This window comes from Myiozetetes cayanensis, unplaced genomic scaffold (assembly GCF_022539395.1).
Source record: "Myiozetetes cayanensis isolate MyiCay16 unplaced genomic scaffold, myiCay2020 scf7, whole genome shotgun sequence".
NCBI lineage: Eukaryota > Metazoa > Chordata > Aves > Passeriformes > Tyrannidae > Myiozetetes > Myiozetetes cayanensis.
The window spans coordinates 2,423,064-2,566,465 of record NW_026087964.1 but is presented as its reverse complement, the minus strand read 5'-3'; the positions used below and the strand labels follow the sequence as shown (position 1 = coordinate 2,566,465).

Genomic DNA, 143,402 nt, shown 5'->3' with positions numbered 1-143,402 from the left:
TGGTTTGTATTGTGTGGTTTTAGACCAGAGAGACGTATTTGTTCAGTTGAAGGTTCAAGGAATGTCACAGAAGGACAAGCCTCGACAATATGGAAGTACCTCAAGGGGTGGATCCTTCTTTTTGGGCCTTTTGTTCATGGATGCACAATCGTTCTCTTCATCATCTGAGAACACTGAGCCTTTTGTTTCACAGTTTGTCTCAGGCGGCTTCTCATACCTATTGTCCACACCTATTTCACCTATTTAACATGGCCATTTAACAGCCTAAATGTGAAGACAAAGGATGGAGAGATCAGTGATGGTTTGATTCACAGGCTGCCAAATGTCACCTCACTGCAAAGCCATGCATCTCCCAGGGATTAATTGGCAGAATGTTCACACACACACTCTAGTAAATAGCAGCTCTGGGGTTAGAAACCAAAACACTCCTGTTTACAAAGCCACTATATGCTCTATTTTGATTATTTTACATAGAATTCAGACTAAATTCACAGCCTCTGATGTTTGGGAGGTTGACTCTAGAAAGAGAGGTTTTTTTGTTTGGCTCAGGGATAAACAAAATAGCCGGTTTCTTGAATTGCTGACTCCATCCATAGCTTCTGCACATTTACTGCTTCCAGGAGGAGTATCCTCTAGAAGACTCCAAATGGGTGTTGAAGCCCTCCAGTCGGCACAGAGAGAGCTGCCTGGGATGCAGACACGTGAAGCACAGCAGCACTAACACACTCGAAGCTGAGAGATCTCAGGGCAAGCACCCAGTCTGAGATTCACCAGAAGCTTCACCAGGCATGGAATGGACCCTCAGCAAGTGGGTGTGTTGCTGCAGGATCAGAGCAGGGAAAAGTCTCTCCTCTGTCACTCTTAAGTAAATGTAAATGTGATGGAGCATTAACCTCGCTCATAGATCTGAAGGAGAATTATTGCCCCATGACTACACACCTGGTTGGTGGTTCTTATCCTTGTAACTTGGGACTGGTCATGTTCCACAACAAAATTAATCTGCTGCCTTAAATCCAGACAGTGGAATGAGACAGTATTTTTTAATGAACAAACCAAAGCAAGAGAATAAGAGGAAACCCAACATGACCAAGCTTCCTGCATCTCCATAGTTTCTTACCAGCAGGGCTGGAGCTTTCCAAGGCGGCTTTTTTCATTCCAAAACATGTCAGGACTGGAAGTGTTTGCTGTGTAGATGGCACTAATCACAATTACTGGGTCTGTACTTTAACTGTCGCATGAACATACACAGAAATAATGCTCTGTGCTTCTTGTCTCACCCTGACTGCAAGAATCTGCTGGAGCAAACACTAAAGCCCAAAGACTGAAACCAAAGAGGGTTCTTAAACATGGAATACTTATTAATCCATTTGGATTCTTAAAGCCCAAAAGAACTGAATTCCCCAACTGCTCTTTCAGTTGGGTAACAGAGAGACAGAGGGAAAGTGATTTGGCTACAGCAACACCAGGAGTCACAAGCAGGTCACTGGGGCTCCCTCCAGTGCCAAAATAAAGTCAGCAGCTAATCGTTCTCAGCCCACAGGATACAGCTGCTGCTCGAGACAGGGGTCTGTGCACACCCTCCTCTGCCCACTGACCCTGTGTTTCCACCCCTTTAGCACCATTTGCATGGGCAGGCTGGAAGACACCAACAGAGGTTTCCAGGAAGCGCTGGACGTTGATTTTTTTTCCCAGCTGTACTGAAGATGTTGACAGTCACGTTGCAGAGAGGTCAGGAATAACACTGAATTGTTTTTCTTTCTATGTGTGACTGCTGTGTGAAGACTACACTGTGGGGAGAATTAAATGTTCTCCAGACCACAGGGCAAAACAGTATAGGAATGTTTTACTATTTTATCCCTCCACTTGGAAATGAGCTACTTGGGAGCAGCCTGGTTTAGGCCATCTTGGATGTGGAAGCTGCTCATTGATGCCTCTCTAAGCCAACAAAAGGAGTCAAGTTTAGCAGAGGTGGTCCAGGATTTCTTTCAATGGCCTCACTGAGGTTTGCACAGTGGCATAACACCACACCTCCAGCCACGTGCCACTGCCAGGGGACCAGGGTCTTCCTCAGGGAAAAAGGACTTCGAATGGCACAGGATGGAGATGTGTTACAGAACCAGTCAGTGTTCAGTGACTAGAGTGAGGAGACACTGAGGCTGAGAGCAGATGGAATCAGCAAAATGTGCCCTGCACCCCTTCTCCTGTAGCCGCTGTGCTGCAAAAGGAGACAGAAGCAGCTGTCAGCCCTGATAACGCTCCCGTGTTTTTCCAGTGTCCATTGCTTTCTTCCTTATTGTTCTCTTTCTTGAATTGGGTGCTGGTCAGAAAAGATATCCAGGCAGCTCTGCCATCCGTGTCTCACTGTAGGCACAGCCTCCTGCAGGCTCTTCCATTCTCCCCATCAGCCGGAGTGTCACATCCATGTCCTGGAGCTGCTTCCATGAAGATCAAGAGGAGAGCTCAGCCTCCAAGCTGACACATATTGCTTTGATCCCTGCATCTGAGAGGTCTGTAAAGTCCACTGGAAGATGGGCTGACACCCTCTTCCCTGCTCCATCTCACTGGGAATGAGGCACTGAAAACCAGCCAAATGGGAACCAGTTTTGTTTCAGCCTCACTGAACTGGAAAAGGGAAGAGGTGGGGCTATCCCAGGCCTTTCCACTACGTTTCTGACCATTGATGAGAGCAGACCTGGAATACACAGGTTCCTTAAGACCTGGGACAAGAAGGGAGGATTCCCTGCCCACCCTGCCTCTGGAAGAACATCTGTATTCTGGGCAATCCCAACCTCGTGCTGATCTGGGGTGCCAGACTTTGTCCCACATTTATGGAAGCACTAAGCTGTTGTGGAACTGGAGAGGACTCATCTCTGAAGGGAGGCTGCTGTGTGAGCCCCAGCTCTGAAGTTGTTATTTTTTAAGAACAGGGTCATGACAAATTTTCTGACATCAAAAGAGTAAGGACTCTGCAGGAGAAAATGTAAAGCAGAGGATTAACCAGAATAATAAACACACATGTGAGGCATTGGAGAGAAAGGAGATGGAGGCTTAAAGTGAATGGATGGGTTCTGGGACACCGAGGTTTGTTACTGGAGAAGGTAAAGACTGAGGAGCAAAACGTGTTGTCAGGGCTGGCACACGCTTCTTGAGGACAGCACTTGGCCTTGGGTGACCTCCTGAGTGTTTCTAAGGGCCACCTTTAGGATCCGAGACTGTGGGGCCTCAGGTCACTCTCAGATGTCCCCAAAGCAGCAGAGCCAGCAGCGTGTGCTGCTCCAGGGAAGCAGCCACAGGGACTGTGTCACAGCCAGGAGGTGGCTGGGTAAAAACATGGATCACACACCAGACCTTCGCCTGGATCTCTCTGGGAGACTCTCTCTCCCCATCTCAGGGCAGGCTGTGCTTCAGGTGTCTCCACCTGTTACATTTGTGGCTCCACACCTTTGTGTGCAGGGGCTGGATTGCTGCAGAAACGGGAAATGGGCTGGTGTACCAGGACTAAAGCTGCTGCTGCCTCCAGCAAACACCTTTTCAGCACCCAGACCAGATTACACTCCTCTCTCCACTAAGGGAGTTGGGATCTAAGCTGTTACACGTACCACAGGGAAAAAACAAGCACAGACAGGGGAATGTAGGGCCAGATTAGCATCATCATCTTTAATCTTGTTATTAAACAAGGGCTAAGAAATCTCCCTTGCAAAACTCTTTCTACAGTAACAACTGGGATTCAGTAGTGGGATTCAGCAACCACTTTGATTCAGACTCTGGTCTGTGCTGCTGTGAAAATCCAGAGTAACTCCTATGGATTTTCAAGAGTACAGCAGAGGTCAGGACCTGACCCACTCTTATCTACAGGTGAGCAAAGGAATTGGATCTAGACCCTCTGAAAAATCTGGGCACTTAAATACAGTTACAGCAGGAATCGGGCAACTTCAAGAGAAACTGGACCTCCCCTTATTTTACTTCTTCCTCCCATCACTGCAATTCCTCGGGAGCAACGGGGAAAACCACAGCCACAGACTACACAAGACTGGAGCAAGGTATTGTATTATTGTAATGGAAGGTGAGGTCACTCCAAAGTTAGGCCTTTCCAGGGGATAATTCACATAAAGAGGTTTGCACAATGAGTAAAAAGCCCGGGAAAACAGATATTTATTATACGATGGCCATCAGCTTCTTTCCCCTGCAACAGAGATAAATTCACCATCATTTCCGAGAGACATTGACCCAAGTCCTGCACTTCCCCAGCAGCTTTCATTGCCAAACCAAGAAGTTAGGAGCAGCCAACTCCACCAGCACACACTGCCCAGCAGCCACAAAACAGAGGCAGACATCCTTTCCAAAGCTGGAGTCAAATGCAACCAAAGCAAACAAGTCTAACCACATCAACAAAGTCATCCGTTAATGCAAACACATCCCACAAATGAGCAAGTTGTTAAATGCTAGTCTACTCCAAACACCTCAGAAGAAAATTCATGCAATCTGTAACACTTACATCAGAGTCCCATAATATTTACATAGAGAAAAGGAAAGAATAAACTGTTAGAGGAAAACATTTGGGTGCAGAGGGGGAAGGAACATTGTTTCAGAACACAGAAACATTCATCTTTGCTTTTATCATATCTGTGGCTCGGCTGGAGCTTATTAAACAACAATATTTTACCTTTCTGTTGGTAAAATGCAAACGTACCTAAAGAACCTACTGATTTTCTATGACATTTTTTCCTTCCCTGAAATAACTAAAGTAAGTATTAAACTCTTTTTAAATACCAGAGAAACTCCCAAATTGCCATTCAGAAGTACCAGTGCAAAGTGATGCAAATCAGCCCTGTAAAAATTTGATTCAGAAAAGGGAAGTTTTAAGGAGAAAACGCCTACAGCAACACAAAGTTGTTGTTTGTTCTTTAAGTTCAAGAAGAGAAAGGTTAGAAAAAAAATATCCCCCTAATGAGAGCTGGAAGCAAAACTGGCTAAGAACAAAAATTAAACCACCCACACCATTTAATTGAATTAGTTTAGAGATGTATGATCAGCCCCCTTGACACAAAGCCAATTAGTGTTTTTAGAGCACTTTCCACTGTAATAACTCATGTGCAGTCTGCAGCCAACCACAAAGGGGCTGGACACAGCTAATAGACCCATAAGGTGATTTGTTTAAAACACCAGTGTCCATCAAGGTGCTCACTGAGCTGTGCTGCTGGTTGTGTGAGATCTCACAACCCTGCAGTGCACACCCAAAACCAGTCCTGCTCATCACCAATCTCCTTGCACATCTCTGACCCTGCCTAAGGCTCCTGACCAGCATTTTAGTATTAAATGCCTCCTCAAAGACTTGCAGCCCCCAAAGTTCTCTTGATACACAGCTGATTCTTCAATTCCTGCTAGATATATTTATTGTCTGCAAGGATTAAAATTGTTCCTCCCTCTCACCGTGCCCCAGGTCTTCACAACAGCCCCTAAGAGACGTTAGTTGAGAGAATACCAACCACCACACATATTTGTTACTTCTTAAATGCCAGTCCCAAGCAAGATTGTTTAATAGTGACCAGTGTTAAGCATTTGCCAGGCACTGACAAAAGATAAACAGATATCCCTGGAGATTTTCACTCTGTCCTCTTTGAAGGGGAAAAAGGGCTCTTACATAATAGTACCATTACTCCTGAATGCTGCAGCCAGACTTTCCACAGAACACAGAGGAGATAAATCAGAAACTGGACCTGGAAGGAGTTTCACCAGCAAAGTCCTGCCACTGAACTGGAGCACGAGGAGCTGGCACAGGAGCTGTCAGGAAGATGTGCTCGAGTACATCTGGTGGAACACACTTGTATTTGGTGAAGCTGCCCAGAGCACAGGAGGAGGAATGTCCTGAATTGCATCAATGCTCTGTCATGTGCGGACTGTGAGGCCGGTGGGAGTGATCCAGCTGGGCTGGAAAGGGCTCTCCTGTGAGGGAAAACAGCTCCAGGACAGAGGAGTCACCACTGCTGACAGGGACAGACCCACTCCAGCCCAGGGGAGCTCAGGCTGTGCTCAGCCTGGCCTTCAGGCTCCACAGAAATGCACATTCCATGGCACCTGCAGGTCACATCCTCAGGAAACCTTCTCTCATCTCGGGAGTAGAATGCTCAGACTTTTGCTCCACCAGCCTGCGCTCTCCTAAGAGCTGTGGAGGTTTCAGTGAGTCAGAAACAATTGAGTTCCACCTGCCAGAGCATTAAGGCAACTGCTCCTGCCAAAAAGGCTCTAAACCAGCCCTTAATACTCCTCCTTGAGGTAAGGTTTGACTATCTGCCCATTTAGATTACAAACTCTTTGGAAATGAGAACTGTTGATGATTGGACTCTGGGACTGGCTACACAAAAGTCTGCACCAAGGAGAGATGAGTGCCAATAGCTCAGGGCAGCTTAGCCCCAGCTAAACAAATTCAGATTCTTTCTTCCCCCAGCTTTTCGTGGCATTGAAAAACGTTCACATGACGTAGTCGGCTCTCCAGGCTACCAAAGCTGCCCTTACAAAGGAGCACTTTAACGGCAGGCCACTGTCTGAGAGTGCATTAATGCATCTATTGCCTTGGAGACAGAGAAAGGGCAGCCTGTGGAGACAGAATGAACCCTCTATGAGATAGAGCCTCAGCACATCCCTATTGACATGGTCTAAGGGACTGGATTATGTTGGAGAAGGGGGTGGGAATAGCAGGGCAAGGCAGTCTGAAAGACAGGGCACGCAATTTCAACCAGATCAGCACGACTTTGGGTCCAATTTGTAAACTTATCGGACTGATTGCTGCTTGAGCATCATTAAATGACTTTCCTAAGATTAACTCATGACTACTAAGCCCATAAGGATTTAGTGTGGTTTTTTTTTTATAAATAACACTTTTAAGTCAAATCCATAAAATTGGTTTAGGCTAAAATTAGAAGGGTGCTAATAAAATGCCCTGTGAATACAAGTGTATTTCATAATTCCTTAAACAGACACCACCTTAAACAGGCCTCAGTGTCCTGCACAGTGGCACACTCACCCAGAAAAGGACAACTGGGAGGGTGACAAATCAAACATGAGGGTTGGTTTGCCACCTGTGCAGGGTGCAAGGAGACTGGGACCACCCCAAGCACTGGTGCTGCACAGGGCTGTGGTACCAGGTGCGAGGCAGTGGGAAGGCACAGATTGCTGCAGCACGGTGGCAGCACTGAGATCCTCTAGTCCCTCTGCCGCCGTCCCCAGGCTGATTAGTGTGCAAAATTAACAAAAAGCACATGAGATGAGAAGAAAAGGAGTTACAAAGGTCTTTTTGCCTCCACCAACATGAGACACTGCCAGTCTGGATTTCTTTTTTCTCTCAGACAAGCTGCTTGGCAGCACCATCCTCTGGCATGCCCAAATTGGAGGTCTCCACTCCTTTCATCTGCCACTGGTAGAAAATGCAGAAGTGACACCTCTCGGCTCTTAGCAACCAATCTAACTGGCACGGCACTGAAAGGACCACCAGCAGCTAAACCATTCACTGCATTCCTACGTTTGTAAACACAATAAATGCTGGGGACAGTGGGGACATTTTTGAAAAACAGCTCTAGTGCAGATTGGAACAGGGAGAGTCTGTTCAACCCTATCTTGTCATACCAGAGCCTGCTACTGGGCTTTGCTACGTACTCTGCTTATCCCAAACACAAATGTCCTCTCCACCAAGAGAAACAGGAGCCAATCCCTAGGGAACAGAGCAAAAAGGGCTGGGACTGAGGAGGGTTTGCTCTTGCTGTGTTCCCAGTGGATTTACACTCGCACTGGGAGACACATGGCAGAGGAGTTACACTGCACAGCAAGGACATGGCACATCCTCTAGAAGAGAAAGGAATGAAGTTCTTCTCCAGAGAAACATTCCCCAGCCTTGGCTAACAGTGGTCAGTAGGGTGAGAAGCACTGCAGTACCTGCCATCAGCACACACACAGCTCCCAAACCCTGGCCTTCCCCGCTGTTTGTTTCCCTGGTGTTAGGAAACCCAGTGAGCAAGAGCGGCGGGAGCAAGCCAGGCTGGGGAACACAGCCATGCCCAAAAAGGGATGCATGGATACCAGGGCACAGGAAATCCAGCACTCACCTCTGAGGAGTCGGCACACCGAGCAACACGTGCACACTGAAAGAGGAGCTGAGCGTTAGGAACTCATCGGGCTGAGCCACTGACTCCTAGAAAACACTTGGCATCGTTTGGAAGGGGGACTCGAAGGCCCTCGTGTGCACTGTCTCCACTGACCAGCATGGAGCCCACTCAGGAATGTGTCTCATCCCAGGCTGTGTCCCTCCTGGGTGTTAAGGAGGGGATGAGGTTCAGCTCCCTGGCTGTGCTCTCACACCACTAAGCAGAAACAACTCCTGACTGGAGGGACCTGGGAGTGTGGGTAAGGAATGGGTAACACAGTGCAAAAGGCTGTATGATAATAAACATGGGGTGGGCTTGGTTTGCTACGTGCCTGGATTTTTTTTTCAGTAGATTTAGACTTCTTGTACAAGTCTGGCTGCTGCAGCCATTCACACAGCTTCTAAGGAAAACCATCCACAGACTCTGACCTTCCTAAATCAGGAGGGTCCTGCAGCATTTCATATCGTGGTGAAATTGCCAAAAGGGTGAAAACAACCAAGGGAATTGCATTGCACCTTTCAGTGCAAATGCAGGTGATTCACAGCTGCTCATGGAAGTGTGAACTTTACAGCTTCACCTTGTGGACAGCTTATGTTCCAGGAAACAGCCTAGAAATAACTTCCAGTTGGAGCCTTTCAATTTAATGCTCACAGTGGCATCAGTGACTCCACATAAAAAAAGCTTTTGAAGAAGAAAAAGGTTTGAGCCCTGTGTGATTTTTTTTTGTTATGATTATACTGTGCTGTAGACACTAGAAGTTTTTCCATAGTTTCAGAGTCATTTTAAACCAGCACAAACCAGAGCTGCTGTTGAGGAGAGACATCCCACTGCACCTCATACTCTGGCCTCCACCTTCTTTGGCCCTTTACTGATGTCTGAGCTGCTGCTCTCTCTTGCCTTGAGGATCTGACCCAAGTCAAGAGCAACCTGGAAGCAAGGAACAGCATTTAACTCGAACCAGCTCCCCCACTGGGGCCAGCATGTGAAAATAAAATTTGAACATGTCCACAGGAAAGGCCAGTAGGGGCCAAAAGCAAACAAATAGGTCACACCCTTTCAACGAGACTGCTGCCTCACTTTGGCTGGATGCTACTGTGAAACTCTGGGCTTCCTCAACCAACCTCATGAGATCTGCTGTGGGTTCAGCCTCTGATTTTAAACAGAAGGGAGCTGATCACAGTTTTATGACAGTTTATTCCCTGAGAGCTCAGACAACATGTACATAGGGGTTGTTCTCACACACCTTTCTGGTTTGTGGTGACTGAACTAACCAGACACATCCCGACTGCTGATGTTCCCTCACCTTTGTTGTGTCCTGAAAAGCCTTTGGTCTTTCAGTGGAAAACCAAGAATCAGCCTTGACTCTCTCCTGCGCAGAGGAATGGAGAGTGTCAGAAAGCACACTGCCCATTTCTGCTCTGAAATCATTCCAGATGAGAATGATCTCAGCCTGGGGAGAGCTTAAGCAGAAAGGACACTCAGTCTGGGCAATACAGAAGGTGGCTCCATTGTTTGTGATCCTCTGGCCCAGGCAGCATCAGCTCTGGACATGGATGGTCCTGTGATGCAGCACAAATTAAGGCAATACTGTAAGAACAAGAAGTGCAAAAGCCCCTTGCTGTTAATAAGGACATGTCTTGTCTGTGTTTGTTATTGGACATTCGCCAGAACAACAGAATTGCCTTGAAAAATACTTGGAAATATTGTCCTGGAGTTTCCAGTTTTCCCTAACAATGAGTAGCCACATGACATTTACAGTCCCCAAAGGAAAGGGGCAGTTCTGCCCTGTGGAAAAAGCACAGGTTGGAACAGGCACTGAAGATAAAATATCACATTCTATCATCAGGGTGCCAGGACACTAAATTAAGAAATGCTGACCTAAGAGCGAAGCAAAGATCAGATGAAGAGGTTGTGGGGCCTGCTGTGTGGAGGGAAGGGGATCACTGTGTTTCCTTGGTTGTGTCAAAGCAAGGTGTGCACTTCCCAGGAGCAGTGGTGATGACTCATGGGGGGGTCAGCAGCCACCCCCAAATCACAGCAAAAGCAGCCTCTGCCCCTTTGTGTCATCCAGGTGTGATGAGGAGGAGAAGGGTCTCTCTGTGGGATGGATGTGAATAACCTGGAGCCCACTGTGTGCTGAGCAGATCCACTCCTGGGGAAGAACCATCCTCACAGCAGGACTGCTCAAGGCACCACTGAAAGGCACCCAAGACAGCACAAGGCAAAGGTAAAAAAAAAAAAGCAGGAAAAGGTAGAGGAAAAGGAGCAATTCCCCTCGTCTCAAAGGCAGCTCTTGCAGATTTTATTTCTTGGCCTCATAAGACACTCTTCAGCAGGCAAAAACAAACCTACTGCTGTGTCTGCATGAGGTTGTTACTGAGTGTCAAGCTCTTCACATGGTACTTTGTGTCAAGAGATCCCGAAAGTCACAAATCCATCTAAATCAGCACCATTCACATTATAAAAATAACACCAATGGGAATGAAACAAGCTGAGCAGTTATTTAATGCAGAGGGCAGTGTGGTCCTGCTGCCAGCTTTTGGCCAAAGCCCACCAGTGTCAGCAGAGCCTTTTCACTTGTTTCAGTGGGTTTGGAATCACGTCCAAGAGATGTGAAACCAGAACCTGAACTGCTCTTGGTGCTCACAGGAGGACTGGGGGGGTTTCACACCAACAGACCTGAGTTTCAGCAGCCTTCTCTGTGCAGAGAAGACAACAGACCTCTCTCTGCCCCCCATCTTTTCAAACCAGTTTCTTTCAGATATCACATCTGCTCTTAAACAGTCACACAACAGGACTGGAACCAGCAACACCAAGTTTCACACCAGATCTGGCTGCATTTCCAAGTAAACTCCTGTAACCTCATCCTGAGGAGCCTCCTCTTGTCTTTGCCTCACTACTGTAAGTGAGGGTGTGCTCCCACACACCACTTGTTCAGCAGCAAAGCTGGCTTGAGCAGCTTCCAGCTCCCGGCCTCTTGATCCCGTATCTCCCAAAACAGACATCTTGGAGGCTCCCAATAAGGCAGATTAGCAAATTGGCCTGAGTTAAAAATAATCCCTCAGAAATAGTACAAGAAGTACTTTTAATCTGGATCAAACTCAGGATTTCTTCCTGATGCTCACACACACTCCCAGGCATGGGGATGCCAGTCCCAAAGCAAAAAGGGTTACCACTGCTACAGCAGTGCTTAGTTTTTCCACCTGTAAGGTTGCCTTTGGTGCTACCATTGCCCCTTCCTCAGGAAAGTCCCACATGCAGCAACACTCCTCAACACATCCAGTCAAAATAACACTTTTGGTTTCCTGTTTCTGCCACAGTTACCGATCAGTTGCAAATTTAGGCAGTGACTTCGAGAGCTGCACTTGCAGATGTTGGAAAACATCCTTATCACCAAGACAGATCACAGAATCACAGCATGGTGTGGGTTGGAAGGGACCTTAAAGATCTAGTTCCACTTCCCTGCCATGGGCAGGGACATCTTCCACTAGACCAGGTTGCTCAAAACCTCATCCACGCTGGCTTTGGGTATTTCCAATGCTTCTGGGTATCAGGTGCAACCTGAAGCCCCTCTGATAATATAATGATAATTACAGTAATAACAGTAATAATATAAAATCCAAAGAAACCCTCTCCAGCATAAAGGAGTGCCTGGAAAAAGGGACTGCCACAGTGCAAAGCCACCACTTCCAGGTGGTGACCCAAGTGGGGTCAGCTCTCAGCATCCTCCACAACAGGTCCCATATGATGACAGGGTTTTAGCTTTAATTGGCTGATTTAGTTAACATGCATTTTTATGTTGAGGCATTATTGTTCCAGCCATACCTTAATTCTAACCATAAGCATCTCCACAGCCCTGAGGAGTTTCAGAGCTCTGATCAAAAAGGGTTGGTGGATTCCATCTGTTTTTCCTTCCTGAGTGCTTCATCTCAAAATTCCATAATAGCAGGGGCTGTTACCCCTCAGAAATGGAACTATGCTGTCTTGTCAGTCAAAGAAAACACACGGGTAAGAACACGACTCTGTGTTCTTCATTATAACCATAACCTTTAACTCAAGCCCTCAGCTAATTCTCTTAATTAGTGTGGTCACAAAGAGATCAACGAGCAGGCACAATTCTAGCTGGCAGCAGCCAAGGACAATTAACATAAGCCTTCTTTGAATCATATAAAACTTCAGGTTTTTGTTTTGGGAATCATTAATCTCCTATTTTAAGGTTTCTCTTGGCAACACTGGGAATAAAACACTTGCAAAAGGCAAGGACAAGATGTTTCCTTTCTCGTTGGATTTTTTTTTTGATGCTGCTAACATAATTTGTGGATTTGCAGTGGGAGTAGGACAGAAGGAAAAAAGAGAGGGAAACACCTCTAACCAGCAAAAAACCCTCAAAAAAAAAATCTCCTCTGAGTTGGCTTTGCGTGCCAGGTTGCTGATGTAAGAGGTAATTGAGCATCAGGAGAACAGAGGTGCAGCACAGGTTCTGTTATTTTTAGGACAAGTTGGTTATTTAAACTGTGAACTGATACAGTGAGTGGTGAGTGAAAACTTCTCCTTATCAACAGTAATTGGCAGAAACTGCAGATAAAATGCCCTATTTCTGGAATGCACTACTGATACCCTGCTCCTGGGTAACCACAGTGCACGGAACTCTCCTGCTGGCAGTCGGTCACCACTGCTGTTCCTCAGGGCTCGGTACTGGGGCCAGTCCTGTTTAGGATCTTTACTGATGACCTGGACAAGGGGACCAAGGGCACCCTCAGTCAGTTTGCAGATGACACCAAGCTGGGTGGCAGTGTTGGTGTGCTGGGCAGCAGGAAGGCTCTGCAGAGGGATCTGGACAGGCTGGATCGATGGGCTGAGGCCAATGGAATGAGGTTCAAAAAAGGTCAAGTGCTGTGTCCTGCACTTGGGTCACAACAACGCCCTGCAGCTCTACAGGCTGGGGAGGAAGGGCTGGAGCAGCTGGGGATGTTTAGCCTGGAGAAAAAGGAGGCTCAGGGAGAATTTTATTGCTCTCCACAACTACCTGAAAAGGCTGCAGCCAGGTGGGGATCAGTCTCTTCTCCCAGGGTAAGAGCAAAAAGAAACTATGAGAAGAGAAAAGGGAGCAGTGGTTTTGTCTCCTTCTATGGGCACGCAGCTCATCTTTGTTTAACATGAGAAAGAACTTCTTCGTGTTTAGGGTGGCAGAGCACTGGAACAGGCTGCCAAGGGTGGTTGTGGAGTCTCCCTCTCTGGAGAAGTTCAAAACTCACCTGGACGTGCTCTTGTGTAACCTGCTTTAGGTGACCCTGCCTTTATCACTGAATCATAGACTGGTCTGGGTTGGAAGGTACCTTAAATATGATCTCATTCCAACCCCCTGACATGGGCAGGGACCCTTCCAAGTACAGGAAAGCCACATAAATCTTCTAAGGTATTAACCTTAAAATACACAAGTATCTACCACCACATATGCCTTTCAGGACCCAGGCATGGAAAGCACAATTCCTTCCTTCAGTTTTACACACTAAGGAGCAAAGATACCAGTGTCAAACCAGTGCTTTGCAATATAGCAGGTTGTGGATTCACGTGTCCTAACTCAGTCTTGCCTCCTAATCACCACACTGCTTCTGCAGACACAGGACCCGCTCCTTCAAGCTTTCCCCAAAAGTCTCCATAAAGCAGGGTTTCTGCTCTGATTGAGGCTGCAACGTCTGCAGCCCCAGACAGGCTCTCTATTAATGTTTCTAAAGTTGATTTCTGTCTCACAGTCACTGCTGTTGGGCTTTCCAACAGCTGGTTAGAAAGACCTTTAACAAGAAAGGTGAGGTCTTTGGCTGAGTCACCCTCATGTCTAAGACACAGTCTGGGGTATTTTTACTGACTCCATCTGATGTCAGACTGACTGTGCCCCACTAATGCAGGAAAAAACGAGGAGTCTAATGTTTCTGTGAGGGAGTGGGGACTGCTGACAGGAGCATTTGTGTCATCTGAGGGCTCTGAGACAGGTGAAAGAGCTGTGTGTCAGCTGTTCTGCAGCGACAGCTCACGCACACTCTCATATATGTATGTGTTACACATCCATAGCACACTTCATAGGCAGAGGCAAATTCTGTCTGCCCCCTGCTTATGTGCAACTCTCCATCTAAACAAATATGAAAGGTGCAGTGATGGAACTGTGCCTGGGATTGGTGTGCCTGTCTTTGCAGGTAGAGAATTAGGGACCTCAAAGAAATCATTAAGTGAGATGGGACAGACAGAGGCCTTGGAAGATTTTGCAGATTTGTGCAGTTTCCATTAGAAGAAAAATTAAAACCAAAATCTCGAATTACTTAGATCCAAAATTTGTGATAAACACTATGCTCAGTTTGAAAAGTTCATGAACAATTTTTCAGAGATTCATTCTGAGAGGTCCTTGTATAGTGCTGACATGAAACCAGACCAAAATAAAGTATTTTTGTGTGTTGAGACAAGGGTTTGTGGTCAGGGTGAGCTGACCAGGTGAGCTGTCTTACGAGCAAAACTACAAAGTGTTCTACACAACATGGAATTAAGATGATTAAATTATGATTTCTTTATGACACCAGTTATTTTGGTCTAAATATGTGACTTTTTAAAGAGTTTTACCCTGTGTGTGAACACTTTATTTTTGGATTCATTACTTCAAGAGAAGTGCATACAATACCTTACATAAAGATGAGAATAAAACCACTGGGCAACAAGATTAGCTATTTCAGTTTACCCATAAAGAACATCTATTCAACAGATAATGTTAAAAAAATTAGAGAAGTCTGTGAGCCAGAATTCTCAGAATTTGCAGAGGGCTTGATGGATACTCTTTAAGAAGGATAAGACATTTCTAATACATTCCAAGATTAAAGCAAACTGGAAGGGGCAGCAACTACTTGGACTGAATGTTTGCACAGAACTCAACACACAGAAGCTGAAACTGCTGAATTTCTAACTTGCCAACATGTGTTTCACAAGCTACCAAGTGCAACTTTCCATGGCTTCTCATCACAGCAGTCGAGCTGTGTGATCTTTGGTGGCGTGTGGGAATCCCAGAAGCCATCTGGAACCACCTGCTTGGGATAACCCACCATGTCTCAATTTTCGAGATCTACTCTGCAAAGCTATCTCCAATTAAATGTCTGGGATTTGGACTCACAAAGATTTCTTTAACCAAGCTTGAAATATTCTTTTATAACTCAATCCTCAAGAACGGATTTTATGCACATCATGATGTTTCTTCCCTTTGTTCTTTCCAAATTTGAAAACAAACCACTGTCCCTCAGAGACACATTTTTCCATAGCAGTGCCTGTGCAGTCAGCCTTCATATCATAAAGAGTTGTCAGATCTTGGTCTCTGCTGCTAGGAGTGCTTTATATGGGTTTTATTTCTCAGTAGGCTTCATCACTGATAAATTTCTGGCACCACAACTGTTCAGTGTTGGAACAGCTACTGTACAGTTTAGGAGGAGTATAAGTGGGCCTAATTCAAACCAGATATCCATCAGAACTCACATTTATGTTTAGATGACACAGGGCAGAGAGACTACATCACCACATGGGGTCTCTGATGATAATAATGACCCTTGTCCACTCCTGGGCATTGTTATCCCCTCTTTTTGCACTTCCATTAGCCCCTCTCATGGAAAGCCCAGCACACCTTGCAGCCCCCAGCCCAGAGCCCAACATTCCAGCTCAGTTTGCAAGGACTGAGTCTGGCTCCTTTGCATGCCCAAGTCCCATCCTTGGTACCAGCCAGGAATAGTAACCATCAAACGATGATCCTGTTTTCCCTCTTGTGTTCCAAGAGACTCGACAGCGTGTCTGTGTCCTGTGAATCCTGGTATGCGCTGCCTGCAGTGTCTGTTTCTGTCTGTTCCTGCCAACTGCATGACTTCATTGGACGGTGTGATATTCCACACAACACAACACTGAAAATAACACTGGCACTTACCTGAGCTGCCAGTGCCTTCTGATGCACTTCTGGATGGTTTTGGGTGGCTCTGTTTGCTACTTGTTCGTACAGTGACCGAGGGAGGAACGGTGCTGCTGCTGTCTCCGCGGATCGTCGACAGATCCTGCATGCTAAAGCTCCGTAGCCTCTCAGACAGGGCTCCCTGTCCCTGGTTGAACAAGCAAGTAAAGAACACAAAGTTAGATCCAACAGCGTACTTTGAGCCTCTTTTCTCCCTTGCTTATTGAAATCCATCAGAACAATAGGAAAAGGAAAAAAAAAGTGCCTGGTCTAGTAACCTAGAAAGGACAAAAATGAGTGTTAAAAGCATCGTTTCCCTCTCTTTGCTCTTCCTTTTGGAGTGATTCTGTGGTGAGCATCTCTGATTCTTCAGTGCAGTCATTTGATCTTAGAGCAGCCTTGGCCACATGTAAAGGAGCTAGAAACATACATGTTGTTGTATGTTTCTAGCAGGTACTTTTCTTCATCAGAATCTGAGCCAAACAGGTGCTTCGCTTCAGAATCACAATGAAATGGCCTGCATCAAAATTACTCCCTTTTAAACACCTCTGAAGATATTCACCCAGCTGTTCTCAGCCATACACAGTATTTCCAGGGCACAGAAAGTTTGAAATTTTGAAGTAATAAAAAGATATTGTTATATGCAAAGAAATATTCCAGTAGTTTGGTTTTTTTTTTTCATGCAGCTTAAGGAAGAAGTAAACTAACACAAACATTTTTCTTTCTTTTTATACTAGTTCTCAATCAGGTAACAAACACATTCCTTGGAGAAAGGAACATAACTGTTCTTTGTAAAGGATGGGATGGTTAGAAGACACCTTTCATTAAAACCACATCCCATCAAAAAGTTGGCTTTAAGTATTCTGTGACCCTCATACTAGGAATGTCAGAAAATTCAATCCATAAAGAATCAGAATTGTTAAGATTATAAAGGGTCTTTAAGCTACCTCAAGTGACATCCAGAATACAAATTGCATAAGTAATAAAAAATACATTTAGGTTTCAATAAGTTGTTAAGGAAGGAGGATCTGAAAGTTACCTCTCAGCATACAGTCTTGAAAAAAATACTGAAATTACCACAGAGCCTGATTCTAAGGCACATAGATAGGACTCATCCTGACCATCTACAGTCTAAGGCAAGACTGGACACATTCCTTGCTAAAGCTGTTAGGCAACACTACCTGTCCCTTAGTGCACTGGCACTGATCCAGTCGGAAGCAAATGCATCAATTTACCTGCTGACTTACCAACTTCAGAAACTTCACATGTGCAGTAATGGAAAATCAGTGCCTCTAATCCCATATAAATTCCTTAGCATTTACTTCTAGGGAGCGTAAGTAGACAAGGCACCAAGTGCTTACAACTACAGCCACTGGGTCACTCTGCACTTTCTGCATTCAAGAAAACTGGCAGACCAGTCATCTCCCAACTGTTCAGCCTGAAGCTTTTTGTATAAGAAAAATGGGTTGAAACTCCCTTCTCAACTCCATAGCACATCAGTTTAACCTCATCCACATCCTGGACTACAGCGCTCTTCTGCATCGGCCAGAAGCAACCAGCACCCAAGGGTAACTTCAGTGCTGTCCCAAAGCACCAGCAGTAGATTTTTTAATCAGTCTTACTGAACCTCTGCTTTCCTAAGATCTCTCTGTGTATTCTGTCTTTGGCAGCATTTCACAGAATCACAGAATGCTTTGGGTTGGAAGGGACCATAACGTAGTTCCAGCCACCCTGCCATGGGCAGGGACACATTCCACTAGGCCAGGTTGCTCAGGGCTCCATCCAGCCTGGCCTTGCACACTTCCAGGGATGGGATTTTGCATTTTGCTTTCCTGCAGACTGTTACAGAGAAGCAGTAGACTTGCCTTGCTCTTTCCCATTTAGCCTATTTTTCTTTTGAAAGTGTTGTAAATGGACTGGGCTTCTTTGCTTGTATAGCAAGACATTTTATGTTGCTGATTTTAGATGCTTGGCAGTGGAGTTCCTGGGAACTTCTGTTTTGTTTAATTGTCACCTCTGCCATCACATCCTCCAACCTGCCACATGAGTTAATACCTGAGTTTTAAAGGCTACTCCTGCCAGTGGCTGAGCCAGTCTTGGAATACGTTCTCACTCCAAGAGGAATCTCAAATTAATCCTCTTAGGCCAGTTTAAGGTACATCTATTCTTCAAATGAAGTTTGCTTGCATGGCTGCTCAGCTGGGTGTGATCTCAGCTGCCCAGAGCTCAGTGCAGTTCTGGATGGGTTTTGGAGTTTGCACTGAGTTCCTGTAGAGCCACCCTGTTCTTAGTGACTGATTTAAAGCCAACACAAGACATCCTACCTCTGCAGTCTCATGACTTGCCCAGTGAGGGCAAGCTGAGAGCAATCAGACCACTAAATAATATTCTGCTGTTGCAGAATGGCTGGCCCAGCAAAGCCAGAGGGTTAGCAACTGATGAGCTGCTGTAACCCGAGTGCTGGATTCCTCCTGCACCCCCAGCTCAAGTGTCAGCAGTGCTCAAGCTTTTAACCTCCTCCAGCTGCTCTGCTGAGCCAGCTAACCCGAATTCCACTTCATTCCAGTGATTTACGTGTGTGGACACGAGTCAGGGTAGAGACGAGGCTCACGCGTCAGACCAACCTGGCAGGGAAGTTGACACCAACACACCCTTTTGCAGGGAAAATGAAGGAGATATGTTAATATCCTTGCATTGCAACTCGTGATATAGCGGCACACAGTGATCAAAGGCCCCAGGGAGAGCTTTGAAGCAAGGGCCTGATATGTGCCTGTCATCTGTGGGTCCGTTACATCAGCGCATAATACAAAGCCACAGCCTTGAGCACAAACTCACAGCAGCTCTACTAAACAACTTCAACTTCCTCCAAGGAAAAAAAAAAAAAGAATTAAAATTGTCTTTTCCTAATTTTTGCTTTAATTTAACCTGAGTTTCTAACAGCAAAAATAAAATCTGTTGCCTACCACACAGATAATAGCAAAATACTACTGTTACTGTTTCGACCATTCCAATTCTCAGCAGTGGCAGGAAGAGCAAATGCCTGGGCTGAGTGAGGGCACTGAACAGCTGTGAAAACCTGCAGGCTTCCCTTTAATTTAATTTTTTTCCAATTTCTGCACCTTCAGTCTTTTTAGGATAGACTTGATTTAATTGTTCCTAGGGTGCAATGTAACACAATTCTCTCCCAGTTACCACATTTTTACCTGATCCAAAATAGAAACATGACAGAAATTACCAGAATCCAGATGGTTTCAGGGCAAAATGGAAAATGTTGTTACCAACCTTAATTTCCCTGTCAGATAAGCAGCTGCTGTATACGAAATCACAAGCATTTAAAAGCCAGCACTGTGAGGGTTTGCATTGCTGCAGCTAAATGTTTTAGAAATGACGACTTTATCCAACTTAACACTTATTATTCCACAATAAGACTTATTATTTACTAGCAAAAGAAAAGAACAACTTAATAGCTTTATTTCAGAACAGCACATTTAGCACAGCACACGTCTTGGGCCGTGTTCTATTAAAACAATCACGTGGAAGATGAAGAGCAGCTGTTTTGGGGGTTTTTATTTACTGTCTTGGCCGTCATCATGTCAGTGTTCTTCCAACTGCTACAAACATGAGAGATATCCCAGGAATTTCAGTACAGAGTGTCTGCCCAGAGAGAGGATCCAGGTCCTGAAGCTATGCCTAGGCTGCAGGCCACAGTCATGTTTGCAGCATGTCCACACAGATCCGGGCCAGTTTTGTCCTAGAGAGTGTGACAGCAGCAATATCATGACAGCAGCTGTGTCAGCAGCAAAACAGCAAAATGTTATTATACAGCCTTTGAAAATGGGGACTGGGAGGGCTGTGGGACTGTGGATGACACCACCTCTCTCTCCCCTCATGGAACACCAACTACCCTGTCAGGATGACCGGGCTGGCAGCGTGGGACCCCTGTTTTGGGGACTGTAGAGGACACAAGCAAGACAAGGTGCTGGAAGACCCAGCTTTCATCTCCCAGAGCACAAGACTCCCTGCCTAAACTCAGCTTCTACCTCACCCAGCTTCTCCTAGGACTGTCCCCACTGCAATTCTGATTTTGTAGACGGTGAGTTTGCTAGATGGTGACCACAAGTCACCAAATTCACCTTCTTGCCTGTCTGGAAGTTCACCCCATAAGTGAAGGTACAGCTCAAACTGAAAGCAGAGCTCTTCAGGCTTCCTTTGCCTCTTCTTCCCTCAGGATCTACCAACCTCACAAGGTCCATTCAGGGACAGTGCTCTTTTTCTCAGGGCCAGAGCTCGGTGTTACTGGATAGGATAAAAGACAAATACTAAAAAGGGCACGGTAATATCACTCCCCAGTCACTGCTATCACTTGGTATCAACCTTATTTAGATGCAGAACACCACCAGAGGTACTGGGGCATTGCCCACCAAGACATGGACATTTGAGCTGCAGAAGTTCATCTGTGATTCTAAGGGAAGTTAAACCTCCCATTCATGTGGCAGAGTAATTAATCTAAAACTAAATTAGATACATCTGCCTGCTTTAGTCAAAATGACAGATATAGTATAGACATTCCTTCCTTACCCAAATCTAGCACGTTCTCTCCTTTTGGTTTAAAGAGTAGGACAGGACACTGAGCTTCCAAACCCAGCAACCTGCACACTGCCTTCCTCTACACGTTGCAGACATCATCATCATCTCCAGAAACAAACATCAAGTTCAGTGGGTCCAGAGCACAAACACCGATGTAAACTGTATTTGCCTGGACCAGAAATCTTGATCCTTTCAAACAACTGACATTGCATAGCGACAGGCACTGTAAATGGTACTCCATCAGAAAGAGCTGGAACTGTCTTAATTTCTTCACCTATTATTACTCTCTGCATTCATACATGAAGTAAAGCTTTTTAGAGGGAGATGCATTTTGGAGTATAGGAAAAACTGTGTTTACATCCAAGGGAATTATTCATGATAAATACTCCACATACATAGGTAGCTAAAGCTAAAGGAAATAAATGTAAGCACATAATTTAAAAATTTGCCATTTATATAACAGTCCCACTAAATATAATCTAAATATAAACATATAACAGTGTCTAGATTTTATCATTCCTTCAGCCTGAGAATAAGAAAGAATTCTGTACATATTATTTAGGCTTCAAAACAGCACTAACACCTACAAATTCCATTTTGCAGCTGTGGAAACTATGACACAGCATGTTGAACTAAAACAAATCAGGAATCAAAAGCTGCCAAGTCACAAAAGAGAAGCTTTTAATACAATCACTGTTAATGCAGGATGGCACCTCCTGGCCTTTTGCATCTTAGGATCAGCAGTTAATGGACAAGCAAGGGAACACTAAGTCACACTCAGCACACTTCCAGCACAACACTAAACCTGTTAATGTTCTCCTCTCTTTCTGCTGTACCTGTGGTTAGTGGTTCTCTTCCACACTAGCAGACATGTCTGCATGCACGTTACAGCCTCTGTCCTGCCAATGTCCACTACAAGGTGTAGTTCATGTTCCCAGGATGTCAGTAGGACTGCCCCAACCACATCTGTCCTCACAAGTTCCACTGCAACCCCAGCCATCCTCATACAGTTCACAGCAGTGGGAGACAGGCTCCCTTCACCCACTAGTGAGAACACAACAGCAAACACAGAAGCTTGGCCGATGCAGCAGCAGCAACCACCTGAGTTAGATGTGTTTTCCATGTACAAAGCTCCCTGCCTGGCTGCTGGACTCTCTCTGATTGCCAGCAGAGGACTTTGAAGGCATTTTGCTGATGAGCTCAAGGACAGGCTTATGAAGCTCAGCACACAGGATCTGTCTACTGGAAGGGAGGAGACAGAGACAGCACGTGGCCTCAGACCAACCTCAGCTGAAAACAGTTCAAACGAGTCTATCAGGGAGCAGACATTAGTTAGGGTTAGTGCAAGCACTCAGCAGATTACCTGCCCTTTTTTCTGGTCCAAATAGAAGGGTAAATGAAGGAGCTGAGAGACCTAGCAAGGGAAAAAAGAGAGCCATTGTGGCAACACACAAAAAAGCTTTGAGAATAGGGTCTATTTGAAGCATAAGTAATCAAGGTGAGACATGAGCATGACACTGGGCACCATGTGCTGGGGCTCACGTACACATAAAAAGCAGGGACACCCACCTGTGGACTACACCTCTGAACATAAGCTCTCCCTTCCTCAGCTTTCCCAGAGAGATGGAGAAAACCACTCCCTAACCCTGGCTGACAAGGAGTTACCCACCAAGTTTGTGTAAAAAGTAAAGTGAATTATAAACACAATTGGCTGCCACTCCACTCCTTGCGCTTGACTGATGCTTCCCACTGGAGAAACCCCCAGTGTCTGGCCTAATGACTAATTTAGACAAGGATTAGCTGAGGGATACATGGCAGTCATTTTAGCCCTGGTGACTGACAGGTCTCCCCAGCAGTAGGGGTAACACTGGGGAATTACTCACGGTAGTGAGCAGAAGTTTGCACACAGAAGCTTCACTGTGTCTGGCTGCAGGCAGGCCCTGAGTAAAACCATCAGCTTTGCAGTCCTGAGTGAAGGAGGAAATTGCTTCTGCCACCAAATGAACACAAATATCCTACAAGCAATATCCTTATTTATGGCCAGGGCTTGTGTGCTGTGCCTAGTCTGGAACAGCTACCTGGTTTGGAGATGCCAGACAGCATTAGAGACTCAAAGGGAAACCAGCTGACGTTAATGTTGATGGTGGAAACTTATTTTCATCCACCCTTTTTGTTTGTGCAGTTCATTTCCTCTCCTGGGAACTGTTTGTTATTGTTTCTCCCAGCCTGGTCTCTCTGTACAAATTTATTGTTTGGTTCTGCTGTCCTGTGCATTCATTGACCGCTGTCTGCTTCTTGGAGACACCAACCAAAGAGCCAACAAGAAAGGGAAACTGGGAACAGCTACCTGGTTTGTAGCTCCAACAGCACTGGGATTTTATAGGTCTGTGAAAAACAGATTCTTAGAGACTTGAGAATGAAAGATACATCGCAGCCCTGACAAGAATACTTCACTAAATACTGTGATCAGAGGCACACCACCATATGTTTCAAGAAAGCCATTTGTGGCTCCTCTTAATTGGCGTAACATAGCTCAGCCATGAGATCTTTGATTTGGGATCCCAAATGGAAATCCTTTAAAGGAAGCTGCTTTCAAAAGCAACAAGCTCAGCCCCTCTGAGATAACACTAATGTGTTCCCAAAGGCTTCTCAAACTGTGAACTCTGAATCACTCCTGACTTGTGCAGCTCTTGGCCGTGTTACTGACCGGGGCACACGGTGTGACCATCACCAGCACAGTACTCAGTATGCTGGTCAGAACTGTGCTCCCACGTGTTCAGTGAGCACAGGAACACTCTCCCTCTAAGCAGTTGGATCTAATCCTTACAAAGAGGCTTTATCCAGAGTCTTAAAGGAAAGGATGCTCCCCACCCACTGCCTCCCCCTTTCCCAATTCAAGTAGAAGTGCAGTTCTCCACTGCCATGCCACAAAAGCCAGCGTGTCTCTCCCACCTAAGTTTTTGCTCCAAATTCCCACAGTAAGTAAGTCTCAATTCCTACAGAAAATTAGGGATCTAAATACTGACTTTCAGGCAGTTGCAATGGCTACACCAGCCAGATACTAGAAATAATTAAAAGATGCTGTTTGTCCTACAGAGGAAGAAACCTAAATCATCACCAGCATTTCCCTTCCAGTGCCCTGGTTTAAAAAACAGCAAATCCAGAGGGGACACTTCATGATAAATTTCTTTGGCCATGGGCCCCTAAAGCAGTGGAGCTGCAACGCCTCCAGGGGAAGGTGAGTCCGAAGGTGGGAACAGGAGTGACATGCCAGCCCAGCCAGGTGGTTTGTGAAGTGCTGAGGCTGCACTCCTGAGCATCAGCTAAGGAGGAGGATGCACTCAGGGAACCCCTCCGCGTGCCTGCTCCTTTTAGCGATCCCCGCAGTGACTGCTGGCTCCGGCAGCACCACAAGCCACATTTCCCCACGCATGAAAGGCTCCTGGACTGTTTCTCAGACTTATTAGGCACAAATGGGCTTTTCACTGACACCAGTCATGCGTGTCTGCTCCCTCCACCTCATTTATCTTCTCCTGCCAAGGCACTGCACCCACTGCCAGCGCCACGCTGTGCCCCGCTCCCCTGTGCACAGGGCGCACGCAATGGGCCACAGCACCAGCTGCTCTCACCAGTCCCTGCCCTGCCCACAGAAGGGCAGGAGAAAGGCAGAGGAAGGAACGCTGCCAGAAACCCCTGGGTTACACTGATCTGTTGGCAGTGGGATGTTTTCTGTGCATCTCCTTTGAAAAGCAGAGTTGGGGTTGCAGTCTGTGGATGGTTAAGTGGTTGGGAGCAGGATGGGAAAATACACTGGCCTGAGTGGCAGAATTGGTTTGTTCAGGGTGGGGGATAAGGATACATTCAAACAGGATCTGGGAATGCCAGGAGCTTGAAGAAGAGGGTCAGAGAGCTGGGGGAGGGTGTAAAACTGGTGATGGATGGGTTGTAGAGACAGAGTAGGCAATGTTAGGATTGGGCAGGGTCCTGGGAAGGCAAGCAGGGATAGAAGAGTTGGGGACTGGGGACAGGGCAAGGCAGCAGGTTATAGGAGGCTCAGGGTGACAGCTGGAGGACAAGGAAGTGCAAGGAGCATGGTGGCTGCAAGGCAGTACATACAAGTGTGTTGGAGAAGGTTGGTGCTCCCACCAAGCCATCGGCACCTCTCCTCGCTGTGGACACACGTCCCAGCTGCTTACACTGAAACCTGACTGGTGCCTGTGAAAATCCCACTTACGCCCAGGATACATCTGATGGATCCACTGCCTGACCAGGGCCTTGCAGCTGCCCCACTACTGGGGCTGGAACAGCCTTGCTGCTGCTCCCTTTCCACTTTGGCCCGAAAGCAGGATCCTTTCCTGCTTCTCTCCTCCCCAGAGGTGAGCTGGAAAGATGGTGGCAGTCAGTGCCCAGGGCCATTCGGGAGTGGGAATGGCTGAACTAGCTGGAAATAACTGAAAACACAAAAAAGAGCAGTGGGATTTACTGCCTGGTCATCTAATCCCACCACTTAGGACTGACCCACTTGAAGTCACCACATGTGACAGAATCACCAAGCGATGAGGACAGGATTAGAGCCCCAAATGAGATTATGCTCCTTGGTGGGGACTTGAGCTGCTGGGGGCAGGGAAAAGATCTGCGCTGAGCCCCTAGCAGGGGTAATAAAACCAGCTATGCAGTGCTCTGTCTGCTTAGTGAGCATCAAAAATAGACTCTCAAGAGTGAGAGAAAGGTCCCAAGTGAGCCAGCTGGGCAGACTCGGGGTGCTTGGGACACTGGCAGCTCCTCAGCCTGTAAAATGAACTGGCACGGGTTTGTGCCAGCGTTAGCACAACTGTGGCTTCAAAACAAAACAGAGCTGGGGAAGGGAGCAGGAGGAGGGGGAAGGACAAGCCTGCAGTTGGCTAACTAAAACCACAGGCTATTTAAGATAGAAAAGGGAAAGGGCCAGGGGATCAGAGATAAGGAAGGTGTGGCTGTGCACAGCTTGCAGCACCTTAGCCTGCAGTAAATATCTAAGTAGCAGCATGTCACACACAAACGGTAATCAGAGAGCCAGACGCATTGTGCTGCATGAATAAAAACGACAGATAAACAGAATGGATTAAAAAAATATAGCAGATAAAAAGAATGGAGAGATGGGCCTTGCCCAAAGATCTTATCATGAAAGACAAAAGATTATTATGGATCCTGTGGGAGCACAAGAAGATCAGTTACCACAGCTCAGGCAGAAAGGACAGGACAGGGCTATGCACAGTGGGAGACTCATCTCCAGGCACAGGAGCCTTTAGATTTAAGCTAATTTACTGAAAACAGGTCTGTACAGAGTATCCCTTCAGCCCAGCAGCTGTGATTTGCCACTAGAAGATGCTGATCTGCAAAGTCTGAGAGTCCATTTCTGAATATAAAAGCATCTTTTCCTCACCCATTAATCCAAGTGAAGCAGGAAATAATCCTCACATTCACTTGCTGGTAAAAGCCATGTTTTCCATGGCAGCTGCAGGAGCTCAGTGCTTCTCAATAGATGGTCATCTGTAGAGGTTCCAGTGTTAACACAATCCTTTGAAGGTTTAAACCAAATGAACCAAATGAAGGACTCACTTTCCCATCTACACTCAACACTCACCACAGACTAGCTGGATACCCTTAAACCTTGGCACTGGGAAAGTCACAATAAGCCTTAGAAATAGCATTCTATTTCCTCCCTCCATGTAAACTTCCCCCTAAGGAGAGCACTGCAGTCTGGTCTGGCATCTGCCTCCTTAAAGTGTTTTCCAGATAATTAGTCACTTAAACTTCTCTCAGGCAGGAAGATCTGGCTCTGTTACATCTCCTCAAGTGAGCAAGTAAGGGCGTTGACATATTTGACAGCAGCTGAAAACCAGGGCAACAGAAACTGTTCCCACACATGCCTGTTGTGTCACTCCTCTCTGGGAAACAGCTCCCTCCACAGCAGCAGGGACAGCTACCTGGAGACACGTCCACACCTGCCCAGTCACATCCTGAACACCTGAGGAACCCCAGCTCAGCACTTCTGCACTGCCACACATCAGGCTGGAACTCACACCGCTCAGTGCCCCCTGCCAGAACGACAGCACATTTCGTCTGAGAAGGGCAAGGGACAGAAGCTGCTTTAACCATTCCTGGCCATCACTCTGTGAAGAGTGTAAATGTATCGAGGGTGTAGTTCCAGGAGCAGCACAGTTAATCCATGTGCTTTCCATGGCCAGGAAGGGATGACCTTGCTTTCCTTTCCTCTGGCCATGCTCCTCACAATGCAGCTCCATCCCTTCCCTTGTGCTGGTTCAGGCACTTGAGACACATCAGAGATAATCTGAGGAGGTTCACAGTGCTGGTGCACGCTGGGGGCAGGAGCATTACCCCATTTTGGAGGAGGAAAGCTGTCAGATTGGCTCACCCTCTCTGTTGGGTTTGCACCCTGAGGCACACAGAAACCAGCAACTTGTTGGAGACCACAAGCCGAAGCAGGGAAGGAAGCCAGGAGTCCTATTTTCTCTCAGACACTCAATTTAAATGTCAAGGCTGAAGGAAATACATGAACACACACCTTGCTTTGGTGTAAAAGTCAATCAATCTATTCAATAACAACCTCTCAGTCTTATTAACATGTCATTTTCCCCTCCCCAAAATAGTGTGCGGGAAAGACTCTTCTGGTCCATTTACAGGTTGCAGTATCTTAACAGTTTTCTCTCCAGTTGGGCTGGCAATGTAACAATACCACACAAGTCACAGGGTTGCTTTCTTCCACCACTGAATGGGGAGCTTCATCAACTCATGCAAGACAACAGCTTCCTTATACCATGGAAACTCTTCCCCCTTCTCTCCATTGCCACTGGAGTCACATTTCAAGGCAGGGAGATTCTTAAGAAAAACACCAGAAAAGCAAAACAGTGGGAAGAAAAAAGGTGGTGCTGACTGTTCATTCCAGCTGAACAGCTGATGAAGACACTGTTGCAGTCCTGATGGAGGAACAGGTTGGTGTTGTGGGTTTAGGTTACTATTGAGCTTCTCATATTCAGGAGCTACCCCAACAGGAGCCAGAATTCCATTGGGATTCACATACAGTTTCTCACTGTGTCCTAAAAACAGCTCTAGCACAGAGAGTTTGCAACCCCTCTTAGGAAGGGGCTCAGAGCAAAAGCAGTGCTGCAAAACAGGCATTCCCAGAGCCTATTTATGTCCATGGTGTGACTTCTTCAGGCTTCCATGGCAGCAGCAAAAGTGTTAAGTGCCATGGAGGCATCACACAAATGTGGTTTTATTGGGTGTATATATTAGGCACACAGCTCTTCCTTGGCTCCATGCTCATCCCAGGTTTCAGTCTGGGTTTGCACTATTTAGCAGTCCCTGGGTCAGCAGAGCCTCCCCACTGAAGAACAACAGTTCAGGAGAAGAACTGTACCAGGCCTGGCAACCACAGTCTGCATGATGCTTGGCAGGGAAAAGGGAGACAATTTTTGGGTTTGCCATATCCTTGTGAGCCCACACCCCCTGGGCTCCCCACTTCTATAATACCTTGCATTTAACAAGCTTTATAGACTTTATGATATTTGGCCTCCTAAGGATGTATTATGAATTTTGCAGAAGGAAAGGCCACGACATACAAAAATTATATGCCTGAGGTGATATGAAAAGTAGTTAGCAGAGCAAAATAATTTCCTTCAACTCCCATTCTCACACTGTTCCTCATCCCAGTACCCACCTTGCCCATGTGTTTCTACGATCCTTTTGAAACAGGCATTGTAGCCATGTCTTTTATGCAAGTCTCACTCCCAAACACAAGGGTATAGTCACTGTGCACATCAACCCTAAACCATGACAGCCCATGGCCAGAGGGCAGGACCACAAAATGCAGTTATAGAGTCCTTGCGGCTTTTATGCAAGCAAAGAAGCGAGATAACAGCTATTTTCTGGGTTTGGCTCTAAGCCAGGAACAGAGTACAGGACACACCCCTTTAGATGAGACCCCCTCACACAATATCTACCCATTCCTCAAAAGCAACTGATGCCACTTCGCATTCACTCTTATGTACACACATCTGCAGACAATTACACACCGGTTATGTTGTGTGTAAGCCTTGCAGGTGAGCTTTTAGTCTTCATGAAATTTCAGAATTACACATAAATTACAGGTCACTACACAAAACCCCCTGCACACCGTGGCTGCTGCTGGCAGTGGATGCAGATGAGATGTTAAGGGGTCACCATGCTGGCCCGCACTGTTACCTTTGACGCTGCCATGACGGCTGCCGTGGCCGCGACGTTCAGCCCCCGCTTCCCGAAGTGCACAAGGGCATCGTAGCTCCGGTCCTTTGCCTGGATGAGGCAGTCATCGATCTCCTGTCACAGCAGACAGCAAAACAAACAAAAAATAAGCACAAGCAGGACAAGTTCAGACTGTGCTCCCAGCCTCAAACTCTTGGCAGAGCCAGGTCAGCTTTTATGGAGGAGTAGGTACCCTCCATCTCCTCCACCGTGGCTGGAGAGAAGTTCACAGTCAATGTTTGCAAAGAGGAAAGGTTTGCAGGGGAACAGGAACTCCCACTGCAGGCTTTGGGAACTCTTTATTCTGTGAATGGAAATTTGGGACCCAAAATTGTGATAAACTTGCACAGTGCAACTACCCAAGTCCTGGGAGCAAGAGATCCACTTGGACAGCATGGACCAGGAGCTACTTGAACACTATGGACTCTAAAGACAAACTGGATTGCCCCATAGCTAAAAATAATCATATGATGGCTCTGGGCAGCTGAAGCTGCATAGCCCTGTGTCCAGGACTGGTGGTCTCAGAAGTATCCAAGACATCTCTGCAATCACTGCAGTGCCCACTTTCAGATGCCCATGGAATTGGTAGGCCCAGAGCTTCTGGACTTTGATGCTGCTGATTATACAGTGTAATGGTCATAGAAGTTCCCTCCCTCCCAACACAGGGGTCTGGATGATAAGGATGGCAGTGACTTCAGCACTCAGCTGCTGGATTGCTGGGTTAGTGGGGGACTGGAGGCTGTGAGGAGTTGTTGGCTGCTCAGTGATGAGACTACTTGTGAGAAGTGTAAGCAGAAGTTCACAGGAAGCAGAGAGACAAGGGACTGACCCCCATTGTCCTTCTTGGACAGAACTGAGATACAGCTGTTCATGCACTGCCTGTGGCTAAACAGAGCTTTCATTTCCAAAGCTGCCAATGTAAAAAACTCAGTAATTTGCATGTTGATATGTGACCAAGAGCTATACTTGGCCCATGTATTCACATGAGCCAAATGGATCTGCCTGACAACAGCCCATTCACAGCCACAGGAATCTCCTAGGCAGGCAAATAATCCAAGCTGTAACGTCCCCCTCCCATAATTAGCATTAATAATTTGAGGAAGACACTTTTTAACCCAGGACCTCAACATATTATGTCTCCCAGCCAGGCATGTGTTTGCTAAGCCCATTTTAGACTGCCTGGGCTGTTTGTCTCATTGCTGCTCACGGTTTTAGGCAGAGCTGGGAACAAAGTTGAGGAGTCCTGGCTGCCAGACCCTGTTTCTCTATTTGTCACATCCAGCCACAACACAGCTCTCCAGTTATATTCAGCCAGTACGTGCAAAGCAGCTCAGGAGGTATTTTTATCCCCCTCCCTCCCAAGTTCAAGTGCACGAAGATGAGTTAATAATGTGAGTGCACTGAAACAATGCCAGGATTTTAAAACACAACAACCACGAAGAACAAAAACACCAACCAAAAGGAGTTGATCAAATGATGCAGGAAGACAATCTGCAACTCCCAGTCTTCCATGACAATGATTGATACAGAGACTGGAGTAAACACACTGTAGTTCTGCTCCACCCAGAAAGGACCAAGGCACCTGTGATTACCTTTTCTTTTGAAGACAGCGTTGGATGGACAAATTTCCTGTAGAGGAGGCTGGAGCCTTTGGTGTATGGAGACAGCAGCCAAGCTACAAAAGCTATTTTGAGTTCATAGTAGAATGGAAACCTGGAAGAAAAAGAGCTTTTAGTGTCCACTCCCAATTTAACCACTGCCCTTAATTAGAGGTGCTCAGCATAGGAAAGGACTGGCCAGTTTAGCTCAGGACAAAGGTTGCAATGACCAGAACACATTCACTCACCTTTGCACACATCTCCACTAAGCATGGGGGTGAATCTTTACTTGGTTATCAGGACCATTATTTAATGGTCTGGAAGAGACTCTAGGTGTGATAAGAGAAGCTTTCTACATGCAAAAAGCACTGGTGTTGCCGTCACAGTATCCCCAGTCATTGTGAGGGAGCAAAGACCAAACCAGCAAATCAATATTTCACTGACATATTTAGGTACGTTTCATCTCTCTGCCCTTCTGCTTTTAAGATAACACTTATCTGACTGAAACTGAACTACAAGAACTACAAGAGGACACTAACTGACAACAGGTCATGCTTTAGCTGTCACAAGAAGTCAGGGACACCCTGAGATTAAACTATCCAGACTCTTTTCTGGAGGGCAAAGCCCAGAGCTCAATACTGGCCAGCCAGCAGCATCCTCACGTGGGCAGGCATGTTGCTGCCAGCAGTGTGATGAACAATTGTTACCCTTTGTAGGCAGGGACCAGCAAGAGCAGCACAGAGACCTGTGATGACAGTGGTCCAGCCCAGCTGGACCCAGACAGGCTCCTGCTGTGCTACACAGGAGTGTCACTGAGCCAGCCAGGTCTGATCCAGTGGGCCTCTGGGATGCTCCACTCTGAGCATGGATGTGCCAGATTGGCCTTCCTGATCACTGAGGATCTCTACAGCACACCTGATTTCACAGGCTGGGCAAGCCCTCTGTCACAACTCCTGAGAGAACCACATAATACATCCTCCAAAAACCAAAGTTCCAGATGAACACAGATAGAATACTGTCTATCTAATCTGCATGCAAATTAGATAGACAGTAATGCCTTTTATCTCCTTTTCAACATATTTGACACATTGCCAAGTACCCCCCATTCCCTTTGTCTGCAAGACTCACTGGAGGAATGCAAGAACAGCTTGTAAGTGAGGGCCATGCTCTGCAGCTAAATTTTCATCCTGAAGTCTAATTGATCTCACTGGTTTCCACTAGAAGGGCCTTGCTAAAAAGAGCAACCAAGCAACAAACACTTCCAAACTTGAGCATCCAAATTTAAGGAACTGAATCTGATAATTGGGCATTGATGTGCTCTCATCTTAACAAATAACCAGGAATCCTTTCACTGGCACCAGAAAGCCCATATCAGTATGGACTGCTAACTGTCCTCCATCAAACCATAAACCCAGCCTAATCAAACAAAACATCCCAGGAACACCACCCATAAAGCAACCTACAAAATCCTGTGCTGCAGGGCTGTTTGTGCCTGACCCCATAGTCTGTGTATTTACTGTAGGATACTGTAGCTAAAGCCACTTTTTATGTGCTGACCTCTGCAAGCATCCAACTGAGCAATCAGCTGTGCCTTTCTCTGACAGGAAGGGACTGAGACTCCTAGGATGGTTTCTCACTAATGAGATATCACTGAGCACTTCCACTTCTTTCCTGATTTTCCTATGGCAGCACTGGGAAAGGAAGTGTGGCTCCTCCAGACAGAACACCTCTGTGCACCTGAAGCTGCTAACCCTGTCTTCAGGAGTCAGAGCACTTTTGTGTCTCTTTTTTCTCCCTTGTAAACATTTCCATTTCCTTTCCACCTCATGCCAAAGATCCTCCCCCCCCCGGTGCTCACCAGCAAAGAAAGATATCCGTGAAGGTCTCTGCTGTCGTGAAGAGCGCGAATATGATCCAGTACATCATCCATTTGACCTGGGAAACAAAAACAGGAGCTGGTTCATTTTTCCCCAGTGGCCTCAAACCATCTCTTACAGGCACAAGTGCACAGAAAAACTCTCACAGAAATTCTTACCCCCCCACCTCATGAGTATTTAGCAATTATTGTGGACTTGAAGGTGCCAGAGTTTCCTTCACTTCAGCACATAACATATATCAGGTTTACACAACCCTTGGGAAGGTGACTGTGGCCTTTAGGACTGGTCTGAGGAAAAGAAGAGCAGCCTGACTCTGTCCTTACAGAAGTCTCTGGAGACCTGGTCAGGTGAACTGCAGCATCCTGGGGAATTCAGGAATCTGGAGTGTTTTGTCTCTGAGCACTAAATGGCATTTAGAAGCACAGCTCAACTATTCTGATGTAAATAGTTTTGGTTCTTCTTGGGATGGGAAAGAGATAGTATGACAAAGGTTGTTAATTTAAGTGAAAATTGTTGTTTAATTAGGTATACTCGAAAATGGAGTTCCCTAAGCAGCTTTGCTGGAATATTAGAAAGCTTAAGGAAGCAAAACCCATGAAAATCCATGAATTAGAGAACTGGACTGTGTTATCTAAGGCTGAGATAACTGCCATAGAGTGAGGGAAGGCTGGAAAGAAGGCAGTACAAACAGCATACCTACACCAGGTGTTGCTCTGGGGAAGGGAGGATGGAGATGTCAACAAATCTGGACCTCACCAGCTCAGAAATGCCTTTTGCACATTCTCCTCAAGACAGTGAGGAGAATACAGTACCTGTATTCTCTCTCCATCTCCCTGTAGGTACTGGAATTATTTCCTGTGCACCTGTCACTCAGCTACATAACTGCTCTCCTGGGATTTATATTTATATTTAGTGTTACAGCAATATTGGCATTGCCAAATGCCCGAGAGCACTGCCTTCCCAGGGCAGCTTCTGCCAGGCTTTTCACATAACTGCAACTCCTCAGAGCCTCGGGGCCTCTCAGACACTACTGCCAGCAAAACTTTAAAACACAAACCAAGACCTGGTGTGGATGGCCTTGGATCAGCCTAAAACAACATTTATCAAAATGACTACTACCAAGCAGAAAATAAAATATCCTGAAGTGACATAAGTCTTGACTAATAAATGAAGGCTCTTACTCTGTCAGTGTAAACTACCGCTTCATTTATTATTTTTTTTAACTGAACCCTAATGGACATACAGCCACAACTGGTGTGTTGAACTGAAATCCATTGTTAAGTGCAGACCAGGTCTTAGATCAGCTGCTCTCACACTTGGGTCATGACCCCATGTGTCTGATGTGAGTTCCTCTTCCACAACTGAATTTCCAACAGGAATTGGACCCTTCAGCAAAACACTTTCTGGAAAGGGACTATGGAAACATTAAATATCAGTGGCAGACACTGCTTGGGGATACTCATGCACTTCTCCAGCATTTTCAAGCAAAGACTGTACAGACCTTGAGAAGCACAGGATCTGCAAGGACTGAAGGGATATTTTGCTTCAAGTATCTGCTGTGCTCTGTAACACTTATGACCCTCAAAATATCCAAAATAAGTTTCTGAAGAAGGAGAATGATTAAAAAAAAAAAAAAATCTCAGCAGCCACAATGAGTCCCAGTTTGAGCCTGCACTAAGGACTTGATGGGATAACCATCTATGCTGTCATCCAGAGGAGAAAATGGGCTTGACATCCCTGGGATCCTGAGAGGATTGAAGAGTCAAGATCTGGAGGCTGAGCTGGGTTCAAGGAAGTCAACAGAGCTCAGGTTGTGAAGGGCACTATAAATCCTACAGGACCCCAAGAGGATGCAAGCGCTTTTGATTCTCCCACACCTCACTCTCCCTGATGGCCCCAATATGCCTTTAGAAACCGGGGCCCAGGGAAGATTTCTCAGCCAAAGGACAAGAGAGCACACCCAGCTGCCAGACCTGCCTGTAAATAGGTCGCTCTGCAAGGCAGGATGTTTCTGTCTGAGGATTCAGTCATATGTGCTTCGAGTTGCCTCCTCTGATCCTTGTTTTGAATGAGCAGTTGAAGCTTCAAGGCTTTTTGAAAAGGCTTTGATTTATGCTGCTCTTCAGAAACAAAGGAGAGCACACAAAGCTCTGGATGCCAAATGCCTTTTAAGTCGGCTGGATATAGCTCAGCTCGCACCACCGGAGGAACAGCACACACTTGTCAGGGAGCACATCCACTCAGCTGAGCAGCCAGAAGCACAAACCCAAGGCTCCTTGTTTGAGATGTGTGCCCAGCAATCATCCAGAGCACCTTCAGGCCAGTCTGCCCCTTGCACTGCTTTATGAGCTTCTCCCGATCGCAGGCAACACCTTCACAATGTGGTGAGGAGCAATCTTAGAAAACAAACCCACAGCACAGCCACAAACCTCATTACTCACATATTCTTTGATGTCCTTTGATTTCACGGCTTTGTAAGAATAATATGCGGGGTAAAGTGTGCCAAATATAAGCCTGGGAAAAAAAAACAAATAAACAATAAATGGATTAAATTGATTTCCTGTCACAGAGAACTATTTTTCCCCCCCTGTGTTTTAAATGTGTTTTTTGCACTAGTAAAAGGTGTTATGATTTGATTTAAGCTTGAGTGCACTAAGTATAGTACAGGAGTGATTTTGCATCACTGAATTCGGAGAAACTATTGCCAGTGACATGAATGAAGAGCAGGGATTCAGGTTTGAATTTCCTTTCAGAATGGTCTCCACAGCTTATACCTTATAAGTCACACACAAAACAAAACAACCAAACCAAGGCCACCACACTTTTAAAAGGAAATTAAAAATCTGATTTCAAAATAACCTACTGTGACACCTGGAATGTAGGAGTATTGCTTTCAGAGGCAGGGTAAAATGAGAATCATTTGTCTAAAATCCCTTCCACCTCTATTCAATACTCTGAAAAGCTGGCAGACAATAAAGCAGGATCCAAGTTCTCCTACCACAGGGGTTTGAATGCTGAGGCCTTATCCTACATTAAACCTGATAAAGGGAAGAATCCTGCACTGTTCATTAAAGTCAATTTGGGCTCATCAAAGGAGGAAGAATCTGCCAACCAAGATATACCAACAGGATCAGGCCTAAAAATCCCCACTCTGCTGTTCTTTCAGACAGCTTCCTTTCATTTTCAAGTCTCAAAGGGATGCTGTCAGCTTCAAGATTTCATGTAAGAAAGAAATAAGGATCTGTATGTTAAAAATAGCACTACTGAGAAAAAGAGGTTGAGAATTTTTTATACTAACTCCTCTCTGCATCACTGCCTACATGCTTATTCACTTGGATTATTCCGGACATAAGCACAGGCTTGTCAAAACCACTTTGCCCTGCCCAGGTTTCAGTCAGTTCTATTCAGTGCAGGAGGATGATGCTGCAAAGTCTAAATTTAATAGATTGCAGGGGGATGTTTCTTGGCTTGCAGGTACCCATCTTCAAAAAAAGCTTAAGCTTTTGCTTTAAATTCATATGACTGTTTCCATACTGCTGCTGGGAATGAAAATGATCAATATTTCAGTCCCTAATTGTGGAGCCACACGGACCTGCAGTCATCCTTTCCCACCCTGCCAGCAGTGAGTGTGCGCCGTGGGACTCATAATTACAGTCAAGTCCATTACATGCAGAACACATTAAAAATTAACACTCTGGGATATGGTGTTCCACGGCACTTCCCAGAGCTCAGGAAGGTGTTTACGAAAGAATGGAGTGAGCCAACACACATCTTGATTTCCAAAGCAGTGACCGAAGGCAATTTGCCTGCTATTCATCGTGCTCACTGTAGCACAGCTTAGCAGAACCTGGAGCACGATGAAGACTTCAGAAAAGCAGCTACTGAGTGAGGAGATCTGATATTTTACGGAGGCTTCACACTGGCTTCAAAAAGCTTTGCTGCAAACAGCCAGCTCCCAACTTATTCCACCCACGGGGGCTGTGCTATCTGCAAGGATCAGACACGAACGCTCAGAGAGAATCTGGGAAACCAAAAGTGTTTTTGTCCCTTGGCAGCATCTTCCCAAACAGCAGCAGGGGTTAAGGCAAGGACAGACAGACAACACACAGACAATGGCCTGATCCTGTTCTCACTGAGGCTAACTGCAAATACTCCAAGTTCAATGGTAGCAGGACCTCATCCTGAGAAGGTAGAGCTCACAAAAGGAAGAAAGCTCCACAATATTCAGAAAACAGCTGAGCACATGAATAATATTTTTGGCTCTCCTTAAAAAGAGCACCGCAGTGCTGTCCTTCCTTCTTGGCCTGGGCTGGCTGCTATCTCACGCTTGTATTTCCTGCAAATAATCACTGAATGATTGATACTCATTTCCTCAGTTTGTGCTGGTAAGAGAAAGTCACTAAATCCCGAAGAAAAAAACAGTTTACAGCATCACTAGAATAAAGAATTAGTTGCGGACAATAAAAATAGAGACAAAAAAAAAGAGAAAAAAGTGCTGTGAGGGAAGGAAACTGTGCAATAATTTTGCATATGCAGAGCAAGGGATAGTTAAGAAGGTGATGTGCTCCCCCTAAACTGGAGATGGAGAGTTTCACTGATTTGCCTTGTGGTGTGTTATGTGCATATATGGACATTTATTACTGCTATGGTCTACCACACTGAAAACTGTTTCAAGGAATGTTGGAAGCCAGTCTTGTCACTGCTGTGACTTACTATGTGGCTTGGGATCACTTAACCTCTGGGCACACCCTACAAATGGAAGACAAAAGATGTCTGGGCATTTCTGTAGAGCATACTCAGGGTTTTGAAGACAAAATGTTTGCACAGATATTTCAAATAGTCTCTTGAACTTACTGACTTCACTTGGCCTTGGATCAGGGTTGAATACAATTGATTTAATTCAAACACACACATCAATCCTCTATCTCTTCTCTCAGTTCCTCTCCCCTGCTGAAGACAATGCTTCTCGCTTCCCCCTCATCCAAGCTTCCTGTGTAATTCAAGTTATGGTTGATTCCTGCCTTCCTTCATCCCTGTGCTCAGCCTGTTGCCAAATCCCTCCTGCACGCTATACACAAACCCAAGGCTAATCTTTCGTCCCTCTGCCCACACCACAAGATCATTCCTTGTCCAAGTCTCTTTTTCCACTTCCCTTGTGTGGTCTCTACCCCATCTGGATGAACCAGTGTTTAAACTTCTCCTCTGCTACCTCCTCTCTCCACCCCTCTGGCCTACCAAGCTGAAGTAACTGAACTTTGCTTTCCGTACCTGTTCCTAAGTGCTGTTGGTTTGGCCTTTTGTCTCATCCCACCTCAGTCCCTTCTCTCCTTTAATGACTGCAGTGCCACCAGTTTCTTCCTCTGCTGTTCCTTGTGTGTCTTCTCCCACACCCTGGAGCTCCTGTGCTCCTCTCCCCCCACTGCAAATCAGCCCATCACCTCCAAAACAAGCTGTTCCCTGGCAGTCATCCTGACAGCCCACAGTTTGAGAGGCCCAGCCATACAAATCCCAACCGTATCATTCCCTCGTTCCTCCTCATCTCTATAATCTCCTGCAACACTCCTGGTGTTTTCTGATCCACACCACGGGACCTTCAGCTTTCCTCACACATCCCCAAAATCGCAGCACAGGCCCTCAGTTCCCTCCCACAGCTGCCAGCTGTCCTGGGTCCCACACATGCTGGGACTCCAGTGTTACATGTACTGAACTGTCTGCCTGGCCAGCCAAATTAGGGACCTACCCATGGAGTCAGCACTGCAGCTTTTACCTCCTGCTGGGCACTGCTACGAGACAATCTCTTACCCAGTAGCTAATTCTTAGAAATAATGTAGAAACTTTATATTTGAGACCTCTCTGACCCATCTATTCTGTCCACTCTTACTTTGAAGATCCAAATATTAGCAGCAGTGGAAAAACAGACTGCTTAAGTCTCATTTCCTTAGGAAATCAGAGTTCAACCCACTCCCCACCCACTTCCATCTTTCACAGCTCCTCTGAACGAGCCACATACCCAGGAAAGCCTTGGCCCCCTTACCCTGTGTGCAGAACAGATATCCTGACCATCAAACCTCCCAGAGCTTGAGGTAGTAATTGCTGCATTTCAAGTGACAGAAACATGTTCTACAGCCTGGGCTAAAGCAAACACATCCCCTCAGGGTACAGGGACAGGCAAAGGAAGTGGTGACATCCATCAGTGAGGCAGGAAAAGCTCACTTGCAGCACTAAACAAATAACCACAGCAGCCTGACAGTCCTTACACTGCTCCGTGCTGGAGGTCCACACTAATTACAATCGCCTTGAAAAAGGACAAAACAGCAGCTGTAAAGGAATCACTGAGGAGTCAAATAATTGTGCAACAGAAGGCAAAAATCTAAGTAAAAGGTTAGTCTGCCTAAAGAATAGGATGAGGATTAATGCTGGAAATCTTATAATCCTATTAGGTACCTCAGCAGCAGCAATCCCCAGTCTGGATCGTTACATGCCCTTCTGGTCACTCTTTGTCAAAAGGCACACGGTGGAGGCAGGAGGGGGAAGGAGAAGGGCAAGGAAAGTGTCTGGAAGAGCACTGGGGAAGATCCATATGAGGGAATGTAAGAGCTGTAATTGTTTCATTTGCAACATAAACAAATAACTGAGGTTATTTTCTCCTTCTCCCAATGCAGTGTAAGGGGATGCTCAACTCAGTCAAGAGAACAAAGTCAAAAGAAGGCAAGAAACCCTTTCTACCACCAGGAGACAATCTGGGGAACAGACTAACGGTATTTGTTTATATAATTACATTACCTAGGATTTGTGGTTTGGTTTTGGTTTTCATTATTTGAGTTTACCACTAAATAAGACAGGAGAGGATGAAGCTTACCATGTTGTGGGGTTTCCTGATTATCAGGGGAATAGTAGAGCAATTGAACTGTTGGCTCCTCTTTGGCAAACCCTGTCATATTCCAAGGAAGCAGCTGCACCACCACCAAAGCTCCTTCTGTCTCCACTTACCAGCACAGCCACAGCCAGCCCTGGCTATTATATCCTATTCCTCCTCCAGATCTGCTGGCACAGGGATCTGACCAGCACATAGCACAGGCTATCCCAGACGTGACAATATTCCTAACAGCATCTAGGTTATAGCCTGGGGATCAGCCCCAGAGCTGCAACCATGGTCTGGGAGGGCCCCCAGGAGTTCTCAGGATTTGGTGATGCTGCTTTCCCCAAGGAGAAGTTATTTACCTGCCAAATTAACTCCCTCATTCCATAAAGCAACCACTGAAATAAATGGAAAGACTCTCAGTGATTCTCAAGACTACTCAGCAGGACTCAGGTTACCTCCAGAAAGGCCTGCACATCCACACTGCCCTGAGCATTTTTAACCACAGAGGTATTTTCTGGGTTTGTGTATTTGTAACCTGTTACAAATATACCAGCATGGCGCCATCTACATCCCAAGCCATCCAAGTTTTGCTCCTGTAGTTACCACGCCACCAGCAGTGTTTGGGCTGTCCAAACACTTATAACACTGTACTACCTTAACACAAATAGAACAGCCCTTATTTTGCCCATAAATAACTAATGTTTCCACTTCATCGGCACACAGGAGCAAACTTCTGCTCCCAGGGATGGGCACATCTGGGAATCACTGAGATATTTCCTATTTCCCCAACGTGTTCACTGGCTAGGGCGAGCTTCTTACGCAGGGAGCAGCAGCTGAGCTGTCACCACAGCAGGATTCCTCGCTGAAGCCACCAAGAAGGGTGCCAGTAGGTTTGTGCTCCTTATTATCAGTCCTAATTAACGTTCACACAGTGCCACAGACTAAAAATAAACGTCACTGTCTTTGCACCACAGGTTCCCAGTTTAAATCCAACAGGTGGGGACGTGAAAATAAGCAGTGCATAAGGTCAGGGAAAGGATTAATGTGAGCCCCTGGACAGGTCAAATGCCTGATATTCAAGAAGGGACTGGGATGGGGGAAGCATCAGCTGCAGAGGAGGTTCTGGGCTGAAATTCCCTGGGAGGTGGCTCCTGCAGTTTCTTTGTGGTCATTTTGCAACAGAAAGGTGGCTCCAGGGAAGTTGGTGACTCCAGGGAAGTTGGGAATTTGCTTGTTCTCCCTCAGGGTAACAGCAGACAGTATCCCCACCCTGGGCCTCAGGAGATGTGGATAACTGGCCATGCAAGACTGACATCCTGATACACAGTGACTTTTGTCACTGATACCAGTGACACAGTGCAAGTTAGGCCAAGGAGAACTCAGTGTCTAACACAAAAACACTCTGCTTTCCATCCAGATCCACCTCTGACTTCCCAGACAGGTTACTAAGGAGCAAACTGAAACTTCATCTTGGTTAATGTAACCTAAGGGCTGAGGAAACCAAATCGCTCCTCCTGGTGTAACTGCAGGGATGCCCGACTGTCCTTCCAACAGAAATAGCAAGTCAAGGGCTGTCCTTGATGTTTCTAATTTAAGCAGTCTTGATCTTCCCAAAGCAGCACATATTGGCTCCAGTTGACATGACCCTTTTTTGTTTTCCCCATCCTGGGCACTCCTCACATGGAAGATGGCCAGGCACAAACAGGTGAAGCGACGTGGCAGCAGGGACGGGTGCAGGAAGTGGCCTTGGCCAGCCTGGAGCTGTCACACAGCTGCACTTGGGTCACAACAACCCCAAACAGCGCTCCAGGTTGGGGACAGAGTGTCTTGAAAGCTGCTCAGCAGAAAGGGACTTGTGGGTATTGGCTGACAGCCAGCTGAACATGAAGCCAGCGTGTGCCCAGGTGGCCAAGAAGGCCAGTGGCATCCTGGCCTGTATCAGCAACAGTGTGGCCAGCAGGACCAGGACAGTGATTGTCCCCCTGTACTCAGCACTGGTGAGGCCACGCCTTGAATCCTGTGTTCAGTTTCGGGACCCTCACTTCAAAAAGGACACTGAGGTTCTGGAGCATGTCCAGGGAAGGACAACAAAGGTGCTGAAGAGCCTGGAATACGTGTCCTATAATAACACTACCACTGAGAGAGAGACCTTGAGAAATACTGGGATTGTTATGATAATGCACGTGATGCCTATTAAAATCTGACTTCCCACTAAAACTACCAGCCATGAAAGGTCTCACAGGGTTATGTTTACACTGACACCCTTAAGTATCGTATTTAAAGCCCAATGAAGATTAGGCAGGTACTTAACCCTTCCCAGGGTTACTGTTCCAGGCTGTCTTCAAACTCAGGTGGAACTGCATCAGTTCACACACAAGCCAGCGCTTCAAAGTTTTCTTTACAGTTCTTCAGGACACAAAAGGCCTGTGTAGCTCCTTATAAAAATAACCCCCGGCTCTGCAGCTATTTTAGGAAGCAAATTCATCGCAGGTAGAGGCTTACTAAGCTGGTCTGTTCTACTTCACGCCGCCTTCAGTGGAGCTGCCAGGCCCAGAGCACTGAGGAACGAGGGAAATGTGTCTGTCACCGAGGCAATGTTTTAAAGTGGGTCTGCGTGGGGAGCGTGCAGGGCTGGTGTGGGGCCTGGACCCGTGGAGAGAAGCTGTGTTTGACAGCAACACCGTGCCTGGCACACGCCAGAGGCTCTGAGCAGCTGCCTGCAAGAGATAATGTTTCGTGGGCGTCCCCCGAGGCGCTTGCCCCGTGGCTGCTCCTCCCCTCTCGGTGCTCCAGCTCAGCAGCACCGCACAGAAAGCAGCCCGCGGCTCTGACCCTTCTCCCAGCGCCGGCACAGGCCCTTCTGGGGACGAAGAAATAATTCATCAAAGTGTGATACTGAGGGCAGTAAAACCTGTGCCTTTTAGAGAAGAAAACATTCTCTGCTCTATGACCGGGTCAGGTTTTCACCCAGCTTCACTGCTCCAGAAGAGCCAGGGCTCAGCACCTGCGTGCCCCCGATGTGTTCCCTATCCACTGACCTGCGGTCCCTGCTTCGAGAGCTCTGTCTTTTTCCAAGCCAAATAAATGGCAATTTGAAAGCTAAATGGTATGTTTTAGATGGGAAGGGCTGCTTTTCCTGACTCTGGAGAGGGGGATGTTTATGTGGGGAAAAGCTTTTTTAGCAGCACTGACATTATATTCCAGAGATGACAGATGGTCTAAAATCTGCATTGTGAGTTAGCCTACAGATTTATGGTAGGCTCATGATATGAAAAGGAACAGAAAGAGACTTATAACCTAACCAAACCAATTTCTAGGCTAAAAAAGGTATAAAACACGGACTGCATATCAACAAAGAAGCTCTGTATTATTTACAGAGAATACCCCATCATGCTGCAAGTATTATTCTAGAATTATTTTGACTGATACTATGTGAATCACCTTTTAGCAAGCATAACCACACACAGAAATCCGAATTTAGAGCATAATCCTACTACATTCTGTGTATCCAAAAACTCAGTTTAGGTTATGGAAGACTTCCACCATCAAACCGTGAGTGTCTGAGGAAGTGGTGAGAAACCCAAAAGCTCCTGTTTGTCTACCCCTCACTGAAAGACAGCTTTAGACTTCCAGTGGTGCACTCATGGGACAGAAAACAGGAATAAAAAAATTAAATTAAACTATAACCCATCCAAATCAATTGCAACATAACCTCCTCAGAGTGTTGTTACTTCAGCTTCCCTGGGACAGAACATTACTAGAAGTGTTTAACTAAATGCAAGGAATATTTCAGCTCACCAGTGTAATTTGAAAATCAAACCAGAAGACCTCTTTGGTCCAAATATTCAGCTAAAGCCATGAAAAATGTTGACTTCCCATGGATGTCAAATGATTCAATCCACTAAAACAAATCGAGCAGTCCCAAGGCTGCTTCGAGTAGCACTAAGCTTTGGGAACCTCCACAAGCTCTTGGAGGAGGACAGAAATCTCCACATTAGCCAAGGAAAGCAGTTCAGCACAGGAACAGCCATCAGGCACAGTCATGGCCAGCTTGGTGCAAAACAGCCTGAGGAGAAAAATCTTAATGTCTGGGCATTTCTGTAAATATCACAGAGTTATGAATGGAAGGGACCTTAACAATTCTCTTGTTCCAACCCCCTGCCATGGGCAGGAACACCTTCCGCTAGCATGGTCGATATGGTGGATGCTGGCAAATTAACAATAAACAGCGTTAACTCCTTCCAGCAGGCACTGACTTGCTTACATCTCTGAGGACTCCAGAACATGAACCAGAAAAACCAGATGACCAAATGTGGAGGGACCAGTCACATGTGGGGACTGTGGGACCCAACTCAATTGTAAGCTCTGTGTTCCAGAGCTAATATCTACCTCCTAGTTAAGCAAACAAACAAACAAAACCCCACATCCACCTTCAAAACATTTCTTCTCATTGGATAACACATTGCAAAGAAGGATTTCAATGTATAAATATTATTGTCTTTAATACCAAAGCTGATGGCACTACGACTGATTGCCGATTTCTGATTATTTCTACCTCACAGAGTTTTGTGTCTATTTTAAAAGACAAGAAAGCGAGACATTATTACAATTACACAGGAAGGTCACGTCAGGAACATGAGCTGTGCCCAGTTTTCAACTCCAGTTTTAAAGCAGAAGTGTGTAGAAAATCTAGGGCAAGATGATTCCACAGGTAATTTCAGAATATTCAGCCCATCTTCATGCTGTGGTTAGCAGGGGTGTCAGAATGCCACATGCTAAATATAACAGCTGCGACATTGCCGGGAGTTCATGGGCCCTGCAAACCACGCTTCTCTTTCTGGCCCACAGACACAGATTGGCATTTCTTCTGGGTACTATAAACATTTCAGGGAGGGGCTGGCACCTGCCTTTTTTACCAGGACTTGCATAGGGTTGTGGTTTTTTTAAAGGAAAGAAAATGAGACACTGTCATACAGCTTGAAAAAGAAAGACTTCTAGTCTTTTCTCACATGCATTTGACAAGGATTTCTAGTGTGAATTTAATAGAGTTCTTTCCTCCAGGGCCTTTTCTCATTTCATTCATCCTTTTTAATCCCTCCATTTTATAGGGCTAATAACAGCATTGTAATGAAATGCATGGTGCAGCTGAGATAAACACGGAGGGAGAGATCTCCAGCTGGAGCTAAACTGCTACAGACCAGTCCCCAGTCCAACCCAGACACAGAGGAGAGGAAATCAGAGAGAAACAAGGCTCTGTACTGAGCCATGGATCACTGATGAATAATCAGCCAGAGCTGCTGGCTACACCTCGGAATTCACCTTCAACTACAGTAAAATTATTTGTCTCTAATTAAAATTAATTAGAAGAAAAATGACCATTTAGTGGCTAATCCTAAACCACGGTGCTAGGATAAGTGGTACAAAACAGCAGGTAGGGGAGCCTAAACAATACGCTGACCAGGCACCTCTTAGGGCTGTCCCAGGACAGCATCAGTCCCGTGGGGGTGACACCGATCATAGAAAGTTAATGGGAGAGGCTTTCCAGAGCACTTCACAGACTGGAGGTGCTTCGTACCTGCAGGGCTATGAGACTCATTATGGGATGCATGGGCAGACAGCGGACTAGGGCTCACACACAAAATGAAAGGCACTCCAACGTGAGTAGGAGTAGCAGCCTTCTTACTCTTGTTCCATAACAGTCTTGTTTTAACTCTATGACTTAGCATGGACTGGGCTGCTGTTAGCAAAGAACTCCAAAATAAGGGGTAAGGAGATGACATGAATATTTACAAACACTGCTTTGAGTCTCTTGCTCAGCCATTGTGGGGGAGCTAGAAGAACAGCTAGATTGCCCTTATCTCTACAGACATACTCACAGGGTAAGGCTTTGTGTCATTAAGTGTGCAGTTTAATATAATGGTTTTATGGTAATGCTCTTGCGTGATCTTTTCTTACATAAAGCCACTGGTTACTGCTGTGCCAAACACCATAACCCACAGTACATACCTGGAGATAAAATGACACCTCCTTCCTTCTGCTGGGGCTGGGACCTCACGGGGAAAGCAAATTACCCATACATGGCTAATAGTCATGCTATAATCATTTTTAAAAGGATCAGAGGCTACACCATCCAGCAAAGCCTTGATCGAGCTAAAATTGATTTAAAAGGCTTTCTTAAATGACAATCGCCATCAGAGCCACTAAATTCATCCTTTAGAAGTTGGTGAATTCTATCTGCAGGTTAAATGAAGAAAGATTAAATGAAATTGATCATAAGAAGTGTTATATTCAGCACTTTCAAAGGGTTGGATCTATGTTAGTAATGGGAAAAATACACACTCCAGGGTTCAGGAAGCTTTAATTTCTCTGACCTACTAATTTGAAGAGGCTTTTCAGGACCACAACCGAGTGCACAGCAGGACCCTAAGCACAGAAACACCAGCACCTCTGTAAGTTGTGCCATCCTGAATTACTTGTCTCCAAGCCTTTGGGAAATAGATGAGTTGTCAGATCCCCACTGTACATTTGGTTCCTCGTGGGCCCTGCTGAGCATTCCCCTGGCTGGACATTCATCATGCACTGCTGACACACAAAAGCTGCATCTGTTGTGCCTTTAACTTGCTGGGGTTGGGAAGGATATCGCTGTGTGGGTGGACCAATACACTCCCAGGAGGAGATTCAGTAGCACAGCCTCCCAAAATTCATGCCATTCCCTCGGAAACACTTGCATATTGCCCAGAACCACAGCCCAAGTGAAACATTTCTGACTTGCAATTCACTTTGCAGGTGCAGGTGACAGATGTAACTCGTGCAGTTTGTACAGAGCATTCTAAAATACCTTTGGTTTTGCTCAACAAAGAAGATACATGTACAAGAGTACATTTCAAGACAGAAACACTGGAATTTAGACACATTTCCTTAGCCACTCTGGGATGCTTTTTAAAATGCAAGGCTTCTATTCTGAACTTTGGAATCTCTTTACATGTATTTAACTTTCCTGCATAATGACTCATCCCACAACTGAATATATTCTTCTACAAAAAGACAATTCCTTCCCTGCTTCTCCCAATCACTTGATCTCATTAAGTATCTCCAGGTTTTGTATTTCTTGACCAACATTCAGTTTCTTTTTTAGTGTGTGTTATTTTCCAATCTTTACCATTGCTTCTCCCTGAAGCTTAACAGGTTAAACACTTTCCTGTTACACCAAATACTCTGAATTGCACTCCCTGTAGTGTTCTATTAAGTGAAGTTTGAGTCTTTAACTAAAGATAAGACAGAAGAAGGGGTTTTTCCACTCCCACCAATTTTCATAGCACAACTACTATTCACCTGCACTGCAGATTTTTACAACCAGCTATTACCTAAAGTGCAGGAGGGACTGAAAAGCGAGGACAGGGATATTACTGAAACATCTCACAGCACTTCACGCTGAGAGCTTCACAACGACATCTGGAAATTATAGATTTGGGACAGAGAGATTCCCAGGGTAAAAATCTCTAGAGAAACCTGGGATGGCAAATATCTACAGGTTCCATTGACCATATGCTGGCAATTAAATGGTTTTCACCGCTGTAAATCAGCAGCTTGGTCAGAGCCCAGGCAGAGCCAGTGCAAGAGCTGGAGGGAGAAGTTGTGGTTTCCAGGCTCTGCTTCTGTGCCAGCCTTTGCCACCTCCACCATCAGCAAGGCAGGACTGCCAATCCCCACATTTGTTCATTCCATCTCATCAGGTGATTTCTTGGAAGCTATCAGGGGAACATCTCCATTCAAAATAAATTATCAGACAATGGTTTCTCAGAAAAGAGCACACAACCAAGCCTCGCAGGTTCAGAGTACGAATCAAAGGCTCTGATGCCCACAGATATATGCGATATATGCACGTATTATAAAAGTTGGGATTTAAAATCCAGTATCACAATTTGATGAAGAGATGAAGGGCTTTGATTCAGTTATTTTTAATACCTCCAGACAGCAGTATTGCTACCCAGATACTCAATCCTCCTTCTGTCAGAAGATGCCATGTTCCCATTTGCATTCAATTTTGATCTCTCCCAGACTTCTCATATCTCTCTGAATTTCAGGCTCTGGCTGAGAGCATTACAGAGAAAAAGGGATAAACCATGCCACTCTCTTCTATTCTGCATTTCCCCAAACACAAATGTGTTCAGATCAAAGCCTGTGACACAGGCACAGCTCCATTCCTACACCACGAGGAATACCACTTTGTTTCAGGCTTGGATAAAAAGCCACTGCATTGCACAATTCCGAACCGTAAAGGCTTTGCCTCTCCTCTTTTGGCTTAGTGACTTCACCTCTTTTCCATTCTCACCTTCTCTCTCATACATATACCTTGCAGCTGGCAGCTACTCAAAATTTGAAATAAAGTATAAACTGAGGCTTAGGAGCCAGATGGAGGCTTCACAGACATAAGTGGAGAGGAAAGCAAAGGGGAAGGCAGCCAATGCTTCGAGGACCAGTACAGAAATTTCTAAGCAAGCAGCTGCCTGAGAAGGCAGCTTGTACTTTTTGTGGGAACACCCACACTGCCTGCTACCATATTTATGCTTTTCCATCATTTTTTATTCATTAATACTGCTGGTTTAAATGCCACAGTCCAGTCCTTGTTCTCCTTCCCAGGCAAGAAGATTCACACGGAAGGATGAAAGTGTTGCAAGTGCCACTCTCCAGAAACAAAGCATCACGATTTGGAAATTAAATGGTTAAACATGAAGTTGTATAAAATGTGTCTGAAGAACTGTGCCTACACAGACTTCACAGTCCATTTATGGACTGACTGCCCAGAATGAGTTTTCTTGGTTTCAAGAATATACCTAAATTATAATACTGTTTGAATAGGGACTTGATTTGTTACAGCCAAGTATCTGCAAACCTCAGCAGAATAATAATTGAAAAAGAATGCTGAGCTATTCCAGTGGTTTTATTGCACATCTGAGGGCAAAAACCTCAGGACACACTATATCAAAGAGGAAAAAAAAAGATCTAATTTATAAGTAAATCCTTGGGGGTGGGATGGTGGTTTTACAGAATGGGTTTACATGAGATTAACTGTGAATTACCACAAGCTACACAGAAAGCAAAGTGGTTCACTTTCAAGTGCCATGTAAAATCTGGCATAGCATTTATATACTAAAAATGCATGTCCTGCCTCATGGACAGCAGGCAAGATCTTTCACTGGCTGTTCAGTCTCTCCAACATGTCTGCTCATTCTGCAGCGATCTAGGAATAATCTATGGAAACATTCACAGGGTCTGTATCATCAGTCATGTCTGTCACATCCCCTTGGGCCCTGGAAATGGCTGTCAGTGAGCCCTTGGGATACCCAGATCTGGAAAGGCTGCAAAGCAGCACTGATTTAAGACAGCCAGAACCAGGGATGCAAGCTAAGAGCAGGCCATGGTTAAGCCAGCACCCTCTGTAACAGAGCTGCACATGCATGAAGAATGAGAGATTACAGTTTCTCCCGGTCTGATATGATTAAAGTAGCTTTAAAAATACATGTACTGGGGTGCAATAAGGCACTAGGATTCTTCAAACTGAATCTAAAGAGGAGATGGTCATGCTCTTCATCCTCAGCTTTCAGTGAGTATTAACACTTGATAGAGAAAAGCTCGAGAGCTCCAGCGCTGAGCTTAGAGGTGTCTTGTTGACAGGCTTTGGGACAGCCCATTCAACTGGCTGTGGCTGCTGAAGTGCAGGTAAAGCCCTATTCCTATCCAGTGATGAAATTCCAATACTAAAATGAAAGGATTAAATAACTGTCCTGACAGAATCGTGCTTTTAGGAGCCCTCTATCCTCGATCTGTCACCACCCAAAGGGCAGTTTACCTTGAAGCTCATGAAGGACAGAAATCCTCCACCGAACAAGCCAACTTCTGTCCTGTAATATCCAATTTTCTAGGATCCAGCTGGCACCCTGTACAAGGCCCTCTCCACTCTAAGCTATAAACACAGCCTTGGGATTCTGGCTGGGGTGGATTTACACTGCTCACTGACTTCAGCAGAGCTGCACCAGCTGACACAACTTGTAGCCCAGGTACTGCCTTCAGGATGAGAAAACAACCGAGGTTTGCATTGAACCAGCATTTTTCAGCTCTTTATTCAGTCTGTCCACAAAATATCCAGCCTTGATCCTTCAGGTTCACCACAGGCCAGGACTTAGAATTTTCATGGCAGTTCTCATTAAAATTGGGCAATGACCACTTAGCCTATTTCTACAGGCAAAACAGAGAAGCTGTGACTGTTCCAGATAGGAACTTACTTTTTCCCCCTCATACACTGTGGGGGTTTTGTTAGAAGTTTACATCAAGAAGCTATTTATTGAATTCCATCTTTTCTCTTTGGATAATCACACTTCATTTCACAAGGATTCTGTAACTCTGATCATGTGCCCGTAAGGCTTTTTTTTTTGAGCACATAAATGATACGCTTAAATTTGACTGCTAGACTTAAAGAAAAAGGCTTGGTGCAATTCCTGATGGATCAAAGAGTCTTCGAATCTTCTGAGTGAATGTGTGGTTTCTCAATTATCTCTAAGTGTTGAGGTGACCACAGCAGTCCATGTTACAGACTCATGACAGTTACAGCTATATATATCCCTAGGTATGGATGTATCTATGAGACAGATGATATCCTGAGAAAGGATCATTAGACCTCAGTTTCTCCCTAAATCATCAGAGTCAGCAGGGGATTGGTTTGACTGATGGCACTCTGACAGCTATGAAAAGAGGTGAGCACAGCGTAACAAGCATGAGAAAATTCCTGCCACATTTATGCAGGAAACCATTTACTCTTAGTTCAGTGTCTGGGTTTTTAAGGTATGCTTTAAATAACAGCTTCCTCTCTGCATCTGATCCTATGAGAAAGACCCTTTCTGTATATAGGACAGCAGAGTGTGTTGCCATGGAAATTGTTACGATCTACTTAAATTCAACAAATCCAGCCTTATGGGGTATATTCCCGGGAGTATCTCAATTTAATTATTAATGTTCTTTATAAACAGCAACATCCTTCTGCTTTGACTGAAATCCTTATAAGCAGAATGAAAACAATAAACCTGGAAAGCAGAGTCCTTTGTTCAGCTGCAAAACAGGTACAATTAAGCCAGGGAAAAAGCAAACAGCCTCCAAGCTACCCTGTCAATGTGCTTCAACTCAGACCCAGATGGATCACCTGGAAGGGGGAAAAGTCTCATTCAGTGCCTGTGTCCATCATGCTCCTGGCCTCTCTGCTGTGATTTCCAGCAAAAACACCAGCTAGGATCGTGGGCTTTTTTGCAGAGGGACATGTTCAGTGGAATCTAAACACAGACCATCAGCTGATTTCCACAGAACCACTCGTCTTGCGCTCCTTTTCCAGTCTAACCTCTCAATCTTCTCCCGTGAAGTATGTGACTAAACGCAAAGCCTTTCAGCCTCAGGGCAGCTCCAGCACTTCTCTCTCCTTCACATGTCACCATGAATTCTGCAGGTAGGTTTGAGGAGCCAGATGGTGTTATTCAGGCTGATTTGACACTGGGGATAGTTCCTTGTGGATCACATAATATGAGTGGCTCACAGGCCCAAGTTTAGATGCACAGAACATGTTCTCCCAGGTGCCCACCAGAAGAAAGAGTAGGACGAGCAGAACCCTTCCATGGGCAGGATGAGGCTCAAGAACCTCAAGCTGCTCATCCAAAAAAGGACCTAAGGCAGAGCACAACCCAGAGCAATCCTGTGGGAACTGCCTGAGGCAGAACAGCAACCTCATCACTAGGGCTGTCTGCTGGGACCTGCAGCCTGGAGGAGCTGCTTCTCCCCAATGCTCACAGCATTGTCAGAGTGTCAGAGCAGTAGTGCTGAAGACATCAAGACAAAGGTGACCATGAAATATTATGATGACCAGAGAAGCTCGTCTTCCTGTGACTGCTTTGTTCTTTGACTTCATCAGGTGTTTCCCGCTTACCCTCCCTGGAAGGGTGTTCCTGAAATGCCACCCAAGATTCCTGCTTTCACTCTGCCATGAGTGCTCCTCAGAGACTGACAGTCAGGAGAGCTCTGCCACAAAAGAGGCTCGTCCATGTGAAACATCCCAGAGCAGCTCTGGACTTTTGACCTTTCGCTTGCAAATTTCAGCTCAAAATTCATATTTACCTTGTCCCTGCAATTCTGATCCAGAGAACGTCCCTCATGTCCACATCAGGGTCTATCACATGTGAAACAGAACTGGTAGCTTAGATGGACAGAGGTCATCACTAAGACCACTTTACAGGTACCAAATAAAGAAGGAATAAATAACCTGCCCTCTTCCCACAGGGAATTTACAGCACTGCTGAATCCAGGCTCTTGGTGTTCTCATACAAAATCTGCCCTTTCCTTGTAGAAGGTTGGTTATTGGTCATAAGCCTCCCTCCAAAACATGAGGCCAGAAATGTCTGGCAGTTTTTGGCTTTCCTCCATAAACACTTACTTAGAAGCTGGAAGCAAGAAATAGAATAAATGAGCTCAACTGAGCTGAATGAAAGGAAGCAGCAGTATGAACTCAACAGAAGTGTTTCTTGTGTAGGAGCTGCAACTGTTTGTTGATGCTGATAGCATTGCATTGCCTGGTAGACTCACAGGCAGGCTACACACATTGCTCTGGCATCCCTGGGATCCATCCAAGAAGGCACAAAATTCCAGACATGAGGGGCATTCTTTGTAGCTCCTCACAAATAGGTTCTTCAGTACTGGTTTTGTTGTCCTGTAAAATCTGTCATTTTGGAAAGCAAAATATTACCATGGGCTCCGTGAGAGAAAAAGGGGAAAGAGAGACTGCAGCTTTATTGACCCATTGATTGATTCCTTCTTTGAAACTGGATGTTTATTTATTAGCAATTAGTGCATTAGCAGTAAGGGGGGCAGCAAAGAACCATTCGAAGGCACAAGCCTTTCCTAAGCGTGACACCAGCTGTCCCCCTGTCACTGCCAAGAGTAAATCTCCAACTTGACACCTAATCCTCTGCCTCCATATATATGTGCATCCCTTCTGAAACATAATCCCTGCTCTTCGTTTCTGCTTACTGTACAACCAGCTCCTCTCCTTCTTCGGTGCCATCCTCGCCCTTCCTCTGGCTCTTACTGCTTTTACCAGCCTGCAGGTTGCTGCTTTACCACGCAGAGCAAATAAAAATCCCTTGTCCTCCCTTTCTCTTGCAAACTGTGACTGCAAGAAACAAAAAGCAGGGCACTCTGCTAAGGAGCTACACCTGTTCCGAGGCTCAGATCAAATGATGAAGTGGTTCTGTGTACAAAGTTTGGGAAAGTACCACCCGTGTTTCTAGCTCTGGAAAGAAGGTCTGGAGCATCTTTCCAAGTCCTGCCTGTGGAATGAGCAGGCGTGTCCTGTTATCTCAGTCATTCTCTTCAAAAGCACACAAGTCATGGGAAGATAAAACACAGTTTTCATTTTGTCACTTCTTCTAGCTCCATCTCACTACTCTGCTCACCATCTGTTTTGCCTGTATTTCATCCATTTAAATTTGGAGCTGCTCAGAGCAGGAATCTTGTCTTACTACATGCATGTGAAATACCAGAAAAGAGCATGAACATTTTACCAGTAATGGTGTCACAGAGGTATTACCAAGGAGCACAGGATCAGCCTCATAAATGCTTCACCCAGAAGGCAGAGTCACATGTATTCATACCTTATTTATTTTTCTATTACTAAGAACTTAGGAGAACCAACTACAGACTAAACCCCCCCGTCTAGGTGCTGTAAAATAAAAAATACTGAGAGTTGCTGCCCCAAAGGGTTTACAATCTTAAGTAGCATACCAGTGATAACAAAAGTATGTGGCACCTTCCCCTGCAAAAAGCAGCACGTGATTAACGTCAACAACACAGGTGATTTAAGTGAGATTTTGCCATATAAGTGTTTTGCTTGCAAAGAGCCCCATTACATGGATGCATCCCTCCATTAGCCATTTCACCTCACAAGACCCACCTGAAATCTGAGTGGCCCTGATCAAGTCAAGTGGACAAGTCAACAGAAGGAACTCTAGACTCAGATTCTTGCTGCCTAATGAGGACACAGAAGGAATTTTGTCATACAAAGGTTTGACAGCAACCCAAACTGGCCAGTACTTCTGCAGCACTCAGGTCTTCATCCACCTTTACAATTAGCCTGAAAGTTCCAAAGATACCATCCCTGTCTGCTGAGAACATGGAAACAGAAAGGCAAATGCAGTGCTCAGCACTCAGAAGCAACTGCTCACGGCTGAACATCCTCCTTTATCCCATGTGTACCAAGCACTCCCTCTTGACCCAAGAGCTCCCTGTGCAACACGCTGCCTCTTCCAGTGGAAGCTCCTGGGAGATGCCAGTTTCCCTCTCAACTGCAGTAAGAACATGGAAGAACGTTTCTCAACCTTTCCTAATCACTGGAACACCCAAACCTCTAAAAGAAACACAAAGCTCTTTTTGCACTGTTGCTTAAGGAGAGGTGATGAATAATGAGTCACACAGAATTGGTAAAATGTCAAAATATTAATATTTTAAAAACTTCAATTCAGTAGATATAATTACAAAACTTATAACTAAAAAAATGAAGTAAAACATTGTGTCTTCTGTTTAAATCAGTTAGTACATAATTGCCTGTAAAAGGGTTTCTGTTTCAGAGCTGAAAAATTTCCATGGACTGTCTGATGTTTTGTGGACTGCCAGTCATCTGTGTACCACAGGTTGAGTACCTTGGACATAAATCTCACTGCTGGGACCAGGAAACCAGTTTTAGGCAGTATAATGCCTGACTTAGTAGCCTGAATTAGGCAGTCTGGCTGTTGCATCCTATTGTCTGTGGCACAGAGGATGTGAAAGGGAACAGGTCATCGTTCAAAATACTTCAGCCTTTGGTTGTTTAACTGCTTCAGGTAGCATGTGTTTAAGTCTGTAGGTTTGCTCTATCCCTCTCACAACCATCACAAGTCCATAAAAAGAACCACAAACATGTTTCCCAATTCCCTTCATCAGATTCCCTTTTATTAATTGATTGATCAAGGAGCCTGGAGGAAATATATTAACAGTTACCACAGGTTTTCTGTGGAATACTGGACACATCACTTGATCTCCCTGTGCCGCAGTGCACTTACCAGTACAATGGCAGTAAAAATCATTCTGATGACCCAACACTAAATTAATCCTTCTAAGTGCTTTAATACAGGGAATGGAAAGGGTCCCACAAGGGCAAAACACTGTACTAAGCCAGCTGCAAAGATCAAGCCCCTTGGCTGTATTCCATGACTTCCAGTTGGGTGGAACGTCTTTCCTTACCACACCGGGACCAGCAGGATCTGTGATGAGCACACAAGCAAACCTTCCCCACTGGGGGACAGGAGCATTTCCAGCACATCTGTGCCTGGGCAGGAAAATCTGGGTCAGGGCTGCCAGAGCAGGAGGCAGAGCTGTCCCCTGCAGCACCATCACACGCTCATATTTCCCACCAAGGGCACGGCAAATGTCGCACCTGCGCCGGGCGCTCTTCTGTCACTTACTGTCACCGACAGGTTCTGCCCCCTCAGCAGAGCCAGAGGCTGCAGCAGAGATGCACGTGGTGGATGGAGCCACAGAGCCCACGTGCTCTCCACGTGAAGGACAGCAGCAGTGCAAGGCTGCAGCATGTTTTGGAGGGATTACACCACCGTTTGAACAGGTAAAGTTTCGTAGCAAACTCTGCAGAGATGGCAGGTGGTCTGCCCTCCACACTTCCCAGCTCCAGAGCACCTGAGTCTACTGCCAACTCATCCCACAGCCTTAGCCAAGAGCTCAAGCCACACTTTGGATCCTTTGCTGTATTTTCAGATAATTTTACGTTGCTGCTGTGAGGCCTTTACAGAGCAGCAAATACCTCAATCCTTCACAGCACCTTCCAGCACCAAGCAAATAAAGCAGCCTGTAAAGAAAGGACCTTCACATATGTGATACGTATCAACTGAAGCACTGATGCTGACATATCAATAACCAACAGCTTGGGGCTGTGTTATGATTTCATGAGAGCAGCCCTCACCTGCTTGAGTGGGTCCCGCCTCTGCCTCTCATAAAGAAGACACAAATTATCATTTCCTACCATCAGATAATATCTATGATACAACTTTTCAGGTTTTGTTTCATTCATAAATTTCTTCAGGCTTCCCATACACATGAAAAGCAGGAGGAGGAAGGATCTGCTAAGTTTCTCTAAAATGGAAATTCCTTACTGATGTAAAGATTAAATCTATATCTGACTCAGTAGCGCTATGGATTGACACCAGCTGAGGATGGGGGTGGTCGATCTCACACAGCCCTTGCTAAAATGGCATCACAGTAACCAAGAAAGAGAAAGCTAGCGAATTGTGACAGGGAAGGGATTTTCACTCATCACTTTAAAGAGTTCTTTGGTTCCTCTTTGATTTTGTTCAGACCTACCTACTTCCAGAGAAAGCTGGAATAAAGGATGCCATCCCCTTTCACATCAAGAGATTAACCAGGCCATTACTGATATTTTGATTTAAAAGGAAACAAATACAGGCAAAAAAAGCATAATTAAGGCTGTGGGGTTTCACCATTAAGAACATATTTAACCATTTCATAGTAGGTTGCTATGCACTCCTATGCTTCTCACAGCAGGAATTCAAGTGTTTTAAGTCACACAGTACCATCTCAACTATTGATGATCTGTCTGATCCAGCCTCATTCCTACTGACATCTCCTTCCTCTGCCACATGTTCTGGAAGGCTTTCAACAGGCAGTGTGATATGCCTGACTTTCAGAACATGAGCCAAAACCTGTATTTCTGTTCTGCATGATCCCAAGCACAAAAACCAAGTTCCGTGTTTCTGAGAAAGGACAGGATTTCCACACTAATACAACAGGCTGTATTTACATATACCACTTTAAAATCCAAAATACCTGTAGACAACAGTCAAAAAGTAGAGCAGATCAGTAACCACCCAGGGTTGCTGGTGCTGTGCACTGCAACTGAACTGGACAGCAATAATGAAGACAGATCCCAAGCCCTTCTCCTAGAGAGGCCTCTACCACTCGAAGCAAACAGAACCTCCTTTGAAATGAATAACAATAAACTGCAGATGGAAGGACACACCACTCATCCCTTCTGGTCGGTCTCGGGGAAGATAAATTCAGCACAGTTCGTTACACTCCACAGATGAGGAAAGCAAGACATGGGTGCTCCAGGATGTCCTTTGAGATGTACTTAGAGATGATGAATAAAGAACGGGCTGTAATTAATCCACAAGTAGTTACGTTATCCCATTCCAGTCATTGTGAGAGACACAGGAAAAAGTAACTCCAAGATGCAACAACTGCAATTACAGTGATCGCAGAGCCCCCTTGGTGGAAAGGTCACCTGTGATCCACTACCATCAGGAAAAACAATTCCAATTTTGTTCTCATTGAGGTCAGTGAAAAAAAAAAAAACTACCTAGGACCACAAGACAATGAGAACTGAGCTCTTAAAGGAAAAAGATATCCAGGGACAGGATTATCTTTTTGTTCTGCATTTGTACAGTACCTATTGCAGATTCTGAACATATTAAAGTCTTCAGCTTTACCACACAGCTATGGCAGTGTAAGATGCTGCTCTTCTGGGGGTTCCCAACACACACCTCTGCAGGCAGAACAGAACCAGCCAGCACTCTGCATACCAAGCCCAGACACTAAAGGCGAAATGAGGTTTGCACTGACTTCCCACTGAAATGGGTGAGAAGTGCTCGTAGGTTCTTCTCCTTCAGCAATATCTTAGAAATAGAAATTGCTAGGACAGACCCAGTAAAAACCAAATCAGAGACAACAGAAACAGCAAAGCACCCAAGACTCAAAGCAAAGGTTTGCCTTTTCTTTTAAAGCCCTTTCTGTTAGCTGAGTCATATCAGACACAGCCCCTGTGGAGATCAGCAGAAGTCAAAGAGCACAAAGCAATATTCACAGTGTGACTAAACCACACCACAGCGCTTTCCTCATAATCCTTATCAGCTAACAAGATTTAGTGAAAAAAAACCAACTAAATAGACAAAAGCAGGAAGGGAAAAAGCACAAGCAGGTGGCCATTCTACTTAAAGCACAGCTATCTGTACTGATGGATCAACCAGTGATTCATAACGAGACGGGGAAAACCAGATTACATAGATTAAATATTTGTCACGATCCTAATCTGCAGACCACTGTACACCAAGGAGTCAGTGATCCACCTAAACTAGCCTGAATGGGTGGAGGTCTGTGCTGTGCTGCAGGTGCATCCTGGCCTGTATGTCTGGCCAGTGCTGGGATGTACATATCCCTTGGATGCAGGATCAACTCGCTCATCACCTGAAATTAAACCACGTGCCTGTCCTTGTTTGCCTTCACCTAAAAGTGTCTCCTGTGAACATCCTTTTCATTTGGCAGTAGAAGTGATGAATAGAAATGCCTTAAGAAATGAAAAGAAAATGTTCTGAGAGCTGAAAAGACAAAAATGTAAGGTAACCTTTCCACAGACAGATCTGCATGGTGTGCTGCAGACTGGAGGGCTTTTCCATGTCAGGCAGCTTGGGGGTTTCTAGTATCTGATGGAATGTAAGATTATTTGTACTCTCCTCTTTTTCTTTGCAATGTTAGCTCTAGCAAGTGGTGTTTTAAGCGATACTCTAGAGTCCAAGTTTCTTGCTGGGATTATGACAAATCATCACTTCCTGGTGCAAAATACTTGGATGTATGGAGGCATACTAAGCAGTGCAACAGAAGTCGTGACCAAGGTTGGCTTGGTTTCCTTGCAAAATTCTTTTTTAATTATTATTCTGGTTACTACATTACTAATATTTACACTGCATATTCGAATTCTTATTTGCTATTGAAATTGTGGCATAACAAATAACTGGTACTGCTCTCTGCACAGCTGATTCCATGTTGTGACACGTTAGTCAGACAATAGTGAAGAGAATGGGCAGGACTGTGTGCTCAGCTAATTACCTGACTGATCAACTGCTCCCTGTCCTGCCCCTATCAGATTTTTACCCAGTCCATGTGTCTTAGATGAAATGACCCGTGTATATGTGCATGTGCTGAGACAAGTTAAACTACCATCTCTGTGCAGACATTCTTTGTTCTTGAGCATTAGCTGGGTTACACCATGACAGGGTTTTTTTCAAAGTGAGAATTAGTCTAGTAGAGAAGAAACAAAAGCTGCCTTGGACAATACATGCTATACCTCACATTGCTGGCAAGGGTATCTGCACAAGCTATACTGTTCAAATTAAATCTTAAATATTTAACACGCTTTCCCAGAAGGAAGTGCAAGCCCAGTAATGGCCAGCAACAGCTGCAGCTGAATCCAGATGACAGACCTCTCAGCAGCTAAACTCAACTCCACAGCGCCCCAAAATCTCCGTATCTGACAGCCACCCAATGTCTTAATGACTTAGCTAAGATCAAGGTGAATTTTCCTTTTGATGTTTCATCTCCTATGGCAAAAGAGACCTTGAAAATGCTTTCTCAATGCTGGAACCATGCTGATGGTGCAACATCATGGCACGTTTCTTTCAGACAAAGAAAGTGACAGGCCCTCCCAGACCCTCTACAATAACTTAAGAGCACAACAGATGTTCTCCTGAGTCTGCACATATAGGTATGAAACACATAAAACTGGCAAATGTTTCATATGATTCAGCGTACCAACCTTGCCCTGCCACATTTCCAGAATGGAGATCAGCCATTCTGCTGCCCCACCTTAAGCCTGTAATCCCCCTCCCCCAGGAATGTTCCTAGTGGCATCAAAAATGCCCTTTTCTCACTAAACCTCTTCTCAGGTGGGGCAGATGAACATATACCTCGAGCTTGGTCCCTTTTTTTTCCCCTGTTGCCTGGGAAGAATTTTCAGGGAATTGCTACCATGTATTTCCACCTAGAGCACTTCCATCCATGGAAAAGCTGTAGGATAAGTGCAAAGAGCAAAGCGCTTCTCCTCCCAGGCTGACAGGTTAAAGGGAAATCGACACCATCTTTTGAGAGGGTGGGCGGCATGTTGCAAAGAGAGGGAAGGAATATGTGATATGTCTTTTGCAAAATAGAGGGAAGAAAGCGGTGGCGGCGGCCGGGAGACCCCGCGGCCGCCTCTCCCACGCCCCCTCGCGAGCCCCCAGCCGCGCCGAGCCCCGCAACAAAGCGCCGCTGCCCAAACCCACGTCCATTTTCCCACCCGCGGATGCTCCATTGCCCGTCCCGACCCCGAGCCCGTCCAGTGCCGGGCGCCAGGCGATGCCGCCCGCCCTTCCTTCTCCGCTGTCACCTTGCGCTTTGCCCTCCACCCACCCGGCGGTTTTCCCACGCTGGAAAACCCCGCCTGACCCACCTGCCTTCCCCCGCCGGGCAGCCCCGGCCCCGACAACAACCTGCTAAATTTAGCCCGGTATCCACAGCAGGGGCGAGCGGGGCGGACACCGCGCACACACAGACACACACACGGACACGCGGGGCACACGCCGCAGGTGCCGAGCGGCAGCTACTCACACCACTAGCCTGGAGATGATCCATGAGACCATGGCGCTGCCGGGTGCCGCGGGGCTGGCTCTCCCGCCGGGGAGGGCTGTCCCGGTGTGCTCGCCCGCCGCCGGCCGCCGCCCGAGTGCGCGGGGCGGGCGGCTCGGCCATCCGGCCCCGCAGCCTCAGCGCAGCCTCACTGGCGGCGCCGCCCGCAGCCAACGCGCAGCCCGGCCCGGCCGCCCACGCTGGGCAGGGCCCGCGGCCGCCCCCCGCGGGACGAGGAGGAGGAGGAGCCCCCCGAGCTCCCCGATGCCGACCCCCGGGCGGGAGGGAGCTGTGGGGTGCGCAGGGGGGTCCCTGCCCCACCCATGGCATCGTGCAGGTTACGCGTGAGGTTCAGCACCACCGCAGCCGAGCAGGGCACGAAGGAAACGCTACGGAGTGTTCACATCAACGTAAGGGCAAAGCTAAGGCACGGGCTCTTCGATATATGGAAAAAGACGGATTTCTCCATTTCCTCGCACGCCCCAGAGTTTCCAGGCACAACCGACAAAGGATTAGCCACACGATCCAGGTGAATTCCCATCAATGCCAGCAATCTCTCCTCCACATCACTTTTCGTTAGGGGGTCTCACGGCTGTCAAGACCAATTTCCATGAGGAACATCTGCCCACACGCAAAACAACAGATGTTGGCTTGACCTGCAGGTTGTTTTTCCCCAAGTTTCCCTTGGGTTCTTCTTCTTTTCCTTCAATATGCTGGCACATGCCAAATGTGGTTAGATTGACAGAAATCACCTTTCCCTGCTTTGGTTCTTCCCATCTATTGGAAGCACAAGTGCCCATGGCAATTCATGGATGTGGTTTAGTCTTGCAGCATTCCTGAGATATCTCAAGGTTGCCACCAGCCTGCGCCCAAGCTTCACTTGGAGGCTGGTCCATGGAGCACCCTGGTTTTTGGCATGAGGACCAAGGCTCCAGCCACCCTGGATGCCCTGCAGGATCCCTGCCTCCATGCCCCACACATTGGTCTTTTTGAGTACTGGGCATCTGTAGCAAATTTTCCCTCTTATTCTGAGACACCGTAGTTGAAAGAGGCTGAAAAACCATAACGTATCATGAGTAACCTGTGAGGAACTCTAGAAGGGAGAGACTGAACATTTCAAACAGAGGTAGCAGAGCTAGGAGCTGATCACAAACCTTTCTGGTCCCAGGTGGCTCCTCACAGTCCTGTTTCCCCACAATATCCACCCCCTACTGGAGAATCACAGAATGGTTTGGGTTGGAAGGGACCATGTAGATCCTCGAGTTCCAACCCCCTGCCATGGGCAGGGACACCTTCCACTAGACCAGGTTGCTCAGAACCCCATCCAGACTGACCTTATCTAACACCTTTCTTCTGTTCAGCTCAAAGTCGTCCATTAACGGGATCCCCTTTCCTTATGCAGGCTCCCTGGATCTGGTCCCCAGAAAACCGACACGTCTGGGGACAGACAGAACTAACCACCTACAGTCTTCAGCTAACGCTGCAGGCACGGACACACACGTAGTTAAAGTTCAGCACCTCTAAAAATTAATTTCTCGGGCAGTATCTACACGGCCGCATTGCTCCCCTCGTCGCAGTGGGTCTGTTCTTCCACCAGGGGGACCTTCCACCCCGCGCTGTGACCCGTACCGCGCCACCCCCGCACCCACATCGCGGGCACAGCAGCGCTTCTACTGCAAACACAGGGATGTTGTGTTACCGACCGGCTGTGAAGCACAGCTGCGGGTCTGGGGCCAGCACCTGACACTCCTGCCTCGGGGACTGTACGGGCCGGCAGCGGCAGCATCGCTCCAGCCAGCATTTTGACTGCTGTACAGGCACACAAGGCAGGGCTGGGTGGTCTGCTGCAGTAAGCACGTGTAAATTAACTGTCTTTGTCTCTGCACGATCTGCCTTCTCTCCAAAAGAAGCCATTAGGTCATCCAGCGCAAACTCTAAGGCAGTGAATCATCATGTGGCTGTCTTGGTTTGTGTATCATAGCCAAATAAGTACTTGGAAATCTGTTATCCAAGACTTTTCTTGTATCAGGACTATTTAGTGCAGCTTTTAGACTGCATGCTGGCAGACACTCCATAACACTGTTGCAGTTAATGGTGAGATGTTATCAAGTACAAGGCACAGATCTCTCTGCATGAATATTTGTGTAATCACCACAGTACACAGCACTCTCCACTTAGTACTTGCTGCATATTTCAAACATAGAAAAACGGGCCAACAGGAGAAGATACTGGATCATAAAGAGAGAGACTACAGGGGACAACACCGAAAGCTTCAGCAAAACGTTTTAGTGCCCAAATCATAACAGCCTCATGTTCTCTTGGCTCCTTCCAGCCTCTTCCAGCTCACCATGTTCCCTGCAACTCCTGCCAGTTGTCATCACTGCTGACCCCACCTCTCTTTTTTGAGCAGCAACTCTCAGAAAGGCTTGATTATTTTTCTGCCTGGCAGCTCTCTCTGGGTAAGCAGGACATGGACCCGCCTTGTGCTGCTTTGTACCCAACTGACACAATCATCACCTCATGACTGATCTTGAAGCCTCAAAAGCACACAGATAGTTAACAAGGTAGTCTGGTGATGGAAAATCTAAGGAGCCTGACCATGTGAATGCAGGGAGGTTCACTGAAACAGCTGTTTGGTGAACAGGGTGAAGGAGAGAAATTCAGCTCTACTGAGTCACCAGTGGAAGGGTGACAATGCCCCCTACCTACTCCTCATGGGCTGTGTCTTAGGACAATTCACAGCTCTGTGACTGTGAGCTCGGCATGTGACACCCCAAGCATCCTGGAAGGAGGCTTTGTTTGAAGAAAGAAAAGGGAACTTTGCTGTTAAACCACTTTATCCAGTCTATAAAAAACAACAGAGAGACACAAGAAGAGTTAAAGCTGTAGGAAGAGCTATGAATTAATTTACACAGCCAGCTCAGCAGAGATGCCACCCAATGTTAGCGGAACATTCTGAAACACCTTTAGCAGTGGAAGAAGGTCTGGCAGTGAAAAATCCTACACAGATTGCACCATTACATGGTTTGATCTCTGTTCCCCAAATTAAAAAATAAATCAGCTTTGATAGTGATGGCAGAGCCACTACCCTCACTCTAAATACCACGTAACCTTCTCCTAGCAACTACTTTTCCTGAGCAGTTCACAGCCATGGAGAAGTCAGACCCCCCAACAGCTCTCCCATAATCAGCCTCATTCCTCTCTGGACCCAGGGAGGGGGGATCTCTGCCTCACAGCTGAACAACAACTGCCAAACCAAGAACAAGAAGAGTCACTGACATATATGCACAGTCACCAGATCTAAAAAAGGCCAGGAAGTGGCAAGTGCAGACACCTCTTAAGCCCTCCAGTGGACTGAACCTACACCAGAGGCATTTCAGAGCAGCTGAAGGACTGACAACCTAGCCAGGAAATGCCCCCAGGGATAGAGAAAAATATCAGACAGAAAACTTGTGGTGATGTTTGGGTGCTGAAGTTCATGTGGCAAAACCAAACCAACAAAATGAATATAAAAATAAATAAAATACACATGCAATAGCTAGAGTGCACTCATATACTGTGTAGTATTGCTACAACACCTTAAATATATCAGGAGAAGAAAGACAGTTTGATCAGGAAATAAATACTCTACATTCCATCAAGGAATACACACACACACATACATATATATATATATAAACATATATAGATAGGTATACTCAACCTCTTGAAAGAGTAATATTTGGTGTTCCACCCACTGGAACAGAATAGGTGATCCCTTGCATTTGTCTTCTGACTTCTACTTGGGAAGCAAAACAAAAGAAACACATAAATGAAAACCTAAAGAGGTAACATAGACATTAGAGCAAAAGTCCAAGGAGAAAGTCGCTCCTGAACACAGCAATGCCCACTTCTAAAACTACTTTACTAACAAACACAGAGCAGATAGGAAAAGGTTAATCCTGCTCTATGGGCAGTATTGTTAAAGCATGGGGAGGCAGTCAGCATTTCCTGGCTGCCATTTCCATCTTTATTATTGAATTACTTGCTGGTACTCAGTATCTCAAATATTAAGCTCTGAATACCTCTAGTTGTGCACCAAAAGTGTCTTCTGAGTATCTGTTCTTTGCTTCCCATATCCTCTTATGTAGCTTACATGAGACAAGATGCCTCTGTCTTGGAATAAATCCAGGTGTCTTAGATTAATTCATTAGTGGCTCTGAGGCATCTGCAGACCCTCCAGTTCCATGGGAAATCATCCCAGTCTAGCATATTTTCCTTTCTACTATTTCGGAATCATAGAATATCCTGAGCTGGAAGGGACCCACAGGAATGAAGAAAATCTATGGATTACAGCATTTTATAAATTCATGAAAAAAGGACTGTATCTTAGACTGGGACTTATTTTTTCAGCCTTAAAAGTCAATAAAGACATCAATAAATTACCACTATTGTTACAGTACTTCTGTCACTCAGATTAGTTTCCTTGTTCCTTGTTAGGTGCTACCATCTTTTCACCTCATGTCTCCAGTTTATGGCCTGTCTCCATTTATGTCCTAAACACACTGCTATGGACAGTGCACAACTGAAATGTAAAAAAAACAGTTCAATTAAAAACAAATAAACAAACCCAACAAAAAACCAAACCCAAACAAACAACACACTACAATAGTGACTTTGAATAATAAGGCATACTGTCAAAACTGGAAACCAGCAGCAAGACAAATCCTATTTTAGCTTTAAAACAGGACATTGCATGGCCATGGCAAGTTTCTGTGGATGATGCACACTGAGTCAAGACCAGGGGAGGGTTACTCCTTAAATTTGCTGGTGTATGTCCCTCTGGGCCCTACTCATCAGCTATCACCAGGGAGGAGATACTGAGGTGCAGAGAGCTTTGGTCGGATCCAGTGGGTCAGTCCTTATCTTCTTGCACTGGAAGGATGGGCTGTTTTGAATTTTATTACTGTGTAGTGTTCAGTGATGACAACAATAGTAAATGTACAGAAGGATGACTCGACCATGTTCCTGTCCTTAAAGCAGACACAGAGAGAAAGGAGGAAGGCAATTAAGTGCCAGTGTGAACGTGACATTTGCCAAAGAGGGATGTTGAGAGAAATATGGGCAGTGCATGGCCTTGAGGTTTCCCTGAGGCGCCATGGAAATGGGAATGCTAACGATAACAAGGAGCTGTAAATAATGAAAGGGGCCCCTCTGATGAGCAGAAGGGAAGCTTCCTTTGAGGAAACAGAGAAGGAATGTGCAGGAGGTTATCGATAGCCCTAACTGTGTCAGGAGAAAGCCAGAGCACTGGCTGCAGACTGGCCTTAGCAGTGGCTAGAGACAGGCTGACTTCACGGCTTGGTGTAATGAAAGAACTGAAGGCAATAAGAGAAGAAAGCACAGTGGGCTTCTTCCCATCCCTTGCTGAATCACCTTTAACCAAATAATCGTGGGCACTGCTCTATTTACCAGTATCCTGTACACAGATAAGATCACTGAGCAATTACTAGGCTAACACAGCTGTGTAAAAACATGTTCTAATAACTGCATAAATACTACTTCATGGTAAATTTTAATAAAAAGCTGATATTGACCTTCAGGATCAATTTAAATCCCAGCACAAAGCGGGATGGGGTTTCAATTTTGCACAGAGCCCGCAGGGAGGCAGAAGGAAACGAGCTGCACTGGCACACCTGGCAAAGATGCCTTCCCATAGGAGCTGCTCAGAGGTACTTGCAGGTGAGCAGCAACCTCGCTGTGACTGCACTAATTTCTCCAGGGGTTTTCCCATACCTCTACCAGGACTTTCCTCCTCCTCCCATAGACCACAATATACCTGTGGCTCTCATGTGTGTCCTCTCAAGGTGTTTTAACCACCCACTGCTTTCCAACTGCTTTCTCCTCAGTTACACATGCAAAGAGAAATGCTGAGTGTCAAAGCATATTAAAGACACCGACTCTCACACCATGTATAGTTCTGAACGTGACATTCCACCACACTGAGCTACTTCCAGTTCTATTTGATTCTGGAAAAAAAAGTAAAAAGGATGTCAGGGAAAAGATGCCTCTTTATACGGACAAGTTATATAACTAAATTTTTTCTCTGCAGGCAGGGTGTATGAAAAAACTTGCAGCATCATCTTGCTTCTCTCCCTCTCATTATGGTGCAGCAGGGACAAGAATTAATTGTCTTCCCAGGGATAAAAAAGGCCACATTCCAAAACTGAAACAGAAAAAGAAGCAGGACCCAAACGAACAACTTAGGGGCTTCAGGAAAAACAAAACAAAACAAAAACCAAGACAAAGGAAAAATACAACCATTGTGATAAGAGTTTTCAATTTACCTTCTACAGGCTGCTTATAGAGGTCCCCCATCCCTGCAAGTGTTACTCCCTTTTGAAGCCTTACAATATCTCACTTTAATGCCCCTACTAATGAGATCAGATAACAGTTTCTTGGCTGGTACCTGCTACAGCTCACGAAGGTCAGTGAGTGGTGTGACAGTTGCATACAGAGCACTGCCACCACTCGATGTGGGAAGTGAAGATATTCTAACATGTTTCTGAACCCTCTGTGTCTGACTGAGGAAAACAGCAGTAGTTTCTCCCCACAAATAGTGATCCAGTTAGCACGAGATTTGAAAAGTCTGCAGCTGAAAATGGAAATTTGGACTCCTAGCAGTTTATACTTCAATACCACAAGGTACGCTGATGAAGAGGAAAAAAGACAACAGCCAACTGCTTGGGAAAAAAAATAATATTGTGCTCAACCTCTATTTTCTATATTAGTCTCCAGCCAGAAAACTGCAAATTCCAGCCTCTCGAGGCGCTAAAAGAAACATTTGCATTTGCAAGCACATGTTCTCCCTACACACTTCAGCAAGAGACTCTCAACTGCATGTATGAAGGGGATGGAGTGTCTTCTGTGCTCTCTCCTCCCTCAGACCCCAGTTCAGTCACGCTCTGTTGAAAATACTTCCCACACCTATTACAGCCCAGAGACTCTCCAAGTGCCACCAAAATGAAATGGACAAAATACAGGCACAGAACAGCACTGCCAGCTGCAGGACTGTGAAGGTGTATCTGTATCCCATGGGAAATGTGCCAGCACATCATATGGTCTTCCCAGAACTACCCTGAAACCAGTCAGGGTGCTGATAAAGGTGTTGCTGTAGCAACACAGAGCTTAGTCTGAGACAGCTACACAGGAATGTCCTCAGGAGCCAGCGGGTGATTTTCAACTCCTGCGAGCTCCGTGATGCTGAGGCTACACCTGACTTTGTACAACAACTGATTTAGGTTGGAAGTAGCCCATGGAGGTCATTGGGTCCAACCTCCAGCTCCAGAGCAGGGCCATTACAGTGGGGAGGACCCTGTCTTCAGCTAATATTTTACAAAGTAGCCTACACATGACTTTGTGAGCTGTGGCACTTAAAGTGGAGTGAGAAGTGGGATAGCTTTAACCTCAAAACAGCTCTGCAGAGCTGGTGTGGTGGGCAGAGACCAGAAGCTGTCTTAGCACTGAGGTTGTCTCCCCTGGTGCCAGCAGCAGAGCAGCTATCAGAGCAGTGTGCAACAGGTTGTGTTGCAAACCTCTTAGGTCAAGACATTATCCTTTTGGATGGAAAATTGCTTCTGCAAAAGTCAAGTGCATTCCTCCTATTCACTATAGGCAAGAGGATTTCAAACCCTGGTTTTGGGCTACAAGTGAACACACATGGTGGGCAGCTGCAGCCACTACTTAAGAGTTAATCCCTGCAATATCCTTTGTTAATCTAACTACAATGATCAAGTGGCATGGAACATATTCAACATAAACACAGGGTGCATGTTAGATTAACAGGATTACCTGCTGTTGAGGGCAATACTGCTCTGTATTTATTCAGCACTTCTCTGAAGAACAGAAGGCACTTTTTAAAGGTGGGTAAATATTTGTTAATCCCAGAGGGGAAAACGTTAAGTGGAAAGAGGTTAAGTCGTAACACCAGTTCCACACAGTGAACCAGCAGCACTATTCCCAGGCACATGCTTTAACACAGCATTCCTTGGTATGACCTGCTCATGAAGTGCTAACAATGACAGCACATCCTGTTCTCTCGTGCAACACTTCTATTGCCGGTTAAACCTCCGTTTTCACTACTTGCTTTTCGCTAACTCTGAAAGAGTCTACCCATTTTTGGGGAGCAAGCACATAGTTTACAGTAGTAAAGCTAGAAAAGGGCTCCTTCTCTCCTTGCACTGCAGCATGTCCAACACACTGCTTTGGAACAGCCAAATGTAAACATTCTGAACCATTTAGAACTTCTCTGAGGTCTTTTCTAGCCCGTGCTCATAAGTGATTATTTTGCATTCTTTGTGTACAAACAATAGATGGGTTTAAAGGAATCTGATAAAATACTGAACCTGAAGAATAAAGCTGTCATTTTCCTCCCTCTTTAAAAGATCCTTTATGCCCACAACCAATTCCTGTGATTCCTGTCTCCACACATTATTCCTCTAACAAGCAGAAGGTCACTGGTACCACAGAACACCTGTGAGCCCTGGGCATGCACTGCACTCCTTGTTATCTCATTAGTGCCTCAGACCAGCATTCACTTGCAGTAGCTTTCAATAAAGAAAAAACCCAAAACTTCAGTGCCTACCTAATCTGGGTAACAATGTGTAAACCAGAGAAGCCCAGACACCATCCCACTTCGTGTTTGTATCTAGCTCAGCATTTACTCTTACAGAAAGGGTGGAACAAAAGGCAATAATCAGGGACCTCTTCAGCAAATGAGGAAGATCAGACCTCTCTGAGGGATAATTTGTCCCACTTATTCTAGACATCTATTTTAGTATGAATCTCCTTCTGGAGATGCCTCTGTTCGCTCCCTGAAGAGTAGGCCTAGACAACGAGATGCCTGCTGGTGGATGAAGCTCATTAAACGCGTATTTTCTGTGCTGGCAGTTTGTGACCTACATGTTATACAAAGTGAGGCACATCCTACCTCTGCTGCAACCAGAGGCACAGTGCTAATCATCTCACGGTGTGAGTCAGGGAACCCAACACCTGACATGCAACCCATGCCTGCTAAAATTCAAAGCCCTCCAATGAGCTGCTGACTTTTTTTTTTTTTTCCTAACGCTGCATTTACAAAATCCCTTTCAGCCTTGCCAATTATTTCAATTGCCTAAAATATTTTCCTGCTTGCTTTTGAAACAAATCCATCTCCAGCCATCCCAAGGTAGACAGACAGGTTTTAAGTTACTCTTCATTGTTTGTAATTCCAAGTTTGTTGGACAACAGAGACAGCCTGGAGTAACTTGGCTGTGTCTCTTTCATTTTCACTTAAAAATTGCAGCTGTAAGTTTTATTCTGTTATAATTCGGAAATAAGAGTAAGGAACAGCACTAGAAGCCTATGCTGCAGCAGAAGTTCCTCTGCAAAGGAAACTGGAAAATATAATTTCCATATTTTGGACAACTGCAGTTAGATAATTATGCTGTTTAGGGCAGTAGATATTGGGAAGCAGGAAAAGTTCAAATTTGCCTTCTTATGCTTTTAAGAAGAGATGAGGGACAGTACAGATTGCAATCCTCCTCTTACAAGAAGACAAGGCTGCCATATGATCTCTGCAAAAAATCAGTGGATGAAATTCTTAGTTTCACTGGAGTCAAGAATCTGCTTCAGAACTATTGTTTTAATTTTAGGCAAACCTCTCCTGCCAAAGCCCAGGGTTTGGAGAGCAGCCATCAGTCTGTGACAGCTCTGAAGAGAGATGGGCAGGGAAAGGGCACCCCTAATTTCACTGCCATGTACTTGACTTGGGGAACTTTACAGAGAGTACGAAATTACTGGGTGGTTTGCAATGACAAATACAGTGAGTGATACAATTCCCAGTACAGCTGCAGTTCAGGCTTCAGCCTGGAGTCCGGCTGCCCTCCCAGTGGCCTCACAACTGCCCCCTTCTAATCAATCCTGTTCCATTTCTCCAAGCTGAAGAGAAATTACAACGCCCATTCCCAATTTCTGGACTGAGAGTACATGAAAGGTGGGAGCCAGTTTGATGGCTCAGGTGTGTCAGCTGCTCTGATTCTGCTTTGAATGTGTTTTACTCAACATCTCAACTCTCACATATTAATTCTTGCATTGCCCCTTTATCTGAAACGGATGACTCAATCCCAATTTAATATTAAATATCTTCTGGGAAAAAATTCTTAGCAGCTGCTTCACAATCATGCTTTTTTCCTCTCTGGCATTAAGGGAGCATAAACACTTATTAAAAAGTTTAAAAGGGAAAGGAAATTTGAAGATTAAAATAATGTTTAATTAGTGGCTATAATACTCATCATCTTTCAGGTGCATAACACAAAGCTATTCATAAGAATGATTATTGTTATGCTCATCTTACAGAGAAATGAGGTGAATTAAATTATCTGCCTAATGACACAGTGTTAGATTCCAGATTTGGCTCCCAGTTCTGTGCTATACCAACTAGGTCACATTTAGCAATATACAATTTTTAAATATTCCCAGTTCTATATTCACCAAGATCTGGGATCTTAATATTTCATTTTTTCCTTTTTTTTTTAGCTTTGGTGATACATTACTTCAGCTTTGTTAACATTACATCAGCACAATATACAGAATTTTAAAAACCCTCTTTTTAAGTGAATACACGTTCCAGAACAGTCAAGGTCCTTGTCCAAATGGCACATACTTGTAGCTCACAACAATCACCACTTCTCCCCATGTTCAGTCAAAAAGTACCTTAAATTACCAAAGCTGAGAGAACTTTCAAGAGAAAACACATGTGGTTTTGAATAATCAAAAGCAGCACTGCGAATTCCATCCACATGATTTTGGAAAAGTGCAGAGCAGGCCAGTTCAATATTAGACCAATTTCTGTCATCTGGTCTAGAACTCACTGACCTGACACCTAAACATGCCCAGGAGCCTGAGCTGCTGAAATCTCCTGTCAGATCCACAAGAGAAAGCTGTGAGATTTCTCTGAAGGGAAGACACTCAATCACAGAGAGATTTGTTTAAAAGAAAGAGCAGGACACACTTGTAATAAGCTTTAAGATCCCCTCTGGCAGTGGCAGGGAATGGCATAAAGGCTGGCTGGTCTTTGCCTAAGCCAGGTTGTTATTTCAGTGATGACAGAGCCTGGATGTATCGAGTAGCAAAATATGACCAACGTGTTGTGCTTTCAGTTTTGTTGTGAGGCTTTTGGAGATAAAGGTAATTAACAAAAAACAGTTTTCCACAGCTCATTAAACAATGTTGTCTAAAGTTCACTGTGTTGCTTTACCTAACTTTCAATGTGTCCTTTTGCACATCATCAAGACAATCCCTGGGTGGTGGTTTCTAAGACTTGATTCAGCTACATCCACCAACATAATATAGATTTGCATTCTTTTATTAAAGAATGATACCCCAAACCCTTTGAATTATTAACTGATAATGTACTAACACCTGAGGGGAAAGGGCTATTTTCTTCCAAACCAGGCTTTCTTCCTCTGGAGCAGCCAAGATAAAACAAAATCAGCATGGAATTACCACACCTGATGTCTAATGTTTATTCTGTAAAGGTTATTGCATTACTCTGTCTATAAATACCTGTTTAACCTTAGAATTATTCTGCAAAATTTAATATCCAATCCCAATCCCCAGACAATACTTAACATCCAATTAAATAATTAAATCATTACATGTTAAATTAATAGTCAATTAAAATTCAATAATTGATCCTGATTTATCATCCTAAGAGTCCTCTCATGATTGCCTGTTTCTACAGCTGGGATAGCAAATCTGTGTCCTACTAACTCATCACTAGCCAAAGAAAGTTGGTCCCCACTGCAGAGTATCTATGGGAGTGGAAAAGAGTAAAAGTTCAAGCATTTCTGATGGACTTTTCCCTTCAGTGAGTAAACTTAATTGCATAAAATTAGAATGGACTTGGTGTCAAAATACGTGCTTCCTTCGGCTTCAGACAGGGAGACGATATTAGCTAATGTGAGACATGAAATATTTCATTTTAACTTATGGTGAAGAGATAATCGTGGAAGAAAAAGACGCAGGACTAGTCCTGCCAGTCTTACAAAGCTGGTGCAGGTGAGATGTGCTGAGGTGACACGGCTGGACCCGAGCAAGGAGCTCCCACAGGCTTTTATCTTTTCATGCTGTAACCAGAGCTCGGCTGGATACGAGCAGTAACTGATCTACTTCAGCTACTTAAGGAGTACCTCACCTCCATCAGTTTGGTGCTAGGGAATAGGAAAGTTTCTGGTGGTCTGTTTACAGTCATTCTTTAGCATCACATCTCAAGACATCCCAGAGGAATGAACTGTTGGGTATCTCCCAAAGCTCCGTTCCTACTTAGCACAGCTGGTATTTTTTGTTAGCCTGACTATAAGCACTTCCAACTTTAATTACACATCCTTACACCTCCATCATCAATCACTAGGAGATAAAGGAGTTCATATTCTCCCTCTCTGCTTGTACAGCCTCCTGTCCAAAGAGCCTTTGATTGAGAGTGGAGACCTTTAAAATGTTGCTGCAGTAGAGATTTTAAAAGCCAGTGCCCTAATAATTGTTTGCTGCAGCTGCACACAAACTTAAGAGATTTATCCTGGAAATGCAGGAGAGCCCTGAAAAGCAATCTGCTCCCTCCTATCATGGAAAACAACTTGTGAGGACAAAATGCCATGACAGTTAACGTTACCTATGGGCCCTACTCCAACTGAAATGGCCATTTCTTGCAAAGTGCCTGTGATTGGGGATATCAAACACTTCTGGATAGTGAAAGGCCAATTTTCAAGCACAAATATTTAAACAGCAGACCCAGATTTTATATGCAGAGAGGTAGGCGTAAATGCCTGAGCGTGCAATTGTTTAGGCATAAAATTGGCTGTAGAGTTTTGCTGCTGAATTCAAATTTAAATTGAATTGTTAAATTCAAAGAATTAACTTCAAAACCTCAAAGCCTCTTCTGCTTTTTCCTAGTGACACACAGCACAGGAGAAATTTTCTGTTACTTAATGGTGGCTGAAAGGAAGAATTTATTCAAGTGTGTTCTGAAGTTACTGTTTAAAGAGCACCTGTTTGCAGAGATTACTCCTTTCCCATGTAGGAGCTAAAGGCTTACCTATTACCACTTCAACCCAGTGGGCAGAGCCAGCTGGAAAAGATATGCTCAGGACTTCTTGTAGTCAGAAGAAAGGGTTGAAATCCCCTGTTCTGAGGTTTAATCGGCCCTGCACATTTACAGCACTGCTTTGTTTTGCAGGTACCTCGACAGACAGTGTGTTCTGCAGAGGTAAATAACGCAGAGTGAGACAGTTGCAGCTGTTGCCATTACCACAGTGTGGGTCTGAAAGTAATTTCTGAACATGCTGATGTTTCTGTTGACACACTGTGAGCGTGAGGGTGGGTACATACACACAAAATATTCCCAGTAGACATTAGTTTTTTGTGGACACTACTGCGAGGGGTGATAAAATAACTGGCTAAGAGAAATGATAGTCCTTATTTTTCTGTATTGAATGGTTGTAATCCTGGGAAAAATAAACTATGCAACAAATTCAGAGATGTTTAGAGTCATAATTTTAAATTTTACGTATTTTGCTTTTTGACCCAGGACTTTACTGGTTACCTCAAATTTATAACCTTTAAAGAAGCCAGATAATTTAAAAAGGATATTTGATCCTGATCAAATTTCAAGGAATGAGGAATCCTAGGGAAGTGAACCACATAGCTGATTATCTTCCCTGCTTCAGAATTAAAAATATCTTACATTATGTGGCTTCTACCCTTGGGTTTTGAATACCTCTACTCTTTCAGGACTGAAAGCTTGTTTCTACCCTGGATGCTTGAGTTTTGTCCACTCTTGTGTCAACCTGTGCTCTGTCTGCTTCCCCATCATCTCTTCTGGTGTCTGCCACTTTGTTTTACTTTCTGTACATTCAGAACGTTGCATTTTGACTGCATGATCTTCAAGTGTACGTTCATTTTCAAGGGCATTCATGGACTACGTCACCCCGTGCTTGCTCACTTTCTCTCAGCCTTTTGGGCCAGTACCTACCCAAAACATTAAATTATAAACCAAGTTTGACCAACCTTCGTGCTCCTCTTCGCACGTGGGAGCTGCTCATTCACAAAAATTCACGTTGTTGTCGTTCAAATCTCTCCTCAAAGGTTTCCTTTTTTCTGGTGCTAATGGGAGAAAAGTTCAGTGGAACGCCTAACGAGGCAACTGGAGTGCTACCAACAGCTTGATTTATTGGGTTGCCTAATATTGCTTCCTTACTGCCCGACATCCGTCTCCCTGCGTGAATTAATCAGCTCCTTTTTGAGGCAAAGAGTTCTGGATGCAGAAAACCCAAGGCTTTTAAAATAAGGAGGTTATGCAACACCTGTATTGTGTGATGTTTACGTCATACAGCTGCTGTTACAAGAGTCTGATGCCTACAATGAACCAAGTAATTTGGTGGTTTCAAATCTAGCTTGCTTTATATAATACCTTGTGACAAATTCCACTTTGTAGGTCTGGTCTATACAATAAATATTTGAATCTGAGAAGCAAACATACCTGTTTCTTCTTTCAGGACCTGCTAACGGGTAATTCTTCAGACTACAAGCAGTTGCTCATCTATTCATTTTCTAATATTTATTTTATATCCTTGTTTTTCCCTGCAGAAAATACTGCAAATTATTAGGTTCATCCCACTGATAGAAATCACTGAAGGTTCCCTATAGTCATCATGGAAATTGGGCTGCCTGAACAAGAGGAACAGCATCTCTCTCACCATGGCACATGAGGAAGCTTTTGTGCCTTTTGATTTCATATGTAAATTTGTTTGTTTGAATGTAGCAGACAAGCGGCCAGTGGAGAGTCTTGATGCAAATTGGTGGGAAAGGCTTTAAAATGAATTTAACACAAGTGTGGGGCTGGATTCTTGGATAAAACGGAGTGTGAGACCAGAACGTGGCAGGAATATCCCGCTGCTGTCTGATGGAGATTTTTGGAGCTCAGACATCTCTGATGATGGATGGAGCCATGGAGAAAGCACAAGCTGAGCACTAAGGGTTTCCAGTAACCTGGATGAGTCAACAGCTTCTTGGCCTTGGGTACCTTCTTAATTTTTGGTCTTCTTTCTCCCACACGTTCTGGTGGGAAAGTCTTGTGGTAAAGAGGAGTGTGTGTCCTGCTGAGTCACTGCTAAACACCATCAGCCAGTCACTGCCATATTCTCAGTTTAATTGGTTCTCATAGCTGAAAGAGAGTATGATTGGGTTAGATATTAGGAAGAAATTCTTTCCTGTGACTGTGGTGAGGCCTTGGCACAGGTTGTTCAGAGAAGCTGTGGCTGCCCCATCCCTGGAAGTGTTTAAAGTCAGGTTGCACGGGGCTTGGAGCAGCCTGACCTACTAGAAGGTGTCCCTGCCCATGGCAAGGGGTTAGAACTAGATGGTGTTTAAGGTCCCTTCCATCATAAACCATTCTGTGATTCTGTGACCTTAGTTTGTCTTTTTAAAGAACACACAAGTCTAGTGTTACTGGTGGCAGCCATTTGCTTGTAGATACAACCACACAACCCGCATCAACCATAACTGGAAGTCCTCTGCAGTCTGCCATCCTGCCCAGGAACCTCGAGCACGCCTTAATTTTGTCCTGTTTCGCCCTGTGCCGTTCGCTGAGCACGCAGGGCCCGGCTGGCCCCATTTTCCCTCAGCCCAACAAGATGGCGGCCTGTGGGGCGCTCCCGCAGGTGCCGGCCCCGCCCCCGCGCGCATGCGCGGCAGCGCCTCGCGGCTGCCACCGCCCCCTGTGCTATATCTGAGTACGCCGCGAGCCGCACGTATAAGCGGTCGTCTCACACCCCCTGGCCTCCCTCGGATTCCTCCGCCGCCGCCAAAGACGGCCCTACAGCTGAGGGCTCGGCACGCCTGAGGAAGGAACCCGGACCTGGAGAGGCGCCGTCACCCAAAGCGTGTTTGTGTTTCCCTTGGGGCCGGGCTGTGGGCGGCCCGCGGGCTGCCCCCCCGAGGGACTCCTTTCTTCGAAGCTCCCGCGGAAGGATAAATCCTTTTTTTTTTTTTTATTTTTTTATCCGCCATCTGCTGAGCAACGGTTTCGGGGGCGTGGCCGGGCGCGCGGGCCCCGCCCCTCTTGTCCAATCGCGGCGGGAGGCTCGCCGCGGGCCCCGCCCCGCCGGCGCGGCGCAGCCAATAGGGGCGCAGGACGGGGGCGCGCGCACGGGTGAGGGGGCGTGTGCGCGGCTCCGCGCCGACAGTGTCGCTCGGCCGCGGCGGCGATCGGGGCGGGGGGGGGCGGAGGGGAGCGGGACCCGCGCCCGGAGTGACCGCGGGGTGCGCCGGCAGCGGGGCCGGGAGGGGAGCAGGTGAGGGCAGGGACAGGGCTGGAGGGCTGCCCGGGCAAGGCAGGACGGGGTGTTGGTGAAGCGGAAGGAGCTTGGCCCGGTCGCCTGCCTTCCTTCCCTTGGGCTGCCGCCCGGCGCTCCGACTGCTCGGAGGAGGGAACAAAGAGGCGGCGGGGGTGGGAATGGCCGGGAGCTGCGCTGCAGCCATTCTGGAAATACCTTCTTGTTGTTGCCTTCCACCCACCCCCGCCGAGCAGTGGTTAACAGGACGGTGGGTAGGGAGGTGTCCGGGGCTCGTCCGGAGTCGCTTGGAGAACCGGGAGGGGCCGGCAGGGGAAGGAGGAAGCGCTCACCGCCCTCCTCTGAGTGTTTTTCTCCTCCTCCCCTCGGTTTCCTCCCCGAAGGCCTCCCGATGAGTTAAAATGGTGCTGAGGCTTGAGGGGAGCTGGTCGCTGCTCGTGGGGAAGAGGTTCCTGTGCCTGTCGGAGGAGGAGGACAGGTCGTGGGACGCCACCCGCATCTCGGAATGGCCCTGGAAGTCGGGCAAGATCCGGGCAGTGTCGCACACGGACATATCCAAGCCAGACCTGAAGGTAACCGGGAACTTTCGCAGCGACCTGCTGAATCCAGAGTGCTTTACCTGCGACCTGGGAACCCCGTGGGTGTGTGTGTACACGTGTGAGCACACGCTGCTCCCGGGGGGGGAGGGTCTGCCTGGCCAACACGCTTGGAAACATGTGCACCTCTGCCGAAGGAGTCCCCAGTGTGCTCCTGCTGGTGCAGGAAACTACCTCAAACTAATTATAAATGTGTTTTTCTTCCACCAGCGTTTTCAAAACCAGGTTTTTTTTTCACCGCGCCCGCCGTGCCTCGGTTTTATTTCTGTAGTTTTAAGGTCTTGCCAGTTGCGAATGGGTTTCTTTTCCGCCAGAGATGAAACCGAAACCCTCCAGTGTTGTTGGGATTGGTGGCTTTCCTGTCCTGCTCTTCGGAGTAGCTGGTCATGGACAAGTACTTAGGTCATGAAAGACGTGCCGAATTCGAGTCTCGTGTCGGGGGTTTCTCGAAGTCTTCTTGCATGGTGGCCACTTCTTATTAATGATTACCAAGGGGTTTTTGAACACGGAGTCAGTTGTTTGCAAGCACGGTGTAACTCGTTGGCTGTGCATTTAGTGTGGAAGTCAAGGGGCGTTTTACAGTTTGACTGAGAAGTTCTTAAGAGGCTTTATTTGGCAGCTGTAGTCAGTCAAAGTATTCACCATGTCTGGATGTACAGCGAGTATAGAGCGAGTAGTTACTCCCCAAGGACAAGACTCCATTGTAGCAGCAGCCTCTCGTACCTCGTCCTGGTTTCTCCAAGGGACTTCCGTGGCTGTCCTGTGACAGCAAGAACAGCACCATCTTTCCATTTTAAATCGTTTCCTCGCCTCTTTCCTTCTGTCTTCCTTTTTTTTTTTTTTTTTTTTTTGTAATGGGAAGAACGTGGTGACCTCTGATTAACTGAAAAAGCACCGCTTCCTTGTCGAACAATAAGAAACCGTGGGTGTTTCTAACTCTTTCTCGAAGGCGTAAACTTTGTTGTGAGCCTCTTGTTGTGGATCCGCGGCGGGGGTGGAGCTTTGTCCATCTTTGGGCGCGGGGCCGTGCCTGGAGCGGGGAGGAGGTTGGTGCGGAAAGCTCTTCTTAAGGACTTTCTCTGCAGAAAGGAGAAGGAGCAGGTGCTGTTGGGGACTCTATTGTGGGCTTCGTAACTGGTTACGGTTCTGCCAGAAGCGATCGAGTTGATGAGTTCCCCAGTTCAAGTGTTAAAGAAGTTGCGGGGCGGACAATGGAGGCGTGGAGGGCTTTGTACCAAAACACGTCCCGTCTCCTTTGCTCTCGTGGCTCTGTGGGAGCGTGATTGATAGACCCAAAATAGTAATGGATTGAGAAGGGGGGATTAAGTATTTGTAGCGTGAAAGAGTAGAAGTCCTTACCTCTCAAACTTTAGGCTTTGTGTAGAAGGACTGTCAACCGCTGTTGAAATTATCGACTCAGCTGTATATTCCTGTTTGTGCGGTGTTGATGCTGTAGACAAAACAAGCCATTCTGGTTCTGGTACTTGTTGTTTGCTTATCTCTTCCGTTGTTTCTGTGCACCTCAAAATGACTAAGTTCGTTTCTGCTTCCATTAGTTGGATGACTCCTGGCTGCGGTAGTGCTGTTTTGTGTGCGTGTTTTCACTTGCCTCTCCCCTGAGAGGGAAGGTAAACACCAGGAAATGCTTCTAACATTCACTCAGTTGAGATTTCTCTGCTGTTATTTAAATGTATTTAGACGGGGTTGTTACGTTTTATGGAAAGAGGGAATGATTTTTTTTTCCCTCCAGAGTACTGAGTCCTCTCCGAGGTGTTCTGATTCCTGCATTCAGGCAGAGTTTCATTTGTGGTCTTTCCCAGTCATTTGCTGATCTCCTTGCGTTGCCTACGAAAGAAGGGTAATGCCATCCCAAAGAAATTTGTTGAACCACCATGTTCTTGCCATGAAGTGACAGTTGCTTTCCCTTTGGAAAGTTTGTGTAGTTACTGCTGAGATTCGTAAGGATAAAAAGCAGTTAAAAGCAACCGTTACATAGTTTGGTCATCTTTACTGGTTTACTGACATTTGTGCTGTTAGTAAATTGGCTAATGTTATTCTTTGGGACTGTTCTTCTTAAAATATTTCTGAAAAAACCCAGCTTTTTTATTCAAGTGCTCTAGAGTTTGTGGAAAATCTGTGTGCTGCTACTGTAGGCAGTCCTTGGGTTTTAGTAGATTTTGTGGCTGTGTTTTTCCCCGCTTGTGAACAGTGGTGACAGTGTTAACACATTCAATGTCCTTGAGCAGCACTGGACTTGCTGAGTTGGGAAGTTGTAAAGTTAAGTGGGAATATTAATGTTTTATGTGACAGTAATGATGATAAACCACTTAACATTGATTATCACTTGTAAAATACCAGGTCACCCTGGGATGCTTTAGTGATTGCTTGACTGTGTGACAGAAAGGGAATAATCACGCTAGTATTATAGTACTGCCAATGATTTCTTTATTTTGAGTCAATTGGTGTTTGTTTCCCCTTTTCCGTGTTGAATGTGCCCGAATTTTGTGGTTAGTCACTTCTTTGCTTTGCTTCCTTTCTGTAGATTTGTGTAGAGTTTGACGATGAGCCGTGGGAAAAACGAAGATGGATGGAAGTCTACAGCCGTACAATGATAGCATTCCTGGTGGAGCAAAAGCTGGTGCTGGCTGAAAGAAAATCCCAATCCATGCCTGCTGTCCAGTGGCCTGCAATGGCAAGTACAGATTGGTTTGACTCACTTTGGCTCTGCAGTTCCAACTTCTGGGGTCGGTCCTGTCAAACGTGTGGATTTCTCCAGTACAGCCTCAGTTTTGGGTTTTATGGGAAGGGAGACAGAAAGTCTGTTCAGCTGGAGCTGGACAGAGCTTGTCAGCATTTGAAGTTGGTGTGCTTTGCCTGTGGACACAAGAATGTGCTTTTGTGACTTTGCTTCTCTCCCAAACCACTGTTCTGTACAGTGTTAATTCCTTCTCCCTCTCTTCTCATGGTTCTTCGCTTCTTCCATGGAATTGCACTTAAGAATAGAGAAAAAGGGTAAATAATGGTTTTTTAAGGATAAGCCTGTATTTTTACTTTAAATTCTTGTTTGATTCTGCCTCGGGTACTGTTATTTGTGCAGTGGTTCTTGATCCTGAGACAAAAATATTTCAAGGGGTACTGATGTGATGTCTGCCTGGCACAGATGATTTGTGAGGTTTGGATTTTCTGCATGTGAAAACCTGAGGTGCACTGTGCAAGGCAGAGAACTAAGCTTCCTGTGACTGCTATGCATGGCTGGATAGGCAAATTGGCCAGGAGAGGTGAACAGGGAACCTTTTTTAATATATTCAGCCAGTATAGTTGTCCTTGACTACTTTGGATATTGCTTCTCAAGAAAGTAGTTGTGAGATAAATGAAGATGCAAACATGTGAATTATGCTGAACTTGTAGTTCATGTTGTAATACTCCTAACTTTGCTAGGTGTAAAGTGTGCAGGAGAATTCATGTTGCTGTGTTAGAGCTGATCTTTCTTTCTTAGGCAAAGCAGATATTTATTGGAAGTAGGGCCGAGTGGGATGGGAGAGGAAGTGGAAATATGCATCCTTTATTTCCTGAGCTATGGATTAATATCAGCAGTTCTACTGGTAGATTTTGCTGATAAGATGTTCTGAAAACCTGCTTATTTAAACTTAGCTGTTGTCCATTTCCAAGTGTCTGAACAGTTCTTAGTGGATAACTTGTGCATGAGGTTTTCCTCCCGGTGTGTTTGATGAGTCAGTTCATGCAGGGTTCATATTCTAAAGCCCATTTAGCAGAGGGACTCTGTAGGATAAAGTGGAGCCCAATTCTGGAGCTTGCCTTGGCAAAAAAGGCTTCTTCTCCCTTCTCCACCACGCAGGGCAGGAAAGAAAAGGTCACAACAGAGGTGTGTGGGTTTGTGTTCCTGACCAGTGGAGTAGATCTACAGAGCTCTTGGAATGCCCAGTCGCTCCTGGAGAGACTCTTGTCCCTCCTGGGGTGATCCTGCCCCTCTGCCAGTGCTGACCTAACTGAGGGGAAAACAAGAAAGGGGAAGAAGGTCTTTCTTTGATCAGTCCTTAGAAAACCCAAGTATATGTTCTGCCAGAATGATTCTCTTTTTTTCTTTCAAATGGAGCACAAATATATCTTATTCTTGGCACTTCTGTTGTTCCAGGCTCCTGATGCCTTCCCACTCAGAGCTGTTACTGCAGGGCTAGGCAAAATTTAACTTTGAACATATTAGGAAGTGTTCAGAAGCTTTTAAAGGAAACTTTTGTTCCTTGTCTGCTCTTGATGCCTTTGGTGTACCTGAACACAACTTCATCATTGCACTGCAGGGGTGTAACTATGAGGCTGTCCAGGTCATCAGACATGCCTAAATTAAGATTTCAGTATATTGCCAATGTACAAGCTATGAGAACTTCAGTGTAAACCATTTATTGATTTAGTAGTTATTCCCCCAGTCTACTGTAAGGAGGGTTTTCAGTAACACATCCACCATCAGAATTATTACATTAGTAAATTCTTCATGTTGAGATGAATAATTAATGATTGCTAATGACAGCCACCTGCACTGAATTCCAAACTCATTCTAATAAATTAATTTCAAGTGTAGTCCAGTTACTCCTTCATTAGACATGTATTAGGAGTTTTATTAGAAACTTGCTTTCAAGAGTTGCTTGTAGATGTAGTAGCTTAGCAGAGAAACAGATGCAAAACTAAACTAATCTTTTAAATGCAAAGGTTGAATGATGAGGTCTTCTTAACTCTGTTTCTAAGAACACGTTTATCGCTTTTCTAGACTTACAAATCCTTGGTGGACAAGGCTGGGATGGGATCACTGGTTTCAGTGCGCTACCTGGGCGAAGAGAAATGTGTTTTTCTTTCTAAGGACCTTTTGACACCCATCCAGGTAGGTGTTTATTGCCATAAGACATAAATAATCTGTTCTGGATGTAATGTGTCTGTTGAATAAAAACCTTCTGAAGCTGATCCGGGACATGGTCACTGAGGAGAGCTGGAAGAGGGAGTGTGCTGGGACAGTTACTCAGCTCAGGTGACAGCAGTTGCATCGTGTTGATCTTGGGGATAACCTGGAATAGTTTCCCTTTGTTCTCGTGGACAGGACTGTCATTACTGTGAAAGGAATTGCAGGGGTGTCAAGAATTAATCTTGCTATGTAACTGAAGCACAACACTGCTAATCCTAAAGGAATGAGGAATTGGGCAGAATGTAAATGAGATGGTTGAATTACAGCCCCTTTATTGAGCACCATGAGGAGAGTTTATTAGTGAAAATTAGGGTACAGATGGGTTGAAATGATTGCCCCTTGTGATTGGCTGGTCAGGTGTTTACAAGAATAGTATCTGCTAAGGATAAAGGATTTAACCTTTTCAGGAAACTACTGTCAAGGCCTGTAAACAGGCTGAAATAAAAATAGTAATAGATGTCCCAGGTTGAGACTGCCAGTAGTGCCATCATTAGTTTCTGCTTTGACTTGTTAACAGTCAGCAAATACACAAGTTCTCTTGAGAAATTAACCAAGGAATCCCTAAAAGCTAAATTAGAGCTGTATGTGGTTGTCTTGCCTGTGATGGCTCAACAGCAGAGTGGAGGTCTCTTTATGTAGAAGCCTTATCTGAACACTGCAGAGGAGAAGATTGCTTTTCTGGCATCTGGAATAAGTTTATTGACTTCTGGCTCTTCAGTCTTCTCCCTCTTACAAATACCAGAGCAGTGCTTGGGAAAACAAAACAAAAACAAAAAAACCAAACCCAACAAATCTCTACCAAAAAAACCCCAAACTCTTCTCTTATTAGAAGTCCTTGAGCCTTAGGTGGAAACTTGCTCTGAACTTTCCATTTCAGAATCAATTCTAATTCAAGAATTTATCAAGCAGCTTGTTTTACATACCAAGGAAGGGGAAACTCCCCCCAACTATAATGTAAATGTATGATGCTAAATAATTATGAATTATTTAGATGTAGCTGACTCTGTTTTCATTCATATGTACATTTTATAATGGTATCTTGAGATGGATTGGATCTTGGCATTCATGTCATAAAAAGTAACATAAAACTTAAATATTTGCATCTGCTCAGGACAAATAAGTTGCTACTTCTGAGAACCTGAAATCTTAAATTAAGAAATGGATGGTTCGGTGCAATTTAGCAATCTACTCAAACAAAACTGGGTTGTTTTCAGAACGATATTAAAGTGGACTTGGAGAGCTCAGTTCAGTCTGACTTGCAGATGATTGATGCAAATTAGTGGTAAGAAAGTGGTGTCTGCATCAAATCCAACATCCTGGAGCTGAAGTAACACAGGGAAATGAGAAACTTGTTGGACTTGTATCGGTTGCTTCAATCTTATTTCTAAATATTACAGGGGTTTGTTAGTCAAAAGCATTATCCTTAATACAAACCTACATGCTTGTTTTCATAAATAGGATGTGGACAGTTCCAGGCTTTCTCTTAAGGATGATCAGAATGTAAATGAAGAAATTCAGGCTTTGGTTAAGAAACACCTGGATGAAACACGCTTGGTCCAAGGTATGAGCAGGCTCTGGAATGGAAAACTGGCAATAAATACTCAAGGCCAAAGAGAAATCATTTCAGTGATGGTTTAATTCATTGGTAACCTGTTCTAGGGCATAAAAGCTTTTTAAAAATACTGATTGTACCTTGGCAGTGCACGCAAAATGTGAAGGATTGTAGAGATTTAAGTATTTCCCTTGCAAGAGTGAGGATGTAATTTAAGCACACACAGATGCCTGGTGCTTGTGAAAGAGATACCAAACTTGTAGAAATTCTCCCTGAAGTTAGTTGGAGTAGTTTATTGTTTCAAGTAACTTGATTTTTTTTTTCTTTAGTTTGCTGCTTGTTTATAGAAGCCTCCAAGACTTTGAATAGAGGCTTCCTTTTCAGTCAAATTAAAATTGTTGGGTTTAGGTTTGCCAGCTTCAAATTCTTAATTACTGGGTTCATACAAGCATATTTGTAGTCATGTGCTTGCATGTACAAGGAATGTCTTACTTTTATGGCAAATATTGAAACTTAAGAGATGTAACTTACAATACTGTGAAGAGAGGAAAAATTCACATCTGGTCATTGAACCTTCATTTCCATCTCCACTGATCTGCCTCACAGTCTGAAATCTGGAGGTTAGATTTCAGCCTTTGCTATGTGTCTTAGCCTCCACACCACTGAACTATTCCAGGAAGGAGGTAGATGGAACACAGTTGTATAATTTTTCTTCCAGTGGAAGTTGTCTAAAGGTTCTCAGTTTGTTTTGCTTACTTCCCTCTTGCATGCAGTACTGTTGGCAAATTCATGTTGATAACTATGATGATCTTCATGCCTCCTTTGTCTGAAGCTCTTTATTTCCCCCCCCCCCTCAATTTTTAAGGTGGAAAAAATATCATTGGTTCAAAAATTAGAATTTACAGCCTGGATCCATCTACTCAGTGGTTCACAGCCGTTGTTGTCAATGGCAATCCAGCCACCAGGACTCTGGAAGTCAACTGCCAGGAGGTAGGAACCAGTTGCTGTGGGTTCACAAACAGATATGGGGAACGGGTAGGAACTTGTGTTTATATCCCCACCAGCACCGTTTTTAATTCTGTCTTTACTGTAATCTTAAAACACAGGGATGGATCAGGGTAGTGCAGGATTACCTAAAGTGTTTCTGTGTGTGCTGCTGGTGGATTATTAAGTAACAAATGTCCTTCTGTGCAAAATGAGGGAGACCTGGAATTTGTATTTGAAGAGTGAAGCAAACATGACTCTGGTTTCTTTGCTCCCTGTGCTGTGCAGGCAGTGCCCTGAAACACCAGTTTGGGTGTGTTTTCATGCAGAGACTGTCACATGGCATATTGTTAAATTCAGCTTGGTGTTTCAAGATCCTAGAAGTGTCTTAAGTCCATGCCACAATATCTCAGATAAATATATTCAAATAGTAACTTTTACCTCCCTAAACGGCTTCTTCTGTTTCTTGTTCCAAGATTCCAGCTTTAAAAACTCTCGATCCAGAGTTAATTCACGTTGAAATCATTTATGACAACAATGGGAAGTGTGGTAAGACCTGTTTTTGTTTGTCCTTCAAACACCAAGTAGTGTATTTGTGATAAGTAGACTAATCTTGATCACCTTCTCTTCCAGATAAATCAAAAAGAATTGGGGGCGTGAAAAGGAAGTCATCTGAGAACGGTGGAAGTGGTGATGCCAAACACACAAAATCTTCTCCTGAGGTAGTGTCTTGCTCTGTTACATATGACTGTTATGTAAGGGTTATGTCACTTCTCAAAACATCTTAAATAAGGATTAGATTGGAAAGTAGAATAATAAATCTCTTGGAGGGTGTGTTGAGTTCTTTCAAACTTGTCTGGGCATGAGTAGAACACCTTACCTTGTGATAATTGAAGCAGAAGTTACTAAGCCTTGAAGGTTGGTGGTTTGTTGGTTTTTTTGGTTGGTTGGTTGGTTGGGGTTTTTTTCACTTTTTGCCCCCCTCTTTCTGCTTAGGAGTTGGCCTGCCTGGTCATGTATTCTGTAGTGGGAGAAAACACAAAGCAGTTCTCAAGTTTATAATCTTTGCTTTTCACCTTCCTTCTTAAACTGTTCTGTACTTAAACCCAAAATCTTCAGCTACACTTGCATCCTTTGGGGATTCAGGCTACACAAGCAGCAGTGTGGAAAAGGGTTTTTTTCAGTACAGAAAGGGAGGGTGATTACTTTTCTGGTACTTTCATGTCTACTCTCATTTCTTTTGTGAGTGACCTGCCAGCTATCACTGAGATAAGTAAACTCTCAAAGGTCAAAAGACAATGTTGGTAAGTATGGAAATGCAAATGAAAAACGATGGCTTGGCTGAAGAACAGTACTTTAAACTCACCCTTTTATTTTTGGCCCAGCTGTTTTTTTCAGAAGGGTTACAAGAGAGTGTCCTTTCTAGTAAGGAAAGCAGGAGCTGTGTTGGTTTCTCTGGTTTTGGTGGGTGTGAATATATGGGAGTGATAAGCTGAAGTCATATTTTTTGTTTTACTTGGTATATGGTAGTACTCAGATGTCTAATGTGCAGTTAATTATCTCCAGCATTTGTTTTTGAGAGCTTGACTTGATGCCTGACAGCTGTGTAATACCAAAGCAGAGAGGAAATATTTTGGAGTTGGTTCTAACAAGCCTGTAGTGTAACTTCCAGCAGTAAGTTGAGCATGTGGGAGTAAAATATGGATGTTGGAGCTGAGGAAGGACCCCCACAGAAAACTAGTTTTCAAGACACTTGCTAACTTGATGGGCTTGTGTTCCTAAATGAATGATAGATTCGTGAGGCTGGTGATTTAATCAAGACAGGATTTCTTTGCTTAGCACTTTCTAGAATCCTGGTGCAAAGATCTTTTTGCTACAGGAAGTTCACATCCAGATTTTTGGTAATGCTGTCAGACTAACTTCACCGTTTTTCATTTTCTCTGGGGTTTTCAGATGAGCTCAGAAATCTTTCTCAATTCCAGTTACTGCAATTACTTTAGAAAATCATTGCTCTGGCAGTTACAAAGAGCAGAGCTTTCTGCCTTCCTTTTCACTTGCTTAATACATTTCCTTTCCTCCAGAAAAGTTTATTTTTGGGAGGGGGACGACGGGGTGGGGGGAATGAAATGACATGAACAGTCTTTCATGGAACCTGCAGTGTTTAAAAGGACACTCTAAAGTCCTTATGAACTTAGTCTCTAATTGGATTTATTAAATATGGTAGGAAGAGCATTAATATATTTTTCTTTTTAAGCTGAACCCTGCCAAGCAGTACTTCTGTTATCCTGACTTTTCCTAACTGTGCCAGTCTCCCTTGCAGGTTTCTCCCAGCCAGGGACACGTGCAGTCAGTCCCAACCGTGCTGGGTGAAGCACTGCTGGGATGTACTCCTGCAAACAAAGACCAAAGGCACCCAGGGCTGCCCCTGCCAGCAAACTCACCACCCAACCTCGGTGCAGAAACTCCTCAGGGGTAAGGAATCACTTGGTGCTTATGCAGATTTTTTCCCCTCCAGAAATAACTCCCAATTCTTATCACAGCAAACGCAGAGGTCATTTTAAGTAGCTGTAGTAACTACTCTTCTGTAACACTGGCATGGAAAAGGCTTAGTTGCCCTGGATAAATAATTTACTTGCTAATGCCATGTTCACCTCCTTTATCTTGGAGGTAGTGGCCCTTTCAGTGTCCCAGGCCAGTGTCACTGCCTCATTGTACCCATCTGTACGTGGTGTGGTCCCTGCTTGTCAAATGCATTCCTTCCCTGCCCTCAGGAAAGCCAGAACACAATGCAGGCAGGTTCTGCCTCTTTGCAGACCAAGTACACAAATACTCAGCAGTATTTGTGCTGAACACTAGTGGCTTTGAACTGTTACCCCCAGTTCTGTCACAGAATGGACATAATGGTAGAAATAGTGTGACAGGAGAACTCACATTTGAAGTGCTTTAGGGTTTGTCCTGCTAGTTTTGTGTCTCTCTGATGTGCTCAATGCAGAAAGCATGGTTTTTCTTCTTGTTAGCTTTTTGTGTGAGAGCGGTTTTGCTGTCTCCAATACAGAGTTGTGGTGCCAGCCAGAAGTTCCTTGAGAGTCTTTTCACACAGACATGCAAATGAAATGCATTTGGTTATTCAGCAGTTGCATGGGGAAAATGAGAAAGCAACAACTTAATTGTGAGAAAAGGCGGTGGAGTAGCTGCAGTACCCAAATTTGTGTGTGCCTACACAGGCATGGAGATTTATCATTCTGTCTAACTCTTAAAAAAAAAAAATCAAACTCAAAAAACCCACCTCAAAAACACAAACCTCTTTGGCCTCACACAAAATTTAAAATCTTAGAACATCAGAATTCGAAGCACATAATTAAATAACTAAATTCCCTCTTTCAAGCTTTTAAGTGTGACTCGATTGAGCAGCTGATGCCCTGATTTGTTTGACACCTTTTTCTACTGCGTGTCGTGTGTTTTCAGCACGTGCAGACGGAGCTTACCGGAAACTCACCCTTCCTGTCTTAGTACTGGAATCAAACCATTGAAGGGAGACCTGACGGCCTTTCCTAAAGTGGGGTTTGTGTCTAAGGAGCAAACGCAAAATCCTAATGACAAAAACGGTAAATACACCTCTCTGACAACCTCGAGATCCTCGCCTTTGACTGATCCAGCAAACGAAAAAGGAACCAACCTGAAAACCACGACCGAACCTCTCGTGAAGCCCCCGGCAAACTTCCCCAAGGAGTGCATTTCCCTGAAGCAGCTGCAGCATCCCAACCCTTCCATAGCAATACCCAGAGGCAGCGGCACTGTTGAACTGCAGAGAACTTTGGACTGCAGACCCTCGACCTCAGATGCTCATCTTCTCTCCTTCAGTGAGTCTGGAGCTAAATCACAAAGCACCTGCAGTGGCCACAACAGCCACAAAGGAAACAAGATCGATGAACTTGCAGACGTGGAGTTTTTTATTAGAAGAAATTCAAATGAGATTCTCTACGACAGAAATGAAGGTGAAAGCTTTTGGACTGGAAGTGCCAAGGTCCAGGATAATAGTAAGTATTTCTTAAAATTTCCTGTCACTTGAAAGCCCTTGTGGTTTCTATCTAGCTACATACAGATAGGTCCTTTGCTGCAATATGCAAAATCAGTACCTTAAATTGTGAGTGAATTTGGAATGTGAGTCACTCTGTGCATTTCTTTTACAAGGGGAAAGCAATAAACTTGAAAAAAGTCCCTTTCTGATAAAGGAAATCATTAATTTTTTTAGGAACAAGTTGTTACAAAATGTATGCAGGAACAGAATGGCAGAAGAGGTTATAAAACCAAGGTTCTATTTGCAATACAAATGGTGATGGCATAATGAGACTACCTTTTCTTAGCAGTGGTCCTAAGTTTCTTTAAGCATGGTGAGAGATGGGAGTTCTGCTCTAAGCTCTATTCAAGGGGAGCTTTTGTTTAAAAAAGCCTGTCCTTAAAGCAAAACAAATGAAAACCCCAGTAACCACCACCAAAAATCAAGCCCCACCCAAGCCCCAAAACAACCCACCTTTGTTTCTCTTTTCCACTTGGTGAACTCTTCAGTTTTTCATACGGCACAGAATGGGAAAGGCTGTTGTTGTTTGCACTCCTGCTGCCCTGTATCCTGCTGTGTATCAGGTGGTGTAGCCGATCCTTCAGGATTCTGGGAATCTCCCAGCACATCCACTTCTCCTTTCCTTCCAGTCTCTTGTTGCTTGGTCTTGGATTACTGTGTCCTGTTCCATAATTAGTACAGGTACAAAGCCAGGCAGGCAGGCACTGTTGTGCCCTGTGAGGCCTCACTGGAGTGTAGGAGGAAGGGAGATATTTGGCATCTGTTACAGAAAGATGCTGAAAGCTGTTACATCGTGAAGGGTGAAAACAGGACTGAGAAATGGCCAGGTTGTACTTGTGTCCTCATTTCTTTTGAAATGTGGTTGCTGCATTCCCTGGTCTGCTCAGGCCTGCAGCTCTAATGGCTCGAAGAACTTCCTTTAAAAGCAGCTGGTCTTTCAAAGTGCTGCTCTGTGGAAGAGTCAAAGGAGCTGTTAAACTTTGGTCCACAGACTGTGTGACTCCAGCGGAACGACCACTCGAGACTGCGGTGGCTGGAGAAGAGGCTTCTGCCAACTACGAATATTTTTAGCATAGCTTTGTTTCAGTGTAATGTGAAACTTCCAGGAAAGGTTTACTTGGATCTGTCACTAAAATAACACTTGCTGGCACCTGTGTGTGAGAAGCTGAAGCTTTTCTGATCTGTGCTCTTCCCCACAGTAATTGTGCGCAAGTCCATCTTAGCCGATGCTGCCAAAGTGAAGAAGCTGCAGCAGAGTGGAGAGGCTTTTGTGCAGGATGGATCCTGCAATAACATCGCCCCTCACCTGCACAAGTGCCGGGAATGCCGCCTGGACAGCTACAGGAAGAACAAGGAGCAGAGAGACTCCACTGTCTTCTGCAGATTCTTTCACTTCAGAAGGTGAGAACAATTTGGGTACTCCTTAAATGTGAAAAACGTGCCCGTGTGTGAGCTGGGCATCTGACCTTTTCTCCTCTTCTGACAGGGTGGCTGTTGAGTACTCACTGCTAGGGATGACATGGATCTAATCTTCTAGAACAGCCTAAAACACCAGTTATTTGGTCAGAATGGTCTCCTGTAGGTCTCTGGTTCAAAGCTGCTCCATGGTGGTGTTTAGCTATGAGGCCAATATACCCAACTAATGAGCGGTTGCCTGTGGTTTTTTTAGCCCTCAGAAATGTTACAACTGCTTAATTTGAGTAGAAAGTATTTTGGCAGGACCTTGAGCTCTTTATTTTGCTGTTCTGGGCCGAGTGCCAGTGGGATAACTTGAGTTTGGTTTGAGTGGAGATACAAATGTTAGCCATGTATCCACACCTGTGGAAGAGTTGGCAGTAAGTGGCTGGGTCTTCTCAGCTGGAGTCTGAACTGCATTTAAGCTTGCCACAGGAACATTTCATCAGCGCACTCACTACATTTCAGGAGGGCAGATGGGGAGGGGTCAGCAAGGCACCTTCAGGGAATGCAGTGAGTGATGGATGGTGGTTGTTTTTCCAAACCTAATCTGCAGCTTCACTCCTTTACTCCCCCACCTACTTCCTTACACCCTCTCCACCTACACCCCAACCCTCTCCCAGGCCTGATTCTTGAGTTGAGCAGTCCATCTTTTGATGTTTTGTCTCTTTAGTTCTTAAGACACCATGAGGAACCCCTTCAGAAAGGTGTTAAATTGTTACTTGAAGCCCACCTGTAGGCACAGGGTGGTTGTTGTCAGACTGCAGCACCTGGCTGGTTTTTATCATGTTCATCCCTTTGTTTTCAAATTGTCTAAATATTTTCCATGCACTCCTTGATCTCATGTTTAGATGTTCTTGCATGCTGCTTTTCATTGCTCCCCACACACATTTAAGCTCAGAGGCATGGAGTGTGTTTTATGGAAAGAAGTCAATTCTGATATTAGACAGGAAAACCAAAAATACTAGTGATCTCAAGGGAGATGGGAAATTTACTTACTCTCAGATTTTTTTTCAGAGGAATTTCTTTCATTTGGGTCTCTGGGTAGAATAAAACACTGTACACCTGTAGAGCCTCTGAGGAGAAAAACCTGAAAGCAGAAAGATTACAAAGATCATAAAAAAATATTCTTCCATTTTTTTGTTTCTTTGTTGAGGTTTATTTTTCCACTGCAACACTGTTTCCTTGCATGTTTTGTTGGAAAGTTTAAAAAAATGAAGGTGTGTTATTAATCTGTTATTTAACCTCAGATTAGAGATTTTGACATACTAAGTCTTGACATAACCTGATGTGTGAGACCAGAGTAACAACAGTCTGTGCTAATTCATCTTCTCAGGGTAACAATCCAGACTTACAGTGCAGTTCAGAGCAGTTGAATCCTTCAGTTTAGACCTTGAAGCTGGTGGAACTGTCCCTTTTTATTGAACCTGAAATCTGCCAGGTCTGGAGATGGCATTTGTCTGATGATGGCAGTTGCCAGCACATGTTCTCATGCCACAGTTAACACTCTCAGTGAGCACATGTTGTCATCAGAGTCAGGTTTCCTCTACAGCATTCAGTAAAAAGGCTCCTGAAGTCCTGAGCAGAACTCTTCATGTTTTAATTTAAGACACTACTAACAGTACCAATCTCATTCTTTCCACCTACTCAGAATCACTCAAAAAATCTCTTACTCAAATTTTGCTCAGTGCATTTTGACAGCTACTTCCAAGTGAATTGTTAGTGAAATAGATTCTATATTTAAGGCATTCTCACTTCCCTTCTGTAGTACATAGTTCTAGATTAAATCTCGCTGTTGCCTCCTCTAGATGTGATCCTTAGTGCCGGGGCATTTTAAAAATTGTTAACCTGGTTTGGTTTTGTGTGAATAAAAAAAACCCAAAAAACAAAACAACACAAAACCAAAAAACCAGAACATTTTAGTTAGAAAATCTACCTTACTTCAAAAACTGGATATTTTCAGTCTTTTTTCTTTAAAACAAGCAGTACATTAAACATGTTTCATCCTAGTGACCAGTGTGTTTCCCCATGTCTGTTGTAGCCACTGAGTAAACTCATTGGCATACAGTACACACTTGCAGTTCAAGCACTGACTGATTGGAATGAATTTAAACCAATAAAACCTTTCAGGTGATGAGTTTTTCTCCTTTTCCTCCCCTCTTTCCTCAGGTTGCAGTTTAATAAGCACGGGATACTGCGTGAGGAAGGCTTCTTAACCCCAAATAAGTACGACCCTGAGGCTATCAGCTTGTGGCTGCCCATATCCAAAAATGTCGTGGGGCTGGACCTGGACACGGCCAAGTACATCCTCGCCAACATTGGAGACCACTTCTGTCAGCTGGTGATATCTGAAAAGGAAGTTATGTCAACCATTGAACCACACAGTAAGATCAGTTTGTGTTGAAATAATGGGCGTTTTCACAGCTTTATGTGAAGTTTTAAGCTTCTGAGTGGTGTGAGAACACATTGCATGTATCTGGAAGTGTCATAGAAGACTTGAGTGTTTCCTTCTCAGAGAGAGAGGGAGTGGTGAGAGCCACTGTGAACTGGTGTCAACAAGCCTTTGCTCACAGGCAGAGGGAAGGGGAAAGGTAACTTTACCCTTTGTCAGAAGACATTTCTCAATTTATCAAATTACTTTTCCTGTTACAGAGAGTGTAATTCTGTTATGAAACCAAGCATAAAAAAACCCCAAAATTTTAAGGAAACCAGGAAGTAGCTGACAATAAAACCTATTCTTAGCATGCAAATGAAATACAGCTTTGACTTGGAACTGGTTTTGTTAAGTTGCTTTGGTCCTATTTTGTTAATGCCTCATGGACCTAATGCTGCCTGTCAGGCCAACAAAGATATTTTTCCTCCACCTGCAAGTTTGCAGTGGCACTGTTAGGAGGTACAGCCCAGAGAGGGGCTGGTGGGGGGTGACTGGCATCCCCAAACACGGGGTTTGGCCACATCAAAATGTTCCTGTAGCAAATGTGAGAAGGCAAAGGGGGAAGTCTGTGATCTTGCACAGTCCCTTCTCCAAGTAGGATGACCAGAAATGCTTTCTGTGGGGTCTGATCCTGGACTTCTTGGAATCAGCAAGCTCTGCTCTTCCCTTGGACTGGGAGTTACTCAGGCCTGTGGAGCAAAAGTATCCATAGACAGAGAGAGAGGTGCAGACTGGAATACTGGAACACTTTCAGAAGGGTGAATTTTTGGGTGGAATTTGTGAAACAAAGGAAAGGGGTGGTGTTTCTTAATAGCAGAGGATGCACCTGTTAGCACAGCTACCAGAAACATCCTCTACTTAAAAAAAACCAGCCACACGTGAGTTCTGGTGTCGGTGTGAAAGGAGCAAAATCTCATTAATTCCTCTTCTGATTGTTTATTGCCCTGGCTGGTGGGAGTAAGAAAATTCAGTGTCATTAAAATGGAGGTTATTTTTAATGCCCTGGGTAGGAAAGAAGTAATTTACAGTCTTTGTTCTTTGAACAGTTCAGTGAAAAAGTGCTCGCTCAGCACAGGGAAAAGGGAGATTTTTCTGCCATCGTGGTTTGAAGTTATGATAAATCTTTCTTGGCAGAGTTCATGGGAAATAATACTTTTTCATAAAAATTCTCTCTGACAAACTGACCTTTTTGAAAATGTGGTAATATTTTGTTCAGCTACTTTTAGGGAATCATTTGAATATTTATGCACTCCACAGCATGTCTCAAGTCCAGCCCTTCTCTCTTTTACCAGGTATAATTATAAGAGACATTTTTTTTTAAATACCAGTAACTGGTAGGTGAAGCCACAAGACAAACAAGGATGGAGGAGAGAATTTTTTTGGGAGAGCTTCCTTAGAGTTCCTTTAAAGGATTGGTAGTAAAGCAGGAATGAAATTATCCCTGTGCAGTAAAACACTGACCAGTGTGACCTTGTGAGGTCACATTGCTCCTTGGCCACCAAGTGCCAAAAGGAGGGACAGGATCAAACTACAGAGGGGAACCCAAAGAACAGGAGTAGAAAGGGGCAGGGTTCCAAGAGCTGAAATATGAAATGACATTCAAAAGATAACAAATGACTTCATCTTGTTTTGGGGAAATGGGAGGGTTGACCTCTAGAATGGTAAATACCCTGTATGTTTTCAGAAGGCAGAGAGGAATGGAGCTGGTGATACTTAGACTTGTCTTCTGAAAGAATTTTGAAGCAAGTAGTCAAACACTTTTTACCTCCCACTTAAGAACAAATTGTGCCAAGCTATTCCAGTGTTGTTCCATACATAGTTAATAGGCATTATTCAGAAGAAAGCAACAGATGTCTTGGATCCTGGTGTGGTTTTTTTTAGCATACATTAGGACATGGTCTCTCGTAACTTTCTTTTAAAATTAAGAAATGTTGTGGGCAGGAAGGTTTCAGAGAAATTACAAGTGTGGAAGGTGGTAGGAGGAGGCAGGTGTGTGCTTTTTGTCTAGTCTAGTTTTCTGCCTGGCAACATAATGAAATGGAGATCAGGCTAAAACCTGTATATAATCACAGCAAAGTAATACAGCCCTGTATGGGCTTGTGATTTTTTTGGAGGATGCTGTCCATGTTTGGGATGTTTTGAGTGAACTGAGGAAGTGACTTGGAGTGAGGAAAGTGGAATATAATGGGTATAATAGGAAACCTGAACAGCAGTGCTCAGTGCTTTGGGGAGGAAAATTCACCATTCTGACACAATCAAATATACAACTATAAACACAGAAAACTTCCTAGAAGGAAGAGAACAACCTGCCCACTGTGCTGCTGAATAGAGAGCAAGGACAAGTTGGTTGTGGCAAGCTGGACACTAAGCTTAACTTGCTATAGTACCTTAATTTATTCCCTAGAGTAGCTGTGGAATTTCCACTGAGGAGAGTGGTAGCAGTTGACATGTTAACTTGGGCAAATAGGTGTCAGGAGTAAGAGATGTGGTTGGTGCTGCACAGGAGGAAGCAAAGTGGATTTGATTTGTTTAGGCTCTGTTCTGGACTTGCTTTTGTGAGTCTGTAACAGCAAAGGCTCTGTTTTGGAGTTCCAGTGTTAAAATAAAGCCTGAATTCTTTCACTGTAGTTTTTAAGTAACTGTTTAACGTGCAAATACCGAGGTTGGTTTGAGCCGATGGTGACAGAGGTGTCTCTGACCACAGGGCAGGTGGCCTGGAAGCGCGCGGTCCGCGGCGTCCGGGAGATGTGCGACGTCTGCGACACCACCATCTTCAACCTCCACTGGGTCTGCTCCAAGTGTGGCTTCGGGGTCTGCGTGGATTGCTACAGGATGAGGAAAAAAAGCCCACACGAAGGTGGGAATGCTTATTGCTACTCTAAACAAAGGGGGAAGAGGGGAAAGCAAATCTGTGTTTTGGACTTGAGAGTCGATCACAACTTTAAACAAGACAAAAAGCCTTCCCAACCAAAAGGATGTGTTGCAGACCTGTGGTTCTAAATATGTGTGTACTTATAAAGCAGTGTACTGGTTTGTTTTACAGATGATGACTCGGATACTTTCTCCTGGTTTAAATGTGTGAAGGGGCAGGCACATGAACCAGAGAATCTGATGCCCACACAAATAATTCCTGGAAAAGGTATTTGGAATAATTGGTTGGGATAAAAATGTGCTGTAGGCTTTGCTGCCTTTTGTGTGTTGTTGATGTTGTACTGAGTGAGGTTATATTTTAGTAATAAAGGTAGTAAAAGCTTAGTATTTATTATCTGAAGACTGGAACAGCCTGTGTGTTTGGTACTGTTTTATTATCTTTGATCTTTACCAAGAAGTAGCAGAACTTCTTGTTTAATGATGAACTGTATTCACATAGTACTGTTTAGCTTCATAACACACACAATTTCTTAAAAATTTAGTGAATGCTGGATGTTCTGGTTACATGTGAGCTCACTAATGACTCTCTTCCTCCAGCTCTCTATGATGTTGGTGATATTGTTCACTCTGTGAGAACCAAATGGGGAATAAAAGCCAATTGTCCTTGTGCAAACAAGCAGTTCAAAGCACTATCCAAGCCAACTCTAAAGGAGGACTCAAAACAGGTATTGTCACTGCCTCTCACTGTGTCTGTGCAGTAAATGTTTGTGTCAGTCTACTGCATAAGCTTGAAGCCACTGCTGGTTTGTCTCTGTGGGTGTGCCAGCCCTGACCTCTGTGATATCCCCACCATGCAGGGAGGGTTTGTATTCACTGGTTATTTTTCTGCCTCTTTAAGTCCTTCCCTAAGTTTTGGGGAAGGTCTCATTGTGTCCTTTTGAGACACTGAGGCCTCAGCAGCGACCTGTCCTTGACAAATGCTCAGTGAGGATTTGTAGAGCAAAAATAGGATTAGATGGAAAGGACCTGTAAGAGAAGTGTCTGAAGAACAGACCAGTGGGAATGGTTGGGAAGTGTAGACTGTTCCTTGGGTCCTGGAGATAAAATACATGCAGCATCTAAAAGAATAAATAAACTGGAAGAGCACTGGAAATCACAAGAGCTAAACATGAATAAAATTCTGAGGGCTGGAGCAGCGTGGAGAAGCAATGATTTGTCTGGGAATCGTGGTGGAAAGTGTGCTACTCCTTATATTAAAAAAACCCCAAACAACAAAACCCTACCATACATTTATTTGTAAATGGATGTAGTGTTCTTTGCTTTTAAAAATAGAACACAAATTGAATAGCTTAGTTTTTCAGAATCCTGCAAGAAACCAGATGAATTAAGTAATTTTAATGGTTATGTACTTACTTGTAAACTTATTTTGAAAAGGAATGTTACATTTAAGCCTAAGAAGTGGCTGAACTTGATTTTAGTATTGGTAATGAACATAAGAGATGACAAATAAGTGTTAAAAGTGAGGGAGATGGTTACATGATTCAGAAGTTAACCTGTGACTGACCTGTCTCCAGTCTTCTGAACTGAGATTTCCTGTGACTCTGGGCAAACAGCTGTATTGGAACTTATTGGTATCTCTCTGTAGATTTAAATACTACTCTAGTTGTGTGAGGATAAGCTCATTAAAGTTTGAAACATTTCCTATTATGTCACCTTTGGAATTCTTACCAAGCATGAGCAGTCAATAAGAGATGAAATACAGAACATAGCAATAAGCAGGCAAAGGAGCTGAATAATTTCTTGATGTAGAAGTGTTTGAGTAGGGAGAAGAAACATCACCAGTCACACAGGAATCCCGGGGCAAAGCAGTAGCTCTGGTTAGTCTGTCACCCAGAATCTCCAGATAAGCCCATAAATCAGCTGCAAAGGGGATGTACAGTCCTGTGCTTGGAATTTGCTGGCCAGGCTGGTGCTGCACTCTGTGCAGGTGGAGTTCAGACCTGGCAGGTGAGTGGACTTCTGCTGCCACCTTGAGGTAAAAGCTTAGGAGAGCTGGTTATCTGTTCTAGTCTACTGAACTGGAGCTCCAGCTTAGCCCTGGCCTGAGCATCTCACTAGAATTGTGAGAGTGCTGCTATTAAAAGTGTGTTTGGTTCCCAAAGCAGTCCCAGAAAATGCAGTTGGGAAACTCAGCATTCTGTGCTTTCTTGGCTGCTCCTGAATTCAGGAGATCCCAAATCCTGCTGGACTGTCATCCCTGGCTGACACTGAGCTGCAGTGCTGACCTCTTGTGGAGATCAGATTTTTTTGAAGGGCCAAGCCATATTTGTTTTGTTTGTTTGTTTGTTTTTAAAGAATGAATTTGGACATGTTATTGGTGTTTTCCTTTTCTGAGTAAAGCGTGTTTGTGTCTGATCAAGTTCTCACTTTGGTTTATTTTCAGCACTTGGCATCTGGAGAGAGGCCCAGCCTTCAACATACCAGTTTTGTCCTGAGCCCACAAGTCACTACACACGATCCTCCTCTCAAGTCAGCACTTGGAAGCAAACAAACTGCTTCAGTAAATTCTTCTCCGTTAAATTGGTTTTCAAATCTAACAAGTGGAAACGTGAATAAAGAAAACAAAGGTATGTGCAGAACCAGTGAAGAGTAAAACCCTCTGTGGCTGTTTGTCAGAAGAATATAGGTCAGACCCAGCAGCATCTTGTGCTGAGCATGATGTCATCTGCCTGCTGGGATGGGTGTTCGGTGCCTGTGCTGCAGAACTGGCCATGGCAATGGCTGGGAGTAGAGCCTGACACAGTTAGCATATTCTGTCCTGAAAACTGGATTAAAATCCCATTGATGCAAGTATTCCTGAAAGTTCAGTTTGAAAATGTATTTATTTTAAACATGTGGTTTTTAAAAACTTTGTAGTACTGAAGAAAGTTAAGTGAAAGGAGTATTTCATCTGCATGTACTGAGAGGAGATGTATATATATGTGCATACATACATGTATGCACTTAGGAATATCTTGTCTTAAAAAAAAAAAAGTGTAAAAATCCAAATGATATACTTCTCATGCTTCAGTTGTGTTCTTTCCTTCATCTCAGAGAAACTCCTCGTACCGATTTCAAAGAATGAAAACAAACCCCTGCAGACGCTCCCCAGCTTAGCCAAGCCAGCTGCAGCCCTGCAGACGTTCAACAGTGCAATACTGACCCCCGTGAGCAACAACAACACGGGCTTCTTGCGGAATCTGTTGAACTCCTCTGGAGGAAAGGTACAGGAGAGGTTTTGTTTTACAGGTTTGAGTTCATTCCAGGCTGAGACAGCTGTTCTAAACCTACGAGCAGCTGCCACAGGCACTCACCACAGCAGCTGAAATCCTGTCTTTGTTTGGGAGAAAAGGGCTAGTTCGGTTTCTGTGTCTCAGTGTTTTCCAGAGTAGTAGCTTAGTGGTACTATCAGCAAGTCTTGCTTGATGAGGGATTGGGAACCAGGTGATGAAGCAGATTAATTTCCTTAGGCTAGAATCTGGCAGGTGCATTGATTGGGGTGTCCATTAGAGTCAAAAAGAGAAGCATGAAGGAATGCAGAGATGGAGGGAGGTTCATCCTGTGGTCGGTGACTCTTCCATACGTTGTTTGCAGATGGGTTCACTCCAGCTGTTTCTGGGCTTTGTCTGCTCTTTCAGATGTGACTTCAAAATGGGGGTGTAAAATACTGGCCTTGAGAGCTCCTTGCTGGAACTGCATTTCTGCTCTTTCATACAGAGCAAGTTCTGTTCTGTGCTGCATCTCCTGGGTTTCTGCAGAGTTGCTGAAATGTAAATCAGAGCAGAACTTGTTATACCAGAGTTCTGTAGACAGTATCAGAAATTGTACTGGCATTTAATGATGGTGCTTTTCCAGACAATGAAGTTCTGCAGTTTTTTTGTTTCTCTGCACAAATGTGAGCTCAAGTGAAAAATTTTGGAGTGGCAAATACCTTCTTAAATGCCTGCAGGACAAAGGAAAAGAAAAGAGCACCAACTTTTTTTTGTTGTTCTTTCTCTTTTCCTTTTTTTTTATCAGACAGACAATGGACTCAAGAGTACACCCAAAATCCTCGATGACATTTTTGCTTCCCTGGTGCAAAATAGAGCCATTACAGACCTGCCCAAGAAACCTCAAGGACTGACTATAAAGCCCACGATAATGGGCTTTGACACCCCTCACTACTGGTTGTGTGACAACCGCTTGCTGTGTCTTCAAGATCCCAACAATGAGAGTAATTGGAATGTCTTCAGGGAGTGCTGGAAGCAGGGACAGGTATTTTAAACTTTTTTTCTTTCCATTTGTAGTTAAGTGTGCTTTGCTCTGTAATTGAAGCACAGGTACAAACTTAACTGTGGTGATGAGGAACACCAAACCTTCATCAAATGCACAACATGAGCACTGTTAGAGCCTTTGATAAAAGGAGATGTGTGTTTTACTATTTAAATCAGTTTCTAAACACACTGCTGAAATTGGGGCTCTGTATAAAAAGCTGCCTCGTTGTTTGAAATAAAGAATGATCAGATGCATGGCAGAGTTCTGGTAAGGCAGATTAGAAAATATGTTTTCAAAGTGCCAGCATTGAGTTGAGTGTATTTAATGCATTACCCTGTTGTAGTTAGAATTTGGGGTGTTTCATAATTCTTCAGAATATGTTGTTTTTCTTCCTAGCCTGTAATGGTGTCAGGAGTACACCACAAATTAAATGCAGACCTCTGGAGACCAGAGTCTTTTAGGAAGGAGTTTGGCCAACAGGAAGTAGATCTGGTTAACTGCAGGACCAATGAAATCATCACTGGAGCTACTGTGGGGGACTTCTGGGATGGATTTGAAGACATTTCAAGTAAGTACCATGAATCTCTGTTCCAACAGGGAAAATATTCAGCAGCAATAATGTTGCCCTAGCACAGATTTGTGACCCTTAAGCAGCATAAAAGATGTTCCAGGCTTTCTCTTCACCTTGCACAGTGTCTGAAATGTGTTCTCACCATTTATGCTTGTGGGATTTCACACTGGATAGTCCTCCAGTGAGAGCCAAGAAGGCAAGTTCATGTGACACCAGAGTTTGGTATCAGTGTTGTGACAGACTTGTACGTCTTTGGTTCTGCATTAATAGTTGTGTGAAGAACATGATTTTAAACTAAGACAGGGGTTTTCTTTGTCTTGATTCTTTGGATTTCGAGTAGTACAAGTATTAAAAACTAAAGACTTGTTAATTATGTCAAATTAGGTCGCCTGAGAACAGAAGAGGGGGAGCCAATGGTGTTGAAGCTCAAAGACTGGCCTCCAGGAGAGGACTTCAGAGATATGATGCCTTCTCGGTATGGATTCCCAAAGGAACTGCTCACTGGGTGGTACAGCCCCAAAAGAATGGAATGTAGGAACACTGTCACATTTTGAAACCTGCTTCAGCTTGAGCAGCAGTTGGCCACATGTGGACCATGTTGTTTCTCAGAGATGCCTGACAGAAATGGGAATCCTAAACGAGTTTCATCATAAAAATTTATGTAGTTTGTTGTATTTACTGCCAAGTAAAGTAAGCACCTAAAATTGTGAAGGAGAGGTTAAGTTTTGGAAGCTTCCTAAAAGCCTGGATCATTTGGAAGTCCAGAGTTCAGCTGAAGCTCATTTTTTTCCCCAAACATTTGTAGGTCTTCTGACTTAGTCCATTTAGTATTAGTTGAGATGATTACATAAGGAAATAGCATTAATCCAGAGAAGTTCAAGTTGTTTATTTGCTATATTCCTATGCCTTGCTTTTTTTGTTCCTTTTCATGGTGTCCAGTAAAACCCCTTGGGGGAAGGGGTACACTCTCTTGACTGGAGAGAGCTTCTGTTACAGTCTTTTTTTTTTAATCAGTTCCTAATGTTCTATTTTGCTGTATTACTTCAGGTTTGATGATTTGATGAAGAATATTCCCTTGCCAGAATACACCAGGAGAGGTGGGAAGCTCAACCTTGCCTCTCGACTTCCCAACTACTTTGTGCGACCGGATTTGGGTCCCAAGATGTACAATGCTTATGGTAAGGGGTCTTTCACTCTAAAGGTCATGTTGGCCACACATTCAGATTGAAGTTTACTGTAAATTGTGTGAATCCTTGCTGTTGTAGGCAATTTGATTCATCCCATGGATCCGAAAACCTAACTTTGGCTCACCTGTAGGTATTAGTGATATCCAGGACGTGATGTGGTTTATTAAAAGTCTTTTTGTCCAGGTGATTTCAAGCCCAAGTACTAGTTATTCCCAGTCTTCCAATCAACTTGCTCCACAGCCTCTCTTTCCTGTAGCTGGCCACATGTATTTGTTGTTTCACTGCTTCTGGCTGTATCACTCCTGTTACTCTCCATTTTGAGCTGTATCATTTACTTTTTAATCTCTTCAGCCGTTCTTTCCATGGCTGGTTCATCTGCTGTCACTCAAAAGACATTTGAAAGTACTCATCATGGCCAGTAAAGAGACTGGGGCTGGTAAATACTGTAACAGCTGCCTTTTAGAGTGAAAAAGAGACTTGTTTTTGAGAATGCTTTATTCTAAACTGCTATAGAAACCCTTTTCTAGCAGGACTTAAATATGACTTCTATAAACATACAGGCTAGATATAGATCCAGATCAGTGGTGTCAGCCTGTCAGCAGATCACTTGGGAAGACACAAGGTGGGGCAAGGTCCTGGACAGAAAGTGTATTGCTGTTCTGGAAGCATTTGTTGGTAGAAGTGAAAGCTCTCTGGTCTCTTCAGAGAGTGCTGCTCAGAGTGGTGTCATGTTTATCACTGTCTTACTAATGAATCTTCTTTGTTTTTTCCCCCACTCCCAGGCTTGATAACACCAGAGGACAGAAAATACGGCACAACAAACCTGCACTTGGATGTGTCCGATGCCGCCAATGTCATGGTTTACGTGGGGATCCCCAAAGGCCAGGCTGATCAGGAAGAAGGTGAAGTCTTAGCTGTATTCTGGGGGGATATTTCTGTGGTTGGAGGGAAGGTCCTTTAGTGTAACTGCTCATGTTGACTCTCAACAGAAGTGCTCAAAACCATACAAGATGGTGACTCTGATGAACTGACAATTAAGCGTTTTACTGAAAGCCGAGAGAAGCCCGGAGCTCTGTGGCACATTTACGCTGCTAAAGACACAGAGAAGATCCGGGAATTCCTTAAAAAGGTAAGTTCTTACATCTTAGAGACTGATCTGTGTAGCCCTGCAAGTATTTATATCCTTGGGCTTTCCCCTTCCCTATCCCAGCAGCTCTGGAAACAAACACGCTCAAGTTGTATCCAGGACAAAACCTGTTGTGTGACATGAGCACTGTAGGATTTGAGGAGGGTGAGGAGTTGAAGCTTAAAGTTACCTTGTGTGTGGATATACTCCTGTCCACACTTCTTACATTATGGTGAATGATGTTCTGTAATGATGAAAAAGAACAGTTTTCTTTAGAACAAAACCATAGTTAAATTTCAGAGCAGACCCTCCTTAACAACCTGAGAGATGTTCTTGAGAAATGTCAGAGCAATATATGGTGCATGAAGTTTTTCCTTGTTCTGTCCTTCTTCCTACCTTTTTTTTTTTCCCATACCTTTATGAGGTTTGGGTTAAGGGGAAAATAATGTATTTTGGGTGATGTTTTCTTGGGAGTTAAGGGTTTAATAGAGATGTGCTACTACATCCAGAAGGGCTTGTTCCAGTGTTTAAATTCACCGTAACAGTCCAGAGATTTCTCTGTGGTCTTAATTTTGAAATGTCCTTGGTGCTCTAAAGTGGAAAGGGATAATATCTTGATGTTTAAAAGGATAAATGGGGATGATCTGAACAACTGGTTGGCCTGGTCAACCTGACTGCTGTCTTGGTGGAAGCTTGGAGAGGCTGCAGCAGATCTGTTTAGTATTAACAAAGAACAGATGTTAGAGTTGATAAAACAGGATAGTCAGTTTGATAAGCAGTTGAAGTTTTGACATCTGTCTCACACCTCAGTCCCTTGTAGCTCACTTGCTGGCAGGTGTGGGGCTCTCAGCATCTTGTCCTGGAGTAGAACCAAGCTGGTTATCTCCTCCCAAGGGAGTTTTTTGGCTCCAGTCCTGGGTGTAAATGAACTGCTGCAGCAGGTTGGATTTATACAGGAACTTCATGCAGAAACTCTCTCCCCAAAGCCCTAAAATGACTGTCTTTAGGTGCTGCTTGTGCCTCCCAGCCTTGTATCTCCTGAAAATCTGGTTTGTATCTGTGGGTCACTGAGCACACTGACTGATTGTGGCTTCAGGGCAGATACCTGCTGAATTCCACACCTGGGAGTTTCTTCCAGTTACAGGCTATAGAATCAGAATGGTTTGGGTTAGAAGCTTCAAGATCATCCAGTTCCACCCCCTGCCACAGGCAGGGACACCTTCCATACTGGACTAGGTTGCTCTGACCCCCATCCAACGTGGCTTTGAACACTTCCAGGGGTAGGGCAGCCACAGCTCTGGGAAACTTGGCCCAGTGTGTCACCACTAATTTTTTCCTAATACTTAATCTAAACTATGCTCCTTCAGTGTTAAAGCCCTCCCCCCTTGTCCTGTCGTTCCATGCCCTTGGAAACAGTCCCTCTCCAGCATCAGTAGTGTCAGAACATCGAGTGGTTCCCACTGTGAACACATCAGTTGCTTGACCCTTCTGTTCCTTTATAATGTCAGTTGGGATTACTTGTATTTCCTGTATCCACATTTCCAACGTGTCTGTGAAGCCAGAGGGACTTGAGAAATGTAGAGACCTGGACAAACAAAGAATCCACACTTGCATTGTGCAACTCTGCTACCTGAACACAGGGTGCAAGTCCCTCTGGCACACGTGTGTGTGGAATACCACAGATACAGGACTGTCCAGTCGGACTGGTGTGGTGAAATGCCTGTTGTCCTGTCACTCTCCAGGTTGCGGAAGAACAAGGCCAAGAAAACCCCGTGGATCACGATCCCATCCATGACCAGAGCTGGTACCTGGACCGACCGCTGAGGAAACGCCTTCACCAGGAGTACGGAGTTCAAGGCTGGGCTATTGTACAGTTTCTAGGAGATGTAGTTTTCATCCCAGCAGGAGCTCCACACCAGGCAAGGAGCAGGGACATTTATGGCCCGACTGCTTGGGCAGCCCTTTGAGCACGTGGCTAATGCTTGTTTGTTCTCTCTAATGCTCGTTTGTTCTCTCTAGGTTCATAATTTGTACAGTTGTATTAAAGTTGCAGAAGACTTTGTATCCCCAGAGCATGTCAAACACTGCTTCTGGCTCACTCAGGAATTTAGGTATCTGTCGCATACGCATACGAACCATGAAGATAAACTGCAGGTAACTTCCCAGTGCTCAGCAGAGCCCTGTCCCTCTTGACCCTTGGAAAAGAACTCCACCAAAACCCAACAGACAGCCCCCACCAAACCCAGAAGGGCTCTGGCCACACAAACCAAGTTGCTCTTGTGTTCAGATCAGCTTTAATACACTGGATCTTGGAGAGGAGTTTCTATAGTTTAACTGTTGGCTTTTTTTAGTAGTTTTGAGGAAGCCACCTGAAGCTTCTCCTGAGATTCTGTTGAATCACTTCCTTCTGCCACACCTTCTTCCCCTCAGCTGAGCTTGCAATGCTCTGCTCAGGCTACAGGGCTCACTTGATGTCCTGTTTTCACAGGCTGGTGATTTCCATGAAGGCTGGGTCTGAACTGAGTGTGGGGAGGGAAGTGGGAAAGCTGGGAAGCAACCTGTGCTGTTATAACCAAACTCCTGTTCCTTTCCTGCCAGGTGAAGAATGTCATTTACCACGCTGTTAAAGATGCAGTTGGGATACTGAGAGCTAACGAATCCAGCCTTAGCAGACCGTGACGTAGAGCGCCTTAACCACACACACACTATGAAACAGAAGCGTTGGCAGCTGTTTTACCTACTCAGTCAGGACCTCTGTGGACTTTGAGATTATATGAATGTTACCTCATCTTCCTTTCAGCAGTACCAGAGGGTTGTGGTACTATGTTCTGTGTATTCTTCCAATGTTTACAAACCTGATATGTATATGTAGTAATATGTATGGACTGTGGCATACTGTGAATGCTCAGTTGCAATAGAACTTTATACGGAGTTGCTCTCCAAACTGTACAAAATACCTCCTATAGAACTGTCGGGAACTATTCCAAATTACTTGTTTGAAAAATATTACTCAAGGCATTGTAAAGCTTCAGTTTTTAAAATTTATTTTGGGGTGGGAGGAAGTAACGGAATCACCGAATTCAATAACCAATTTACATAAAGAGTAAGAATGCAGTTCTGGAATTTCACATTAACATAGAACTAGCATTTAAAAGTAGCTTTAAGCTATTGTATAGTAACATAGAGATGGGGGTTAACCATCTTTAGGTAAATGTATTTAAATTTCTAAATGTTAAAAGAAACTTTTGATCAAATGTCTACTGTTCGAAACTGCTCTTTAATTTGAACTGATGTTTGATTCTCTGGTTTTTAACACTGAATGGTCTACATAAAAATTCTTCTATTTCAGATATTGTTCCTTGCCTGCCTTTTTCAGTTGACTCTTTAAAATGTAATTAACTTGATGCAGTGCTTTGAAATGCAAAAGAAAATGGTGTATCGTAAACTGTTCACACTGTTTTCTAAAGTATTTGAAGGCTCAGGGTACTGAATTTAGTGACAGATCTGTTTATAGCTGCTTTTGGTTAACCCAGGCATGTCTTAGGTGACTGACTGCTGCTTCTCAGCTGCTGCCAGCACTGTGTGGTCTGTGTCGAGTGAGTTTCAGTCTGAAATGGCACACACAGAACTCCAGAATTACTTGGACAAAGACTGAAACCATCACAAAACTTAAAACAGGCACAGGGGACTAAGAGTGGAAAAGTGCATTTCTCATCTAAAGAGACAACCCTGAGATGAAACAAACCTTTCTGTTCTTCAGTTCCTTCCTGGCACTGAAATATGCAGGATGGCTGTTGGGAAGAGCCAGGCAGGAGAGGAAACCTCCTCCAAGATAGCCAAAAGTCACTTTTCTGAGTTTTGTGCAACAAACTGATGAGCTCTGTCGTACTTCACCTGCTGATTATGATCAGCACTAACTGATCTGAGTCTGTCTCAGATGACAGGATTCTTTTTCAGAGAAACTTCCTCTGCTCTGTCCCTCTGAAAGGAGGACAGGCTCCTCCACTGCCACACAGGGAGTAGGAATCTCTTAAAGGGGTTAACTGAAGTGGACTCAAAGGAGGTTTGTCTGCAGCAACACCTCACTGTGCTCAGTGAAGCTTCCCTCCACGTCCACATGCTGAGGCCTCTGACAGTAAATACCTTGTTCTAGTCCCTTCAGCTGGCTTGATTTGGCATTTCATGCTTGAGCTAGTTCAGTATCCTTAAAGGCAACACTTCAGCTGGACCTTCTCTCTCAGTACCAAGTTGAAGTAAATGAAATAAAGCAGGCTCATGGCTTTCCTTAGAGCCAGCTGGAGCTTTGTGGGCAACTGCAGGACAGGTACCTCCCAGAGAGTGAGTCCCATCAGGCCCTGTGTGTGCACACAGGTGTGAAAAGGCTCATTGCTGAAGCTGGATTTTGAGCTGTTGTTCAGTCTGGTTTTATTGTAGCTGTTACCCACCCCACTCTTCAACTGCTTTTGTTTCTGATATGTCCTTTCCGGATTTTTAAGATCAGAGGAAGCAAACTGTCCCACTTGCCTGTTCTTGTTGCATTTGGGGTGGAGATGGAACACTTGAGCTGCACAGCCCTGAAGCACTGGGAGATGTTTTGCCACCCCCTGGCACAAAGGTGCTTTTTATGGCTGCAACTGTGAGCAGTTGGACACCATGTGAGAATCTGTGCCTTGTTTATTTCTCCACCCTTGCTGTTGGGATACAGTTATTTATAGACTCAGGTTTTTTTTCATAAGTCTTCTGTAAAATTAGAAACTCTGCCCTCTGCCTGGGAGGTGCCTGGAGCAGTGACAAATTCAGGTGAGAGGCAGGGTTGGCTTTGCAAACTGCCTTTTGTGAGCTGCAACATCCATTTTGCCTAAAGCTTTCCCTTGGGAAGACACACCTCTTCTCTGACTCCAGAATGTGTCATTTAAGCAGCAGAGAGGGCTGGCCATGACCACAGGGGCTGGAGAAACGTTCCTAGCACTGCCAGCTGCCCTGCCCTCACCGTGACACTGCCTTGGCTCAGACATGCTCTGAGTCTGATCATGCTGCTCTGACTGAAAGCTTCTCTTTTCCCATGCAGTAAAAGCCCTAAATGTGTTTAAAGGAAACAAAAAAAGTGTTACAAAACCAGAAGGGAGGTGTAGGAAGTAGGTATTGTTTGTTAAAAGAGGCTGAAGTGATGCAAACTAAACTGATGCATTGCAGTGACCGTTAAAAGCAGCTTTAATAAAATGTGTAGTGGTTCAGGAGAACAAAGATCTTACACCACTGAAGGTTTCTGGTAGCAGATTAAGCCTCTTAGGAAGTGATGCTGCTTGAAGCTGAGAATATATTTCAGGACTTTGTATCTAAAAATATGCAACATTACACCACCAGTGCCATGTCACCACAGCCCCTCCCGGGAACACGGGCTGAACAGAAAATGGGAAGCAAATCTCACAGCCTGCACTCCCCAAGAAGTATATTACAGTAGTTTCTTGGAGAAGACAATCCCCAGAAAGAAAAAAAAAATAATATATATATATTACATAAAGTATTCTCACATAAGTTTTGCATTTTGAAGGTAGGACAGAATCAGGCAAAGCCAACTGTACACATCCCTCCTGTCCCTAACTCCGGAGTGTGGCCAGCCGGGACTGCATCGCCTCGATGTCTTCCTCCTCATCCACGGCAGCGGCTGCTCCCATGGGCTCGGGCTCTGGAAGAGCATCTGTGACTTTACTGGGTGCTTTACCCAAGGCCCCTGCAACAACAAACAGGCTTGTCAGTTTGCTACACCTTCATTTAATAATTAGCAGTTTTCAGGGGCAGCAGCAGCAGCACTGACCTGCCGGGCCCTCGGAGCCGCTGTGCTCCCTTGGCTGCTGGGAGGACACTCCCGGCTCCCCCCACAGCCCCACTGCTTGCCTGGGAGCTCCCACTGCCTGCCCGGCTGGAGGGGAGCTGCTCCAGCCAGGAAACGGGGTGGGAAAACCAAAGCAGGACGTCAGAAACAAGAGAGGGCAGCGTGCCAGGCCCTGGGCACGCCGTGCCAGCGGGGTGAGAAATGGGGAGCTGCGTCTTCAGCGAGGTACAGCTGAACACAGCCCTGTGCTTGTCACAGGAAATTTGGGTAAGCAGCATTCTAAAGCATTATCTGAGTCAAATAACTCAACCAGCAGATCATTACTTCATGAGCTGGAAGGCAGAAGAAGGTGTGGTTTGGGGAGTTTTTTTGTGTGTTTGGTTGTTTTTTCTCCCCCAACAACCTGAGACACAGCATTTTACTGCCAGGACTCACCCCACAGCCTACAGCTCAAGGCAGTGCAGCTGAGTTTATTTCCTGGCTTCATTAATAACAGTATCTAGTCAATCATATGAGTTTCACCTCCTTAAGAAGATTCACTGCACAAACCAACACTGATCTGTTAGGGCCTCAATTACAGAACAGCCCAGACAGCAGCTGATGGATATTAGTTCTGGTTTACTGAGCCCCACCGGCCACCTCAGCCAGTATTCCCTGAGAAACCAGTTTGTCAGAGCTCTCTGCCCATTACCAAAGGCAGAGATGAGAGAGCAGAATAGATGAAGATTTAAATTGCTGTGTCTTACTGAACAGACAGACAGACTGGGGACTCTGCTCTCAGCAACACCCACAAACTCACCAGCTGTAATTTCAAAAAGGATTTTGTCGATTTCCATCTCAGCTTCCTCTTCCATCTCCTCCTGATCTTCCAGGCCTTCAAAGGTGTCCTCCAGCATTTCCTCTATAATTCCAGCCTAGCAGAAAACAACAAGGCAGTCTGTGATGCCCTTGGAAACATCAGAGTGAGAGGACACACTTCCTACTTTGGAGATCAAGTTACACCTATCCAGGCATTTCATAACCCCCCGATTGCTGCTCCAGCTTTCAGGATCAGGGCTGTCCTGTTGCAGGAGGGTGGCCAACACACCTCAGTGTAAGCACCTATCTCTACAGCTGCTGCACGGGAAAAGCAGGAATAAAATGAGGATTAAATACATGTGTTCTCACTTTGAAACCCTCAAGCTGTTACTCGTTGTTGTTGCACATCTAAACACCACCAACCAGCTTGCTGCAAGCCTGTGAAATACGACTGCAAACCTCAGTCATGCAGCATGAGCTGTCTAACACACTGTGAAAGTGCTCTTTGACACAGCTTGCCCTTTTTCTGTCTGCATTTGAGAACACTCCTTTGCAGGGCCTGCAGCCTAAATACGGTCAAACTGCTGGAGCACAATGGTGAAATTACTCAGAAATAAACTGAATTGAACTAAACAGTCCAGAGTGGTAAGAGGAGAAAAAGCAAAACAACTTTTTTGGTCATTGAAAATGTAACAGTCATGTCAGACACTTGGTATCCTTTCAAATGGGAGCACTTTCATCACATGGAGGCACTGATGTGTAGATGTTTTAAACCCACTATCAGACTGGTCAGAGAAACACAGAATGCCCTGAGCTCACGCAAGCCCTCTGTCAAAGGGGCCACCCAAAAGGGACCACCTCTTGTTCCCCTTAGCCTGATTTATGTGCTAGATCTTACCTTCATCATCTCTTTGGACAACTCCCTCATTGTTGCTTGGATTTCAGGGATTTTCACTAGATTTTGCATAGCTTTCATGACTTCTGTGCTCTTCTGCAACGAACCTGCTACTCTGAGGACAGCTGCGAAGGACAGGCACAGAAAAAAAGCTTAAGCAATCCATGCACTGCTGAAAGCAGAGAAATTACATCCTCTCTGCATGGAAATTTGTTTACACTTAGGCAATTTAATTAAAAAAAGAAACAGGCATCCCACTTCTCCATTTTTCAGTATCTTCCTGGAAAAGCCCAGCTTGTACCCACACTGGAAAAGCCACATTTACAGCAAATCTACTGCTCCTGTACAATTGTCTGCAGCAACCCACATCACCTGCAGAGAGATTTCAACCCAGCAGTTCATAAAACAGAGAACCCCAAGCTGCTCCTGCCCAGGCCCCTCAGCAGCCAGAGGCCTTGCTGAGGGTTCCACCAGTGCAGCTGCGGTCCAGCCCCACAGGTGACTGCTGGAACCTCCTGCCCAGCACTGGGTACAGGAAACTAACTCTGGCAGAAGTTCTACTGCAATAGCTCCACAGCAGGGAGTAAGCTAGAAAATTAATACTGAAGCAGTTCAAACTGAATTTAACAATACTCTTTCCAGAGGCTATCCTCATAATGTAATTTGTAAGATCTCATATGTGTCGATACACCAAGATCAAAAAGCAATAATTAAGGGAACTTTGAGCTTTTTGAATTCTGCCATCTAACTTTGCAGCTTCCTAGACACGGAGAACTTACCTGTTTGTATATAAAATGGTCACTCCTTAACGAAGCAAAATGAAGGTACAGCATATATTATTTTTCATTTTAATAATGTCTTTAAGAGCCTTACACTTGTAACGTTAACGAACTAACAGAAACTTTGCCTTGATTGGTTGTTTCCCAAGTTAACACAACCCCCAGACTGAATTCTAGATTCCTTCTTATTTCCTCTCTAAGTGCATCAGAACATTCCCAGGAAGATGAAGATGCTGGCAGTTGTTACAAGGAGGAGGCTGCTTTGACTTTTTTTTTTTTAAGGGACACCTCAAAGCTGCAAGGATGGTCCTGCTTCCCCTTCCTGAGTGAAATACATGGGGAGCCACATTTGACCTATTGTAAGATTACACTGAAGGTTCATACAAAAACTTCTGATTTATCACTCATCCAGTGTTAAAATCTACTTTGATAATGCTGGGGTGGGGGAATACTTGACATTTCAATTGTATGTTAAGCTCCACCAAGTCTTTCTTTAAAGCTTTCTGCTCTGCTCGTTACAGGATGGGATGTTTTCAGCTGTGGAAAACAGTGCAAGAAGTCTATTACAACAGATTTCTGATGTGGGTAAGGAATGAGGGAAATAAAACAGTTCTGGAGGAGCACAGAGGACCAAGGAGGGTTTACAGAGAACAGGTATTAAGGCAAGGGGGAAATGGATTCATCCACACCAAGGAAATCAAAACACTGTTCACCCATCTCCACTTAGGTGTTAAGTGTCCCCAGACTCTTGCTAGAGAAACAATCATCTACAAGATGAAGGGAATTCTGTGGAAGGAAATCAACCTCCTGTTACAGATCCTGTCAAAATCAGTGACACAGGCTCCACAAGGACAAAGGTATACTAGGAATGCATTCACACTGTTTCTGAATGCACACTGAAAACATGCCCCGAGTTATTGTAAGGGAGTTACACATTCTGACATCACTGCAACCCTCAGGCTCTGAGGGGAGGTGGGAGATGATCTGCTGAGCAGCTATTCAGAGGAAACAGGGAGCCAGCAAGGATCGAGGGAACCACGAGGGGCAGGAACCCCAGGAAACTAGAACTGGGAGCTCCCTGACTACTTCAGAGCTCGGAGTGGGACACCTACCCAGGCAGGGGAGTGGGGAAACAGCCTCCAGAACATCCTGCAAACTGACAGGGGTTATTGCCTACAGGAATACAGGACTCATTATGGGATAGAAAGGAAAAGAGCACGCTTGGACTCAGGATAAACTTATGGATATTTTAAGGGGATTACAGGAACATGACAAAACTTTAGGGGAACTACCTGTGCCTGCATTTGACCTCAGCTCTGAAGAGGGAAACCTCACCCCTAACACTGTGACAGTCACTGTGCTTGGGCTTGGGATTTGTTCTTACCCAGCTGGTTCTTCATCCCCATGAGAACTGAGTTCATGTGGGCTTTGGATGCGTAGAGTTTGCTCACGGCCTTCCGGGAGCGGATCAGCTCCTTCGCCAAGATCACGCACACGTCCTTCTGACCCTTTTTGGCAGCATCCTTTACTGACCTCTTCACCTTCTCCTCTTCCCTCTGGATATCTGGAGCACAGAAAAACACAGCAAATGGTGACAAATTGCCAAGGATTTTTAGGAGAGATCAGTCATTTGTTGGGGGGTGTGTTCAATGCAAAGAATTGTTTCTGCTTGATTTCAGGTTCTCTCTGTTACTCCACGACCTTGTTCTAGGTTGATTTGGGTGTTAGTTGATGAATTCAACTAAATATTAATAAGAAAATTCTCATTAGTGAACATCCAGCTCTGTAATTTCCTAAAGGACTGTCTGGGAATATCACTGCATGACACTGAGCTGACTAAGAGAAATTCCTAAGAAGCAGAAAAGGTCCAGTAAGAACAAAGCACTCTGAGATGACTACTCGACTTACAACTTCAAAATAACTTCCTGCTGACTATTAAACTGCTCTGATATTAATACATAAAAATAAACACACACACACACATGTAATATATACATGCACAGTTTAAGACTACTGCACTGATTTGCTGCTTACAAGATTTCCTCTTCCCTCTGTCCATCACCAGATAAACCCACTTCCTGCACCAGGAAGGAGCAAAGATGTCACAGGGAGTTCAAACTATCAGTCTCAGCAGACAGACAGGCATTCCACTAGCAAAAATGTCAGACCACATTCAAATCTTACACCCACATGCCCACCTTCCAGTGAATTTGAGGGCTGTTGTAGGCAAAATTGTTGACACTTTTCTAAATCCCTGAATTATGTTTTTTGGAAAAAAAACAACCACATTCAGTAAGATTGTAGGAGGCTGATCTCTAGAAAGTTTTACATAAACACTGCCTTTTAAAAAAAATAAGGCATAACCACTTGTATAGTGAATTTATGAGGGTGTATCCACAAATTTAAGAGTTACTTAGAACCACAGATTTGCTAATTACTGCCAAAAAACGCCTTCATCCTTGCAGGCAGACTTAATTATTCTCCTGTCAGACCCAACTTATTGAGCCTCAACTGGACTCTCAGTGAGTACACCTGTACTTAAGGAGTCAAGGTCCTGAGTTTCTACTGCTCATACTTTAAACCCACATGCATTGGGTGTTCCTATAAACCAGCACACTCATACCACAGGCTGGCCAGGGCTGAAGCTATGGATAATTTATCAGGAAAAAACTAGTCTGGCTGGAGAATCATTAGATTTGACTTAAAACAGCCTGTTTCAAACCATCTTTGTTCAACAGCTTTTTTTTTAAAGAGCGTGCTGGAGCAGGAATCCTGAACTAAGCATGAGCACCAAAGGGGTGGGGTTGAACTATCAGACCCTAAATAGGCTTCCTTAAATACCATCACTTTCTCTAGCACATCTGATGTGACTGTTCACAGTTCTGCCCTGTCAGGTAACACTGGCTGAGAACAGCAGGAGCCAGGAACCCCAAAAAAGCCCAGAGTAAATAAAGAATTGAGACAGTAAGGGTTAGGCTCACCTTCCTGCAAAGAGCTGATGGAAATGACCACAAGAAACAATTATTTCTAGAAAAGGCTCTGCTCAAATTTAGTTTTGAGTCTTCTTGGTTTATGCCTGACAAGTTACACGTTGGCAAGAATCAGAAGTTGCCCTTTTATAAAAACAGAGGCATCAAAAATCAACACACACTTTTTGGCACAGGCTGACCTGGAGACTTGGATGCAGCTTTTGACGTTGGAGTTAATGAACCCTGTACTCAAGACCAGTCATTCCCTCAATATCAATGGGGCCTTTATCCTGAGGGACTGGCAGAAAGTTGTAGGATCATAATTAGAAAAACATACCCTTGCTTCTTCCCCACTGTTACCTGCAGAAATGTCACAAGCTTGAGGACATTTGTACGTCAGACACAGGACTGAGCTGAGTCCCAGCACATCAGAGCACGTAGGAAAGAGCTGAAGGGGCCCAGCAAGAAACAGGAAGCACCAGAAGAACCCCAGCAGCGCTGAGGAATTACAACATTCACTCTGTCAGGCTGCAAACAACCACAAGTATTGGGTTGCTACATCCAGACCTGAGTGCTTTCACTGGCATGACCAACAGCTGAATATGAGATTAGAGGCACAAGTAGGAAAGAACAATCAGCTCCATCTTTGAAGGTCAATGCCAGCCACACCCCTCAAGTGAGCCAAAGTCACACCCCAGTCCCTCTGTGATACAGAGGGACAAAGCAACTCAAAGCACCTTCCAGACGGACTTGCAAGCCCAGCACAGCACCAAGTTCCTGCATTACTCCAACTGCATCAACTCAAAAATTTCCATTCTGAAGTAACAAGGACACCTTTCATTTCTCCAAACCTTCTAAGCCCTCCAGAGCAGCCTACACACAGGAGTCCAACAACAGATGGTTTCAAGCAGCGTGTTGCTATTTCAGTAACTGCGCTGGCTGGGCGAGCCAAGTGCTCCAGTGATCCAAGCCCACTCAGTTCATCCCAGGTGGATCCAGTTTTGCCATATCCAAGTACATCTTGCACAGCCTCCCCCAAGGAAACTAAGACAGGCCTCAGCTGAGCATCCTTAGTCAAAGACTGCAGGGATTTCCTGTGTAAGGCTCAGCTGAAAGGGCAAAGCTCAGCAGAATCCAACTACAGCAGGTGGTTTTTGAGGAAACCTCCAGTGGCACACGGCTGTGATCCTTCAGGAGCAGCCTGCTGGCCTGGGAAGTGTCCAGCAGAACCACATACTTCCACAGCTGACACCTGGTGAGATGTGAAATCCTGGCACAAAGATGTTCTGTACTTTAATGGGAATTATCAGAATAGCAGGTGGTTGGTGACTGGTGCTGAACTGTATTTCTTTTGAGTGTGAGACTCTGAAACACAGACATGTTTAAAGCTGCTACAATAACCAGATTTACATCCACACCAAAATATCAGATTACCCCATAACTCAATACCTACATGGGCCATTACAAGTATTATGGCATGGATAAAGTCAAGAGAAAACAAAATTTCAAGAAACATCAATGGTGAACACGTGGGTAGTTTGCTCCTTTGAAAGATGCGACTTCTAAAACCTATTTTGCTAATAAGATCAGCCACACTGCAGTTCTCCTGTGCCTGGTGCAGCCACAAAAAAAAAGTGCCCTGGAGAATGCAAAACAATCCATAAGCATAATGAACATCCCTGTACATCACTTTTCCTGGAAAAGCCTTAAACTCTGTTCCTCATTTTACAGACGAGGACAGACTTTGTACTGCACAAGCAGCTCTCTCCAAACAACTCACACAAATCCACAAGTGAAGTGAGGGAAGACACAAACCCTGCCAGGCTGGGGATGAACTGGGAAGGGAGAACGTACTCCTTGAGGAGCCCCTCAAATCAGGCCTCTGCCTGGTAACCAGATGCTGACACAAAATATCCTTTACCAGCACATCCTATGGACAGAGCCCAAAGGCAGGGTAGAAGACAAAAAGAGGAAAACAAAACCTAGCCCCAAACCCATTTTCAGGTGCAGGGAAGGCAGGCAGAAGGCAGAACAAATTTTGAACAAACAGCAGTGCAATAATAAGCAACTCCTCTGCTTTTCAGGACACCTTCAGCAGTGCAATGCTCATAATTTAATAGCAAAACCCTCACCCACTGAGAAAATACTCTTTTTTCCCCTCCCTCACTTCTGTTTGGAATTTTCCCAAGCTGCCAGCAAGCTACTTTTGTTTGGCATGTGCACTTCACAGCAGCACATACCAGTGGAACTTTCTACATGAGGAATTACACACCACACTGATACCACTCATTAAGTCAAGGTGGGTGAAATTCTGGACAATGAGTCTGATTCACATTATCCAAAGGGATTTAACAGCATTGTGTCTTTAAGGGGAGCATACAATTTGAGGTTCTTTTGAAAATTTTACCTGGAGAACCTCACAGTGACACCACTGTGTAACACAGACCAAGCCTGGTCCCAGGAACACGTTCATCTTTATTCCAGATGTGAGAGAGTACCCCAGGTTATTAAATTTCATAGCCTGCCCCAATTAAAGCAAGAAAAAAACCAAAACCTTGGAGGCACACAAGGAGAAGAAAACCACAAAATGAGACACAAGTACAAACCTCTGATCTGTCTGTCAATCACTCTCATTTCTTTCCTTATCTTCAAGGACCATTCATTGACCTTAAAAAGAGAAAGAGAGGTTACTTGAAATTCCAGCTTTAAAACTATGCTTTTATGCTTTCATGTAACCTAAACATTCAGTATCAAAAGCAGCACTTCAAAATGCCCAAGCTTTAAGTGATTTCATTATTCAAATAAAAAAAAAACCCAGAAACACTGCAGAGATACCACCAGTTACTGCACTGCTCTGAACGTTCAGACAAGGAGCTAAGGAGGCCTTTTAGAGATCCCTTCCAAACGAAACTCTTCTATGATTCTGTGAGGTGATTCGTGAATCAGACACTCCCTGCCTGGCTCACTTCCCACATCACAGCCGTGCCACTGTGCAGAGGGAACTTGCCACGGGGGATTTCAGCATAAGGTAGAGACTTTGGCACAGGATGACAGCACCAGGGGTGCTACAAGCTATTTCAGTCAGGAGGATCCACAGGAGGTCTCCAAGCCAGCCCTCTCCTCAAAGCAGGATCAAGTTCAGAGTTCAGAAAGGTTGTTTGGGGCCTCATCCACTGAGTTTTGATGCTGTTTGAGAGCAGAGACTTCACAGCTACTCTGGGCACTTGTTCCTGAATCTCACCTTGATGTTTATGTGATTGTGATTTTTTTTTCAACTCAAATGAAAAGCTTTGACTACCTGAATAAGCTGTACGAAAGAACTGTTAAAACAAGTTCTCTTCAGTGCATGAGCCCAGCAGAGCAACAGATTTAGACTTTTACCAGTCTCAGAAATGCTCTTGGTCACGATGAACAAGAACCACCATCTGAGGTGCCCAAGCACAAAATCTGCTGAAAAAAACTCAACAAACCCAAAGCCCTGCAGAGCTCTGTGAATACACAGAAGTGCAAAAGTTTCAAAGGGTTTCAGAAAGCTTCTGCACCTTTAGTTAAATCCTGTTTTTACAGGGAAAAAACCCCAACCCTTACAGGACCAACTGCAGCCTCCCTCTTGTTCTCCAGAACAGAGGAGAAAATGTCCTGTTGGGTCATTCCTCACCCCGACAGGAAGCTAAGAGGCTCCTTCTTTTGAGGATGGGCTACATGACAGAGCAAAAAAGCAAGGGCGAGAGACCGAGGTAAACCAGAGATTTGCTCTACAACTTTTATTCCAGAACAAACCAACATAAGTTAGGCCTTTCTGTACAAGCACAATCAGCAAAGTGCCACATGAACCACAGCAGGACTCACAGCCTCTGCCTCTGGGATGCACAACCCAGCACAGAGACACCACTGAACCCCGACTGGCTGTGTGTTGTCACCAGTCCCTGCTGACTCTGACAGCATTGGACAGCTCATCCCTAGCCCTGCCCAGCAATCAGCTGCTTGGCACCACTGTCCTAAAGGCAGAGCTGGGAGCTCCTGCCTTCCCTGGTGTTCCCAACACTCATCTCCTGTTTTCTGCGTGAGGGGAGGAGGAAATCCCATTGTCTCTCCCCCAGGACACTCCGTGCTTCCAGTTACATCAGACACAGCGATCTGTTGAGCTGTCAAAAAGCCACTGCTGCCCATCTCACCCAGGACAAGGGGCAGCTGTTCCAGTGCTCCCCCACCCTCAGTGTATGGAAGTTCTTCCTCATGTTGAGGTGGAACTTCTTGTGCACCGTCCTCCAGGAGCTCCAAGGTGACCCACAGACACAAAAAAGCAGGGAGACCAGGGGAGATCTGTGACACTGCAGCTTTTCTGAGCCCTCAACTCATGTGCCTGCCATCCTTCTCCCTTGCTGCTTTTCCACCACCTCTAATGTGTTTGATCTTTCCCTCACCAAGCACCAGACATTTTTTATTAACACTTTTTTTTTTTAATTAATACATTAGTAGTGGTTTATGAAAGGCAACAACGAAACCCATGAGTGCCCTGAGTGTTTCATCTCGCTGTGACATCAGAAAGCTGCTGGCAGAAGCCAGGCTCACTCAGTCTGTCTGCAGACTCGCCTGGCCCCTCCAAGTCCCAATACTGCAGCTGTTCCTAATCGTGTCTGCAAGAGGAGCTGGGATTATAGAACCACGGAACGTGAAGGAGTTGGAAGGGACCTTAAAGACCATCCAGTTCCAACTCCCTGTGATGGGCAGGGACACTTTCCACCAGATCAGGCTGCTCAAGGCCTTGTCCAACCCGGCTTTGAACACTTCCAGGGATGGGGCAGCCACAGCTTCCCTGCGTAACCCGTTCCAGGGCCTCGCCACCCTCACAGGGAAGAATTTCTTCCTAATATCGAAACTAAGTTCCCCCTCTTTCAATTTGTACCCGTTCCTCCTTGTCCTGTCACTACAGCTCCCGAAGAACAGTCCCTCTGCGGCTCCCCTGGAGCCCCCTCAGACACTGGACGGTGCTGTGCGGTCTCTCCCGCTGCCTCCCCGGGCGTACCCAGGCCCAGGCCGGGCCCGGCCCCTCCTCACCCCTGCCCACCGCCGCGGCAACGCCACACACCCACGCCTCCACCCGGAGCCGCACCTCCCGGCAACCTCCCGTCCCCCTCGGGTGCCCCCGGGGCGGGCGCGGCCCCTCACCAGCTCCTTGGGCGGCTTCTCGGGGGTCTTCCCGAACAGCCCCATGGCGGCCGCCCCGCCCGGCGCTTCCGGGTTCCCCTCACGGGCGGGGCCCCACACTGCGCCTGCGCCGCCGCCGCGGGCCCCGCCCACCGCCGCGCGCCGCCCCGCCCACCGCCGCGCGCCCTCAGCCCAATCACGGGGCGGCGCCCTCGGCGGGGGGGGCGGGAACGGCCTGAGGGAGCTGGAGGGGCCGCTCGGCTGCTCACAAACTATGAGGGCGTTTGTAACCTATTCACAGAATCAGTTCGGTTGGAAAAGACTTCCGAGTTCACCTATGAGTCCAACCTGTGATCCAGCACCACCACGTCCAGTCTTTCCTTTATACACTGCCGGGGACGGTGACTCCACCACCTCCCCCGGGGCAGCCCATTCCAATGTCTAATCACCCCTTCTGTGAAGAAATGCCTCCTTAATGTCCAACCTAAACCTCCCCTGACGCAGCTTAAGACCAATCTGAACCTCCCCTGGCACAGCTTTGAGGCTGTGTCCTCTCGTCCTGTCGATGGTTGCCTGGGAGCAGGGCCCGATCCCCACCTGGCTACAACCTCCCATCAGGGAGTTCCAGAGAGAGAAAAGTTCTACCCTGAGCCTCCTTTTCTACAGACTAAACACCCCCAGCTCCCTCAGCCACTCATCACAGGACATGGGCTCCAGACCCCTCTCTGGACTCACTCCAGCCCCTCAGTGACCTCCTGTTCGTGCAAGGGTTCACTCGCGCCACGCTCCAGCCTTTCCCCTGGGATGACCCACAGGAGATCAGATGGGAAAGCTCACAGAAGCCGATGCCCAGCTCGCCCTCAGCTGCCCTTTCGGAGATATCCCACCAGCCAGGCCTGGCTCCTCTCCACCCTCCTCTCTGCAGGGTCACCTGGCCGAAATGAAGGGACAGCTTGGAGCAGCCCCGCTGGAGCTCCAGGGAGTCATTCCATCTCCTCACGCCCCAGTGCACAAGCCGAGGACTAGAAATAAATCACTGCTGCACAGACGGAGTGGAAAAGCTGAGGAAGAAAAAAGGTGCTATTAGCTTAATCTAACACTTGATAGCTTACTATTATACTTACCCTCATCATTTAATTACCAGAGAAAGATATTTTAATGACGGTTATAAAAATGTACAGTTCACCCTTGCCTTTTTTCCTTTCAAAAATCTAATGCAGAACAAAGATCCAAACAGGCTTTGTAAAGGGGAGCTCTTTCAGACTGGGCACCATCAGCGTGAAAACCAGTGTTAACAAAATGGGAATTGCTGAAATTGAGAGTGGCAAAGACCTTCAGAGATGATTTAAATCCACCCTCTGTAACAGCAGCACAAAAGAATCCACCAGCCCCATTAAACCTTATGAAACAGGTAACCTCACCTCAGTCATTTGACATTTTCTGTTTACAATTGGTCTCCAGGTTCCAGGCACCAGACAGCAGAGAACAAAACACCACTTCAGGAATGTTTAGCATCTCAGTTAAGACACTTCATGAGTACCAGCACAACCCAGCCCTGCGAGGCAAAACAGGCGAGCAGGGAAAGTGCTGACCTTGTTACAGGCACAGTCTCTGCTCCCTTCTCCGTATGTGCAACTGTCAACGCGTCGGGGAAGGGCTGTCTGAGATCCTGCACTCGGTAGAAAACAATCTTACTTGGATGCTTCTGCTGCTACTGGCATGAGCATTTCATAAAATAAACACATCCAACCGCTTTTTCTTTCCTGCTGGGACTCCCAATACACTACACCAGCTGCTGTAGATTGTGAAACAGATGCATCGCCAGGAACTGGATCACAACAATTTATATAACCCAGACTCGAGGGGACCGAAAGCTACCTATGGTCATAATTACCTGCTCGTACGGATGTGCCCTCAGTGGCTCTCCTGCTAATTAAACAGCAGTTTGGGTCATCCATCAAAAGAATTGGCGAGTGAAGCAACGGAGGTCATTAAAACGAGCCCTCAGCTAAAGGCAGGTGTGCACGAAGGTTTGCGAGCAGGGCTGAGCCTGAGCAGAGGAGCGGAGCTGCTGGGGCTGCGTGTGAGGATGAGGAGATGAGCCTTCAGAGTGCGCTCCACGAGCACCCAGTGCCCCGAGGACACAGCTTTGCACTCACAGCGTTTGGCAAATTGCCGAGGTACCTGCAAAATGCTACAGCGGGGCTGTGATACAGCGGCTCGTCAGCACCTCGGCTACAGCCTCATTTGTACTCACAGAACTTCTCCCCCTTTCTCATGGCAAGGCCTCATTTCAGTGCAGGTTTCAGAGCAGCCCTGGAGCGAGGTGGATTTCAGCTGCTCATGACAGGCACATACGCCAAGCTGCCGCACAGGCTGGAAGCAGAAATGATCTTTGCCCTCATTATGCCTCTCCACTGCTCTGCCGAGGCTGTAATGACAGAGACAGGGCATGTACTGGCAGCCCTCAAGTGGAATAAAAATGACTTGGTGGACCACAGGAGAGTTGTTGATATTATGCCCCTTCCACCTCCCTCCGTCGGTGCTGCCGTGGGAAAAAGGAAACAAGAAGAGGAAAAAGGACTCACAATTAAAAACAGCTCTTCTGATCATTACGTGAATATCCTCTTGGGAACGCATCTGGTGACAGGAGCCATGAAACATTTGTTAATAAAAACAAGAATGCCCAGGTACCCTGGACAGATAAAACAACGCCAGCATCACTGTGAGCAGCCTCCCAACTGTCTAAAGGCACAGAGAGATGGGTTGTAACTGCAAGGGTGACCTGTGCTTGTATTTCCTATTATCATCTTTATTTCATTATCCTCCTCTCATACCATATGGGCAAGATCTAGGAAAGAAATAAACAAGGAAACAACTGAAAACACTTTTCTAGTTTGGCCTTTTCCTCTGCTTACATCATCATCTGCTCTTTCCCTCCACACCTTTTTCTTTCCAACCAACATTTCGTCTGTTATTTTCAGCCAGATGATTTCTGAAAGCTACAACCAAACCTGCAGTTTCATGCTGAAGTATAAAGAAAATAATAGAGTCGATTTTTTTATGGCATCAAAGTACTATCAAAGAAATCAGAAATCACTTCAAAATGCCAGCACAGTAGGAACCTGGAAATTTTTACCTTTACAAGCCACTTTTCTCACTGTATGCCAATATTCTGCTCCTCCACAACAGTTTACTTTGAGGCTCTAGAGGAGCTGCCTTAAAGGCTTCCTCCATATCTGCAAATGAGGCTGCTGCAGAGACAGCTGGTGGAAGACATTTCCATCTGGAAAAGCAGTTTGTAATCAACTGGAAAACCACTGGTCAAGCAGAGAAGCACCTCAGTGCAGCAGACTTATGAAGGAAGCAGTTCCCAGTGAAACACCATTGCCTTCTGCTTGGCCAGTGGCTAACCCTGGAGCAATGAATTCCTGCATCACTAGGAGATGATCTATTAGTCACAAAAGTTGTGTTATATTTTTATTGTCTTCACAGATAAATCAGGCCAGCAAGACATCCGTAACCATACACACAAAATATTTATCAAAACAATTAACATTACAAATCTCCTTTTAAAATAATTTATTTCACTGATTTCTTTTTTTAAATGGTACTGTCTTACAACATACATTATTCAACAAAGATGTGCTGAACAGACTCTAAAATAAGAAACACTTAAATTAAGCAATTGTCTCCGATTAGAATTTCGATTTCACCCACATCCTAACTTGTAAACGTTTGCTGGAATACACTTCTGTCGTAGGCTTGATTTTTTTTGTGCTTACAAAAAAAACAGCATCAAGTTTCCAGATGTTGAAAAGAACAAGTTATTGTACGGCAAGTTTGCATTCAGTTCAACATACAAGGCAACCAAATGATTCTGTCGTTAACGTTAGCATCATGTATATTTTAGTTCACTGCACTAACATTTAAACTAAAAACTTCAAACCACGTAATCTCTTAAGTGACTAACATTTAAAAGGCAAGCAGTAATACCCCGAAAGCTTACGAAGGACACACAGCTAAGATGGGGGGTCACTCGACAAAGGCTGAGGGTGTGTGTATGGCTGCTTTTTCTTGTAGGAGGCCCACCTGCAGACGGGGCAGCAGTGCCGCCCCCCCGCCAGCCACATCACGATGCAATTCTGGTGGAACACGTGGCCGCACGGCAGGCCCATCAGCAGGCAGCCGCTCGCGAAATTCTCCAGGCACACCACACACTCCGTACAGTGCAACATCTCGGGGGGCCAGGCCGACCAGTCTGGCTCCCTGTCGCCCGCGGAGCTGCACGAGCCGTAGGACCTCGCCCTGCGCCCGCGCGGCTCGGGATGGCAATATTTGTTGGCACACGGGCAGAGCTCGGCGCCGCACCCACGCTCCGCTTCGCTGCACCTGTGAGACGTGCCCAGCTCATCGTCCTCCGAGGCCTCTCTGTCGCTGCTGAAGACCTCTTTGTTCTCACTGTCAGAGTCACTCTCGCTGTCCGGAAAGGTTTCCAGCATCTCCTCGTCGGAATGGGCGCCGAGGCATTTAAACCTCCACATGGGTAAGTTTTTTATGTAATCGGTTGGTATCAGAGGGTGAAGCCAGAGATCGGGGAAAGCCAACCGCTCCAAGAACAAATCCGGGTCTTCATCCCAATCCGAGTCGAAGGGGAAGTGTTGAAAAGAAGCAATAGGATGAAACAAGTAGCTGGTGTACCAGTCCCACAGGCTCGACAGCCACTCCAGATTATTAGCGTTTACTTCATCGGTGTTGTTATTGCGCCTTCTCTTCTTCTCGAAGTAATCGATTAGTAAACCATGACCAAGGTACGTGCTGAGGAAGAGGGCTGGGTGTGAGGAGTAGAACATCCAGTCGGCTCTTACCCAAGAAGCCAAAGTAGTTGTGTTAGAGTACCTGAAGAGTTTTAAGCTGTACTCATAAAAGCTGTCTAGGTAGGGTAGTTGCAAAAAACCTAACACTGGCAGCCAGGAAATAATTAATAGTGAATTATACGTCCCTAAAGTGCTTATAAGAACCACAAAACGCTTTATAGTGGCTCCTTGGGTAATAAACAGGTCCATCCAGGCCATCAGATTAACCAAAACTAAGCTTAAAACAAATAAATCGTTCACTTCTGGTTGTAGCGAGCGCAGAAAGGAATCCATGGCACGCAGTGATATAAATTCACCAGTGTTATTTCCATACCTGTAAATCCCCTCAGGAGTCCTAAGGATGTATGATGGCGTCTTGTAGACACCGATTTCCGCCATGTAGCTTTTGTTGTCCCAGTTTTCCACGTTCACAAAAATAAACTCTACTCTCCCGGTAAACTTTACGCTCAGTGCAGAGAAGAACGCCGGGGGCTGGTCCAGGTCGGCAAACAGGTATATTTTCACCCGGTACTGGTCACTTTTGTTCCATTCTTCTTTCAAGTGCTCGGAGTTGTAGATGGTTTTGATCCGAGAAGCGGCGTGGGCTGTGATCCACTTGAAAATGTGCTCCACTTCGATCCTGCGCCCGCTGTACTCCTTGAGCATGACTTTTCCCTTGGAGGTACTGGTTTGTGGAACCGACATGATGAGGGTGGATTTCAGCCAACCCCTCCTCTTGCAGTATCTGCAAAGAAAGCGGCAGGTTAGACCACAGAGTTTCACAGCCCCGGAGCTGAGTGCCTGAATTTGTGTTCTGAGCCCAGAAACGAGACATGCTGAGCACCTGGCCTGTTTGCACTTGCTTTAATGAAGCTGGCACGTGTCCACTTCCTGCTGGGGCCATTTTGGCAGGATGCAGACAGGTTAAAGGGTGAGGTGGAAGAGCTCGCCACAAAACCAGCACAGCAGGAAGCAGACACACTCTGCTGGATTATTTGGGCTAAAAGAACATCCACACTGTCTGGAAGGCAGATGGATGAACCCCAAATCCACACCTAAAACAAGAGGGTTCACGGCTGAACCCTCAGTCATGGTCCAGACCTCCCTAACTATGAGATGAGCCCGATGACTCAGAAGAACCCTTCTCTCCTACCAGTACCACTACACCCAATTTATGGAGTCCTCCTTTTAGGAAATGCCTGGCAAGTTTCAGCAATCAAAGCCTGACAGAGCCAGCAGGCACACAGACTGTCTGTGAGAACCCTGCACATGGAAATAGCAACCACCAGCCTCACTCACCATCCCTCTTACCTACACCCTCTCTGGTTTTGGTCTGTCAGCCTGTGTTTAGACAATTCCAACTCCCCGCCTTGGGAATCTGAATGTAACATTTTTAGAAAGAGCTGTAAGATATTACCCTGCTAATAAAGGTATCCTGACTACTGCAGCGTGCAGTGTTCCCCTGAATTTCAGCTCCAACCTGATTAAAAGTATTCAGGAGGGTTTACTCAGCGAAACATTTCTTGTATTAAAAAAAAATGAAATTTAAATACGTTTAAAACATAGTATTTGATCAGAACATTAAGACTACTTATTTAAGAGCTGTGCAAAGAGAAACGCTGCCAAATTTTTAAGATGTTCAAACACCAGCCTTTTGATTAGACAAGATTATTTCGCATAAGCACTACAAAGCCTAAGAATTTCCTCTTATGATTAACTCTGAGATTTCTGTAAACATTTAGGACTTAAGCTGTGTAAGATGTGCATATCCATACATGCCACTGGAATTCTAGACAAAGTCTCCTGTCATGTAAAGCAAATGCCTCCAGCGAAGTGTTTAAAAAAAAAAAAGCCTCTTTTTCCAGCAGCAGAGAATTATTAATAGCTTCTTTGGCTCTGCTCTTCTTCCTTGTTCGAAATGATATGCAAACACAGTGACTCCTGCACAGCACACTGTATGTTGTCCAAGGGTGTGTGCCAGTTTATATATAAACATACATTTGTCAGGGAACAGGATTTGTCAGTGATTCAGGGGAAGCAGGCACTGTTTGCAAGGGTCATGCTAACCTGTGTCTCCCCTCTGCAGATGGTGATACAACAACTCTACAACTGATATGTTCGGTTTGTCCCGAGCAAGCACAGCTCCTGTCCCTGAATGCCTGGACTGTGAGGCCAAACTCTCCTGTTCATTCTTTTCCACTGCTGTGTTATGCTCTCCATGGTCTAATCACGCATTTCCCACACGATGCTTTAGGAAGCTGCAGAGCTGTGTTTGTGAGGCTGATAAATAATGTAATGGAGAATTCTGAGCAGACTTCAGTGGAGATAAAAACAGGAATAAAGCCACCTTCTGTCACAGCTGCTTTTACAACACAGCGAGCCCTTGCTGTAACAACAAGGGGACACAGCTGAGCCTTAAGATATTCTTGGGATACAGATAATCCTTTAAGGATATACCTGGGGTCACTGGAACAGTTAAAAGTGCCGGTACGTATTCCGAATCTTGATACTTTCTTCACCATTTTCTCCCAGTGGACTTTACCCACCAGTGGGCTTCTGTCGTTTGCTATGACCTGTTGCCAAAAGGAAATATTAGTTTAGTGTCACAGTCAGTTTGCTTCCTGAAATAAAGAGCAAATTCAAGGAAAACAGAGAGCTAGTCACGCTTGATTCTGCTTTCTCCTTCTCTTAGGATATAGAATAGATGTGTACAGCTGGGAATCACCCTAAATGTCTGTGAACAGTGAAGCTCTAAGGCAGAAATGCAGTTTCTGCAGAAAGACAGAAGTGCATAATTATATTAAGTACCTAAAAGGAGCGGTAGTTACTAAAAACCTTGTGAAAATAACAGAATTATCATTAACCAGTTCATCTTAGGGGAGAAAGGAAGAGGGTGCAGCAGGTTCCTCTTCTTTGCAACAAAAAAGACTATCATTTTATTATAATTCTCCATCAAAAGTTGCAACATACCAAAGCAATGTTGTCTCAGAGCAAGTAAAATGAGTTGGATAATGCATGTACCTGGTACCATATTTAACTGCCAACAGCCACTCCTGAGCGGTGGAAACCAGTGATTAAACTCCCAGACAATGCCTAAAAATCTTGACTCCTTCCAGCTTTGCCAGTGACTCACTCTGTAACTTTCTGTGACTGTTCCACCAGCTCCAGTGCCCCACCTGGCCATTTCATGACGATAATTCGCTGTGATATATCCCAAGGTTTAATTTATCCTAACCCAGCATACTGAAGCTGTACTTCAGGTTACCTCGCCGTGAGCTTCTGCTGACACAGATGACAAAGAAGCAGCGCTCATCCTCCGACCTACAACTGCACAGGGAAGGGAAAAAAATATCCCACAAGGAAAAGAAAACCCTGCCTGTGCCTGCAGTTGGCAGGTAATTTTGAATGACATGACTGATCATGCACTGTTCCATCAGCCGTCGAGTTGTCTATTTTAGAAGCGCCTCACATGCCTCTGCAGGCTTAATGGCAACCACTTAAAATATATTTTTATATTAAATTTTGAAAGTTCCATTTGTTAGATATTTGTTTACCCGCCATTAAACTTATCCCAGTCGTCTTCTGACTTAATAACCTCAAATGTCAGCTTGCCCCAGGACGTTCGTGTGTCACCGTGATTAACAGTTCTCTATGTACAGACCTGGAAAGCGTGCCTGGCCTTTGAGACTCAGAAATATTATCTGATTTGTGGTAAGTAACATCCTCTCAGAAACTTCAAATAATTCACCAAGCAGAACGCTCTACATAGGGGAACAAACTGAAGCCACGGATTACACTCCCATTCCGCTGAGCCCAGGATGTTTAAATAAAACCAGAGGTGAACATCTAGGTAAGAATCCTTCGAGTTATTCTCAAAACACACCCATCACATAGAAAAGCCTTTTTGATTAGCTAAATGTAACCTTCAAGCACCGAGACAGCCAACTGGGAAATCTGTTGTATTACTGAGGCTTCTTTACATCACCCAATGTAACTGAAGCAATTACTTTGGATATTTTAAACTTCTTCCTTTCATACACTTCAATTAAAAGAGAACACATTCCTAAAGACACCTTAAAGCCAAGATATCCTCAGAGCTACTACTGAGAGCATGTTAATGTTACGTACAGGAAGACAGATCCTGCTCACTGTTTCTTCTGTCTGACACTAAAATATTCACTTAAGGTGTCAAGAGAAGGAGATTTATTGCAAATAAAGTCACCACTATGTTTTACTGTCATCTGGCTGTTTGTGCTGGTGGATATTTTAGCACCAGTTTAATTCCTTTCCTACAAAAAAGTCTTTCCTTTGGGAGAAAGTTACTTATGCTGAAGGACAACGACAGAACAAGAAGTCTGTATTTTGTAACTACCCAGAGGAACCCTACTGCGGTTTTGCACACTGAAGCTTTGTAAAATTCCTTGGGCTCATGCTTTTTTATATCATTATGGAAAAAAATCCAAATAAACATATCCAGTGCAGCTGCTCCTCGCAGGCAACACCCACTTACAGCACTGGGAGTTCACCACGTGGAGGCAAGGGTTTGGAATTTTGGAAAGCAGTCATCACCTCTGTGCATGAGGGAGTCCAAGAAAATACTGCAGGTTAAGCAATCACAATGTAATTCAGTTTAAACTAAAAATAACCTGCAAACACTTGTAACAGATTTTATTTAAGAAGTGTGAGTTTCGATAAGAAACGTAGCTTAAAAACCTGTGATTCAGGAGTCCAGGAATTTGAATGTGGAAGAGGCCTGGAAGTTCTTCAAGACCATGGCGTTAAAGCTATGGGGATTTTATGTTTCAAATAAGGGAAAAAAAGTAAAAAAAAAGGGTTGTCAAGTCCTGTACTTCTTCCTAACAATCACTTCCAAAGAGATGTTAGAAGTAGTTTGACAATCTACAAGGACTTAGAGAAAAGGTCAAAAGGAAGAGCTATCAAAGCAAGATATGCAAGAAAAAAAAAAAGAGTAAGGAGAAATGAGCAATTCAAGTTAGACTGTACAAAGACTATTACAAGCTGTACCAAAAGGTTCTTCAGTCATATGAATAGGAACAGAACTGGGGGAAAAGCAGCAGGATCACCATACAATGAAGACAGGACAGAAATGTAAGATAATTTTCTTTTTGGAGTTAAATTATTGCTGTGACTCAGCTTTCAATGAAGAGGAGATGGCTGGCCATGGACCAGTTAGCAAATTCATGGGAATTACCTGAAGATGGAAAGAAAACTCAAATAACACACACCAGAGCAAGCAGGAAACCTCCATCCCAGGACTGTAACACAAGCACACAAAATCACAGGAGAACCTGTGAAGATTTCTTATAACCCCCTGTCAGGCTAATTCACATTTTGACAGCATAATAACAAGTTAGTAGCTATATTTAAGAACAAATGGGGAAAATCCCAGCAATTTGATCTCAGTAGGATGCAAAACTACAGAAAAAATTTTGAAGTTGCAGAGATGGTTGTATTTTCCACCCCATTCCAGCATGCAGTTGCTGAAGATGTATCATCCCTGACTGAGAGCTGAACGTCCCTCTTTTCCTGGAGAAAAAGAACTGAGTTTCAAGTGTAAGAAAATGTAGTACCCTGTTTGTAATTTGGTAGAGTACCATGAATTATGGCACACAGAAAATTTACACGAGAACTAGAGATAAGCTTTTATAGTGAGTTAAAAAAAAAAAAAAAAAAAAAGCTTTAAAGTGAGCAAGAAATTGGCTATGGCGAGAAGACATCAAAATGCCAGCAAGGTGCTAACAGGCTTCTTAACAGATTTACCTTAGAGCTCAGTTCAGCAGATATTCCTACTAATGCCCTTCCTGAGGGAACCTGAAGTCTCCCAAAGCCATTTGTACACGACATAAAACCGGGAAGGCACATCTGTGTAGGAAAGAGGATTATAACGCCAGGCCAGGGAGAGCTGCACAAATCTTGTAATGCAGAGTTGTCACACGTGAAATTGAGTTCAGTAATGAACAGGACACTCGGGGAGTTCATCAGTCAGAAACAGCGATGGGAGGAAAAGCCTGGGGCTATCAGTTGCTCCACGAGAAAACGTGAGCCATCAGTATTAACTGGCTGCAAAGTAAGCTAAGCCCAGGGTATATTGTACCCAACAGAACACACTGGTTGACTGAGCTCACGTACTGGGAGGAGTGGGGCTGACATCAGGCGTCAGTGAAACGAAAGGGCAATGCCAATTTATGCCCAATAGGAACAAAACAGCCACGAATACACCCAAGCCAGAAGTCAGACACGCATTCCCAGGAAGAGAACGGTCGATAGGAGTATTTGGGCAACTTACAATGTAAGACAGACAGCACATATTCCACAGTCTAGCAGAGAGCTGAACTAGCTCATCGAGGTCCCTTCCAATCATACACTCTATTTATTGTTACAGAAATAAAGCCCGAGCTCAGGGGAGCAGGCTAGCACAGCTGGGAAACAAACACCACGTCTGCAGGAGCACAAACACAAACCCTTCCAGCTCTTCTTATTATTAGCTATGTTCATAATCTGTAATGTATCACATGTCAGAGTGACAGGTAAGACAATGAGGGTAACTCAATTAATCCATTAATCATCTTAATGGGCTAAGAGAATCCAACAGGATCACAGCAACCCTGCCATTTTAACGACTTCACGTCACAGAACAGATCTGCTCCTGAAACTACACCTAAAAAGGGCCAGGCTGACTGCAGGGTCTGAACTCCCATCTCGGTATTTGAATTACTCACTTCTTCAGTAGGAGAAGATGCTGGAGAGAAGGACAGGCTCTCACTGAGCATCCACCCACAAACTTCCTCTGAAGTCTCAAACACGAGTTCCTTCATACTCCATCTGTGAATTTGGGAGGACCACACCATATCCCAAGAGGTCAGGAGATTCTCAGCCAATGACTATGAAATTCTGCAGCCTAAGTTATTCCACTAAGGCATGCAGAGTAAAAATGGAAAGGTGGGGGTTTGGAAATCTCCTTTGTTTCTCCATGTTCTGATTGAGATTTCTTGTTTAGCTTCCACAAATCCCAAAGGAGGTGGATTTGAATAGGGACATACAATACTGCATCCTTATGATTTCAACAGAATAGGGAGCTTTTGCACTGGAAGAGTTCTCCTGACATTGAATTACACTGAATTATCCCCAAAGAGATTAATTAAGTAATTAATAGAATTGTTTTGATCTATATGTTAAAGCAGTCATAGTTATGACATTAAAGAAGGAAACAGACTTGAAGAGCAAATACCCCAGGGACAGAAAGATACAAACACTTGGAAAAACAGGACAAAGTCAGCAAGGCACTTTGCCTCTCTTGCCTAATCTAAACCCAAAGTGTATTGTGTAGGTGCATCAGTACTGCAATAGCTACTTCAGAACCACCATCAATCCAGCTGCTCCTTAATTTGCAGTTATCACTAAGCACTTTTAAAGATTATTTTATGAAACATACATCGTTAAAATAAAAGTAAAAATAGGACTGAAACACAGCTTCTGTTAAGAGTTTGCTATAACAATGCAAAATGCAAAGACAGACTCCTCTTCGGGTACCCCTGAAGCACTTGAGCATGACATGATAGCGACCTCACTCTGCTGCTTTCTGTGCATTTAAATCAGATTTTGTTCAATCTCTTTCAGGCAGGTATGCAGAGAACTCAAAACAGGTCACGGTAACAAGATTTGGTCTCAGTAAGTTCTGAACCTCCCTCACAACTAAATATGTTAAAATATCACAAAGCATGAGAATGAGTCAGAGATGGGCAAATGTAGAACAAGCTCTTCATGGTATTCCAGCTCTCATTCTTTTAACCAATTCTAGCTGAGGTACCAGGTGTCAGGAACACCTGCTCATACCCAAATTCAATGCACACGAATAGCCAAAACGTGGCTTTACAGCTCAGCCACAAAGGCAACAACTCCAAGTGCTCCTCAGCTCTGGGCACTAGGGCACTGTGACAGGTTTTAAACTTTCAGGAAGATCACAACCTATGAAGCAAGAGACACCATTCCCTGCTGCACACACACACACACACATAAAGAGGGTTCTCCCACAAGCAGTGAGTCCTCACCCAACCTCAGCGAGTCCCTCTCTGCAGGAAGCAATAGAGACATTTGAATTGGGAAAAAAAAAAACCTATGGCTTTGCCAAAGGCAAAAACTGATTTCTAACTGATTTAATGAACAGGTAAGGTTGTATGTACGTGAGAACTGTCAGTCTGGCTCAGCAGTTTCCAGTTTGAGACACCCACGAACTCCTCGTGCCTGCGGAGGGTAAAGGAGCAGAGAAAGCCCAGTATTACTGCACAGAGTCCATGCACACACTGGAAGATTTTTAGGGCTCCACAGAGATTCAGAAACTCTAGCCTATTACTTAATTAATTAATTCTTATGTGCTTTTCATAGAGCCCTTTCTAATCAACAGCCATGCTGCAAACTGCGCTCCCGAAGATAAAAGAGAAGTAAAAATTCTTGGAAAATTCTCATCCGGAATACAATTAATTATAAATGGACTGGTGAGTTATTTACTAAAAGCTTGGAAAAAACCTCACTTATTCCAGAGAATGTCAATGAGTTTCTACATGACTGTCTGCACTTTTATTAACTCTGGGACGTCTCACTCTCTGTTTATTATCTGTCACTGTGCTGATGGAACTGAATTTCTGCATAGTTGCTCTTTCCTAAGAACTCACAGCTGGTTCAGAATCCACCCATAGGGACTGAAGATACCTGGAGATCTTTTGCTTTTCTGAGAAAGAGATTTTGAGAAATCAGATCAAAACAGGCAAAGACAAAGGATGACATCCATCACAGCACACAAAAATCAACCACCTCAAAATGACGTGGAGTTTCTCAAGGGAGGTGGGGTGATCTACGCACCTGATCTGAACAGCTCAGTTAAGCTGTCAGTTAAGTCAGAGGTTGAGAATAAATGAGCTTCTGTAATGAATTAACACCGATACACAGGCAACATGAGAACTATTACATTCCAGCTGATGGTATTCTGCACCCTTGGCTGGATGTGAAGCCTCTCCAGAAGGAAACTGAAAGTTAAAATCAGATATCCTGCGGTAAATGATCCTGAAGGGCTATTGGAAAAGACACAAATATTGAATGATGTATTTTTAAACGAACGGAGTGTTTCTACTTCACTTCCTCTCAGCGAGAACAGCTGATCACCTGGCGAAATCCAAAAGGCAAATATAAAAATTGCTCATCCTACACGCAAGCAAAAGAAGGAACGAACAGACCCCCACCACCAAAGCGCTGTAGGCACTGTGACTACACCACTTGAAGGAGGAGCTGAGATGCAGAACAGCCTGCAGCATTTTATATCCAAAATAATGGTCTTTGCACTTCTTCCAGACATGATCAAAATGTTTGTCCCCGTAATTCAAGGCCAGGAAGAAAGTTCCCTTTTTACTTCTCTCTACCCCTGTGTTACAGTAGGGACTTAAAAAATAAAAATGTACATTAACTTAGATTTTAACTTCATTCAAAGAGAATTTTTATGAGTAGATCACTGACTGTAGGTTTTTAAAAAGTCACAATGACTGCGATACTGTTGGATGTGACAGGTTTCTAGAGACTAACGAGAGAGCACGAGCCGCACCGGAGTCTGGAAAAGCAAAACCACTCCGTGTTACTCCTCTACCAACAAGAGCAGCAGCTCCACAAACTACCACTCACCCTTCCCTGCCTGCCAGAGCAGTGCACAACAGCAGCTGGCAAGCAAGAAGAACGGCATAAAGGGAAAGGTGATGAGATCATGAGCTAATAGGAGAAAGAACATGCTGCTGTCCGTGGCTCTACGGAAGCGCCACACAGGAGCTGTGAACAGCTACACTGGTAAACAAATTACCACCAAACAGGGATGCTTTGCATGTGGGTTTTCAGGAAATAAAGGAACAAAGCCACAAACACTGATTCCTTGTGTACTGACTTCGACTTTCTTCAAGGAATTCATCTTGCTGACTCGAAATGATAAATTCACATCTCAATTTGTGTCAAACACATCGAGAAGCAATAATTGTTTCCTCTTTTTCCTTTGATTCTCTGCAGGCAGTGACAGCTATCACACTGCCAGCCTGTGCCACACCAGGAATTTCATTTACAAAATAAAAATCCCTCTTCAGAGTCCCAATCCTCCCATACAGAGTCATGAAGTGCTCAAAACCAACTCAACCGACAGCCACTGTGCCAGCTGAGCCAGAACTGCTCCTCTCCCTCTGCTCCTTTCCAGCAGCCCCCCACGGGCCACAGATCCTAAAAAGGATCTGGAGATCCGTTCTGCTTCCCAGCCAGCAGCAACAAAGCAGGGGAATCTCCGACCTTGCCTGTGGTCACCAAACCCATCCACGAGACATCCCCACTCTCCACTGTTCCCTGCCTAAATCATCGAGCTGGTTAATTAGCTGTGAAGTTTCCACAGGATGCCTAACGGTGAAGGAGGATGGGCAAGGCTTAGGACAGGGAAGTGATGGTAAAAACTGGCTCTGCAGGGATAAGGCCTAAGAAAAAAGCAAGGAAAAAAAAACCTGTGGGAGGACACGAAGAACCCAGCACAGGAGTTACCCAGGCAGGAGTTACAGTGGGGAATGGAGCAAGTGAAAACTCAGAAGCGACGAAAACTCGAAAAGCATGAATGAAAAATAGGAATTTGACATGTCTTGTGGTTTTATTGTAGAGAAACAGACAAATAGTGTTCAGTAAATTATCCAGTAAATTCCACTTAATTTTTTTTTCCACAGCTATTGTGACCAACTGAATAGCTGTGCAAATATTCCCAGAATGATGACAACATTCATCACACTAGAGATATCAAAGCCCAGCCCATCTGACCTGCTATTAGGAAGCCAGTGGAAAATACATTACAAGTAAAATTCTGCAAGCAGCAGACAACAGAGAACTACCATATTTCACCCTCTTGAGCTGCAAGGGGAGAAGGGAAGGCTTTTCATAGCATATTCATGCTTGTACTTAGCAGCTAGCTTGGAGACATGTAAACTTCCTGTCAGCACTCCCCCTCTGCTTCAAGAATGCCCTCCTGCATGATTTAAATCTCAAGCTTGGACTCAATAAACTGCAAATACATCTTTTCCAAAACACAACTGCCATTTCTAGTCTGAAGGTAATCTCACTGTCTGTTCTGGGGTAAGATCTGATGTGGTGACAGTGCAGGTCTAATAAATGGATTATCAAGATTTAATGACTTCCTGTTATATAGAAAACATGAAGCAAGACCAGAAAAACCAGGTGGGAGCTATCAACTGAACAATTAATTGCTTGGTGGGGAATTCTGATTGCCTGATGTGGCTGTTAGCAGGGAACTTATGCCTTAAAAAAAAACCAACCTCTTACTAACAGAGAAGTTGATGCAGAAAATAATTCTACATTTTGGTCTGGTTTACTTATGTTCTCAGGAGCGATGATGAATTGTTTCAGAATCCTATTTGCAAAAGTCTTTCTTTCTTTTACTAAACGATCTCTTTTCCTCATGCAGCCCTGGGGGAGCACTCTCCAAAATTGTCTGGGTCTGGGGGAAGGTTGTGTTGCAGAAGCAGCCTGCTAAGCCTGGGAAGTAGCACACTGAGCTCTTGCCCTTGTGAAAAGCCAACCGAGATTTCACAAGTGCTCTAAGCCCCTTAGATAAACAGAAACTTCAACTGGTTGGGTCTGAGCATGTAATGCAGCCAAAAGGAAGAGCAACACCAGAAGCACCTCTCCTGTGCCAGCTGGGAGCATCTGTGCTAATGCACCTCCTTCACATCACACAGGCTCTCACAATTCCAGGGCCAAGGACTTGCTACTCTTGTGGGCTTAAGTGCGTGCTGCTTTGCTTGTTTTCTGGTTCTAAAGTGCCTGCTTTTCAAAAAGCAATCCACAGAATAACAGGTTTTATTTTTCTTCCTGATTGTATAGGAACTCCGGCACTTCCAGCCTCTCTTGGTTTTTTTTTTCCCCACAGATTTTATCCCCTATTCCTTATCTCTCAGATGTAATTTATCGCCAGATCTCTCTGTTACACATTTTTATAGCTACCCTCATAAACTCCTCCTTTGAAACACATTTGGGGTGTGATAAACATATAAAAAGAAACGATCAAATTTCTATACCTGTACCAGCCAGATCCCATCTTTTGTGTCTTCTACAAGCTCATAGAAGTGCATTTCACCACTAAAGTTTGTGCTGGAAACTGATTCAGAGGCCTCTTCCTCCTTGAGAGCTGAATAAAGCTCTCCTTCCATGAGGTCTCCTGAAAAAGAGACAATTGGGGAAATTCAGTTAAAATGGCACTCGAGAAAGATCACTTCCTAAATTCTAGTAACAGTTTAACTAACTGCATTTGCGTGGTTGCTCAGAGAGCCTTTTCAGTACAAAGGTAGCTAAACTTTAAAGTTATTATAATTCCATCTCCAGTGACATGACTGAGAACGATCTGACTTCATCTGTCAGACCGCAGAAGACGTGAATGCTCTGCTTCTGATTACACAGAGGTACCACACATGCAACTGAGCACACAGAGGAATAAAAGAACATCTTCTGAGCCTCATTCTCTGCGAATAACAACGTTCAGGGGCCGAGACAATTCAGGTTGACGTATCTCTGCTTTCCTTTCACTGGATAGCAGTTTTGCAGCAAGATACACTGATGGATCAGACTTCCAAAATTTTAATCGATAATTCTGTACCAAAACCCAGTGTTGATTGTCCCACTGCAAGTAAGAATCTCAGGCAGAATAATTTAGCTCTTGGCTTCTGTTTGCACGGTTGGGAAAAGTTCCCATGAACTCCAATTGCAGCGACCTAAAGAGCTCACGGTAAAATCATCTGATAATGTTTCCTTCGTAACCTCATTTCCCGTTTGACAATCATTACAAACGCTGTTAATGACAACCAGCATTCTAGTAACTAATCTATTAAGCTTTAGGAAATGAAGTCTTGTCCAAAAATGCTGTTTCTTTCGAAATATAAAAATAAGTGTAACAGCTGAAACCCTTGAGGGGCTTCCAAAAGAGGAAAGAAAAAAAAAACCCAAAAACCAAAAAACGAACTACCAAAAAAACCAAACCACCAACCACGGAAAAATGCTGCAAAGCCTGTTGGTATGATAAGTGTTTCCATGACATTTGAAGTTGGTTAATACAGTTTGTTTGGAGTTAAACACTTCCCTGCAGCATATGCAACCCAAACATCATGACATCATGAAAGTACCTGACACCCAAGGAGCGGAAGGGATTGGAAACAAAAGTGAAAGCACCTACTGCTTTTTTTTTTTACTTTTGCAGCAGCAGAGCCAACAAACAACATAAAAACATAAATAAACAATGAACAATACCAGCAAATTGGATCTAAATGCCCAGGATTAATATCAATTATTTAAACTAGCATTTTTAAAGTTAAATGCTACTCACTGTATCCATCCAAATCCTTCTCCCTTTCTGTCCAGACATTAAGAGACCCTCATTGCCTATCCTGATTGCTGGGATTTCTCTCTCTCCTGGATCAGCAGCCCTTCGATCATGGATTTAAAAGCAGCTACTCACATTTTCCTGCTTGGCTGGCACTACAGCTATTACATCAGCCCCATCTCGGGGCCAGCTCCCCCCTGCTCCAGGCAGCACCCTTATTTTCAGGACACTTCTGCCATTCCTTGCATCTCCACTGCTCTTCACCCTCCGCTGTTCATCACCCCTCCCAGAAGTCCACCTCCTTCACCTGGTTTTCCCTACTTCCCCAAACGCCTCCCTGCCTTTTTTTTTCCTCTCTTCTTTTTTTTTTTTTTTTTTTTTTCCAGGCTATTTTTTGTATGTAAGATCTAGTTCTGCTTCCTTGGTATAAAAGCACCTCATCCCTGGGTACCCATCCCTTCTGCTCCTCATCTACGAAAGCACGGCTTTCCTCGGGGCCCATCTTGACAGCCGTACCTGTAATGACCCCAGGAATCGGGCAGGAATACAGGGAAAGGAGCTGGCCCCAGCGGTAAACAGTGACCCACTGCAGCTATTTCGGTTCTTTCCTCCTCTGTTTTTCACAGCAGGCGACATTCGCTCCCATCTGTGCCACCCTCGGTGACCCGACCGCCCGCAGCGGAACCCGGAGGGGAGGGAAGGCAAGGCGAGGCAAGGGAAGGGAAGGGAAGGGCCACTGCTGGTGCCCCGTCCAGCGCAGGCCTTTCCCTCCACTCAGCCCGCCAGGGCTCACAACGCCGCCGGGGTCTGACCGTCCCCCCCCGAGCCCCCGGCCTCCCTCCACGGACCCCCGTGCTGGGGGGTCCAGCCCGCTCCCCGCAGCCGCCCTGCCAAGGGAAGCAGCGCCCGGGTCTCCATCCCAAGGGCGCCCCGAGCCCCGCGGGGGCGGCCCGGGACCGACCTCCGTCCGTCCCGCCGGGTCACGGCGGAGCCCCGCGTACCTGACTTCTCCACCAGCTCCCGCACATCCTTCTTCTCGGGCAGCCCCGAGTGCCCCAGCCCGCGGCACTCCAGGATGGTCCGCAGCTTCCTGAAGCTCAGCGCCACCGGGTCCACCAGCTGCGTGGCGAGGAAGCCGCTCTCGTACCACGCCACGGCCTCGAACACCCGGGCGAGCACGAAGAGCGCCAGGAAGTAGAGCAGCAAACAGCACAGCTTCACCCACATCTTCCCGGGAGCGCCGAGCCGGAGGCCGGGCCGGGCAGGGAGGGAGGGGAGCGGGGGCTGTCAGGGGAGCGGGGCCGCGGCCCCCCCGCCTCCCGCCCGCCGCTGTCGCTGTCCCCGCCCCGGCGGAGCCGCGGAGACATAACAATGACGTGAGCGGCCGACACCGCCCCCTTCCACTTCTTCGCCTTCCCCTTTTTCCCCCTTCCCCTTCTTCCTCTTCTTCCCTTTTCCCCTTCCCCTTCCTCCCCCCCGCCGTGATTCAGCACCGCGGCTCGACCCCGCATCGCCGCGCTCGGGGGGCGGCCGCGTCCCTGCCCCCGGCGGCAACTTTGGACTCTGCGGCTGCGCCCTCCTGCGAGGAAAATAACATGGAAACACCTCGGATATCGGGAAGGGAGGGGGCAGGATCCGACCCCGACCCACGCGGCTCATGAGAAGGAAAATATTTACAGAGCCAGAACGGGGACGATCTGTTCGGGCAGTTTTAGGACAGCTTAGTGGACACGGTTTATTTGGATTCGGGCTGCTGGGTGTAGGGATGATCCCTCCACTCCTCATTCCCGCAGGCTAGCCTTGCTCCCAGCTCTGCTCCCGGCCCTCGGCTGGCGCGAAACCAAATTCCACAGCGAGCTCCATCTGCACAGGTCGGAACTCGGACTCCGCAGCTTTGCCTTGGCACTGGGAACTTGTGCCAAAGCCAAATGCAACCTGCGAGCACCACCCCGACTTCTGACACGGCTCTGAGTTGGGTCTGTGCTCACATGGGAAGCGTTTTGGGCACTGTCTGGATCATCGTTTAAGTGGATCCAGAAAGAACCATCCCAGGCTGTACAAGGAGCCGCAAAGATACAATTTAGCCTGCTACAAAAAGCATACTAAAATCAAGCTGCTGCGTTGACATGAAGGCTCTCCTCTGAAGGAAACTCAACATTGCTTTTGTATGTTTAGTTATTTTAAGAATCCATAATTTGCATGAAAATTGGCAGCTCATAGAGATGAGCACAGAAATAGCACAGCTTAATTTTAAAAATACTGACAAACCCCCCAGAGTGTACGCGCTGTAATTCTGTACTATCAGTTTTCAGAAAGGCACGCTAATATTGATCTGGAAAAAGCATTTAAACCACTGTGCCCCTTGGAGCCTTTAAAACACATTTACAGGGTTCTCAGTGTGCTGATTTGATTTAAAAAGGAAAAAAAAAAAACAAACACAGCAACCCAGGTTCAGCCTGTTTTGTCATGGAGCCACCACAGCCTCTTCAAGAAGAAAAATCACGACGTTGTGTTCTTCAGGAACGGGCTCATTTTGGCTCCTGAAAGGGGAAGAGTGGAGCAATTGCAGACACAGTTCCTCACAAACAGCCCTTATGGGCTGGTAAGTGCTGTGCCTCGCACCGGGAGTCGCATACAACTTTATTGTTCAGCATTTTTATGTGGAAAAGATAAAGTGGGCTGCAAGCCCTGTCCCTGCTGGTGCTGCTCGAGCAAATGCAAAGGGATTTCAGCAGCTCTGCCGGGTTTGCAGTGAGCTTCAGGTGGCAGGTCCAGCTGGGACAGAAGGTACTGGAGGCAAGGCCAGGTGAGGTGCTGCTCTCTCCTCCACAGCCACTGCAGCTTGGGAAGCTCTCCCTGCAAAAGCCAGGGCCCATTCCCTGATGAACAGGTGGCAAAGCATCAATAAGATGAATCCTTCCCCCGTGGCAAAATACAAGGGAGTGGCTTTGTCCCTGCAGCTGGTGGAGCCAGGGCACAGTCAATAAAACACACACTTCCTCAGAAGGCCCCAGGCAGGCTCTGGAGCTGCTCCAGGAACACGGTTCTTTTTCTAAAGCTTTGTGAAGGCCCATCGCTTTGGTCACACGTTCGAGGAGTTGCCTGATTTCTCCACCTTTTGTTTCAAGTGAGTGTGAAGTGATTCCCACCCATGTGAAGTGATGGGTGGGAGTTGCATATTTGAAAAGGAACGTTGTCTGTTTTAAGTTATAAAACATTGTTTCTTTGTTTCTCGAGAGCCCCACAGACCCTTCTCCACCCGATCCCTGTGTTTCTCTCCCATGGGGATGCCCTCACTTCCCCCGGCAGGAAGGCACCAGGAAGGTACCCCACAATTACAGCTGAACTATTTGCAGCACCGCCTGCTGGGGAGGCTGTCACCGCTGTGTCACTTCCCAGCGCTCACGGGCTGAGCTAAATCCATCGGCAACATTCCCCAGTGGTAACCGCTGAGGAGGCCCCTGCACAGACCAAGCCAATCATCTGCCAGAACTCAAAACCCCGGAGTCGCTTCAGCAAAGTAAAAACGCTCTTTCAGGCCACTACTCGAACCCCCCCAGAACAACCCCAAACAAAGCAGCTGCCGACAGAGAAGCACCCGGGTGACAGGATGGGCCAGGGCAGAGCTGCAAAGGAGGAGCAAAGACCTGCAGGTGATAAATTCACCAAAGGCCTGGCAGAGCAAAGCCAAACGGATCCAGTGCCTCTCCCAGGCTCTCTGGTGCTCTTTTCCCTTCCCGCTCTCCATCCCTGATGCTCTAAGCTGACCCTACCAGAAAATGTGCTGTTTTCTAGACACACCTGTCATTTGGTTTCCAGTCGCAACTCGGAACGTCTTTGACGTGTCACCTGCAAACAACGTTTCAGGGAGTTTTAATTATCCGGAAAATCTAAATATTTTAACAATGACTTAAAATTCGTTTGGGCTGAACGCAAAGATGATACACGCTGACATTTTTTAAGACCCCAGGGTTAACAGTACTAATTAACAGCATTAAACAGTCACCAGTCAGTTCTGTGCTCACAGAGCAAATGTTACAAATGTGAAGAAAACGGAGGACATAAATTCCACCGTCAAACAAAAACCCCAAATGGGGATCTGCTTTTAAATAGTTTTGGCAGCAAAAGTATTTTTACTACGATTACAAGCAAACGAGCCCAAATCCTGAGAACTGGGACAGTCACCTTCCCTTGTCAGGCAGCCAAACCTGCAGTCTTTTTATCTGCTGCCCCTTGATAAATGGCAAGGATTCCCTCTCCTCCCCCATCCTCTCCTAAGAGCAGTTGCTGACTGCGCAGCCTGGCAATACAGACAATAATCTACTTTCCAGATTCCATAGGGAACATTTTGAAGTCAGTAAAACCAAGGATTCAAAATCTTAATTTAATCCCTTACCATGTTAAAATATTATACCTTCTCTTTTTCTTTTTGAGTTTATCAAGATACAGTTCAGCAAACTAACATTTAAATGACCCGAAGCCCAGTTTTCCTAAGAGCCAACTCTGTAAATACAATTTACTTCAACGACAGGAGCTGGGCCTCGATGATCCCGGTGGGTCCCTTCCAACTCAGGATATCCTGATTCTATGAATTTTTAGGAGCTCACTGACACAGAATCGCTTGAGGCACCTCTTGATCAACATGAGTGCATCCCAACACGGTTTTTATGTGTGATGTGAAACTGTGACTCCCTGGCTTTGCCCGGTATTAAATAAACCAACAAGCCTGTGTGAGAGTCTCCGAGCAAGACTTGTGTTGTAGGCAGAGGGACTTTAAATCAGGAGATGTTTCCTACTGTGCACAAGCGGCCAAAGGGAAGCAGATTCAACACAGACGGTGACTCTGTGACTCGGTGATCAGCGCTGGCAGCTCGGCCAAAGCGCTGGGCGTTCAACCACGGAGCGGTTTGGGCTGGGAGGGACCGCAGCGCCCACCCAGTCCCACCCCGCGCCCTTCGGGTGAGGCGATCGCGGTGATCCGGCGGTGATTCACGGCGGAATTTGGGGAGCTTTTCAAGCCCAACACCCCCCCACCCCTGCTCAGGGTCAGCTGCGGCACCCGAGTAGCTGCTCAGAGGCTTTTCACAGTCGCAGCTGCACCTCGTGGTCACCCCTCGTGGCAGTTTGAGTTGCCCATAAACGCGGGGTGATTGACAGCACAGAAACGGACACCAATCAAGGACAAACCAATTTACAGGAGCAGAACAGATTAATTAAAGCTTCAAATAAAGACACTTTCTTTTCCCTAGGCAGTTCATATTTCCTATTTTTGTAACAGGGAAAAACGATTCGTTGCCCTCCTGGAGAAGATAAAGCTCTGTTTAATGTTAATAAACAAACAAATAAATAAATAAATAAGGAGACCTTGCTTGAGTGTGCTGAGATGAGCAAGGAGCCCACAGAACTTCACAAATTAAACCACTGGGCTGACCTGTGAAACCAGAAGACACATGATGTGTTTAAACATAATTTGTGAGAAAAACCATCCAGTTCCAACTTCCTGCCCATGGACAGGGACACCTTCCACTAGACCAGGTTGCTCAAAGCTCCATCCAACCCGGCCTTGGACACTTCCAGGGATGGGGCAGCCACAGCTTCTCTGGGCAACCTGTGCCAGGGCCTCACCACCCTCACAGGGAGGGATTTTTTCCTAATATCTGATCTAAACCTCCTTTCAGTTTGAAGCCATTGTTCCCTGCCCTTTGTCTATTTACATGCCCTTGTAAATAGTCTTTCCCCATCTTTGCTCTAAGTTCCCTCCAGGTGCTGGAAGGCTGAAATTTTTCCCCGGGACCTTCTCTTTTCCAGGCCAGACAACCCCAGTTCCCCCAGCCTTTCCTCACAGGAGAGGTGCTCTGTCCTTCTGATCAGCCTGGTGGCCCCTCCTCCGGAGCTGGTGTTCACCAGGTGGAATCCGAGCTCAGACATCTCGAGCACACGTTCTCCTCAAGCCGCCGCCGTTCTGATGCGCGACTTCAGCCTTTAACTCAACACGAAACTTTACCGCCCGGGAGTTTACCGCCCAATTAACAACCCGACGACGGGCTAAACGCTCCGCTGCCGGCACGGCGCTTGTTTACAGCCGCTGCTCCGTGCCACTCGTGCGATGCCTGAGGCGGATGCGCTCCCCGCGGCCTGGCTGGGAGCGAACCCCTTGTACCCCAGGGGTCACCCCAGCGCTGACACCGCACGGCCCTGAGCCACTCCCCCGTCCCGGGGGGACAAACCCGGCCCCAAGCCCCGGCTGAGCCGCTCCCCGGCCGCAGGGGCGGCACAGCCCGATCCCAGGAGCAGAAGGAACCGCCGAGGCCTCCCCGGGCCCGGCTCCCCCTCAGGCCTCGCCGTCTCCATGGCAACGCCGCCCTGAGGCCCCCGCGCCGGGCTGCCCGCCGC

The 143,402-nt window shown here is 45.3% G+C and overlaps 3 protein-coding genes across 7 annotated transcripts in view; 1 reads left to right on the top strand and 2 right to left on the bottom strand.

Annotated features, from left to right (window-relative positions):
- REEP1 (receptor accessory protein 1) overlaps window positions 1–59,980 on the bottom strand; it is a 65,112-nt gene extending 5,132 nt beyond the window's left edge. Inside the window, exons 1-8 of one of the 2 annotated variants that reach the window (XM_050338108.1) lie at window positions 59,823–59,980; window positions 34,888–34,960; window positions 32,428–32,504; window positions 30,564–30,684; window positions 28,933–29,046; window positions 16,081–16,249; window positions 8,097–8,132; window positions 100–239 (exon numbers count right to left, since the gene is read on the bottom strand). In XM_050338108.1, the coding sequence (XP_050194065.1) occupies window positions 100–239; window positions 8,097–8,132; window positions 16,081–16,249; window positions 28,933–29,046; window positions 30,564–30,684; window positions 32,428–32,504; window positions 34,888–34,960; window positions 59,823–59,854 (762 nt within the window). In that variant the 5' untranslated portion in view covers window positions 59,855–59,980. The remainder of the gene's footprint in view (window positions 1–99; window positions 240–8,096; window positions 8,133–16,080; window positions 16,250–28,932; window positions 29,047–30,563; window positions 30,685–32,427; window positions 32,505–34,887; window positions 34,961–59,822) is intronic. The other variant, XM_050338107.1, reaches the window with a different exon arrangement.
- A 16,387-nt stretch (window positions 59,981–76,367) lies between these two features.
- On the top strand, window positions 76,368–105,673 carry KDM3A (lysine demethylase 3A). 2 transcript variants are annotated; one of them, XM_050338719.1, is made up of 25 exons: window positions 76,368–76,779; window positions 79,346–79,495; window positions 81,584–81,694; window positions 83,231–83,333; window positions 84,190–84,314; window positions 84,785–84,857; window positions 84,942–85,030; window positions 86,617–86,780; window positions 87,774–88,345; window positions 89,586–89,787; window positions 92,011–92,225; window positions 94,980–95,132; window positions 95,319–95,414; window positions 95,744–95,871; window positions 97,590–97,773; window positions 98,240–98,409; window positions 99,203–99,439; window positions 99,836–100,007; window positions 100,395–100,485; window positions 101,058–101,188; window positions 101,980–102,099; window positions 102,187–102,326; window positions 104,066–104,242; window positions 104,343–104,477; window positions 104,922–105,673. In XM_050338719.1, exons 1-25 carry the CDS (start codon window positions 76,609–76,611, stop codon window positions 105,000–105,002), a joined length of 3,990 nt encoding a protein of 1,329 aa, XP_050194676.1. In that variant the 5' UTR covers window positions 76,368–76,608; the 3' UTR covers window positions 105,003–105,673. The 2 variants fall into 2 exon arrangements, with proteins under 2 accessions (XP_050194676.1, XP_050194677.1); XM_050338720.1 differs by having other exon boundaries at window positions 76,370–76,779; window positions 86,629–86,780.
- A 1,843-nt stretch (window positions 105,674–107,516) lies between these two features.
- LOC126652130 (charged multivesicular body protein 3) lies at window positions 107,517–138,329 on the bottom strand. Of its 3 annotated transcripts, XM_050338732.1 has the most exons (7): window positions 138,011–138,276; window positions 135,715–135,854; window positions 116,204–116,264; window positions 112,013–112,192; window positions 109,853–109,974; window positions 108,956–109,070; window positions 107,517–108,054 (listed from the first exon to the last, which is right to left on the bottom strand). In XM_050338732.1, the coding sequence occupies exons 1-7, from the start codon at window positions 138,234–138,236 to the stop codon at window positions 107,921–107,923; spliced, it is 978 nt and encodes a 325-aa protein (XP_050194689.1). In that variant the 5' UTR covers window positions 138,237–138,276; the 3' UTR covers window positions 107,517–107,920. The 3 variants fall into 3 exon arrangements, with proteins under 3 accessions (XP_050194689.1, XP_050194686.1, XP_050194685.1); XM_050338729.1 differs by lacking the exons at window positions 135,715–135,854; window positions 138,011–138,276 and adding an exon at window positions 118,767–118,893; XM_050338728.1 differs by lacking the exons at window positions 107,517–108,054; window positions 108,956–109,070; window positions 109,853–109,974; window positions 112,013–112,192; window positions 116,204–116,264 and adding exons at window positions 122,313–124,346; window positions 126,059–126,174 and having other exon boundaries at window positions 138,011–138,329.
- Window positions 138,330–143,402: the final 5,073 nt, after the last annotated feature.

Coding starts and splice junctions, on each gene's coding strand:
- LOC126652130 (XM_050338728.1), bottom strand. CDS start 138,236: ATGTGGGTGAAGCTGTGCTGTTTGCTGCTCTACTTCCTGGCGCTCTTC. Junction 135,855..138,010: donor GGAGCTGGTGGAGAAGTCAG/GTACGCGGGGCT, acceptor TCTCTTTTTCAG/GAGACCTCATGGAAGGAGAG. Junction 124,347..126,058: donor AACTGTTCCAGTGACCCCAG/GTATATCCTTAA, acceptor CTTTCTTTGCAG/ATACTGCAAGAGGAGGGGTT.
- KDM3A (XM_050338719.1), top strand. CDS start 76,609: ATGGTGCTGAGGCTTGAGGGGAGCTGGTCGCTGCTCGTGGGGAAGAGG. Junction 76,780..79,345: donor TATCCAAGCCAGACCTGAAG/GTAACCGGGAAC, acceptor TCCTTTCTGTAG/ATTTGTGTAGAGTTTGACGA. Junction 102,327..104,065: donor TCCGGGAATTCCTTAAAAAG/GTAAGTTCTTAC, acceptor GTCACTCTCCAG/GTTGCGGAAGAACAAGGCCA.